Below are 141887 nucleotides of genomic sequence, written 5' to 3' on the forward strand. Positions count from 1 at the left end.
TTATTGCATAGTTCAGGGCTTATGCTGATTTCATATTTAACATAAAGTAGTCTTTATTTACATTGTCAGTGCCAGCTCAGAGGAGTGATTGTTGGGTGCACTAGATTGTAATCTGATCTTGTCTTGGAGTTGATGAGAGACTGGAGAGTTTTTTGATGGGTAGAGAAAACTAAAAGGGAAAAGGAGAAGCTTTATTTTCAAAATGATAATAAGGCCCTGCTTTCTTTAAAAAATAAATCCTGTACTTACAGGCTTTCTTATTGATACCTTATGCAATTTTGATACATTAATCTTGTGCCCCAGTTACATTTCCCATTTTCAACAGCAGTGAATGCACTGGGATACTCCATTTTCACATTAGGGACCAGCGTGACCTCAAATTGCTTTTGCCCTCCCCTTGATAAATGAGAGGTGCAGACAAACCAGTGTGTCATGAAGGCATCTGATGTTCACAAATGCAAAAATATTGTAGAGCTCTACTTCTAGGTCCCCATGAATCCAGGGAAATACATTGAATACCTCTCTGCTGATAGTGCTGATCCTGAGGCAGAATGTGAGTTCTCAAGTGCTGCATCAGAGAGGAAGAATCTGAGAAAGGGAGCTTGTTCCATTTTATCTCCATGGAACACACTCCATACCAACAGCTCTGCACAAACACACGAGCAAGGCTCAGCAAGTAAACCCCAGGGCATGGCAACTTAGCTGCTTCATTAACAGCGGGAGTTTTTGAATAGCACTTGTGTAATTAAAATATTATTTCTTACCCTGAAATTGTGGCAGTTACAGGATTTTAATTTGGGGGGTGGGTTTTTTTCTTTATTTGTTTGAGTTTTTAAATTTTTATTTTATTGCGGGGGGGAAACAATAGTTGGGTTAGTGATGAGTTTTTGTGTTTGTTTTCTTCTTTGCTTTCTTCTTTCCTGTCAGGAAAACTAGCAGCATTTTTTCCTTCTCCACTCCTCCTCCAGGAACCTTTAGTTGTTACTTTGATGCAATATTTACTTACCTGTCTGTGACAAAATGAATTTATTGTTTTCCAAGTTCATATATGAGATCTTTTCCAATAAAATATTTATAGTTTCCTAGGGTTTGGGGGGGTTTTCTTTCGTTTTGTACTTTTATTTTGTCTGCCTTTTTTGGGAAAGGTTGTCTTCATACCATGCTGCCTGTGAAAGAAACATTTGTTTCAGGTGTGTTATAAATCCAGTTATGAACCAGGTCCAGCAATAAACTCGTGAAGCTTTCTGAAAACACTTTCCTAGCAAGTCAAAAGCCAATATTGATACATTCATTTAAATTCTCTAGGGTTTCTAGCTAAAATAATGAAAAGCTTTTAAAGCTTTTTCTTTCCCTTCATCTAGTAATCCATTTATGTCCAATGACTCTGAATTCCTTTGGAATTCCCCCTTGTTTAACAGGGCAGCCGTGAGCACTTGCACTCGTGTGGGGTTTAATGATTTAACTCTCCTGCACGCTGGTGCTGAGCTGCCCAGGTCAGTGGGAAACACTTCTGGGCTTCTTTACACGAAAGAATTCGTGAACATTTCCTGTTTGGTTTCCACTACTCACTGAGTATTCCTGGTCCAGAATTTTAGTGGGGGAGGAAAAAAAGGGCAAATCAAAGGAATAATTGCTGCAAAATTTACTTTAAACTTCGTTTGGTACAGATTGGGATTTTAATTTTGTCATATGCTTAGATAAAAAGCTCTGCCTAATAAGCCTTTTGGAATAAAACCTTTGCTGTTAAGCTTATCTGGAAAACATATTATGGCTATTTGTGAAGAACACTCTGCCCTCTGCTAGTGACTGTCACCCAGTAAATGTGACAGAAGTGACACTTTTAAGTGCCAGCACTGAATAAGGAGCACTTGTACCTTTTGCCACAAAGGAACATTTGCACATGAAAGGTGGTTGATAGACCTCAAAACTGAAGTGGAGCAGCCTCTGTGGACTCCCCAGCTCTGTGAGCACCAGCTCCTGCTCCAGTGCCTGGCGTGGCCCGTGCTGTGCCGTGTCCCCTGTCCCCAGGTGTGCTGGGTGAACACGGCTGTCATTTTGGCCTCCCTTTGTGAGTTTGTGTAGTGCTCCCATGGCCAAATCGCTCCTGCCCCACGCTTTAGGTGCCGTTCCAGAAACCTTGCATCGAACTCTTTTCTTGAGCTGACGAGGCTTTTATGTCTGCCTTTCTCAGGGCTGCTACAGCGCATTTGTGCCCTGCGAGTCAAAGGCTGTGACAGAAACGCGTGAGGAGGGCAGCTCATGGCAGGGACTGTTCCCGTGTCTGACTGAGACAATGAATGCATCTTGCAAATGATTCCCGCATCCGGCTGCAAAAATGACGGTAGCTTTTAGACAGTAATGAACTATTCCTTGTTGAGGATGAATTATTATCGGACGGCACACGAGTCACGCAGCAGCGCTCACACAGGCTCGGAGCAGGAGCGGGCAGCGCCGCAGTGCTTGAGAAGGGCATCGGACGGTGCTTGGGAAGGGAATCGCCGGGGACTGGCCGTGTCCGTGCGGGGCCTGGGTCGCCGCTGTCGCGACTGTCGCCGCTGTCGCCACCGTCCGCCCCCGCGGGTGCAGCGGGAGCCGCCGCCGCCAGAGGGCGCTGTGCCCGCGCTGTCCCGGTCACCCCGGGCTGCTGCGGCCGGAGCGACGTCCGTTAATTACACCATTAATTACACCGTTAATTAATTACGACAGCGGCCTTGGCTGCACCAGACTGCCCAGGACATTAACTGCTCCCATAGCCTTACCTGTATTTGTAATGGCTGTATCACATTACTGTTAATGTCTCTCATGAAATCACAGAATGGCTCGGGTGGGAGGGGACCTTAGAGCTCATCCCATTCCACCCCCTGCCACGGACAACTCCCGCTGTCCCGGGCTGCTCCAAGCCCCATCCAAGCTGCCCTTGGACACCTCCAGGGATGGGACAACGTTCCCAGGGACGGTGCACAGCCATTTGATTTCTTTGATTTGTCGTAGGCTTCTTGTTGCAATCATAAGATGAAGTTACCAACACTTTAGGAGAATGTAAAACAATTATAAGGAACAAAAATTTTTTTAGAGAAATATGAAACTTTTATTATAATTAGATGATCAGATTAATTTAGTTTTTTTTTTTTTTTTTGTCTCAGTATTTTATGTGTCCATACACAAACAAGCCAACCCCCTGTGAAACCCCAGAGAGTAAACAGACAGGTGTGTACACATGAATGCAACAGTTTAATAAACAATGTTTATTAACCAGATAGTGCTGGGGCAGCGGTCGTAAGTAAAACTACAAAAGTACAAGCCAAGGAGACTTGAAAAGTAATTCAAATTTTCCATGCATGTGACATTTGGAAATACTGGATCCTGTGAGTTCAGCCACTGTCCCAGTTGTGTTGAGGTTTTAGAAGATACTCTTTGCTTCTGTTGGCAGGTCTCTTAGCTTCCCTCCTGAGTTATAATAGCAGGAACTAAACACTCCAGCACAGATAGATGCACAAAGAGGGAAAAGTAATCATGTGCTTGGACCTGGGGATGTGTATTTACAGCTCAATCTCACTCTAACCCCCCCTCAGAGGCTCAGAGCAAATGCTCTGTGCAGGGATGCTTTGCTGGAACATGCTCTGCAGTTTGTTGTGTTACAGCAATGAAAGTGCCTGGTCAGCATAGCGATAGACTGAGGGAGAATCCACTTCTATGCAGATCACTCCACATGATGAAGATGTAAAGTAGCATTCTAAAATTAAAAAATATAAACTAGAAAAGGGTGGGGTGGAGCCACGGGCAAATGTTGGCATACATATTGCTTGCATTAGGAGCAGCAAGAATTATTGTCTCTGCAAGTCAGCCTGGCGCAAAGGATCACAGTAACAGGCCCAGCTACTGAGTTATTAGCTCTTGCTTTTATAAACAGAGTTCTGGGTTACAGCAGCCTTTCTAAAAGTCAGTTTAGTCTGGATCTTCCTGAGAAGGCTGGGCTGGTCTGCTGACAGGGTTGGCTGCCTGTAATCTGGTCCATTTAGAAAACAAACAATACCTACTTTATTCAGGACTTAAACAATAAAGTTATGATTAACCTGATCATGCCAGAACGCTGGTGATGCTGAAACACTAAATGTGTAATGTTGTTGCAACCACGGCGAAAGCATTGTTGTAAAATGATCTTTGTGTATCATTGGCTTATAGTGATGGATGTTGAGTGGTTGAATTTGGGAAGGGTTTTTGTGAAGCGTGCCAAGATCTTGGAGGAAACACACTGGCATTTTTTTTTTCATGTCCCTTTAGGTCTGAGACACATCAGAGTGCGTTTTATTTTTTCACTGTAAATATTATAATGGTGCCAGCAATGCAGTATTTACTGCTTTTCATATGTGTGAGAATACTAAACATATGTATTTCTAAAGGAAATTCCAGAAGAATGTGAAACTAGCTTGTAGCAATAATTTGTAAGTTTGTGTCCATTGTTTTCAGGAATATGTAAATTGTTACATTATAGAACTCACTTTGAACCCTGCTGCATAATTAGCTGCACTAAACATCAGTATTCAATTTGGGAAATCTGTAGCCAAGTGTTTTATTAGAATTTCGTGGAAAAGGAGAATGTGAACAAAACCATAGAGCAAATGATCTGAAATGCAGTTAAAAATAATGAAAACCAAGCACCAGCCACATAAACACACCAGATGAAGACACAGCAAATGAAGATCATAAAAAGTAAACGCATAGAACCATTCCTCAGCTGAAGTAAATGGGGACATCTGCACCAGGAGTGAGGGAACCGTGGTCACTGGTGTTTGCTGAGGGGCTGCTCTGTGAATTTGGTTGAAAGGCTCATGGTTAGGAGGAAACGACATTAACAGTAATGGCTTTTTGGGCAACTGGTTGCACAGGGCTCCTGCAGAGATTTGGTGTTGTGACAAATGTCCTCCTGCAAATCCAGCTGATTTCAGCTCGTCCCAGTGTGCTCCACCCTGCTGTGGGGCCAGCACTGGGGCCAGGGACCTGCTGCAGTGACAGCAGCGTTCCAGCAGCGTCCGGAGCTGCAGGAGCTGCTGCGGCACCACCCTCTGCCTGAGGCTGGAGCACGCAGCCACTGCTGCCTGCCTCGTCAGCCTGGAAAGCCCCACGGAGCAGCAGGACAGCTGCAGCTGCCTTTGCTGGGGAGGATTCTTCAAGCACCCAGTGGGTGTGATCATAACCCCCCAAAATACCAGGAAAACCAAGCCAGGAGTTAATAGGGTTACAATGACTGGAATGTCACGTACTCACCTGTACACATCCGTGGGTTTGCATCTCCTTGCTTTGTGTTCCAGATGCCCCAGCTGTGACATCCATGGTGTGCCATCACTGCCATTTGCAGTGCTCCAAGCCCCAACCATTTTGAAGGCCTGGTGTGAAACCCACTTGTGCTTGTGTCTCAGGACAGTTCTGTCCAACACAAACAAAACCCAGAGTGCTTGAATCGTTGGCTCAGGCAGCTCCATCTGCCCATCTGGTTTTGTGTCTTACTGCTCTCACTTTCACGTGTCAGTTCCCTCATGCCTCTCCTCACAGTCGTGTTCAGCTGTGCAAGAGATCTTCCTCTGCCTCTTTCCAGGCTGTTCTTCAAACGTGTGCACAGGAAAATACAAATCCTGACCAACTTCATAAAGAGCTGCGAAAGAAGGCAGTAACCCTGCCCTGAGAGGTTCTTGCATGGCATCTCTGGTCAGCTGGAGCTTTGAGAACGTCACTTTGTGTTTCAGCCTCCTGCAGTGGGGTGGGTTTCAGGATGTGTGAGCCGGATGCTGCAGAGAGGGCTCCAAAGGGAAGAAAACACCATTACTAATAAAGTTCTGGTAAGGGCATGGCCAGATTCCGTGCAGTCAGCTCATTTTCCCCGTGGGGAGTGTCTGGCTGCCTGTGCTGTCAGTCAGTCAGCACGGGGAAGTGCTGCTAGAAACCAGGGGAACATGGAAGATGGATGAGGCACAGCGGAGGCCAAGCGCTGTGCCCAGGCAGGGACATGTTTGTGTGGGCTGTTTGCAAAAGGCCCGGCCAGGCATTGTTCAGGAGAGAGGTGTGAGTGCGGGGTGCACGGGCTGAGACAAGGAACAGGGAGATCCCAGCCCGCTTCCCACACGACAGCTTCACCTCCCTCTGCCAGGATTACCTGGAAGGCTCTCGGAAGGGAGCTCGTGCCCAAGGAGCAGTACCTGCCCGCAGAAGCAAGGAGGAGGTCAGTAGTGGGTGCAGCAGGAAGGACTCGGGGCAGGATTTGGCCAGCAGAGAATCAAAGAGAACAAATGACATCTCCTCAGCACCAGCAAACCTATGGAAGGGCGGGATGGGAAAGGCAGGAGGCAATGAGAGAAACAAAGGCGGTGATGATGATGATGATGATGATGATGATGATGATTAGCGTTGTATGACCGAGGGCTGCAAGAGAAGGGGACCTTTAAAGCGACGGTGAAGAGGCAGCGTTGGGTGAGGGCAGAGGAGGAGGGAGCAATGGATGGGGAAGGTGGGAAAGGCGGGATGTGGGCACGGCAGAAAAGGCCTGAGCAGAAAGGGTGAGAGCTGGGGGCAGAGGAACGGGGGAGATGCCGGGGCAGCAGGGACGGGTGTCCGGCGGGGGGAGCGGGGGGAACGGGGGGAGCAGGGGGAACGGGGAGAGGGCGCCCGGGATGCTCCTGATTAACAGCAGAGGGTCGGGGCCGTGACCGCCGGCTCGGCATGTGCTGGAGCCGCGCGGCGCGTTCCCAGCCCCCCTGCCAGCGCCAGGGGGGTCGGAGGGGGAGCGGGGGAGAGAGGGAGGGAAGGAGGGAGGGGGAGCGAAGGGAAGCAGCGAGCGGCACGGAGCCCTCGGCATCCAGCGGCAAACGAGCGCTCCGGAGCCGCGGCTTCCTGGAAGCGGAGCCCGGCTGGGCGGCGATAAGCGGCGATAAGCGGCGGCTCTCCGGGCCCTCCTGGCCGCCCGCGACAGCCGCGACAGCCGCGACAGCCGCGACAGCCGCCACGGCAGCGGAGCCGAGCCGCGCTCCGCGCCCGCCGGCCCGAGCGCAGGTGGGGCACAGGTAGGGCACACCTGGGCACAGCTGGGCACAGCTGGGCACACCCGGGCACGGAGCGGGGCTCGGGGGGCGCGGGGCACCCGCTCCGGCCGCAGGGGAGAGCTGCGGTGCCGGCAGGGGACATCCCCTGGCGGGGACACGGACACCTGAGCGGGACTCGGTCACCTGCGGGGCAGGCGAGCGTCTGTAAGCGGGCAAGGTCCAAAGGATGCCGAGGCTCCTGCAGAGGCTGCAGCCGCGCAGAGGCTCGCTCGCTTTTTATCCGGGGTGAAGGCATTCCCGGCAGGAAACACCCCGGAACCCCCCGGCAGGACAGCACCTGGCTGGAGCAGGTGGAACAGTGACAGGAGCAGGATGAGGTTTATGCAATGCCGTCGAGTTTGCCTTTTGGAGGTGTTGCATGGGCTGGTTATATTTTAGTTAACTCTCTTTGTCTGTGCAAAGATTACATTTTATTTGCTTTTTTTTTTTTTTTTTTTTTATTGCTTATTCGTGTAAATACAAGTTGTGGTTTTGGGTCACAGCCCAGTTACATTTTGATTCAGACAGAGTTTAATTTCCCCTTTTAAAAAGTGTTTTAAATAAGTTGGGCCATATGGAAGTAGAGTTGTTAATCAACCAAAGAAACTTGAAGGAGTTTGAAAAATAAGGTTATATATTTCTGGAGCCATTTCTTGAGTATTGAACCAGCACCAGTACTCAAACTCCTGATTCAGTCATTTCCTTTGTTGGGATCAAGACTTAATCTGTCCATACCTGTGTTTTCACAGCTGCAAATGGGAGCTACACCTATTGATGAGGTGCTTACTTTTTTTTTTTTTGAAAACTCTTAATGAAAAACAAGAAAAGCAGAGGAAGATCATTTGCAAGGGTAGTAAACAGTGCAAAGTATGTCTGAGGGAATATTGCATGTTGAATGGAGAGGGTCACCAAAGATGCTGTGGCTGAAGGAGCGTGCAGTGAGGAGCTCCCTCCCTGTTGTATTCCCGGGTCATGCAGTTCATCCCTTCCCTGCTCCGAACCCTGCCCAGTGAATGACACGAGCACCACGTGTAGCAGTGCAGGAAAAGCTGCACAAACCCTGCCAAAATGGGCTGGAGCTGTCCTGAGTGGCAGGCCCAGCCTCTTTGTGCCCCAGGTCTGGAGAGGAACGTGTGAGATGCAACACGTGTGAGCTGGTGGTGCATGTTAACCTGGCAGCTTTCTCCTGCAGTCAGAGCCTGGACACCCTCTGGGGCAGTGAAAGGGCTCCCCTGAGGTGACAGGTCCTCATCCTGAGCCAGGGCTCCGTCCTGGAGGCACTCAGGAGCTGCAGGGGTGTTCTGTCAGCAGCACGGGGCCAGGGCCGAGGAGGGGGAGGCCAGAAGGGAGTTATGTAATGGATTCCCCAAGGACAGGGGAAGGATGGGATGGTTTCCTTCTGTCAGGACAAGGAGCAGCTGCACAGCTGCTCTACAGTGTTCTCCCCAGCCCTGGGTTCCTGTGGAGCAATCCAGGCAGGGAGCTGGGATCCTGTAACAGCACATCCACCAATGCCACTTTATTCCCTTCCAAGCCAATTCCTTCGCAAATGCTCCTTTGCAATATCCTCATAAAGAGTCTGAGAAATGGACCTGAGCCACTCTGGCTAGAAAGGCAAACCAGGCTCACTCTGTGGGCAGGGGAAAGTCGTGATCCTCGTGTGTCTCTCAGGGGTCTGAGGAGTGACAGTGTGGGGTTACAGAGCACCAGGACAAGGCAGAGGCTCTGGGTATAGAAAGTTATCCAGGATAAAGCAAGGGAGGGAGAACTGTCTCAGAAGGATTATTAATTGGTTCCATTTGGATGAAATAAATAGAAAGACTGGAATTGAAGGAGATAATTTGTGTAAAATAGTAGGTTTCATATTATTTGAATCTGCACACATGATATTAGCCAAAAGTCTGAGAAAGAGTGAACAGAGTTGAATTATCCAGACTGTTGTTGGCCAGCACTGGCTTTTGAAAGGTGACTGGCTGGTGACAATCCAAAATTATAGAGAGTGAGTTGTGCAAGGACATCAGGCAGCCTTTAATGGCTACAGGTGCTCGGGGCCCTGGCTTCAGTTCCCATCCTCGGATGTGCCTGCAGAAGCACAAAAGGGACATACGTGAAATACCAGGTTTAATCCACTTCTTTCAACTTTTCCATTTCTGCTGCCAGTTTATTCTCCCTGAGGACAGACTGCTTTAAACCAGTATGTCTTCAAAGATAGAATGCCCGAAAACTATCATTTTTATTCAGTTCAACTTTTTAGGGCAAAAACTTGGTTTTCAGACAGACAAGGCATTTAATCACCAGTAATTCAGAAGATCAGAACACTGAGATGATCTTGTCATTAATACAGAAATACCCTAAGTGTAGTTAGCAAACAGATTTATATGTAACTGCTCTAGATGTGAATTTAGCTGTTTCAAATTAAATAATAAAAACTATTTTATGGAGAACATATGCAATTATTATTGGGACAGTAACTGTGTAATTTTATTGCTCATGTTCTTTCTGTGAATCCATCCCTGATCTGCTTGATGAAGTAGCAAAAATCTATTTCCGTTGTTTCCATAATGTAAAATCTCTTGGTCCTCAAGAGCTTGAAGAGCCCAAGGCTGCATGTTTTGGGAAGAATTTTTTCACTGGAAGGGTCTCAGGCCCTGGCAGGGGCTGCCCGGGGGGGTTTGGAGTGCCCATCCCTGGAGGGGTCCCAGGAATTCCTGGAGGTGGCACTCGGAGCTGCGGGCTGGGGACAGGGTGGGGATGGGGCACAGCTGGGACTGGGCGTTCTGGGAGGGATTTCCAGCGTTAATGGTTCTGTGATTCTGGGAGGGGTAGCTCGGTCTGGGGCAGATGAGTTTTACAGACACTTGAAGGGGTTTTGGCCTCGTGTGCTCCTGACAGGTCAGGTGTGAAATGGTGATGATAGAGCAGTGTCTGTGCAGTGCTGGGAGATAAGAGAGCAACATCAGTCTTGCTCCACTGCAAAGGGAGAGTTATGTTTATGATTAGGGAATGAACCTTGTTCCTCTCAGCTGGATAATTTCTTTGTTTCACACGGTAGGAACAGCAGTAGCAAAGCACTCATCATTTTATTTTAAAAACCCCTGGCTTATAGACTGTGTTTACCATGAGGGTTTTCTCTAACCATTGTTGAAATGTTTTAAAACTTGCAATTTTAAGCTATGCACGAATAGCCATAGCTGGTGTTCTGTGTGCCTGGGGAGGCAGGAGGGGTGACCTGGTTACGTGTGCTCACAGATCTCTCTCTGCTTCACGTTCTTGCAGACAGAACAACAACATAACTTTCTTCTTTCAGGATAGTTAATGTTCTGGCCCAGAATTACAGCACCAGATGTGTTGCCACAGAAACAATTTAAAGGGAGAAGGAATTGTAAGCAAATTGTCTTTCTTGTGGAAAATGTTTGAGAGCCTCTCCTTGGTTTCCCTGTTTCTATCTATGTGTGTGCACAGCAGAGAATAAGGGACAATTTTGCTTTTGTTTCGTACATCTGCTATTGGTTTAAAATTCTCTATACAGGGTTGAAAATTGAAAAATATTCTATTATGGGCATGACTTATGTACCTCAGAGACATTTTTTATTAAATCCTGATTCATTTTTAGAAGTTTTTTCCTTTAAAAATGTGCTGTGTGCTAGCTGATTTACTTACCTCCACTTGCAACATGCTTTGGAAAATATTTCCAGTCACAGTTGTTTCTGTGAAAGTAAGAAAACATTTGACTTTATAGTTATCCCAGATTTGGATGCTGAGAATTAGGATCACATTCTCCTTACTACAAGTGACATGCTGATGAAAAGAGGGAATGTTTATAGGAAATATTTTGATTTAATTTTGCCTAGGAAGCCCTAAAGTAGCCAAAGCCCTTGATTTTAGCTAGTGTTTCTTTTTCTCAAAGCAGTGGATGCTCTATTCAACACACTCTTTTCTCAGCTGTTATGAAAATATTTGTCTGAACAAAATGCAATGTGAATTACCTTAATTGTCCTTTTGACATTTTTGACCACAGCATAACATCTTTATCCTGCAGGTTTGCATTCTGTTTGGGGAGAGTAACAAGAGGAACATCCAGGAGGGTCCCAGCCCTGGCAGAATTTTCAAAAGGCCACAATCCAGACACAAAGAGCCTTGTTTCCACAGTTCTTTGTGCTTCATGCATTTGGGAGGCCTTTGTCCCTGCACATTTTGAAATACTGCTGGCTGTGGAACTGAAAGAGCCAGAACTGGTTTATCTTACCAAAAGCCAAGGTGAAGTTTGGGTCTCTTTGGAGCGATGGGAAGATTTTGCCATATGCAGTTGTGTGCATGATGCTGCCCATGGCTGGGAGGGAATGGACACACAGGGTTATCCTGAGAAACCTCCTGTCCTTACTTGTCTGTTCAGTATTCCCCTCTGTGAGACTTATGATTATTAAATCTGTTTTCTTACAGCCAGACTTTCAAATGCCCCTGAGTCTGGAAATGCACAATTTATTCCCTTTTTTACTCATTCTTGTACAAATCTGGGATTCCTTTGATGAAAATTGTTTATAACAGAAACATACCCAGGTGTCCCCGAGTTAGGAGCAGCTGCTTGTGCTTCAGAAAGCAGTTTTACCTTATTGCAAGTGTCCTGCCAGAGCACTGGATTGCAGTCTCAGAGCTCTGGAGCTAGGCTGCATGCCGTGTCCCACACTGCAGTCCTGGCAGCTCCACAGGCATCTACATCACCCAGCAAGATCTGCCAGGCCGATAAGAAACTCATTTCTCTCTTGCATTCCTTCTCCAGGCACAACTCCAGCCCTGGGTGTGGAAGGAATGCAGAGCTGGGCCTGGAGCTTGTGTCTGCACAGGTTAGAAATGAACTTGCAGTGGGAAATGTGGCTGGATCTGCATCCCTGCTTGCCTGGGACACCGCAGCTATTTGCATCCAGGTTTCTGCTCTGGGAGCTCTGCGGGGTGGAATCAGCCCTTGTGTTCACAGCCTGATCCAAAGGTGCCCTTAATTAGTTCACATCTCTGCTGTTTGATCCCATGAGAAGGCAGCTTGGTGTTTCCTTAGGCAGTGGAGCTTTCCCAGACAGGCATTGTAAACTGGAAATATAGGTACTTGTAATTTTCTTAAAAACCTCCTTTGGGCCTGAAATGTCTTGTGCTTGGTTTCAATCCAGTATTGACTAAGACTGGAAAGTGTGAATAATGTCAGTTCAGCTGTATTTGAGTTATTCAAATGAATTTTAAAACTATGTACTTTCCACTTATATTGTTCCATAATTCTCTGCACTTACATAACCTCTGTTTTATTATTGAAATTGCTACAGACTTGAAGAGGGAACTATAATTTTCCAATACTGGGCCTGAACAGATAAACAGGGAGGCAATTCCAAGGCCTCAGTGTGCTTTAAAGTCTGAATGTTTGCTGCTTTAATGTTGGCGTGAGTAGGTTTGTACTTTTACTGGTGCAGAAGAACCTCCATAACCTTCCTGAACTCATGAGATGTTTCCATTACGTAATTGAAATTTCACAAAAAGAGTTTAGAGGATTTCTCCAGGTTGTGAGGAAGGATTTTGTTGGAAGGGCTCTGTAAGTTAAAATAGCAGGCCAGGGTTTTCCAAAGGGACATTCCCAGCTCCTTGAGGCAGCACTGCAGCCCAGGGCACGTGGCTGAGACTGGATCTCTACCCAAGGTTCATTGGCTTTGCTAAAGTTTTGAAGGCAAGTGGTTTGTAGCAAGTTAGTGACGGGGTTTTTTAGAAAGGCAGGCAAGAGAAGAGCATTTACACTGGGGGGGATCGTGTGTGGAAATGCCTGAGTTCTGCACTAACACACTGCTGTGTAAGTTTGTTGTAAATGTAACTGCACGTTCCTTAGTGCTGTTAGTGCAGCACCAAATGCCCAGACTGGATGGGAATGTGTCACTGTTGTCTGAAATGGAGCCCCAGACACTGACCTGGAAGGTGAGGCCCCTCTGAAGAGCCCTGACATACAGCAAGGTTCCTTCAGTTAGGCACAAGAGGCACTGGGACAACAGAGCTGTCCTTTGTGTAACTCTGCTGAGCTCATTGGAGCTCCTTCCTAATTCCACTGAGGCCGAGTTGTGCCTCTCCCTTTTTCTGAAGGGTTCACATGCCAATGTGTTGTGCAACAACATAATTTGTTAACAAATAAAGAAGAATTTAAATAACCTTAGACAATCTGTGCGGGCATCCCAGCTGCCTGCAAACAAACAGCAGAAGTGCAAAACATTTAAGTAGCAATGCAAAGTATCTCAAAATTGCTTGAGCTTGGGTTCTTCAAGAACAAAACCACAACTGTAAGGAGAGCATGCTCTGCAGGAGAAGGCTCTGGATGAGAACACACACTGCATCTTCTGGTAAGGTTCAGACATAATTTCTGTGCTGTTTTCCCCAGAGCTCTAGTAACACATGATGAATCTTTTCCCCATGTGTCTATGTATGACTTTGACTACTTTTAGTTTCATTTAAAGCAATAAGTGAGGATACTTTGACCTGTAATTGTCAAATTATGTTTACAATACAGTAAAACTGTATCTTCTTGTAAAATATCTGTCTTGAGGAAGCCAAGTCATATGGAGCAAAACTCCACATTTCTGTTAGGACATGGAATGCACTGCCTGCCCCTGCTGCTGTAATTGTGTCAGTCTGCATTTAGTCCTGGTGTGTTGCTGGAATCACTTGTCAGTATGTCTTGGATCTGAATTTGGAAGGGAACCCAAGGGTGCCTTTCTGCCAGCAAGGTCCCTGCTCTGTGCATTGTCCATGGCAGCTCTGCAGAGCATCTCCAGTGGGGGTTCAGGAGATCACTGGCCCAGAGATGCTGAGTAAACCAGTCCAAGGTCTAAGAAAACCTCCTTGTGATGCTGAAAAATAGGAAACACTAAGCAGATGTGTTAGTTGCAGCAAAAGCTTCGGGTCCTCAGGGAACAAACAGTTGGGTTCACAGTCTTTGAAGAAGTCTGAGACAGAGAGCTGATTGATTTTTTTTGTGCACAAAGCTGAAATGCATTTTCATTAGTGACTCTTGCCGTGTTTGTTGATGGTATTCATAACATTTCAAGGGACCTTAAATTACATTAGCTTTTGGCCTAAATGTTGAAGTAGTTTGATCTTGACTGATCCTGCTGAGCAACTTCTGCTTAGCACTTCCAGTTGTGTCTGCCTTTTTCTTCCAGGGAGCAGCTCTCGTGTGCTTGGGCTGGGTGTTCTGGGGGCCCTGACAATTCCAGGAATTTGTTATCTCTGGCAGAGGCCTCGTCACTGTCAGTCATTGATAAGTGGGAAAGTAAACATGTTGCTGATGAGACAGTGCCCCTTCAGTGGCTGAGCACCAGTCTGGTTCCATTGCACGCTGTGCTCCTCCGGAGAAGAATTCTTCTACCACTCATTAATTTTTAAAAATTGTTTTTACGGTATGATTTTTGTTATGACTTATCTGCTCTTGCTCCCTTTTAATGTAGAGGGGTTTTTCTTGTTTGCAAATTTCAGTCACGTTAGAGCCATCACTTCCTAGTCTTGCTAGAAACACTTCTGAAATAAATGTGGCAACTATTTAACTCCTAATGAATGTGGGAAGGAGTTTTCACATGACCAAACAGATTCTTTCTATTTGCTGCCTGTGAAACACTTGAATGGAATAGCAGTGACAAAACCCCAGGGCTGAAGGAAGGGAGTGTGCAGAGGCCAGGACAGGTCTCAGTCAGGTGCTCTGGTGGAAGCACAGCCACCCTCCTGTGGAGATGTGCTGTCAGAACTGGTCTGGGGAGCCCTCCCGAGCAGACTTGCAGGAAAACAACTGCCTCAGAAAAGCCACATGAAACGGCCCTTGCTAGGATGTGTTCTGCAGGCTGGAGGAGATTGAAGGGGCACTCAGGAAGCAGCAATCCCTGTAGGTTTGGTAGGGTTTCCTGGGCAAATGATGCCCAGAAGTCAGTACACAAGTTTGCCTCCTCTGATTTTATAACTTTCCAGAGAGTGTTGCTGTAATTCTGTTTAGGCTTGAAACAATCCAAAGCTGTCTTCTAGGCAGGGCCAGACTGACTAGACTTGAATATCTGGTTTAAAAGTAAATGTAGTCCAGTTTAGACTGCATTTTCCTCAGCTGCTCAGTGCACCATTTGTATCCTAATGCACATTAGTCTTTCAGCTGTTTCCAAAGCCATCTCCTTTTGAATGTTTAATATCTAAGAACCAATTAGTTCCATTTTGTTTTCCTTGGATAGTTTGCAATTAAACATTCTTTCAAGTGGGCTTTATTTAGCTAATTCCATCACAAAAATAAGCTCTAAGGGAATGAAGAGAAGTTCAAGCTAGCCAATGTTTATTTTTATTATTAATAATTTATATTATGGGAGTCCCCAGGGGAACCAGGGCCCCACTAAACCCAGTTTGCTCTGCATTCAATGACTGTGTCTCACAAGACTTTATTCAGCAGAAGATTCCTTCTTGCTGCTGTGGCTCAGTGCAAGGGACCTGCTCCACACTGCAGGGAAAGGACTGAAGAAGAGCACATAAAACCAAATCAAGAATCATAGTTTCAAAGAAGCTCAAGCTAGGCACCAGAGGGAGAACCTGATGCGTCTTTTCGAAAAAAGAAAAAAGCCACACTTATGTATTTTTCCAGTCTGAGTGCCAAATCATGACCTCCAAGGTCTCGTTGATCATGTCTGAAGTGATGGCAATGCTCCCAGTGACTCTGAGGGAGCGAGGCTGGGCAGAGAAGTGATGGTCCTAAAAATCTTATCTCTTTCTGAACTAGCAGCAGGGGGCTCTTTGTATTTCAAACACACGCTGATGGGCAAAGCTAGTTTAAAAATGCTCTTGTTTAGTCGGATTTCTATCAGAAGTTATGGTTTTCACAGCATGCAGTCCTCAGGAATTGGTCTGCTTTGTGTTTTACAGAAGCCTTGAGAGGAGCAGTTTAGAGTCCCTTCAGAGGTGCTGAATGCAAAGGTGGCCAGAGCAGAGTCAGAGCAGCTCCCATCACCTGGGGGATCCTGCTCCCTCTGGGATCCTGGGTGGGTTAAGGGGTAGAAGTGACTTTGGGGTGAGCAGGGCTGTGGGGTGCAAGTGCCTCCAAGCAAGTGCAGCATTTTCCTCCTGGAGGAATTCCCATCCTCCTCCCTTTCCCTTCTGTGGCAGCTTCAGGCTTTGCAGCACTCTTTCCATAACTCCAGAGGCACAACCTAGACAGGAGTTTTCCTGACCATGCTCCTGTCCTCATTAGCTCAGTTTAAAGGGGGTGAGACATCTGGCTCCCAGTGCAGCTGTGTGGTTGGGATGGGGGCTTTTTCTCTCCACAGAAAAAAATCACTAAATCTGGCCATTTAACACACAGATTTTATAGGAGCTAGAGCTGGGCTGTGCAAAGTTCACCTCATTAAAAACAAGCCCAAACCAAATAAAAGCAGAGAATAAGAGAATAAAAAATGTGGGCCATGAAAGTCAGAGCATGTGTATTAGGAACTGGTAAGAAGTGAAGGGAAAAGTACAGCTATACCCACATACCTTCAAAGTTCTTGGGTTTTTCCACAAGTAAATATTTGGCTTTAAAGCATAAACCTTTTGTCCCTTGTATCTCTCTTCCATGAAATTTTATATACTTTTCCTCTTTTTCCAGTGTTCTTTGGGATACTGATCCTAACTTAGCAACTTCTTTATTTCTGTGGCACAAGATTGTCTTGGTTATGTTTATGGGAATAAACCATGTTTGCCACAGGAAGTGGGATGGTTCAATTCCTGGTAAAGGGACAGTTTTCCTGGTCAGACAGGTAAATGACACGGGGTTTGTCCCACTTCAGAAGCAGCAGGGTGCTGTGATTCACAGAATTCAGGTTTTGGAGATAACAAATTACATCCCCCATGCTGTTGGACTTCAGATTTCACTCCTGCGGGAAGTTTGTCAGCTGATTTGGTTAAATACTCTTCTCAGTGTAATAACCAAAGCTTTTATCTGTCCATCGTGGTGCTGCCATTGAAACTTAGCCTTGGGGCTTTCCACAACCCTAAGGCTGAGACGAAGGACTTCCTCATGTCATCATCAACCTGGAGATGGCTCCTGCATGAGAAGGCTGGACCACACCTGAGACAGGACACACCTGAGAAGTGCTGGTAGCACACACTGAGGCACAGGCTGGGGAAAGCAGGGAGAATGAGGTCTGCATGACAGAGGGATGATCCTTGGGGCTCACCATTAATAAGGAGGAATCTCTCACGGCCAGAGCTGGTGGGATTCAGTGCCAGGCAAGTTTTCCTTTGTCCCAAATGGAGGAGCCTTGTAAAAGCCTTGTAAGTGCACCACTTGTAAACTGCTCTGCCTTGGCGGGGTTCACAGCCAGCTGTGACTCCCAGAACCACATTTCCAAGAGGGAAAAGGGCACAGCCCGTGGGGTGATCCATGCTGAGCTCCCCCAGCGCTCCCTGGCAGCTGCTGCTGCTGGGAGGCACCGAGAGGCCACGGCATCGTGTCTTGGAAAATAATTTCCAGGTCATTAACTAGGTCAGGCCAACTCCTGCTGCCGGATTCTGCTGGGAATCTGGAATAAATGGCTGATTAATTTCCTCTGGATGTGCACACTGTCACTGAGAGCAGAACTTGGAGCTGCGTGCTGAGATGGAAAATGATTGCAAACACAGGAACATTTGGGGTGCAGACTTGAAAAGCAGCTCGCCCTGGACTTGAAATTTGAGTCCTGTGTTCAAAGAACCCCCCAGAAATGGGGCCATCAGACCTGACCTCCAGCACGGGACAAGCTGTCTGAGAGCACTGCCTGTGATATTCAAATTTATTGCTGCCTAGGAAGCCTGGACTCCAGAATGCCATTTCCAGAAGCTGGCAAGGAGCTATGGGAGGGCCTAATGAGGAAAGCAATAACTTGGATCAAAGCTGTTTATCTGATTTTCTTTCAGTGACTTAAGTATGGCTAGGAGGAAAGTATGTCAGATGTGCAGTATTTAAATATATATTCAAGAGCTGAATCTGCATAGATAAAATTTGCAAAAGTACCAAAACTAGTTACACACTGAAGTCCTCTTTCTAAATAATGCAAGCTCTGAATGTAATTGTTATTAAAAATCAATTGAAGTTGCTCTTAAGAGCCTAAAGTACCTATGAGAGTGGGGGCTATATTCCTGAATCATTTGATGTTTTCAAAATAGGACGTGACAGATGTAAGCTTGGTGCAGAGTAAAGGGCCCATCTCATAATCTGAGTTAAACAGGCTTAGGTCAAGAAGTTCTGTGGAACATGTGCAGCTACACAGGGCAGCAAAAGCTCCCATCTAGAGCAAAACTGTGATGTAATTGCTCACATTGCTCAATCTTAACCCAGCAGCAAGGTCTGGTGAATGGGTGGAAGCTGTTTGTGTCCCTCCTCTCCCTTTTCAGTAATCTGTTTTACCAGATGGAGCTCGACCTGAAGCACACATTTCCCGTGGCTGTGGCTGCAGGGGCTCTGCCCTGTGTGTGCTGGGCAGCTCAGCTCCCACAGCTGCACAGCAGGGACAGCCACAGGCCAGAGTCCCTGCTGCAGGAATTGCACCAAACCCGCTCAGATTCTGCTGGGAATCCTGGTGCTGGGAGTTCTTGCCACAGGCTGGATTTGTCTGAAGAAAAGATCCCTGTTTGGGTGGGATGTTGTGTTAAAATACCCATTTTGAGATGCATTCTGAGATCAAGGGCTGTGTGTCTCCCTAATTCAAATTATTTTTTTTTTCTTTTGACAGATAAAATTTTCTTCGTTCTGCCCATAACTGTATAAATAGAATGTTTGTCAAACAGCTGAACAAAACCACTTGAAATGTAAGGGGTCTGAATGATAAATTTGGAATGTTTATGTAGCACAGTAGACATTGCTCCTGAGGTCAGTGGTTTTCCTGAGGAATGCTGGAGAGCAGAGATTGAGCTCAGGGTGTGTTTTCCCAGGGGATTCAGCCCCGGGCTGTGCCCAGAGGGTCACTGCACTGCTGCTGCACCCAGCCTCCAGCACAGCCCCTGGGGGTGCCAGGGACCTTCTCAGTCACCCCTCACTCATTTGTGCTCTGGGTGCTCCGCGAGCCCAGCGTGACTGAAACCACAAAACCTGCACTGGGTCAGGCCTAGAGCAGCCCTGAGGCTGTGACAGGATTGCAATCCAGGGTGGAAAACGGATTTGTTTCTTTATCAGCGTCCTGAAAGACAAATGCCATTGTCTGCTGTGATACCACCCCTCAGCAGCACCCAGAGGGGGCAGTTAAATCCACTGTCCCTGTCTTTGGAAATAAGCAAGAAAAATAATGGTGATTACATCAATGTGTTGTAAACACAGTCCAGTCTGCAAAATCAGTCTTAAATTTAACTTACGCTAGAGATTTTATGCTAGGGTTGTCTTTTCACCCATGAAGTGCTTGCAGTATGTATTTCTTTCAGCTAAAACCCTGGTGCTGATGCAATTCTAGCAGCAGAGCTGTTGTTCTGTTAGGATTTATAATAAATTCAGGGAAGCAGAATGAAAACCGCAGCTTTGACTGACTTTTTTTTGAAACAGCTGATGATTAGTTGGAATCACAGCTCATTCCTGAAGTCCAGGGAAGGTCTCTGAAGGCCCTAAACATTCATGTAGTGGATCACTGCTGATTTTGGTTCTGTGCAGCCAAAGCTGGGTTTCAGCAGAGATGGTGCAGAACAGGCACAGCCCAATGTCACCTTTGTCTGGCTGTCACGAAGTGAATTTTATAAAAACATGCTATAAGAGACATAAATTCCAGGTGGCAAGTCTGCAACAAACTGACGTGCTCTGCTGTGCACAGGGGAGTCTCCTGACAGCACAAATCTAAGCCCCAGAGTTTAGCAGGAAGGCTCCAGTGCCTCCAATAAACTGTTGGGCTCCCCAGATACTGAATTAAGTTTTATGTTGTGATAGTACAAAATGAAATGAACTCTGCTGGGTTCCCACAACTAGAAGATAAAATGGCTCTCTTGTCTTTCCAAGTAAAGCGAGTGCAATATTTACAAATGAAATGTACAAAAAGCACAAGGGTCTAAAAGCATGAGGAGGAGGCTTGACCAGGCAGTGGAAGGCAAATTGCCACGATCACAAAACGTGTCCACAATCACAGGTGAGCCTCAGCCACTGGAGTCACTCACAGCCGGTGTCTGTCAGTAATTGTGTCATTTTCTACAGTGACAATGATTTGATTTCAGAGCAGGGGTGCCTGCTGGTGAGGCCTGGAGCCTGCCCAGGCTGCCAGGGCCCTCCAACAGCCCAGGCAAGCAGGAGCTGCTGCAGAAACACAGCCAGGAGAAAGTGTCTCCTACCCACTGCCCATTCCCAGCTGGAACTTCACAAACTTTAGGGAGGCATGAACTCTTGCCCCTAGCAAGGATTCACTGAGTGGACCTCTCGGAGAGGCCAACACAAAATCATGGCCACTCACTGAAAGCTGAGCAGAAACATTTTGCAAGTGGGTGAGTCATATTTTCCGCATAAAATTGTTGAAACCATTGTGCCCAGAAACAATTAAAGATGTGAGTAGGGCTGGAAAAGCTTAGCCATAAACACAAACAGACACCATGATTTTGTTTGTAGAGGGTGAAGGTCACTTGGCTCGAGGAGCACCCTCAGCCTCAGCCAGAAGGAGCAGGAGGTGCAGTTTGTGTGTCCTGGCTGCCCAGGGGAGCCCCAGCCTGCCTGGACACTTGGTCACACCAAAACCTGTCATGGCAAACGGAGCACTGATACAGGCCCAGACAAAGCCACTCATTTAAGCTGAAAACAATTCTGTTTTGACTTGAAGATCCATTTCTGAGACCCGGCGTCTCAGTTGTACAAATGCCACGTGTTAAAGCATCCCAGTCAGTGAGCCCCTGGCAGCTGGGAGCTGTGCCCAAGGCTCACAAGCTCTGCAAGGCCTTGCCCAGGCTTTCCCAGTCGTTTGGTGTTCCAGCTGCCCCTGGCAATGGGCTCCTTTATTTTGTGCTGCTGTTTTTGTGCTCTGCATACGCAGCCCCTGGCTCACTGCTGCGCTCACCTTCCTGCTTTTGGGGAAGAGCAAAGGGGAGGAAGTTCCTCTGCTCCCCAGGGCATAATCCCTGGTTTTGTGAGATTTGGACACTCTGGCCTCCCAGCAGAGGTTTCAGGTTGGGAGGCAGATTTGAACTGAGCTTTGTCGGGGTCCTTATCTGATTTATTCCTACCCCAAAGGGAGGGTAGAATTTGAGATGTGTCCAGATGCTTTTTCTCAGGGACACTTGTGTAACTCAGCACTTTTATACTGACACTCCAGCTAGCAAACCCTCTGTTTAAACAACTGCATTTATAAGTCTTTCTTACAAATAAAATGTTTTATTGACATCCAACTTACAGTCTTCTGCTCAGGAGTGTGAAATGAGCCATAGGATTCCTAGGTCACCACAAAAAAATCCATGTGCAAGTGTGTATCAAGGCACTGAGATCGTTGGCATTATTTTGAAGCAATAACCCCTTGAATGGTGCTTTATTTAAATCCTCTTCATTCTCAGGCAGTTGGAAGATGTGCTTGTGGGTTGCTGTTGAGAGGAGCAGTGCATTAGGGCAGGGCAGGGCAGGGTCCGTGGCCTTGGGGACTCAGCTTTGGGCAGTGACAGAAAGCAAATGACCCCAGAAGGGCTGACATGATTTTGGCCATGCCCATGTGAGGGCCAAGGCATCTCTGGCTTCTGCTGAATTACAACAGTGCATCTCCTGGAAATCCAGAATTACACTGGATTTACAAACACACGTGGTCAGGTCCAGGCAATTTGGGCAATTTAGGAGTTTTGGGGGTCTGTACATTTCCCACATAGTCCTTCACATCTAGAGCTCCGTGCCACAGATTTTACTTCAGGAGTCTTCTCATAATTTCCCCCTTTCTGTCCCCTGCCAAGGGTCTGCCTGGTTGTGTTTGTTCCATATCTGTGTGCTCCAAAGGCTTTCAGTGTCAAGTTAGGCAGGCTTTAGAGCAGCAGCTCTTGCACTTTCCTCCTCCCTTTTACCCATGAACTGAGTTTCCCAGGTTAAAGAGCTGAAAAATAGATCCTGGGAATCTGGCTTAGCCTTGATGAGGGATGTGGTCAATAACCACAAGGCTATTCCTTTTATTTCTTCCTTTAACAGCTTGTTGTGCAATTACATTTTTCAGTAAGTTGCATGCTTTCTTCAGGCTAATGATCCTTTTGATGGGGTGACAGTTCACAGACTTACAAACATCTGAAACCTAGAGGGAAGGATGGAAAACATTTTGAAGCTTCAGCTGTGATATGATGCCAGTCCGAGCTCTGGTGCAGGGTGTTGAGGGGGATCTTTTCAAAGCAAGGCAGTGCAAGGCTGTATGGTTTGGTTAAGGGGTGGGGGACAGGCACCTGAATTTTGTGTGACAGATTTCTGTGGATCCTCCTGAGGCTGTGGGGTCCCAAGGACTCTGCTCCTCTGAGCAGGGAGGTGCCTGGCCATGCCCAGCTCCTCTTGGCTTGCAGAGCTGGTGTCTCTTGGCTCTGCTATCACTGTCACATCGGGTTCTGCAGGGTTCTGCCTGCTGTCCCCAGGTGTACTCCTGAGCTGGGCACAGCCCACAGAACAGGCAAGGAGATGGGAGTTTAAACCCAGCCCAGGGAAGGACTGAGAGGCTTCTCCTGACCAGGCAGGATCTCTGCTCCTTGAAATCCAGGAGAGCTTTTGTTCCTGCTCTGGGTGATGGTCACTGGCAGTAATTCCCTGTACTTGTGGAGTAGCCCAGACTTAGCAAACCCCTCTCCAGTCCCTTGGGATGCACTGAACCAGTCAGCCCCTTGCAGGCAGGGAGGAGGTTGCTCTTCACGTTAGTGGCAGAGCCAGCACAGAGCCTGGCACTGACTCTTCTGGGCTTGTAGTCTGGCTAGTGGTAGCCATGCTAAAGGGGTCATGGCAGGCACAAGGGCTGAGTGCAGAGCGCCTCTCCAGCACCCACTCTGAGGGATTAGGAGTGTTCTTCAGTGTTCATTACATCCTGTAATGTGGGACAAACCTCTGCGTGGAGCATTCAGAGCTCCTTCTTGGAGTTTGTACTTCTCCCTTCAAACACATCCTCCAGCTTTTTGTTATACCCAGATTTACTCACTTGTGGTGTTTACATTACACCAGCTTGAGGGGGAAAGGAAGGGAATTTTTCTGTATATGAACTGTCTGGGTGATTTTCTGCAGCTGCTTTGAAGGATATGTCTGTTACTTATACTGGGACTTGGATTCTGTAGACATATGGCAGGGAACACAATTCTCCAAAAAGCAAAAGAGTTTGACTGATGGAAAACAAGAGAGCAATCCAAGAGAAACCCTGCCAGAGGAGGAGCATGAACCTGAAATTTACTGTTGAAACCAGACTTCTGCCTTGGGCTTAAGCACCACACAGCCAATCCCACCACTGGCTGCAGTGTGGCTCTGCACACATGCAAGGAGCTGCTTTTGGGACCCAGCTGAGTCTGGAGCTTAAGTATTGTTCTGGCATCCACCCTGGTTTGGAAATGCACAGGTTGGCCCCAACTCCTGAAGCACTGGGACAATTACAGGGTTTTTAAAAAGTCAGAAATGTAGAGAGCCTCTGAATTGAGGCTATTCTGGCTTTTGCACAGTGAGTTTGTAAAATCAATCAGAAATTGAAGAGGGCATGAGAGATTTAATTTTAGACTATTCAATCCTTTATTAATTGCACCGTGGATGGCAACACAGGAAACGTGAATTGCAGACGAGTCCTTTTTTCCAGTGTATTCTGCTGTGTGTTGTTTTGACTTCCCACTTCCCTGCAGCTCACCACTTGCAGCAGCACGAGAGCGCCAAGAAGGTTTGGCCTCATCTGGTTTTGTGTTTTGTTGCAGGAGCCAGCGGCCTCACTGAGTGGGAGCCATGTCGGTGAAGCTCACGTTTGTGTCCCCTGGGGACGGGGGTGGGATCAGCAGGAGCTGCTCCTTCACCGGGTTCAGCACCGTGCAGAGCAGGAAACTGGGGTAAGTGACAGCAGGCTGGCAGGGCAGTGCTCCCCCTGCCCTTCCTCCTGTGCCCCTGGCTGAGCTGCTGCGTGCCCATGGCTGAGCTCCCAGCGCTGGGCACTGCCCAGTGCTGGGCACTGCCTGCAGGGATGGGCCAGCCTGGAAATCCCATTTCTGCTGGGAAGTGAAGGGCTGCAGCCCTTCCTGCTGCCAGCCAGGTGAGCTCTCACTGAGCCACGGGAACCAAAACCCTCCTGGGCGCGCTCCTGGTGAATCCAGATGTGGAACTGAGCCCCGGCCAAATCCTCCTGGAGCTGCTGGGGCAGAGCAGCACCACAGGGAGGAAGGGCAGGGTCCTGGCAGTGCCACAGAGGGAAGGGAGGGCTCAAACCTCTGCCAATTCCCTGCTCCCACAGCAGCCCAGAGCCCAGCAAGGCTGCAGCCCAGCACTGAGTCCCAGCTGGCCCCGGGAGCTGCTGAACCATCCTGCACTGCTGGTCCCACTTTGCTTTCCATGACTCGTTGGGCAGCACTGCTCAGTGTAGTAACTGCAGCTTTTCCACTAAAAATCCTGTGCTTTTTGGGAATTTAGCAATCCCCATAAATCCCCGTAGATCTTGAGTGCTTTTAGAAGATATGACCTATAAATGGAAAATTAATACAATCTCTGACTGCCAGTGCATGCTAGAGCAATAACAAAGGGAAACATTTAGCAGCACCATGTAGAAGTACTGGGTGTGTGCCTCAGGAGTGCTGTACTCAAAAAAAATCCTGCTGTGTATCAGTAAAATACCTGACTCAGGTAATGAAATATCCTTTCAGAGAACCAGATGATTGAATTAAACTTTTGGTTAAACACGGCATGGTAAAGTGTGAGCAAAAAATAAAATCCCTGTATGATTGTGATGCATCTGAGGAGTGTTTAATTTGAATAAATTAATCTGTTGGTGAAAGTGAAAATTAATGTTACCCCAGCAAAGATCAGTTGTCTAAAATCACACCAAGATCTGGAGAAAAACTGTCAGACCATATAGGAAAGTTCTGTCAGATTGAACAGAAAAGCTCTGTCAGACTGTATAGAAAAGTTCTGTCAGACTGTATAGGAAAACTCTGTCAGACTGTACAGAAAAACTGACAGATTGTACAGAAAAGCTCTGTCAGATTGAACAGAAAAACTCTTGACAGATTGTACAGAAAAGCTCTGTCAGACTGTACAGAAAAACTGACAGATTGTACAGAAAAGCTCTGTCAGATTGAATAGAAAAGCTCTGTCAGACTGTACAGAAAAGCTCTGTCAGACTGTACAGAAAAGCTCTGTCAGACTGTACAGAAAAACTGTCAGACTGTACAGAAAAGCTCTGTCAGATTGAACAGAAAAGCTCTGTCAGACTGTCAGACTGTACAGAAAGCTCTGTCAGACTGTACAGAAAAACTGTCAGACTGTACAGAAAATCTCTGTCAGATTGAACAGAAAAGCTCTGTCAGACTGTTTAGAAAAGCTCTGTCAGACTGTACAGAAAAGCTCTGTCAGACTGTACAGAAAAACTGTCAGACTGTACAGAAAATCTGTCAGATTGAACAGAAAAGCTCTGTCAGACTGTACAGAAAAGCTCTGTCAGATTGAACAGAAAAGCTCTGTCAGACTGTCAGACTGTATAGAAAAGCTCTGTCAGACTGTAGAGAAAAGCTCTGTCAGACTGTAGAGAAAAGCTCTGTCAGACTGTACAGAAAAGCTCTGTCAGACTGTAGAGAAAAGCTCTGTCAGACTGTAGCCCAGGCTTGAGCTGCAGTCCGAGCAGGGGTCCCTGCAGGAAAGGTTCTACCAGGAGCAGGGCTGAGCAGCTGTTCCTCCAAGGGGCACAGCCCAGCAGGGTCCCAGAGCTCCAGCCAGGATAATTCACATGTCCCTTAGGGCTATCCTAGCTGCAAAGCTTTCCTGACCGAGTGCCTCTCTTTAAGCCCCTCTGTGATGTTGTTTTTCAATATTTGAGTGTTTAGACAGACAGTTTTGTTCAGGAATCACTGCAATAAGGAAGATTTCTGTCCTAGACACTCAGTCACAGCCCAGTGAGCATGAGAGCCTGCCCTGGCACAGACCAGAAATTTTTAAATCACCCTTTCCTGACTTATCTCTCCCTCAGGCACTGTTGCAAAACGCAGCAGGAGCTCGCAGGGGCCCTGTGCAAGGTCTGTCCAAGGATGACACACAAATCAGGCCCACATGGACATTCTTCTGCAGATGCTAAATATATTTTTGCTTTTCTTTAGCAGCTTCCCCTTGGGTCTCTCAGTCAGACACGATTTTGTATTTCCCCACCACGGTCTCCACAGGAAGTAAATGTTATTACTGTTATCTGTAAAGTGGGAAATCTGATCCTGAAATTACCAGGTTCACAAGGGAAAGCAGCATGAGAACATCCAGCTTTTAGCTACTGGCTCTCCAGGCCATGACAGCTCCTTCACTTTTGTGTGAAATGTATGGAAATGGGATTAACAGCACCAGGGCTCAGGTGGGCTGCAGCTAGTGGGAGAGAAGGGGGAGTGGGAAATCCCAGCCTCCCTGTGTGCAGGACTGAGATGCTGCACAAGGGAAGCCACTTCCAGAATTTAGGATCTGCACTCCAAAAATCTGAAGGTCAATTCCACAATGAAACAAAACCCGTGAGTATTTGGGTTTTTAATTTCAAAATTAATTTTAATTTGAGCTTTTAATTTCAAAACAGAATTATCTTGTCTCTTCTATTTGATATCTTGCTAATTAGAGTACTCTAGAGCTTGGAATTAGAAGCTATTTCTTCTTAGCATGAAAGAATTTTAAGCAATGAGCATTCTAGGAGACTTTTTCAGCTGCTCTTATTGGTCAGACGGCCCCTTCCAGTGTTATTCCTGTTGAAACTCTCTCACTTTGCATGGAATTCCTGAAGATACATTATCCTAGTAAAGTGATATTAATGTGAGGTTCTAATTTAACAGTTATGTTCCTTGTAGGTAACCTGAGCTCCAAATGGTTTGGTTAATTAACACTTTCCATTAAGGCACCATAAAAAACCAAGATAATCTGTGCTGTGAAGAAATTAAGTGTCCAGCAATGTTTGGCAACCCCTGGTTTATCAGATTTTTTTGCAGAACAGGTGTTAAAAACTGGAATAAAGTGGCAATTTAGGACAAGGATAATTAAGGCACTCAAGGGATTCTCTAACAGGACTAGGGACAGCTCTCAGGTGTGCTGGGCCTGGCCTTTAATCACCCACACACTCATCTCCTCAGGCCTGGAACTGAAAGCAGCCACTGGGTAACTGCTGAGCCTGATGGAGTTGATAATTTCTCCAGGTGAGTAGAATTTAGGATGGAAACTGTGGAGAAGGTAGAAAGCTTTTCAGAGAGCAGCTGGCTGGTTTGGCTTGCTTTGGGAGATGGGAAACTTCTCCAGGTAATGTTATTTTAGAGGCTTTACTTACAGGGGTTATTAACAAACCTATGTAAAAATAGCCAAGACTTGGGGGAGGATTTAGAGAGAGGTAAGCCAGACGGGAATTATTTGCAGAGAGCTCATTTTCTGCTTTAAAGCTGTTTCTAACTGATGGTTCAGGGTGTTCTAACTCCTTAGGGTGGCACAAAAAAGTCTGTGTGGGGGACTTCCTGTAGAAACAATATTTAATTTTGATTTTGCAGTTGCCTTTAAAAGTAATTAGCTGAGGTGTTAGAGGCTGAAAAAAAAAAAAAAAACCTGATAATTATGCCTTGTGTGCAGTCTGGGCCTGGCTTTTAGAAACTGAGTAGTGCCCTGAGCATGGTTTAAATGGGGGTGCAGGCCAGGAACCAGCAGCTTCTGAAGGCTCTTTAGGGGAGCTGTGCCCCTTGCACCTGGAGCAGTCAAAGTTCTGTGCCTGGCTGGCAGGAGGGGCTGTCCTGGCCCTCAGCAGGGCTCCCTGGGGGCTCTGGGGGTGCCCCAGGCTGTGGGCACCCAGAGCCAGCTCTGTGGGCTCTCTCTTGCTGCCAGGGTGCTCCCAGGAGCCCAAGAACTTGGCGATTTTGGGGTGAGTGTGTATGGGATTGGTGGAGCTGTGCCCTGAGGGTGTGTGCCTCAGGCACCTCTGGGCTTTGCACCTTCCCTGAGTCTCCTTTCTCTTCCTACAGCAAGTCCCTCAGCAGAAGCTCAGTGAGATCAAGGATGTCACTGAAGCCCCCCAAGGCCTATAATTCCCTGCAGAAGGGGGCTCTCATCTGGGATCCAAAGCCACTGCAGGTGAAGAAAATTTTTGAAGCTTTGAAGAAAGGACTTAAGTAAGGACTTTTTCAATATTGTCATTTGCCCTACCCAGTCACGCTGCTGAAGTGTGTGTGGCACTGTGCTCTGGCTCCAGCTGGCACCCCTGAACTCGTGTGGTGATCCCCACACCTGGGACCCTGGAAAGAGAATTTCATTCACTCCCAGTCTGCTGCAAGCACAGGGCTCTGCTGTTTTGTGGGCTCCTGGTTTGCTGCACTCTAAAAAGTGACAGTGAGCACTGCCCATGTCCTGGGGAGCAGCTGAGGGTGGGCACGGCACAGCCAGGCCTGGGGAGTGACGGGCACAGAGCTCCTGGAGTTTGCTTCAGCTCAAAAAGCTGACTTAAAACCGAGTCTGAAAGTGGGGCTGTGCCCTGCAAAGGCTGGCTCATCAAGCACTTCTCTTCTCCTTGTGCTAATTACTGCACTAATTACAGAGTCAGCTGTTCTAGGAGGGTGTCAGGATGGGTCTTTTGGGTTTTTTCTTTGTTTTTTTTTTCCTCCCTCTCTTAATAGAATTAAACTCTGAAGTTCAGAATAACTCTGTGATCTCTGGGTGCCTTGTAAGGCAAAGGTCTAAGCAGGCTCACCTGAAAACTTCAGCTTTTTGATTTCCCAGAATGTTCTGAGTCTATTATCACAGGAACTTCATTTACAGCCTGCAGCTGCTATCAGAAGATAAAATACCTTTTCCTGGATTTGTGAACCCTGGAGCTCTTTGTGCTGGCACCCTCCTGACAGTTCCTGCAGTGTGTTACTGCTGTCCTCCACATTTGGCTACTGAACTCATTTTGGTCATAGTTTGTTTTCTTAAGCAAAGAACATCAAATGCACTGTAGTGACACTTTATAAAGTCAGATGTGTCACCTTTTCAGTCCAATAAAAGACTATGAAGTCTTCGCCCTAAAAATATCCACCAATGTCTTATTAGAGGATTTAGGTTTAAAAGAAACCAGGAAACCAAATGTTTTTGCAGAGCTGAGAATTTATCTGAGCTCAGGGAGGAGAAGCTATAAAGTGGGTCAGAATTAGTTCCCAGTTCTGCAGCGAGTGCCACATGAGCAGCCTCCTGCCAGCAGTGAGTGGCTGACTAATTGACTGAAGCAACCTACAGAAAACAACTGTATCAAATAGCAATGCAGAGGCCAAATTTTAAGTAAATGCAGACAAAGTCCACTCGCTGCTGGAGTGACTTGAGTTTTCAGTGCAGAACATATTTTACGTGCCTGTTTCTTTATAGCTGTAGAAAATACCTCTTTATTCTGTTAACCATCTGGCTGCCATTCCATCAAGCTGGTAATTCTAACATACTTAAAGCTAAAAGTGATGAAGCTTTTCTGAAAGATGTCTTGGGGGACTTGGTTTTGGAGCAGCGAGAAAACGAAATGCATCAAAGCGAATGTGAGGAAGTGTAGCTGTCCAAAATGAAGTTATTTTGACTGCTCAGAGACAGTGTCTAAGAATGTAGTGTTTACCAGGTGATTCTGGTCCCTTTTAAACACTGGAGGAAAAAGTTACCTAAGTCTGCTCTGTATTGAAAGCAAAGTTGGAGGAGTCCCAGCTGAAAAGGTTTCAGGCCCTGTGGAAAGTCCAAAGGCACAAGCCACGCATGCAAGCAGCTCTGGAGGAGCCAGCTGGCACCTAGTGCTTCACACCTTGCAAAATAGATCTCATCCTGGAAAAAAGGATGAAGAAATTGCCTTAACAGAGCTTTCAGCTCTGTTTGCTAAAGCCCTGAGCAGCATCTGCCCCCTTACCTGGGCAGGGCTCCTGGGAGCTGGGCTTGGAGTGCAGGTGCTCCATGTGGAGAGCCTCTGCCTCTCCGAGGTGGGGCTGGCTGTGAGCTCCTCCTCCTCCTCAGTCGCTGTCAGCAGAGCCTTCCCCAGCAAATGAACCTTTCTGCTGCCTTGCAGGAAAGGGTCAGGTAGGAACAGCCAGAGGAACCCGAGAGGGAGATCTGTGATTTATGCGTGTGATAGAATTTGATGTTCTCCTCCTCCATCGCTTGTAACGTTCTGCTGAAACAGCTCCCCAGAGAATGTCTAATGAATGCTGCAGGATCTGACACGGCCTTCCTTTCTCCCCAGTGAATACCTGGAAGCACATCAGGCCGAGCTGGATTATCTCTCTGGTCGGCACAAAGACACCAAAAGGAACTCTAGATTGGTAAGGGGTTTGCCATGTTCCACACTTCAATAACAACCACAGAAGCAGGTGCTTTCTCCCTTTCTCCCCCCTGGGACTCCCAGGGGCTGTCCAGTTAGAACACTGAGGTGGGATCCAGGAGAGCAGCACGATCAGAAATGTCCCAAGCAAGGTAGTCCCAGATGGGAGAATTTACCTTGAAATTTCCCATTTTCAATACCCAGCAGTGCTCTTCAGATTGTGTTCCTTTTCTGGGCTGCATCTCCTTGTGTCTGCTCACTGATCAGTGTTTGTAATATTAATTTTGTGTAAATTAGGATGCTCCTAGTGAGTCTTGCAGTACATATGAAAGTATTATTTAGTGGTGCAAATCCAGGTGCTCTCCTCTTCAGGCTGTGCCATTTCTCTTTCAGGCTTTCTACTACGACCTGGACAAGGTAAGGCTGTTGGGGATGGGATGGAATGTTGGAAATAGAGGAAAATGGGTGATGTTCTGTCTGCTGTGTTACCAAATAACACATTTGGGAAATAATTTCTTACATCCCTTTCTCTCTCGCTCCCCTCCTGAAAAGCAAATCCGCTCTGTGGAGAGGTACATCAGGAAACTGGAGTTCCACATCAGCAAGGTGAGGGTTTATACCATGTGCCTGTAAGGCTCCCACTGCTTTGGAAGTGATCTATCCATGGAAAGCACTCTGATTATAATCCATCTGCAGGGGAGGCTGCTGGGGACTGCTGAAAGCTGTAGCCACTCTTTTTACAGCAGGAGGGGTTTTTTTATTTATTTATTTTCCTGAATGGCTCTATTCAGGCTGAATGTTGGGCACAACCCAACCTGAGCTTTCCTGTGAAGCCAGTTTGCATTTTCTGCCAGTTTTTTTTTCAGAAAATGCTGCTCTGGGAAGCCTGATGTGTTCTCCCCCCTTCCCACGAGGGGCCACAGGGCAGTTCTGTGTCTGCTGCCTGCCAGGGCTTCCAGAGGCTGGGCACAGCCAGCTCTGCAGGGTTTCAGCCTGTGTTCAGGGAACTGGTTTCCTGCTCTGCCATTTTTGTGAGCAAAGTGTTACTCTGCTTCTTGCCTTCTGCTCTGGAGAAAGCAGAGCTGGTTGCATTCCTGGAAGAAGCATGGGATATCGAGGAGCAAAGTGCAAAATGCAGGAGCTGCAGCATCCTGCAGCCTCTGACAGAGGGATCTGGGTTGGTTCTTGGGGTTTTTGCCAGGAAACACTGCTGATGCTCCTTCCCAAAGCTATGCCAGGGTAACTCCAGTGCCTTCTTTCCGTGTTCTGAAGGTAGAAGAGCTCTATGAAGCTTACTGCATCCAGTGCAGGCTGCGGGACGGGGCCACCAACATGAAACAGGCCTTCTCCCTGTCCCCTGCCACCAAAGCCTCCAGGGAGAGCCTGGTGGAGCTCTACAAGAACGTCCAGGAGTGCACAGAGGTAGGAGATCCTTCACACTCCTAACCAGGACCTGCCTGCTCCTTCATGGGCATCTGCTGGCAGCTGCTGCTGGCTGTTTGTTAACGGTGTGGGTTAAAAGCCAAACGTGTGTGAATGAAATACAGGTGCACTGTGTGAAAAATCCTTGGTGCTGGGGTCTCCCATGGCTTCCACTGGAAGTGTGGGATGAGAATTGAAGGAACAAGCTGTGCTATTTTTACAAAGCCAGTCATGGAGGGTAGCTGACTGTGATGAGTCAAGGAGTTCCACTCCTCTGTGGTAGATTTGCTGTTGTACAGAATCCATTCACGTTACTTTTATCTGCCTTTACTGGTGAAAATGTTTGTGTGTCCTTTGGAAAAGAAAAAGAAACCAAGTGCTTTAAAAGAAATAGCAGTGTGGGAAGGAGCTCCTCTACAGTGCTGGTGACTGTGCAGTCTTTCTTTCAGGACATGTGCTTCATAGAGGGGGCTCTGGAGGTGCACTTGGGAGAGTTTCATGTGAAGATGAAGGGTAGGTTCCTTTCTCCTGTCCTCATTCACTGATTTGGGATTTCATTGGTTTGGGGTTTCTGGGCAGCAATCTGATGCACTGAGAGTCCAGTTACTCAGAGAGACCTCGGACAGAATTCTGGTTTTGCTCCAGTGCTATGAAACAGACCTGCCATGGTATTTTGTATTTGAACACAAAGCTGACACGCTTTCTTTTTTCACCTCAATTTAATGTTGTCCTGTTAGGAGTGTGCTGGGCTGGTGGAGCAGCTTCTGCACAGAGCTAGGGACAAGAGGGAGAGTTCCCCAGAGGGTCACTTGGTTTATTGCAGGCTGAGGTGTTGGGGGGGCTCTGTGGAGCTCTACAAACACTGAGAGTTTTCCTTCTCTTTGCAGGGCTGGTGGGCTTTGCTCGTCTCTGCCCAGGAGACCAGTATGAGGTGCAGTATGCGACTTACCTGTGCATTTTGTCCCTTCTCCCTGGAGTGGGAGTGCAGAGCAGCACCGGGGGCAGGGGTGGAAGGTGTAGGAGCAGAGCAGGAGGCAGGCTGTGACACGCCAGGCTCTGTTGTGAGCAGAGCAGAGCGTTGGCACTCCCTGTGCCCTGGGAGGCTGGGCAGGGACGGGGGGGACTGGATGTGGTTTGGGTGGTATGGGAGGGTTTAAATGCTGCCAGACATTGCCTACCAAACCCAGCTGCCAGGGCTTGGCCTTCAGAGCTGCCCTGGAATCGAACAACAGGGGCTGCCTGTTTCCTGGGAGCTTGCCCTTGGCATGATGTGAATGCACCCAGTGTCTCCCTGGGTGCTCTCCTGTCCTCACCTTTCCCAGGGAGTTCCAGCAGTGAATTCTGTACCTCAGCACCACCCCAGCTGCAGGGCAGCAAAGGGATGTGCCTTTGGGTGCTTTTCAGGGGTTAAAACCTGCTCCCCCGTTCCTGTCTCCAGCTTTCTGCTCTACCCAGGGCCCAGTGGGCAAGGGAATGGCTTTGCTTCTGTGGGACTGGGACCTGTGGGCTGAAGGGAATGGTCTGGGACATGCTGGCCCAACACCCTTTCCTCTGTGGTTCCCAGGTGTTCGTGCGACTGGGGCGCCAGAAGTGGAGGCTGAAAGGCAAAATTGAGACTGATGACAGCCAAACATGGGATGAGGAAGAAAAGATTTTTATACCAAATCTGCACGAGAAGTTTGAAATCAAGGTGTGGTGTATAATGGTTGGATTGGAAGCAGTGGGTTAACAGGTCTTCTGCTACTTCCCTCTTAGGCTACCAAGGGTTTCTCAAAATTCTTAGGTAGTTTTCTTTTTCTAACTGTGTAAAAAATGGCAGTTAATCCATGCTCTGCCGAGTGAGGGGACATTAATTCTGATTTTCCTTTGGCACGAGTAACTGTATTAGTCCATCTGCTTTCCCATGCTCTGGGATGTGTGGTTGTGTTTAGGGATTTTTGTTTGCTGTTTTTTTAAAGAACTCCTGGATCAATATCTGGGGGATTTCTAGGATGCAGCCTGGATGTGGAGACACAGATGTGCATGTAGATATTATCCTTGTCCCCCACGTGGATGTTGGGTGCCTGCAGTACTGCTCTCTGTTGGAGGAGAGAAATTCCTGTGTGGAAAACCCAGCCGTGGTTGTGGCAGGTGGGCTGAGCTCTGGGCAGCAGTGCCTGGCACCACTCAGGGGCTGGCCCTGCCAGCCTGCAGGGAGCTGAGGCTGAAGGCTCTGCTGGATTCTGTCCTGCTGGGGAGCTGTGCCAGGGCAGCCTTCGGGCTCTGCCAGGCTGTTGGAGCAGCTCCTGCAGGGCTGCCCTGCCCTGCCCTGCCCTGGCAGCAGCAGCAGCAGCTGGCTTACACAGGAGACTCTCCCTGCACCTTGCCTTTGCACATGGGTTTATGAGGTGGTCACTGCACAGTGAGGATCAGGTGAGAAGCTAATTTAGATCCCTGTTCTACTACAACTGTTGTAAAAACTCGTCTCACTTTGTGTGGCAGTGACAGTTTTACTCTTTTTTTGTACTCTCTCAGCTGGTGCGAGCCGCTGGCAAATGTCCTCCTGACCTCCTGCCCTTTCCACTCAGTGCTCCATGATCTCTGCCCAGTGCAAGCACAGAGCAGGTTTAAAAGCAGTAGAAGCTGTACAGCTGTGTGTGTCCCCAGCTCCTGGACCCCTCCTCTCTGCGGGTGTCCCTCGTGGGGACAGTGGCTCACAGCTTTGGTGGCGCAGAGCTGTGTCAGGGCTGGGTTTGCTGCGGGCCCGGGGCAGATCTGACCTGGGCCGTTCTCCTCTCCGTGCAGGTGGTTTGGGGTTGCCTGCCGAGCTGGAACGGGCTCCGTTTGTGTCTCTGCAGGTGACAGAGCTGCGAGGCCTGGCCACCATCCTGGTGGGGGTGGTGACGTGTGACAGCATCAACTTCTTCAGCACCAAGCCCCAGGCCATCGTGGTGGACATCACCGAGCTGGGCACCATCAAGCTGCGGCTGGAGGTGCTCTGGAAGTAAGTACAGCCTCAGGCAGTGGCAGCAGCTAGAAAACCATGATGGGAAATAGTGCAGGGCTCCCAGCCTGAGCTGCATTCAACACCGTGCTCCCCTTTCTGTCTGAGAGCAGGGTAGAGAGCAGCCCCGTGCTCCCGCACCGCCAGCCCTGGGCAGGAGCTGGGAGCAGGCAGGGGAGGGGACAGAAGCTGTTCCTGTGACCTTCCAGCTCTTCCTTTGTGTCACCACAGCCATGGCACCTCAGCAGGGGCCTGACTTGGCTCTCTGCTCCTCACAAGGAGCATTCCACCTGCCTCCAGGCAATGTGTGCATCTGCAGAGCGCTGAAAATGTCTTAAAGGTGATGAAATGAAACTGAAAGTAGCGGTTTCTGGGCACAGTGAAAAAAATACACAGCTGAAGTTTTAGGGCAGTCATTGTCACCAAGATGTGATCTGTTAAAAAGCAGTTTTCCCAAAGGCTTGGCACCTGTGTATGTGCACTGTAAGTAGTTATGAATACAAGGCTGTTTGTGCACTCCAGGGAAGCTGCTCACAGATGTACTTTTAAATAGCTGAGCATTGTCACGGTGCCTGTGATTTGTTAAATTGTTTTATATTTTAAATCTGTAATTTGATCTTTGTAGTGGATTACTGCTGTTATTAAAAGTAAATTCTCACTGTTGTGGATGGTGCAGTGGCACTTATTCCTCCCTCCAGACTCCCCAGCCCAGGGTTTTGAGGTAGTTCTGTTATTTCTGCTTTATGGCACTGGTGTCCCACACGGAGAGATCCAGCTGCAACAAATGAAGGCTTTTTAACCTGTTTCCATTTTTCCTTGTCCAGGACTGCAGCAGCCCCTCAGTGAGGTGCCCAGGGACACTGCCCTGGTCCCTCTGCACGTGGCTCTCTGCAGCCTGGGCTCTCCCAGCCCTGCACAGCCCAGAGCCCTCTGAACACCCCTTGGTGTCAGGAGCTCCCCGAAAGGCCCCTGTGACCTGTGCAGGCTCTCAGCAGGAAAACCAGGAACAGCTCTGGTTCCATGGCTGGGGAAGGAAGAGCTTTATTGATCTAGTGCCATTTTCTGAGTGTCCCTTGTGTGTGCTGTGGTTCTTGACACTTGTACCTGCAACTGGGCTGAAAATTATTTTCAAGCATAAATTGCTTGAAGTCAGTAAGAAATAAACCCACCTTGGCAGAGTTTTGCCTGCCCCTGTTTATGATGCTTTTTCCTCCTGAGATCTGACAGTGGCCACAGTAAATGGAGTTTATGGTCTGGAAGAAATCACTTCTCTCTTCTTGTGACCCCCAGCAGTGGCAGTGCCAGGCAGAGTCCTTCATTCACACTGCTGGATCTACTCCCTTCCTGTCCTCACTGTCAGGAACTTCAGAATTTATCATGCACACAAGCTGCTCTTCCAAAAGAGCTGGATGAGGAGAAACCCCCTCCTATTCTGGGCTATTGCACAGCTCCTCCTGACCTGAATCTCCCCAGCACGTTGTATTTGGGGCAGAAGTTGGCAGGAAGCTCCGTCCCAGCGCTGCTGACGCTCTCTGGCTGCAGTCTCCAGCTCAGAGTGCAGCTTTGGGCTGGCAGGAGGAGCACATCCGTGGGATTTGGGACAGCATCACACAGCCCTGGAGCTGGCAGCAGCTGAGCTGGGAGAGGGCTGCTGGTGACTCATTGTCTTGGGGAGTTAATCCCCCCTTGGAATTTCTCAGCCACGAGAGCCCCGGCTCTGTGTCTCTGCTGTGTTTAAGTTTTGTGGGATGTGTTGGGGTCCCACCAAGTGGATTCTCCAGAGCTCCTTTGTGCAGAGCTGGCCTCTCCTCTCTGACAGTCTGTTTGCTGGGGCTGTTTACAGAAGAGAGAAGCTGTGTGGTGATAACTCAGGGTGTTTCTGTTTTCAGAGATAGAGCACTCATAATAACAGCTGCTTTTCCCTCTGATTTAAGAGTAACTAAACAAATCCATCTGATTTACTCGAAGTTCCCTGAGAGGCAATTTTTCAGTCTAGACCTGCTTTGTGAGAAATCCAAATGTAGATCTCTCTTCTGCTTCTAAATGTACATTTTCTTTAAATAGGCCTCTGGTCTTCTGGGCTCAAACAAAAAGTGCCTTCAGCTCCTTTATAGATTGTGCCATGAGGAGTGTGAATGAGCTTGGGCCGTTGCAGAACGCCTTTGTTGGCCAGTTTGGCAAAAGGCTTTGGGTTTTTTTGCCAACCTAAACAGCAGTCTGAATTCTGTGTCTCACATGCAGGATAAAGAGAGAGCTGTATTCTCCTTTCAGAGCTCCAGTAGTGCCCTGCATTGGGAGCCAGGGGCACCATCCAGTCAGAACCACTCTGGTGGCTCTGCTTTGAGCAGTGCTGGCCTGGCTCACAGGGGCTCCTGGGGCAGGGGGACAAAACCTTAAGGGAGAGTAGAAAAGGAAGGTCTGGCTTTGATTTTGGGATGCATACCTACTGCCAGTGTTGCTCTTACAGATGCAGACTTAGGTGGACAGGCAGTTCCTCCTGCAGGACCTTCAGGCAGTGCATCTCTGCTCTCACAGCTGGTGCTGAGCCGAGCTGGATAATCTGGAGACTGGTGCTTTTAGGATGGGTGAGAGCCAGCAACCACCTCCCTGCTGAATTCCAGGGGCATTTTCCCCAGGGCTTAATGGGGGAAAGAAAAATCTCATTATTAACAGCGAGTCCAGTCCACTTGACTAGAATTGGCTTTTCTGGGGGTGTTAATGTAAGCCTGGATTCACAGGCTGAGCAGTGGGACTCAGGCAGGGGGTTCTATCCACACTGCTGGTCTGGGGGTATTGAATCGTGGATTGGCTGGACAGGAGGGGAGTGATTGGGGCACAGAACAGGGACAGCAAAGATGGTCAGACTTGTGGGTCACTTTAGATTTATTTTTTTTTAAATAGAGTTTTTCAGTCATGAAAAGCTGTTGCTGGATAATCCTGTGCAGGCATGTGGATGTTGGCTGGGAAATGTGGACAGGAAATGTGGAGCCACTATTTCTCTCAGTTCAGCCACAGCCACCCCCCACCCCCATCAAAGTACTTGCTCCACAATTTAAGGTTAAACAACGACATTCCTGCATAGTTTTTACCTATGCAGAGGTTTTATGTCAATGATTTCAGGAAGTGACTAAACAAACTGAGGAAAAGCCAGTGACAATTAAAGACAATAGTCTGCTTGCAAAGTCTGCTGCATGAGGGATCCCAGCCATGGATTGCCTCAGACTGCAGCCTGTGTCTGGGGAAAGCCCACTCCATCTGACTGGCTTCTCTGGCTTTCCCTGGAATATTCCCTGCTGGGCTCTGTCTGTGTCAGAGTGCTGGGGGAGATGGATTCATGGAGCTGTCCCAGAGTGAGGGTTTGTTTGCTGGACAAATGTGGAGGGAGGTGATGGATCGTGCCCAAGGAGCTCAGAGCCAGGAGATAGTAGAAGCTCCAGAGCAGAGTCCACTCTTGCTGTCCCCCTCTGCTCTGCTCTCTCTGTCACTCCTGCAGGACCAGGAGCTGGTGCTTGTCTGGAGCCAGCTGAAGAGCTGCATTTTGCTGGAGGCTTTTAGGAATTGTCAAAGGGGCAAAGCAGCTTTTGTTTGTTCTTGTTCCTCTCCTAGAAGTGTCATCTTGCATTACTGCATCACTGTATTAAAAGCTAAACATGAAAAGTCTGAGGAATGGATCCCTGTGACTTCTGTGAAGAATGCCATGGGTAGGAGTAATTTGCTTTCGTTAGCAAACACAGCAGGCTCTGGCTGGAAGGCTCTTGCTGTCAGAAAGCCGATTTATTTCTGCCCGTGAGTCAGTGCAGATGGCTGTTCCCGCGGCTCTGAGGAACGGGGCTGATGGAGCCCAGCTGGGTGGCACTGCCTGGTTCAGCCGATCCACCTGGGCTGGGGAGCTGCCAGAGCATGCCCTGTGCTCAGGAGGAGCAGAGTGCTGCACTGCAGGATGCTCTGCAGGACTGTCCCCGTGCAACTGGACACGCCAGAGGGGGTTGGGACTCTGCTTTTCAACTTTTGCTAGAGAGCAGAAATTCATTTCCCTGCAATTGATTAGTCCTCGTTTTCACTTGCATCTCCTGCAATGTACAGCTGAATTCAGCTGATTTTATCCTGCTCTTTGGTTGTTATATTCAGTCACTGAGGCTGCAGCTTTGTTGCAAACAATTCACTTTTTTTCAAAATGCCAGTACTCAAGTGGGAAAAAAGACTTTCTTTTGGTGCCACAAGGCATCTCAGTAGGCAACAAAAAAAAAAAAAAAAACAAAAAAAAACCCCACATATAGAAACTAATCTTGCTTTACTTAACTTGAAATGTGTTTTCTGTCTCCTGGTTAGCTGAGCTGCATCCCAGGGGATCATTCATTTTTTGTTTCCTTTGCACACTGCTTTGCAAAGGAGTTGAGAAAGCAATGGCTGAGACGGAGTAGGTAATTAGGAAGTCTTTGGAGCAGCACTTGACAAACCCTGCAGACCACAGCCAGATTCCTCTGGGGCTGTACCTGGCTCATCCCGGGCTGTATGAACCACAGACCCTGCCAAGTAGCACTGCACAGGCTTCCCCTGCCAGCCAAAGGAATTGCTTATTAATAGCTGAAGGATAATGAGGGCTTTTATTGGTTTTTCCAGGTGGTGTGTGCTCTGCAGGAGGGAAGCTGGCAGCTCTCCTTTATTACATGTGCTGCATTTCCTTCCTCTGTGGTTCTGTGGCTGTGTCACTGCCCGTGCCTGGGCCAGCGCCGCTGTCAGGGGACAGAGCACTCCTGCCTTTGGGCCCGCTGGGCTCCTCTTCCAAAGGCTCTGGCACAGGTTTCTGTCAAAGGCTGTTGAGAAATCCGTGTACAAACCACAACCTTTTTGCCTGTGTCTTTCTCTGCTGGAGCAATCAAAGATTCTGGCTAGAGAGGCAGTTTCTGTTTTGTTTTATTCTGCGTGTTGCTGACTAAATGTCCCTGTTCGAATCCTACCAACCCCTCTGTGCTCTCTGCTCTCACTGACACTTTTTCTGCTGCAGCCCCTTTGACACAGAGAGCCTGTTTCTGTCACCTGGAAGCACTGCCAAGTTTTCTGTGGGTAGCAGGAAGAGCTCTTTGTACAACTGGACCCCCCCAAACACCCCCAGCTTCAGAGAGAGGTATTACCTGGTGAGTACATGGGGGAGAGCAAAAGGCAAAGCACAGACCTGGGCTTGGCTTTTGGGTTGGATCAGGCTGTTCAGGAGCACACTCAGAAATGTGAAAACAGCACTCTGGCACCTTTGCAGTTTATTTTGGGGCTTCGTTAAATTTTTCTTTTAACCCCTTTTCTTTTGAGTTGTATTTTAGATTTTGTAAAACATTTTTAAAAAACCATCAACAAAACTCTGCTCAGCAGCTGGGATGGCAGGGCTGTGGGTGTCTGCTGCACTAGTCTGTGGTGGGAATCCAGCTGGGAGCCAGGGAAGCAGAGTCCCCTCTCCCAGGTGGGACCCTGGGCTTTCCAGCTGTCTCCAGGCTCACCTGGGGATCTCTTTGCAGTCTGTTTTGCAGCAGAGGCAGAGCCCAGGGGAAGGAGGGGAGGAAGCCCAGCCTCCCAGCATCCTGAGCTACCTGGCTGCCTGTGATTTCGACGTCCCTGGGAGGAACAAGCCCCACAACCCCGCGGAGACGAGCGAGGGAGACTCGTTCAGCTCTGAGGATCAGAAAGGGGCAGAATCCAGAAGTACAACCCCAGCCCTGGACCACAGGATGTTGCCTCTGGTGATTATTCAAGAGACTGGAGCAGAAGAGCTGCAGCATCCCCTCCCAGACCACAGCACTCTGGACATCCTGAAGAAGACCCCATGTGGGGATGGATTCCCAAGGAGCCCCTCCAGTTTCCCCCCCCGTCACAAGGGCAGGAGAGACTCCTTCGGCCAGGCCCGGGGTCGCCGCCTGGCAGAGCAGGAAAACATCAGCCAGAAAAGCTGGAACGCTGCAAACGACCTCAGACCAGACGGGCGTGCAAAGTCAATAGACAGGACTCTGCAGGAAGTGCTAAATTTGCTGAAATCGCGGGATGAGGGGCGAGCCCAGCTGGAGAAGTTGGAGTGCCAGGTTTCGAGTCTGAGGGATAAGCTGAAGGTACGGCGGGGTTTCCCTCTGGCAGGCGGTGTGGCTCTGCCTTAGTCCCGGGTCAGCTCCGTGCCCTGCGCTGGGTTCGGGTCGCTCCGCGGCCGTGGCTCGGCCCCAGCGGGGGATTTTGGCCACCAGAGGTCGGGCGGGACTCGCGGAGCGGCCCCGGGGCTCCGGAGCCGGCGGAGCAAAGGCAGCAGAGCCCGGGCTGTGTCTGGGTCTCGGTGCCTGGGCTGGCTTCGAACCTTTCGGTGGTGTTCGAGCTCGCTGCAGCTCGAGGTGGCCGCAGCAGCTCCGTGCAGCTCCCCCTGCTCCTGCCCGGCTGCCGGGGGCTGGGCACGCTCCTTCCCTTGGGGAAAGGTCCTGGAGCAGAGCAGCCAGGGGCTGGACTGCAGGGCTGGGAGCAGGAACGGATCCAGGCTGGAGTAAGAGCTGATGATAGCAAAACTGCCCTGGCCTCCTGCTCCTGTGGAACCCCCGGAAAAACAGCATTTAAAACCCAAAGCAAGTAGCCTCAGAGCAGCCTTTCCAAGGGGGACAAAGGTAGTGGCTCCATGAAATTCAGGATTGATATGAAGCTTTTGGGTGCTGTGCTGGGAGGTAACTGCTGCTCAGTTTGAGCTCAGAAACAGGGAACGAGTGAGAACTGTTAGTGACAGAGGATGCAGAGAATATCAACTCTCACCAGCCTTAGCAGCCATGGAGAGAAAGGATAAAGAATCCACAGAGATTAAAATATTGAAACATGTTTTGAATTTAACTAGCAATGTCATTTTGGGGTCAGAGAGCTGCACCAAGAGCAGACTTCCCTGATGTGTTAAAAATGAAATCAGAAAAGCAAAGTGATTTATTATTAGGAATGATTTCAAAACCAACAAAGAACCACTGCAAAACGGCTGGCAAACTACAAATAACAATATTTCTGCTTCCATTTCATCAACAGCTGAAGACACTTCACAAACATTCCTCTATGGAGAGTTTGATGGTGGAGACAGTGCTGGAGAGTTTTGATTTCCTGAACGCTGACTGCAGTGCTGATGAGCTGTCCTTGTTTGGGAGCATAAGGACAGGCAGCGTCAGGTATGGGCTGCAGCACCTCGTGGGACAGGCAAAGGGGTCCCACAACAGCCTCACTGGGCTGGGAACCAGCTGTGGTGTCAAATCCAGCACAGAAATGCCTGCCCATGTTTCTAGAGAGGGTTATAAATGCAGCTAAAGAAAATGCTGGTTTCTGTTCAATGCCACCTGGTTTCTTTTGCAGCTCCTGTTGAGACTGTCCATTTCAATTCTGTTTAGTGATGAGACTTGTGACTCTCTTTTCCCCTCATCTCACCAGCACATACAATGACAACGTGCTCCAGTCCCTGAGCTGTGACACGAGGCCAGAAGCACGGGATGTAACTACTGGGGATGACAACCTAGACGTGCTGCTGATAACACACCTGAGGCTGTGCAAAGGTCTCCTGCAGGTACAGAGCAGCCTGGGGGTTTCCAGGGCACTGCCTGCCATTGCTGATTCTGATTACAGGAGAACTTGATATGTTTTCTTTGTTTGATAACAGCAGGGAGACTCAGAATGGAAATTGGGTGCATTAATGCAGTGAACACGTGTGTCCAAACAGAACGTGTCATACAAAACTCTGCTGCCTCTTCTCAGCCTCTGGGTTTTGCTGAAGCTCTAAGCAATAGCTCTGTGCCCAAAGCAGGCTGCAAACACACAGGCTTGGCTTGGCTTGGGCCATTTTAATGAATGAAAAGCTGCTACAACAGGGAGCAGCTGTCTGGTGGGCAAGGGGCCTCCTGAGAGCAGCTGGGGGCTTCTCACTGTCTTAAAAGTTGGACAAATCCTCATTTATCTGGAGCTTGATCCTGCCCTTGTTTCAGCTCCTGAGTTATGTCTGTTGCATTTCAGAAACTGAGGACACCAAACATAGCCCAGGTGGTCCAGGAGAGCATTTTGGAAGAAGTGTCAGAGCAGACGCGAGTCCTGGGGGATGTCCTGGATCTGTCTGTTGAGAAAAGTGAGTCCCTGCCTTACCCCAGGGCATGCAGAGGTGGGACAGCTGCCCTCCTCACGGGCCTGCTCGAGGCTCCCCAGACCCAGGGCTTTCATTCTAAATTCCTTGCAAACACTGACATCATTAAACCAACTCATCATAAAACCAGGGCTCGTTCTTTGGTTCATTTTTTCTTCTACATAGAAGAAAAAAAAATTGGAGAAGTTGGTCTTAGAGAAGGAGTAGCTGAACTGGTACATCTTAAACATGGATGTTGTAGATGGTGGAGTTTGCAGTCAAAGAGCAGCCGAGCAGCCTTAATAAAATCCTCTTCTATATCTGTGCTTTTCCTTGGTAAGCAAACAGCCCAAATTCTGTGCCCCCTTGCCAGAACAGTTTGGTGGGCACAGAATTTTATCTCAGGTCTTCCCACTACTAAATTCTTCCATTGGCAGTTGGATGTGACAAAATGATAAAGCACAATGAGAGGCTTGGAAGGCTTTTGTTCTCCTCCTGGTAAATACAGCAGCAAGAATGCAAATTTTAGTTGGAAGCATTTGCTGCCAGATTTTATCCTGGAGGATGTGAGAATAAACTGTTCCCTGGAGCAAGGCTGTGTGACAGGGGAAGTGTGGGAGTCTGAAAGGCAGGAGCTCAGTGTCTGGAGATAAAACTGGGGGATGGAGGGTCCAAATGAGGAACCACAGGGTTCCTGAAGAGCTGCACGTGCTCTTGTGAGGAGTCTGAGAGAGCCCCGAGGTCAGAGCTCTGCCCTGGGCAAGGAACAGAGGCAGGATCCCAAAACCCCTTGGCAGTGGCACCTCCTTGGCTGACAGAAGGGCGGCCACTTACACTTCCAGAATGTTCTTCTGGCACTGACTCAGAGATACAGGGAACAGTAAGAGGCAGAAGAGCTGCTGATGGCAGTTGAGGAGCTCAGTGCTTGAGGGTGTGAACATTTGGGCGACAAATGTCCCGTTTTTAACAAAACCATCTCTACTGCAAATACAAGTTAGTGCTGCCCCATGTCCAGATGGGCCATCTGCTGCCTAATTTCTCATGTAAAATCCCAAATCTGCTAGAGCTCGCTGACTTTTTAAAATATTGGGTTTCAGTTATTCAGAAGACTAAAAAGAAGAAGCAGTATCTGAAAATCTGGAGTGATCTTGCAGAGCCTGGCAGCAGCATCTTGGTGACCTCAGCAGAAAGGTTCCGTCATGCTCTGAAATACACAATGATGCTCAAAGTGAAGGAGAAGTACCCCAGCCACCTGGAGACAGGTACCAGTGAGCACCAGGCCGTGCTGCCTTCATTTCAGTGCAGTGCTGAAAATTGTCCTTGTGCATTTAAAAACCCCAAACCCAAACCTCTCGCTTGCTTTCAGCAGCTTCCACGTAACCAGCCTGTGTTCTGTGCTTGTCCTTCTCCCTGCAGTGCTGCAGAGGCTGCTGGAGCAGATCCTCACCTGTGATGGGCTGCTCCCCTCCTCCCATTTCCAAACGGAAGCAGTTACTCTGTTCCAGTTCTATCGTTACCTGGAGAGACACCACATTGGCAGCCTGGAGAAACACCTGGCAAAACTCGCTAAAGAAGGTAAAGGCAGTGCTTGGCTCCTCCTGCGGGGCTGCTGCCCTCCAGGTTCCTGCTCAAGATACAGCTCCAGAGCAGGAAACAGCCCAGCCCTTGCACTGACAACTTGTTTCCATTTTTATTCCCCTTATGACCATGTAGTTTTAATCAGAACAGGAAAAGCATGCTTGACTCCCGTATCTGAGCATGTGCAAACAAACCCCGTGTGAAGGATGGGCTTATCTTAAGTGCCCTGAAAATAGGTTCTGGGATATTCCAAAGCTAAAGCAGACACGGAGTCAGGAGCAGCCTCCAGCTGGATCCAAGGACTGAGCGCAGTCTGTGGCTTGGGTTCACTGCTGTAGCTGGACAGAAAAGAACAATAAAATTGCAGAGGTTACTGACCTGCATTCTGTAGCCTGAGGTAGCCAGTGCCTCAGTGGAGTCTTGTCCAACATGTGAAAGTACTCCAAAACTTTCTCTGTATTAGGAAAGAATTATTTAAAAATAGTCCTGCTATTGGCTGCATCTTCGGGCTTGTGCTGATGCAGGACTCGTGGAGGGGCTGCGAGCTTGAGCACTGCTCTGCTGTCCCGGCCGGGGACAGGGGCAGCGGCAGGGGAGGAGGCAGGCTGCGCTCGGGCTGTCCTGCCCCGCTCGGGCAGGGAGAGGGCACCGGGCTGGCGGGGCTCGTGGCCCTCGCCGAGGCGCTTCCTCCGGTGAGCGAGCCCGGTCCTTCCCCGGCAGTGATGCTGATCGAGGAGCTGCAGTGCCCCGGCAGGCTGAAGACGCTGAAGAGGCTGAAGGGGAAGAGGCTGAGCCGGCTGCAGCCGCTGCCGCGGACGCTGCGGCTGCTCGGGCTGCTGCAGCTGGACGAGAACCACCGCGTGGGCAAAGCGGCCACGGCCTGCCTGGCCCGGGCCGGCGGCAGCGGCAGCCTCCGGGCCCGGGTGAGAGCGGGGACAGCGGGGAATGCGGGGACAGCGGGGAAACTGGGGAATGCGGGGGGACAGCGGGGAATGCGGGGACAGCGGGGAAACTGGGGAATGCGGGGGGACAGCGGGGAATGCGGGGACAGCGGGGAAACTGGGGAATGCGGGGGGACAGCGGGGGGACAGCGGGGAAACTGGGGAATGCGGGGGGACAGCGGGGAATGCGAGGGGACACCGGGGGGACAGCGGGGAATGCGAGGGGAGACCGGGGAATGCGGGGGGGATAGCGGGGGGACACTGGGGAATGCAGGGACACCGGAGAAACTGGGGAATGCGGGGGGACAGCGGGGAATGCGGGGGGACAGCAGGGAAATCGGGGAATGCGGGGGGACAGCGGGGAATGCGGGGGGACAGCAGGGAAATCGGGGAATGCGGGGGGACAGCGGGGAATGCAGGAACACCGGGGAAACTGGGGAATGCGGGGGGACAGCGGGGAATGCGGAGGGACAGCAGGGAAACTGGGGAATGCGGGGACAGAGCGGAGCTCGGGGAGCGGGAGGACAGCGAGGACTTTGGGGACAGCGGGGAGCATCCCCCGGGACGGCGCCACTTTCCTCGCCGCGTTCCAGCCGGGAGCGAGCCCCAGAGGCAGCGGCGCTCCGGCGCTCTCCACCTTGGTTCACGCCACGGGGTGACCCCGCTCCTGTCGCTTGGATCGGGTTTGGTTGCTTGACGACGCTTCCGACTTCGTTTTTTTGTTCCGCTCTGTTTCGGCCCAGGCTGTCCTGTTTTACAGCGATGTTTTATCGGGCTGTGACGCGAGGCTGCAGCAGGCTGCGTGTCTGGCTCTGAAGAACCTCAGGGTGAGCGCTGGGCTCCGCTGCTCTGCCCCAAGGCCGGGCTCAAAGCGTGTCGGGCTGGGTTTAGCGGGGAGGGGTTACCGCAACCGGGAACTGCCCAACTTTGGCTGCCACGGTTCCAAACTGTTAATGCCATTATTGCCAGGGCAGCAGGAGAGGGAGCTGAGGGCAGCTGGGAGTGTCTGATCTGCCAGGCACAGCACCAGGGATGTGGGATCTCCTGTGATGCTCAGTGGTGAAGGACTGGTCTGGCTGGGGACATCCAGCACGAGGATAAACCAGCAACATTTCTGTATCAGTCAGTTCTAAACATTTAACTGTAGAAAACTGGAGTTAAATCAGGGGATATTTTTGACAATAGCTGATTAAAGTCAGAAAACAAAAGTCATATTTGCATTGCTGTTACAACAGCACAGATTTAAACTTTCCCAAGAGCTCTAAGCTGCTGGAATGGGTTTGCACACAAATAGTGAACCAATGTCTGCAGACAGGTACTCACACAATAGCAAATCAGGGTCAATTTGCAAAGATTAACCCTTTCAGTCCTTCAGAAGGTCCTTGTTGGGTGGTACTGATTTAATGGTCCCACAACTGTGACCTGTACCCTGGAACTTTTACACTTTCTGATGCCCTAAAACAGGAGAGAAGGCAACAGAGGTGAGATCATATCAGGAAATGTAACTGTAACCCAGTATGTTGGGGGAGAGAAAGGTCCTGGTGGAATTTGGGTGTCAGAGGAGATGGGAGTTTGTTTCTGTGTTTGCTTTGTAGAAAATGTCCACCAAACTGCTGAAAAGCTGCTTAGGCAAATTCTTCTTTTTTCCAACAGGCTGTGGAGAGCATTGAGCAGGTTGCCCACCTGTGCCAGTCTGAAACAGAGGAAGTCAGGAATGCAGCCAGGGAAACCACACTGTCCTTTGGTAAGGCTTCTGTACAGCTTTAAAATGGACTGAAAGAGGGATGTGAAATAGTGTAGGGCCAGGAGGGCCTCAAGTTCAGCCTGAACACATCCAGGACAACGGAAATATTTAATGAACAGCTGTTTCATACCATGAAGATAAACTTTACATCACACATAACAGCCAAGGGCCCCTGATCAAGCTTATAGAACCAGTCTAAGGGGATCCTGAAGGATTAAGTGCTTTAGGAACCACTGAACCTTTTGAAAAGGTTGCAGATAAGGACTGACAGTTTTATGCTGGTTCATTACTTGTTACTTCACTGGAATCCAAGTGACAAGTGATTGACAGTGGAGGGGACCTGATAAAATGTCAGTGCTCCCCACCTCCTACTGCCCAGCATTTGTGCTTTTCCTGGGGGCTCAACAGCTGGAATGCTGCCAGAGCATGGCCAGGTCATGCAGGAGACAACCACTTCCCTGTTCTGTTCTTCCAGACCCCACTTTGAGCCAGGTTTAGTTCTGAGCATCTCCAGCCTTGCCCCACAGAACACTCAGGCTCACATGAGACAGGCTTTTCTAGTGATGCTCCACACTGTTACACATGGAAATCATTGCAGGAGGCCTGATTTTCCACGGTGGCTTCCAGCAGGTTCTGGAAAACTGTTCCCTGAGGGATGTGTTTGTCACTCTTGAGTCCTTCCTCCCGAGCAAGGCTGTGACAGGAGTGTCCCCAGAGGGCCACGTTGCTCAGGGTGCTCTGCCTGTCCCTCAGCAGGGGCTGTTCTCTCTCTCCACAGGGGAACGGGGCCGACAGGCCTTTGAGAAGATGGACAGGATCTGCTGTGAGCTGAGAGAAACAGCTCAGGAGGCCGAGATTGAAATCACAGTGTTTTAGTAGTGGAATGTGAGGAGCTGGATCCCGTTGTCCTCACAGCCACACGGGTACCTGAGGGTTTGGTTTTGTCTGGCTTCCTTCTGTTCTGTCCTGTCCCTGCTATCTCCTGCCCCAGGTTTAGTTCCAAAGGGGACAGTTTGTCATCTCCATGACGCAGCCTGGAATGCATTTTCTCAGTCTCTCAGCACATGATGAAATACCAAGTGCTGGACAAATGAAAACTGGGATCTCTCAGAATGTGGATCCAGGTCTTAACTGGAGTTCAAATCTCCATCTTGCTGGAATTAGCTGCCCCTGCTCCAACTCTGTCCAATATGATCTATTTTCCCAGGAAGTGATTTATTAATTTGGCATTCTCCAAGGAGAGAAATGCTCACTCTCCCAGACCAGCTGCCCTGTCAGTAGAACAAATCCAGCACCACTGCTTGGTGGTTTCCTTTGCTTGGGCAATTCAGCTGCAGAAGGAAAACCTGGTACTCCCTAAGTCACTTTGTGATTGTTGCAGCTCAGGCCAGGGCCAGCAGGGCCTGACAGGCTCTGTAAGAGCTGTGTGCTCAGCTGCAGGGGATTTGCCATGTGCAGGTCTGACTGAGGGAGGGACAGGTTTGTTTTTTTAAAATTCTGAATTTAGTCATAGACCAAGACTTCTCCTCCTCATCCAGCCCTGGCTGGGCTCATCCCCCAGCCCTGGCTGGCAGGGGATGGGGAGCAGCCTGGCTTCAGGTGCAATACTTGAAAGGGGGTTGGGATTGTGTGTACATATTTATATATATATATATACACATAAAACTTTTCTATTTGGTATTTATTTGTTGGATTTCATACTGTTTTCTAAAGTTCTAATAAACCATTTGAGACAAGTTCCTGGGAGTGTTTCCTACTGCTGTGCTTGCAGCCCTGGGGACAGGTAAGAGACACTAAACCCCCTGATCTGCCCTGTCCTGTTCCACTTTGGTGAACTTTCTCCTCCAGTTGTAGGTTTCCTTAAAAATATAAACCCAAGGTAAGTACTGGGATTCAAACACCAGGATGTGCAGCTGCAAACAGGGTCAGCATCAGCTCCTGCCCCATCTCAGCTCCTGCAGAAAACCACCAGGGTGCTTGAGTTCCTGCACTTCTTACCCTTAAAATTTAGCTGTTCAACGTGAAAGATCAGAAGAGGGAAATGGAGGTGGCAGGGAGAGATGGGGATCCTCTACTCTTTTCACTGGAGCTCTGCCTCCAGGAAGTTCTTACAGCTACATTTAAATCCCTTTACTCTACAAACCTGCCCCCTGCCAGCCCTCATGTGCACGTGGGTCAAGCAGGAGCCCATGGATCCAGCCCAGAAGCAGTGACACATTCAAGTGAGTTCTTTAAAAAAAGAGTTTTATTGTTACAACTAAAATGAGAACTGAAAACTTGTATGGGAGATTGAAAAACTGTACAGTTGTACTCTAACCTGGGAGGCCCAGCAGCGGCTTACACAAAAGACAAGATACCTGAAACTGTATTATACCAAAACATTCAGCTTTTTTGTTGAGTTTTTACATATTTTTTTACAAAAGTTTATTCTATGGCAATCTGTAAAAAAGAAAGACCTGATGAGTAAATATTTGCTTAAGGCAGATAGCAGAGCAGCTCACTAACTTTCTAACGAGTCTAACATGGATGTTTGTCCATTTCCAAGAACAGGTTACCCAACACCCCACTGTGCTACGGTATATACACCCCCCAACTACCACAGACAGTACAGGACAGCAAACAAAATGGGCAGAGCTCAGCACTCCCAGCCCTGCCCACACCTCCCTGGGCTCTGGGCACAGTCACTGTGTCCCAGACAGGGTCACAGCTGGGCCTGAACACAGGAAAGAAACGGGCACCAAGAGGATGCTCAAAGCTCTTCTGTCATCTGCAGGAACTTTGTCTGGGTAGAATCATTTGCAACTGACTAACTCCGTATCCTTTCTTTTCCTGCCATACCTAGGATTTAAAATATTCCCTCTTGGGAAGGTGGCCAGAGGTGGGTTTGGTTTGTTTCTTTCCCCAGGTGTCCCAGGGCCAGGGGAGGTGTGGAAGGGCTGCCTGAGCTCTCTGGAATGTCTGTACTACACTCACTCAGCTGAAAGGAACATGCTACCACCGGGCACACGGAGCACACGGGATCCCACGGGAAGTCATGCCAAGGATTAGGCGAGTACACGGGCTCTGATAAACACCAATCGGTCCAGTGCTGAACAGAGAGACCCAGCAACACCCTCTGAACCACAGCCACAAGGATCAGGTCATGCAAATATCATTTGGGCACATCAGGAAGCAGGAATATAAGTTCTGTCACCTTTCAAGCACGTGGTGTTTCATCGGGACACCGCAGACTTCACATGCACTTTAATACAAAGGGGTACAAATGGTGCCTCAGGGCAGGGTCCTGCCCACGCTGCAGAGAACAGTGGGGACAAAGCAATCACAGAATGTATCTTAAATACACAGATGAGCCATTATATATTACCATTTTTCTATACTCATTTTTTTCCTGTTTCCAATAATATAACTAAATATTGACTGATTACAACATTCCTCCTTTCAAGTACTGGTCTGACCAACAGTCTCACAGGTAAAGGATTGATTCCCAGTACTACCTGAGGATTTATTATTGTACTCTTGAAAAGCCCTTGATGCAAGCTTAACAAAACACAGAATAGAAGTAACTCCCACCCCCACCCACCCCTTCACCTACTCACCCACTGAAGGAAGAGCTACACCTACAGCCAGCTTGGCAAAAATAAATACGGAGTGGAGGGGCTCCTCCACAGCGAGGGCTGCACTGAGGGTGGCTAAGTGCTATAAATCTAGAAAGACTTTAGAAATAAAACAAATCAGTAACACTGCTGCAGATCAGCTGTCATGGGGCAGTTCCATCACTACAGCTCCCAGGAGTGACTTTGCTCCTGTCCTCTGCACCACGACACAAGCAAAGAAATCTCTGCTATTACTGCTGAAACTGTTAATCATTTGGTATCACCCCGAGGAACAGCGCTGGCTGCTTGGTGCAGTGCTGCCTTCCAGTGCCAGTCCTCCCCACACCCCCCACCCCTCCTTAGCAGCACTTCAGCCCCCGAGCCCTGGCTGCTGTGGGACCCCGCGGGGCCGAGCCGCGGCTGCCGGAGCCGGGACTGGGATCTGTGCTTCCAGCAAAGCAGGACACGCCAGCGCTGCCCTCCTCAGCCCCGGGGCTGCCCCGAGCCCAGCACGGCTCCTGCTGGCCTGCTCCTGGCCAAGGGAGCTGCCCCAGCAGGGACTGCCCCGGCTCTCCCAGCGCTTCCCTGCTCGGGGCCGCGCTGGGCCCGGGGGAGCAGTGCAGAGTGAAACTGCATTTTACATTCCAAATGCTGAGGTTTAAGGACTGGTCCTTCCACGGGCCACGGGCACGGCCCCACTGCTGGTGGACATGGTTTGGTTGAATTTCCCTTTCCTGTTTCTCTCCCTCCCCTCGACCTCTCCCAGCCCAGAATATAAAAGTAAAAACAGCTTTAGAAAGGATGGTGCAATGTAAAGAGGCATATGTGCAAGTAGAGTGCAACAAAAGTCAATGAGGAGATACACTTAGTAAAGGAAAAAAAAAAAAAAGAAAAAAATCAAAGAGCTGGACGTGTTGGGATACCCTGAGCAAATGCAGAAGCCTGGTTCTATCAACACAAGTAAAACAATCAGCTCTTTAAGAACAGTTATGCCAAGATTAAATATATCAATACCACAGGCACTGCCCACAACTCAGTCTTTAAAGATGAAGCAAATTTAAAAAAAGACAAAAAACCAACCAAAAACCAACCACAAACACACCTCCCCTTCCAAAAGTTTACATTCTTCAGGTATGTGGGTTTCTTTTTCTTTTTTTGGGAACTTGTCAATGTAAGTCATGTATTTGGTTACAACACTTGGAGAGTACAAGCAAGTTTCACTTGTGCCTAGTTTTTCTGAAACAAAAGAAAATGAACTGGCTTTTTAAAAAAGGCTAAAAACAACAATGTGTTGTAATTCTATTATTTAGTTTAAAAAAAAAACAAAAAAAACAAAAAAGGAAAACAGACTATTTGGCATTTTCTCTGCTTACTCCTGAATATTTCAAGGCCCTGAGATTACAATATTATGTTCTTGGGACCACAGGGCTGGATAAAACCCTAGTGCATCAATTCTCTCATGAAGCCCTACCCAAAGTTCTGGCCTTTCCCCCTAAATCTACCTGCTGTGAGCCAAGGCTGCCCTGCCTCGAGGGGCTCCGAGGAGCTGAGCGCGAGCCGGGAGCGGCGCTCCCGCGGCAGCTCCGGCCCAGGGTCAATGGAAACACACCCTGTAGCAGAGATAAGCTCCTGCCGTGAGGAAGGTGAACATGCAGATATTCACTAGGAAGGGCTTCCAAGTCGCCACCACGTTCTCATCCTCCTCCTCCGAGCTCTCCTTCACGGACTCCTCCTTGCGGGGCGAGAGCCGCGGGTTCTCCCCAACAGTTCTCCTCCGGGCTTCAGTGTCGTGACTAGTGCTGAGGGCAGAGGGAGGGACATTCAGGGAATGAATATTCCATGCTGGACTGGCCATGGAGAGAGAAGCCATGCTCCAAGGGCAGGGAACACCACAGAGCTGGAAAGCTCTTGGAGCTGCAGCAGCCACCAAAGCACAGCCTGTCTCCACTTAGGACACATCTGGCTGCTCAACAGAGGTTTAGGAAGAGCTTGGGAGGATTCTGTGCCCTTTAAAGAATGAGCTTTAACCACCACCTGCTTTCACTGCTCATCACAAATCTGCACCAAGACAGGCAGTGAACGAACCCAGCTCACACCCACAGCTGGGTCAGGGGAACACCAAAGTTCTAAACTCAGGCACCTGCCCAGAAAGCCAGAAAGGGATGGATGTGGCTGCTCGTTCAGCCCTGACTCCCAAAGAGCATCTCAAGGTGGAACTGAGCATCTCCTCCCCTCTGTCACTCGCTGCCCGTGGCTCTGTCTGCAGGGGCAGGCAGTGAGGCTTTACCTGTCTGTGCCGGGGGCCGCAGCTGAGCGGGCCCTGCCGTCCGGAGCCGCCTCCTCCACGCCTCTGACCGAGCACCTGAGCTGCTCCTCCCCTGCCTGGGGCCTGGGCAGGACCTCGGGGTGCTCGTGCATCCTCCCGTTGTGCATCTCTGAGGTTCTCTTCGGGGGCCTGGGAGGTGGGGGGGTGTGTTCAGGGGGTGGCTCCAGGTCTTCGTTGGAGAGCTCTTTCCACTGCTCCTTCAGGGAAGGACAAACCCTGTTAAGCTTTTCTCTTTTAAGCTGCTCCAACTTTAAACTTTACCATGGCAGAATCTTTATACTCTACCTTTTAATTAACTCTTACAGTGGCTCTTCATTTGCATTGAAAAAAAAGACAGAAAAACCAGACACAAGAATTCCAAGCCCAAGCTGCATCCACTACACAAAACATACTGGCCATGTAAGCGAGAAATTCCAATCTGCTTCTAAAAACTTTAAGCACAAAATAAAATCTATTTTGCTAGAGTTCCGCTTACCATAAAAAACCCTGATGAATTTAATCATGACACTTAAACTTCAGGCATATTAGAAAACTTGTACTGTCTGAAATGCCAGGGGAGGCTGATGCAGCAGCTCCACCCCAGTCACTGTGCAGGAAAGCACAGGAGGCACCTGCTACATAACAGGTATTTTGGAAATAAATAAAATACAGCACTTTAGGTCGTGACAGATTGTAAAGCACTGTACCCAAAAACCCCATCATATAAACATGTACTGAAGCTGAAGCAAGCACCAAATTTGAAGCTTCCTTCCATCCTGTTCCTCCCACCCACTTGCTGCAGTTCTCTGGAGCTGCCAGGAGCACTCACTTGCACTGAAGCATCTCCCATGATGAATTTTGCCCCTTCAATAACAGCTAAGTAGGAGAACCGGAGCTGGTCTGCAGTCTGGATGAGCCCCATCCTGTACTTCCTCATTTCCAGGAGAACCTGCTTGACGTCCACGGAAGAAGGATCTTTCCGTTTGTCCATCTGCGGATAAAAATGAGAAACGTTTTCTGCTCTGATGAGGTTCACTGCAGTGACTCATTTTGTGGTAGGGCCTTCATACCACCCTCCACACTACAGCATGAACAATCTCACACACAACTGGCATCAGCAGCTCGTTACTGGGTCTCCACAAACACCGAGGGCCTCAAATATGCTGCTTTCCCTGAAGGCAAAGCCTGTCTTCATGAATCACTCTGAAAGCTGGAGACTTCCCATCCCCAGACTCAAAATGGTCACTTAGGAACGAGACCAGCCTTGGAATACACTCCTGGAACAGCGGAGTACACCAAGGGCAGACACAGGGAGCCCTCCCCAGCGCTGCCCCAGCTCCTGAGAGCAGGTGGCCCTGCAGCAGAGGCCCTTACCAGCAGCAGACACGTGTCCACCAGGCAGAAGGTGCCCGACCTCCCGATGCCGGCGCTGCAGTGCACCACGACCGGGCCGTGCCCGGGGCTCAGCGAGCCCGACTCCCGCACCTTGAACAGGAAATTCAGGAACGACGCCGGCGACTCCGGGACCCCGAAGTCGGGCCAGGTGGTGTAGTGAAAGTGCAGAATCTCCCGAGTTTCCTGGGTCTGCAGAAACAGGGTTTGGGAACTCTTTAGCTTGGGTACACCAGGCAGAGGGACTGGGAATAGCTGACTAAATTGTGAGGACAAAGTTTCACCAGTCTGAGGGAGCTTTTAGAGCTGCACAGCCAAGAAACTAATTACAAGTAATGGTTCCTCGTTGTGAAGGTCTCCACTGGGAGTAAAGGGAATTGGGTGAGTAAATTTACTTCTAGTTCAGTTATTTCAGTACAGTTCAAAAGCTTGTGTCACTCTGGGTATGGCTGAGACATGAAACTGCCTGGAGGGTCCCCCATAAATACCCAGGAGTTTCATTTCCACAACATCTCATGCAGGATTATCAAATCCAGGGCAATTCATGACAACCAATTTCAAGCCCTTGTTGGTGAGGAGATGAATTTCACCCCAAGGAGAACAGGACTGGATGAGATCTGGTACTCACGGCCAGGTTTTCCAATTCCAGCTGTCGTACTGTGTAGTAGGATTTGATATCTTCAGATATCAATGTTAGTTTCAAGTTTGTATCTTCAAAAAACATTTCTTTCTCTTCCTTCCGTGGCCAGTACTGTGCACACTTTACCTAAAACCAAGCAGGAGACACATAAATGTCATTACCCACTTCTGACTGAACTGCAATTTTCTTATTAAGGTCTCCCAGAGAGATGAGCTCTGCAGAGACTGCTGCATGCCAGGGACCTTAATGAGCCAACCAAATAGGAAAGCAGCACATTTTCAAGTGTGCAGGAAAAACCTGGAATTAAAATACTCATCAGCAGCAAGAAGAGGAAAGTCTGCTCCCAAGCTTCTGACGTTGGAATGTGGGGATCCTGTGCCTGGGAGAATTGGCCTCCTCCTGCTCCTCTCCCTGGGCTCGGGATCAGCCCCTGACCCTCCCCTCTCCGAGGCTCTGCACATGGCTCAGGCCTCTTCTGTTAAAGGGCAAACCACGTGGCCAAAGCAAAAGTGGAAGAACAATGCTAAACCAACAGCAGGCTCAAGACTAAGATGATTTTGGACAGCATTTTAATAAACAGAAAACCCCTTCAGCATTTTCTTCATACGTAGACTAACAGTGGTTCTGCTCCAACTAATTCTAGTTTATTTTGAAAATACATCCTCTTGTTTATCAGGGTGTAGAATGCAGTTATAATTCTCTGTACTTTTTATCTGGATTTGTAAAAGTTATAGCAATTGCCTTTGTGTCTAATTTCTCCACAAATGTGTCTGCAAACAATATTTTGTTGTGCTCCACTCTAAGTCTCCCACTGCTGTTTGCTGAGGAGTGTAAGCACTGCCCTAAGGGATCACAGTAATTTGTTTTGTTCAAAACTAGAGAGGGAGCAGGAATGGTTGGAAAGGAAGAAACTATTGAAAAATTTGGTTACTGCATCTCTTTTGAAGATTAAATTTCACTTGTAGCACATAACCCAGCAAAACACTGAAAAATCCACACTGCAGTTTATTGAAACACAGCTCACTGCCCAAGAATTTTCCTGATTATTGGGAATGTTTTCCTGATGATGCAAAAGCACCCAGTTATCACTGGTGGTACCCGATACACTCACCAAGTCTTTATACATGGTTATACTTTATTGATGGAAACCTGGAGCCCCAGAGCTTCTCCCTCTACTGCAAAGCCACTTCACACTGCAGAGCCCTGAGAGGTGCAATCTGTGCACACTGAGAACAACTCCAGACCCCCTGGTTAGCAGCAGAGACTTCCATTTGTGTGGAGCTATGGTGTGTTTATCTTTTTTTTCATCCAAATTCATGAGAAATTAGGCCCTACTATTACAAACTGAGTGATTTTCTGACTGCAGTGAGATCAGTTCACCAAGTATTCAATTCCAGGTACAATTTCTTAGACAAAGCTACTTGCAGTCATCCCATCCCATTCTTTGGGTTGGTTTTACTTGGGTTTTTTATTACAGAAAACCATAAATGTGATGAACACATAGCTAGAACTGGGTGAGTACTTACGGATCCCTTTTCCATCACTCTGTTCAACATGACAACACCACGGCTTTTCTGTTCCCAAACCATCTCCCAAAAGTGGCCACAAGTATTTGGCAAAGGTCCCTGCAGAGACAGAATCCCCAGAAATAAGCATTATTTTCTGTAAATGTCAGTGCATTCTTCCCCAGCAACAGTCCCTGCACAAGGCAATAGATTTAAACAAGTAACAAGCAACTTCTCATTTAAAACTGTAAAAAAATGCAGTGAGACAGCTTTAAGTTCCATGCTATGAATTTACCCATGAAAGCAGGTTAATCTTTCCCCCCCATACATAAGAGGAAGAGAGACACAATCTCATTTGTGAGAACAGAATTGGGAGTGAAAAATGCTGCACTTTCTCAGGAAAGATATACAAAGGTCATGGGGAAATAAACCCCACTGACTAAAAGCAAAAATAACATCTGTGTCAAACTGCTCTGCAATCCCTCATCCTTATTCATGATACTTCAAAATTACTTACTGAAACATCCAAACGAATGAAAGGATGCAAAATCAGTCACAAATTATATGGTTTTCCAGAATCTTCACAGATTTGCTTTGGGACTGATTGAAATAGTGACTTCTTTTAAAGGCTATCTATTCCCAAAGTAGATTTCCTTATAATTTCCTACTTCTGCTATGTTCCTTTGCTATTTTCTACTCTGAAGTTTGGGTTTGATCCACTCCTGTGCTCACACAGAAGAGCAGGTCCTCAGGAAGAATGACAGGATTTAAATAAAGCCATCCAATGCCATTAAATGTGGATCAGGACTGTAACCAGTATCAGTCAGCTGCACATTTGACTATTCCCCACAGAGTTCACCCCTGTGATCAACCCCCTGTCCTGAGTAAGGGCAGTAAGGGCTGTGTTCAAAGAACCATTTTTACACTGCACACTGCTCTGCCCATTTCTTCCTGAGAAGATTTATCTCTATTCTTTAGAAACAGGAAGGAAGAGCTGTCACTTGAAAATATTAATCCCAGTCTACCTTTATCTAAAGTGTGGGAGGAAGGGGTAAAAAAAGAGCCAAGATTAGAGATCAGGACAGTCTCTGGGGAACTGAACATTTAGCACAAACAAGAAGCCTGGCACGGTTGCTGGCTCTCAGAATAAGACAACAGGGCATGTGGGTACTTTTAAATTTGCTATACAGATAGGTGTGGAATCAGCAGGTTCAGGGAAAAGCAGCGACTTTTATACACACACAGATGTTTGTATGCACTTAAGTAGCTTTACAATAAAGAAAACAAACAGAAAATCCATGAAAAACAACTCCAGCCACCATAAGATTTTAATTATCCACTGCCAGCAATTACCTGGGTAAGGATGTAGCTCCTTTGGGCCTCTTCCATTTTTATCAAACTAGCATTGATATAGTCATTGTCACCTTGGTTCAGCTTAATTCGACTGTGATCAACTGCAGCACAATTAGAAAGCAGAGGTTAATGAACATGGACACAGCACAGTCCAGGCACGTCCTCATCAGGTGAGCTGAACAGCTCAGCAGAGCTGAGCACAGCCCACACTTCACCTCCCAAGAACACCCTGCAAGAGTGAGGCCTTGGCATCTGAAATAATCCCCACTGCAATCTGCAAACCAGATCACACTGACCTATCCATACAGTTATCAAGTTGCTGGTTTTAATTAAATCCAATTACACGATTGCTTATCTTTTCAGCTTAAACATGCAAATACAGCTTGTTCAAGGTTGTTAAAGGTTTGTCTAAACATATATTGGGCAAACAGGATAGAGACCTTTTATTCTTATAGGTATTTAGCTACTGTTCCCAACCTGACCACCCTTTCATGTACAAAAAAAAAGGATCAAAATTAAAGAAATACAGCAAATGTAAATTATTTGCTCTTTTGTTAGTCACTTGCTCAACTTGGGACTAAAGAAACCAAACCACCAACTGAAAAAACTCAATACACACAGGGGTTCCCACATTTTGCAAGAAAGCAAACAGACTGGGAACAGGATTATCTAAAGGCAAGAAGGAATTTGTTACTCACATCCTCAAATATTAGAACTGCTTAGCAAAGCAAACTATGTGCAGCATTACTGTTCTGGTTAACTGCCCCAAAGGCTTCAGGAGCTTTTAAGCACCAAGCCAGAAGCTCCGTGCCACAGAGCAGCACTCTGGGCTGGGACAGCAGCTGGACACCCGTCCTGGGTCAGGGCCTGAGCTCAGGGGTGCTGCACCCTGAGGGGACACGTGGCCCAGCACTGGCACTGTCCTGTGCAGGGAAGGCTGCTCAGAGACCTCCTGGGAGCTCCCTGCACTGTCAGACACATCACATATTATTTCTGACCAGCCCCACGGAGCATCACTCGTGCCCGTGTGACTGCAGCCCAAGGCCCTGGATGCCAGGTGTGGGCAGGTGGCAGTGGGACTGTCCCAGTGCCTGTCCCTGCGATGACAGCAGGAGAGCCAGGCTGCAGCAGCTCAGTGAGCTGTGCTTGCACAGCACCCCTGCTCAGAGGTGCATTTCCCCCAGCACAGGACTTCAAAAACCCAGCTGTGGCCTGGGAGCATCCCCTGTGCTCCTTCTGTGCTGCAAGGAGCTGAGCTTTATCTCTGGCAGAGTTCTGTGCCACACTGCTCCCAGCTCCCAGGAGGGGCACGCTGCCACCTGTGCTGCCTGGCAGGAGGCTCTGCTGGGTGAGAGCTGCACAGAAACCCCCCCTGCAACTTTAGAAATGCTGCTGCAGCCACCATTCTTCTCTAGCAGAAGAACTCAAAGGTAAAGCAAGTTTCTCTCTTCCGATTTCTGCCCACAAATACAGACCCTACTGTGTGCTGCTCCTGTATAACCCTGTGGATATAAAAGCATCCTGTGACACCAGTCTGACAAATAAATAAATATAATCAAAAGGAGTTGTCTTGGGTGCTTATCCAGCTAACAGAATCTTGTCCTTACAAAGAACATTTAGCTGTGAGAAGTCATTAGAGGTCAACAGTCTTACAAACAATGGAAAAGAAAGTGTACTTACAGGGGCTGACATCTCTGTACCTATTTCTATTTTTGTTTCTGGGATGTTTGGCCACTTTACATGGAAAATCACTGGCTTCATGCCTGATGTCCTGAAACAAAAAAAACCCACCCTGTTATGTATGAATCCATCTAATTTCATACCACTAGCTATTTTAAGACAAATACCCATTTGACTTCACATCTTCATGTGAGGAAATTCTGGACAGAAAGCACTTCAGGCCTCATATTAAGGATCGAGTTTAAATGTCTCAGAACACAACACTAACATTATTTATTAAAATATTATTAGTTTGCATAATAAAGTAGCACAACATTCACCAGACATGATGCCTTTCAGCTCCTGAAGGAGCAGGGTCTCTGCCCCAAAGCACTTTCACATAAACTGCTTTAAGCCCTTGTTTGCAGCATCAGTGAAAATATCAACCCTGCTTGTGAGTCAGCAGCAGTGAAAACATTCATAGTGGCAGAAAAGAACTCTCCTGGCCCCCCACCATCACACACACACAGAGGTGATTTGTGTAAGACCACTTTCACCATTATCCTGAGCTATCAGCACGATGTCAGAGCTGCAATGGCAGAAGTCAGCTGTACTCAGTTCACCTGCTCAGCTAAAACAGATGCAGCACCTCCAACAGATCACCAGGGTCCTCTCAGGCTTTTTTCAGATGCATGTAACAGCTCAGCTATCTGAGACAATTTCAGAAGTTCAAATAAAAACAATTCTGCTGTCCTTAGACATTAGCTCCAATTTGCTGAAACAGAATTTCACATTGTAAATAAATCCTGTGCAAGCACAGTTCTGCATATAAAGAATTGTGTACAATGCTAAAGATTTTTTCAAGTGAGCCATCTACTGCAGCACATTACCCAATTATCTCTTGTGCTGCATTATTCAGGTATGTACCAATTTACCTTGAATGCTACATGTCAGGAGAAGAGTTCTGATTTACATAAACCTGCCCAAAATTAGCACAGTATTCCAAAACTGAAATAAGGGCTGACATCAGCTGCCAGCTTTTTATAACTGAACACATGGCTGCCAGTATTTCTGCTTATGAAGAATGCAGTCTGGAGAATATGATCTGGACTGCCACAGTCTAATATCTCACACATGAGGCAGCTAAAATGGGTGTTTTCAGAAATTTGTCTCTGACACTAGGCTGGTGACTTTGTACTTTACAGGGATTTATTCTTCCGCACTGACTGTACAGGATTAACAAGAGAAAAAACCAAGGAACTAGGAAAAATGGTTTTCTAGGTCACTAACCACATTTCCCAAATGTGTGTTGAAAATCCCTAACACCCAATACCAACACAACTCCCCCCCCCTCAGGATTCATATTATAAAAGCATCAAAACGCAAACCAAACCAAGATCCTTAAGGAATTTTTCTGTAAATACTGGGCTTTTTTAGCAGCAGCACTAATACACAGTTTCATTTCACACCATTAACAGACTTGATAAAAAACCTGTCCCCTCTTTTAAAAGTAAATGGATCAAGTGCTTCTTTACAAAATGGAATTATATGAAGGAACTCTAATACAAAAAGATTACACTGAAGCATCCACATGTATGTGCACACACAAACTACTGCCAGTCCCCAGGAGTTCCACAGATTCCAATACCAACATCAAGTATTTCAGGAACTGAAAGTGGCAATTTATTATGCAGGGAATAGAGAGCTGGCTATTGCCTCAGCAGCAAATATCAGATCTTTTTCAAGATGCCACACTGCCTAAAGGTACTTGGAGAATAATGGAGTTCCAGAGATACTGAGCTCCCACAGGCCCAGAGAAAATGGAGAGAAGTCACTCGTGTGCCTTCAGCAGACTATTTAAAAGCAGCAGTGTATTTCTGGAGCATGTTTCAAGAAACAGGAAAAACCACGGGGTGGGGGTGGGATGGTAACAAAAGAGGGATGGAGGCATGGCAACAGGCAAGGCAGCAGCCAGCACCCACTGCTGAGCGTGAGGAACACGGGAAAACAGAAAGTCCTGGGGAGCAGGCACGCCTGCACATCAGACAGGGCGTGTTCTCCTCAGCAACGTGGAAGGAAAGTGGTTTGGAGTTTTGGTTGGGGTTTTTTTTTTTGGATACAGAAGTTGCTAGAACATCTAAAGTGACCAAAGAAAATTTATCACCCAAGGTCACTTCCAGGATATGAAGTTGACTTTAGTGGAAATGCAATTGCCTTCAACAGAGAACGAGGCTGGAGAGAAACAACCCAGTGCCCACAGGAGCTACCCACAGGAGCTGTGTGGCCACTGCTGGTCCTGGTCACTGCTGGAGTCACATCATTACTGACAGCACTCAACTGCTGCTAGGGGAGGTCCAGAACATGCTCAGAACAGTACCACAAGGTCCCCACGCTGGAGAAGTCACTCATTCACAGCATGGAATTATTGTGCTCTGAGGAACTTGAAGGCAGCGATGTCACGAGAGCTGAAGGTAGTGGATGAAGGCAGGGATTCATGAGGTTACAAAACACCTCCCTGAGTCACACCCAGTCACACTGCAGAGATCCTGCCCGTCAAAAAGGAAGCTCGACATTTCATTTAAAAGGTCGTGCAATATAAAACTTTAAAGAGGAAGGGCTAGGACTGAAGTCAGTTTTCCAAAGTCAAATGCTTTGGGTTTGGAGCATGAGTCACTTCATGCCACTCATCTCCTGGTTTTAAGCCCTGTCCCCCAAATACTTCAGGGCTGGAAAGAGGAAGTCTGCTGAAGCCCTGCTCTTCAAACGGGAAGTTCCTGTAGCTCTGAGCACAACAGCACATTGGGCTTCACCTTCCCCATCCTGTTCAGATGCCAGCAGGAGATTCAGAAAGAGAAGATGCACCCCAAAATCTTCAGGTAAATATTATGTAAGACCATAGGAAGAGGTGGCCATGCCATTGGCCATCCAAGCACCCTGTGTAGATTTGTGTATCAGTATTTAGAACAGAAACCAAAGGTGCAGTCTCAACGTCTTCAGCTTCACCAGACAGACTCCCAGGAAGCCTTGCAGCAGGGCTCAATCTGATCACACTATTTAATTGCACCATAAACCCTGGAGCAGATCACACTCAGAGATAACAATTTACTGTCATTTTAGCAGTCCTGCTCCTACGGGAAGCAGCAAATGCCAAGATCTTATCAGGTGCTACAGAATTGCTCCTAGTCCATCTACTGAGGCACTCACATTAAGGACAGCACTTCACAAAAATTATATATAAAGACATATAAAAAAGTAATCTTAGCTTAAAAAACAGGTTTCCTCTTAAAGCTGCCACTGGAAAAAATGATGACACGTGATACTGCTGGAAAAGGTGGAAAAGTAAAAAGTTACAATAAAGTCAAGTGGAAGGTGCTCTTTCCCCAAGATGTCACTCAGGCTGGTTTCAGAATGGAAATACCCCTACAATCCAATGAGGTTGCAAAGACTTGTAGAGAAGAGCACAAGAAAACCAGCAAGTACCAAGAGATCCACAACAAACACCCACTTTACACAAATGGGAAAAGGTCTCCAGATGCAGCATGGGAGAGAGCAACCTGAGGCCCTGAACTCACTTCCCAACAAAGAACTTCATGAAGATATAAAGCACACAACTGCTCACGTAACCCACTTTGACAAGGAAGATTTGATTTCATATCCTCTATTAAGCTTTACATCAGGGCATTTCGGCAAGAACAAGAAATGAGGATGTAACTTGTAGGTAAGAGGAAGGTCATCAACAGATCAGATAAATGAACAGACACCTGCATCACACAACATAAATCTTAACAAGCAGCTGCAGAGTTTTAGCCAGCTAAGTGAAAGAAATGTGGATTTTAATACCCTTTAAATACATTTTATCTGCTCTCCTAGTTTGGCTTCTAACTAAGATATGGTAGTATTGATTTCCTTACTAACCAGTTGCCTGCTATGTGAAGCTTCTTCCTGAGGTTGAGCAGCACAGAGAGGAAAGGACAGGCTTGTTTAAAGTTCAACACCACTATTACACGAGGTTGAAATAAATAAATAAGTAAGAAATCACACACTTGCAACACAGTTTCCTAGAAAGCCCCCTGCTAATTCAGCACTGCCGGGCACTGAGCCGCGGCCTCAGAGGGTTTGTGACACCAGGCAGCTGCTGGGAGCACGGAAATAACCCGCCAGGAGAATGCAAACCGGGCATGACTGCCATGTTAAATCATATCAACACGTGGCACAGTGGGCTCCTTTTCCCCAGGGCCGGATTTATCACAGCTAGCAGGTACTGCAGGTTGTCCCTCCCCACTCTCCAGCCTCACTGGAGAGGCTGCTGGCAGCAAACCCCGCAGTCCTGTACTGCACCCACTTGATCAGGGAGATCACCACACACCTTAAGTGCTCACTTTAACACCTGCACCCAAACGGCTCCCAGGGCTTGGCTGTACTTCCAGAAGGGAGACAGCCACAGACCTGTGCCACTTCCAAACTTTACCAGCGCATTTATTTTGCATGTTCCCAGAAGGAAGGCTCTGCTGCCCATAAAGCACAGCAACACTGCACAGTTCAGCTGCTCGGATTCTCGGATTGCCTCAGTGTCATCTGCAATGGGCAAAAAGTGATTTTTCAGTTCTCGTTCTTATGAATGTTGCAACACAGACGGGGAAATCAAAGAGCTAAACTCTAGTATCAGGTTAAAGAATTGCATGAGACTTCTCAAATTTCAGTAAGTTCAAAATATAGTTTGTCCTTGAAATTTATGACCCATAACAGAAGAAGTTCAGAGCTGCTGGCAGGAACATTCTACTTCTGCTGTTTTGTAGCCATCTACTCACTGCCAAAACAGGAAACAACTGAATGGAGCATCAGCGTAAGAAAACAAGTCAAGTTCCCTTCTTCTTCTTCACATCCATCTCTGTTTTTCCTCCCAGATACTCAATCTGCTCCAGAAGTGCATCTTGGACATTATTGGAAGGATAGAGACGTTTGAGAATGCAAAACGGCTTTTTCTCCACAGCTGCTGTGCAAAAGCAAAGCCTTGCTATCTGTATCATCAAATGAAGTCAGTGCCAGGAAATAAACCACACTCTCATTAAAGTGTCAAGAGGTTCTAACTCAGCTGCTCTTCTTCTTCTGTAAGAGAAATAACCACCACGATGAGATCCACATCTTGATTTGCCCAAACATTAGGGGTCTCTACACAAAGAGCTCTGGTTTAACCTCATCTCAAACAGACTGGTGTATCCCACAGACCAGATATCCACAAAACTCCTAAAGGAGTTTAGTCTGCCTAGCAAATCCAGACCTTAATTTGTTTGCAGTATGGGTTTTGTGTGAATTTAAAAATGTATCATTGCTGGCCCGTAGGGTATTCCAGGCTTCACAGACTGACAACTGTGGTTATAAACAGTCCTGCTTTCCTAGATACCTAATATTTTCATTCTGACATCTCACAAGCCATCTAAGAGCATTATAGCTTTTACAGAGCTACCACCACCAACAAAACCCAAGGCTTTGGAGGCTTCAGAGGACAAAAAAAAAACATGAACCCTGCAAATGTTAGAATGTGAGGGATGAGGAACACTTCTCACACCCTTCCATGTGCTGCATAACCAAGGTATTTTCTAGAATTTAGACAAGCTGCAAATGGCATGTTTCAAATTGGAAACAAAAGGACATGAAATGCCCCCACTGCAGGTAGTTTAGAGTTTCTCAAGGGGAGCTCTGCCTTCATGAAATAGCAACCATGGAATAATTTACCATGGAATTTTTACCTATACTCACTCAGAGCCCTTTACTCTCTTTCAGAGACACTGTGCTGATAACCTCAGTTAATGTTAAGAAAGCAAGACTGTACTATCTCCCCCAAATGTTGCATCATCCATTACCACCATGTAATCTTAAAATAAATGAACTAATTTGATTAGTAAGTAAATAAGATAATCAAATGTAAGTCCTGCTTCCTCACCAGGTAGCACGTTCAAGGTCTTACCAGTTAAAAGCTAAACAGATCTTTACAGATTCTTCTTCCTTTTCTCCCATTTTTGATCCTAGTGTATGCATCCAAGACTCCTGGCTCTGAACACATCCTGCTCTTCTATTCAGCTGGGCATGCTGGCACAGTGCCCACTGAAAGAACACAAATTTGCAGAATATCTGGCATTACCTGCATCTGAGGAGGAATCTGAAAGGCCACTGCAGAACTAGGTATTGTCCCAGCAGAGAAGGACGTTATCACCTTCTGCCTGAAGAGAGTCCAGGACATGGCTTAGTACTGGATCTACTGTCACAGTCATTAACACACTCAGCTAATGACCTGTGCCAGCCCCACTGCAATGAGCAGGAGCACACAGACACAGAACAAGCTCTCTGGGCTCCATGAGTAATATCACAAGTGAGTTTGAAAGCAACCAGCTCTGAGTTCCACTCTTCCTACTAAGCCTCAATGAAGATTTTTAAGAAGAGCCTTCACTTGAGAATAAGATGTGCACTTCACATGCACTGAGCTACAACCGAAACTCGTCTGTGGTGTTTGTGTCCTTTCACCTTTTCCTGGAAAGTGTGTTGACTAAAAGCCAAACAAACAGCACAGCACTTTAGCTGCTTAACAAACACCACAGTCATTTCACTCAGGACAAACATTTTAAAGAAACACAATAAGATTGCAAATGTTCGATTTATTTTTCAAAAAAGAAATGCCAACATTCGTGTAGTTGTCTCAACAGCAGTTTAAACTCACATAGATGCAGAACTACCACAGCATTATTTTTAATCCTTTTGGAGATTACATGAGTTTAACATGTCTAGGTTACCAACTGGTATCTTAAAAATACTGGTCACAATAACAGATGAGACAAGTCCAGCATTCCCCATCTACAGCGACATCTGCTCATCTGTGACATGCAGAATTTGCTAAAATACCAGCACTGTCACAGAAAAAAGGCCAGTTTGCCATTCCCAAGTGATCTGAACCTCGTTGGGACAATTTTCAACATAAGGTACCATTTGTGAGAGGTAATTTGTAAGGTACCTGCCTAGCACACAGCATGACCAGGAGGTACAGAGAAAACCCAGTTCAGCCTGAGAACAGATTCCGTGCTCCAGGGTGGCCAGAGGCAGCTCCACCACGAGGGCCATTCCCACAACACGGCCCACAGGAGCTCACAGCCATCCTCCTGCTGTGTTATGAACTTAGCCATGAAAGCAGAACACGGCCCAGAGCTCCCCAGCAAAGGGTGATTGCCCAGACACTGCAGCTGCCCTGACACACGATCCTCTTCCCTCCGCAGGCTGCCAGCACAGAGCCCACTGCTGAACCCGACCCTCTTCTGGGACAGGAGCTGAAGGAAAAGCACAAGTGTTTTAAACGCTCCCAAAACACCAAGCACACCTTCCTGGGAACACAACCTCACCAACTCATTAGCTTTCCCTTTCGTCCCTAATTGAAACTAATTAGGGAGCAGCCATGAAGCAGCAGGGAGTTTAGTCAGGAGTAAGGCTGGGACTCCCTCAGGGACAGGCACAGGACCTACAATCACACAAGACCTGAGCAGCACCTGTGGTGTGGCTAAAACTTCCAGCTCCTACAAAGTCATCATCTCTCCTAAATCCATCATTTTTGCTTATCCAGCAGAGATAAATTATTTGTCAAGCTTTGGGACATTCTGTAGTTCTAATCCTCAAGGCAATCCTAACAAGTCAGAAAAAGAGAAGGTTTTTAATGGTCTCCCAGTGGCAATGTTGGGGTTTTTTTCAGTTTGATTTTATACCCATACATTTAGCACCAGGACAATTCCCTGGAAGGCACGTGATTCCCTGAATAAGATCACAAGGATTTCTAACCCTGGCTTCAGCAAACAGGACAATGCTTCTCACACTTCTCAGCCCGTTCTGCAGCACTGCTTCAGTCGCAGAGAGGTGAGGGGGTTCCAAGAGAAGAAAACAGACACCCCTCCTGAAAGGTGCCATTGACTACATTGAAGGGGTTACCAGTAATGAAGACCAAAGAAGTTTACATTACTACTTGAAAACAGGAAATAATCTGGCTTCAGAAATTCTGGTGGGTGCTCAAAATAAGTATTACAAACTAGGTGGAATCAGAGATGTCTACACAAAGTCAGAGCAAAACCTTCACCGATGTCAGAGAGGCCTTACAGAACCACACGTGCCTCAAAACAAAAAATCTGAGTTGTCAAAGAGCTCCACACTTCCCATATTTACTTATCGAGCTCATTACAAACTCGACAACTTGACTTGGCACCTTACAACACCTCCCAAAACCACAGGCAAGGCAGTGAGTAACAGGGGAAGCAGCAGACTTTGTACACTCCAAGACTTATCATCAATTCTTTTTGTTATGCTGTTAACACACCATCAGCACTTGCTGCAAAGGGAAAACACGGGCTGGTTGTGAGAATGTGCACACACATAATCCTTTGCTCATCAGAGACTTGGAGCCACAAAAACATACTTCTAGGGTTTACAAAGCAAAATACCACACATTTTTTCACATCACTGCTATTGTCCTTTGAATACCCTCATGTCAAGTTTGTTGTTGCCATTACATTCCAAAATAAACATCTCTGTCTTCTTGGACTGCTGAAACATTAAAGGGCTTCAGTGAGAATGAGACCTTATTCCAGAGCAGGGGTTTTGATCTACGCTCTCTCTTCCAAGGAGAAGAGGAGCCTCCCTGAGGAGTGGTGCCCCAAGACAGCCCCCAGCCAGGACAGGCAGCACCTCCTGGCTGCTCTAAGGGATGCTGCTTGTGCTCCCCACGTGGATTCGTTCCCAGCTGGGATGCTCCAACTCCTTCGTTTCTACCTTAGTGTTTCTCACTACCATTTCAGGAACCCAGCCCTTTGCTGGAACCAACAGCTGGGCTGGGACAGCTCCGGAGTTCTCCTTTCAGCAGGGAGGCCATTTCTCTGGGCAACTTTTTTTGTAGGCTCTTGTAGGAATGCTTTTTCTTCCCTGGTTCCTGGAGGCAAGGGGAGAAAGCTTTCGATGAGCTCCCCTTCCCCATCATGAGCACTGTGGAGAAAAGAAGTGGCCCTGGAAGGGAGCACTGTTCAGGGGCAGGCCTGGGAATCCTGCATTCCTCTTGCAGCCTTGGTGAGAAACCCCTTGTAAAGACAAAAGCACTTCCAGACTAACTCTCAATGGCTTATTTTCTTATTTTCCATGATGACACAAAACCAGAAGCCAAAGGATTCTTACCTAGGAATCAGAACTTCTGGAGTTTGCCTCAATTTTATTTTCTTGATTTGAGTTGGTTCAAAAGTCTCTTATCATCATGGAAACATGGATTTTGTGAAAACAGAGTAAATTTGCAAGCCTCATTTTCTACCCCCAACACTGACTAAATTAAACTCAGATTTTATCTATTATAATTTATAGGCTAGAGTAAGCAAGCTATTGGTGTTCACAGAAGAAAATATTAATTACAATGGCTTTTCTTTAATATTTATCTGGAGTTAAACAGGTTATATATGCATTTAAAAAGTACAGCCAGTTAAAGCAGTTTTAGACACCAGCTTGCCATATGCTATGTTAAAATTAGACTGATTTTTTTTTTTAAAGGAACAAATTTATGCATGAAGAAGGTTTATTCAGAACTCAGATTTTGAGGAATGCTTTTTCTCATCCAGTAATCTTTGCAGAAAGGTCCAAACAAAGTTTAGTAGAAAAAAGAAACTAGTTCAGAATGTGATTTTGAAGCTATCTTCACAATATCTCACAGAACTGCAAACACTTTGTTCGATTTAAAAAGTAATGGACTGGTTGCACTAAAAATGCTTATTGTCAGGGTGATAAATACACAATATAATTTTTAGAAGCAATAGCATGGGTATAATTGAAAACTAGAGACCTTGTAAGGTGGCTAAAAATAGTAATTTGAATTCCTAGCTTAGTCAGCTTGGCCAGAAACAGCCGTGTTCACTGTAACCTCTAATTACTTTGCATATTATAAGAGCCCCAAAGATTTTTTCCCCTCTCCAAAACCTACTAAATTAGCCTTCACAGCACAGTGCTGTTACCACACCAGATGCAACAGAATATCCAGAGTTTAGAGACCTCCCACTACTCTTTCTGAAATGTTTCATTTATAAAGGCAGGAATTCTCATTTGATCAGGTAAAGGCCAACTCCCCTCCACCTGGAGCATTCAGAAGAGCCTGCCTTGAAAGGTAAAGGCAAGGTCCAGTTCCCAGCTGCTTCAGATGAGAAAGGTCCTGGTTCTAACACAAGTAAACTCTTTACTACTTTGAAACACAAAGCAGTCAGAAAGAAAAAAAAAAAAAAAAAAGGCAAATTTCTCTTCCCTCATGGCTACATAAATAATTTCACTGACACTGGGTACCCCAATGTGAATCTCTAAAAGCTAGACTGAACTTTCTAATGTATAAGCACACATTAATGAAATAGTCACCATTACTACAGTGGGGCCCATGTTCACACCATGTCAGTGTTATTTTTCTAATTAGAATACTATGGGACAAGCAACAGCCATATTTCCAACTTTCTACTAATTCCACAAAAATTCTCCAACATATAAGGTTGTATGTAGAGGAAGTACTAAAACACACCAGAAAGGGAGTGGAGGAATTGTTATATAGGAAATTGTGAACTCTGCTTTACCTATTAACAAAATATCATTATCTACATCTTATTCAGTGGCAAACTTCATTTCCTGGAAGATGTTTGTACCGTGTGCTGCTTCACTGGCTTTCTTGAGATGCAGACTTTAAGTCAGATGTATGAGGGGGAAAACTGAATTTATTTAATATCAAGGAACCCCATGCATTCAAAATTACAAACCATATGTCAAACAGGTACCAGCTCCATCATGTAAGTGGGTCTGCATTCTATCTGCAATTAAGGGTATAAGACCAAACTCCAGCAAGTTCTAATCCATGGCAAAAGAATGTTTCACCATGTTGGCCATTAGTAACTCAACAGGCAATGGAACTACAGATTCATTCTGCCAAAGCATGCTCATTACACTGCTACTAAAAGCTTTTTACCATTTCTAACCTAACAAGATTCCAAGAGTTTAAAGAGAATGTACAATTACCAGGATTGCACAATGCAGGTTCATGCCTCTGCATGCAGGGAAAGGTCAAACCTGAGCTTTGCTCCTGCTGCAGAACCAGCAACCAGCCCTGCTTTCAGTAGCTTTGGTTCTCAGCCATCTGCCCAAATTCCTCTTTGGGAACTTAAAGTAGCTGTAACTGCTTAACTTTTCCAGAAAGAAGTTCTAGGTATCTTTCCTTGAGAAAGGCTTTCGGACAGCAATTGAAGGAACTTGCTGGATTACAAATTTGCATGAACAGCTTGCTTCAGTTGGGATCTGCTTAACGTGCTGGTTGCAGTTATAATTACAGATGCCCACTCCACTGTACTTAGAATATTCAAATTTGGAAAGGAAAATCGTAGTGATGATTAAAACCATACTGAATTCACTGAATGGTGCAACCTACAGGTTGCCAAGCTACTGCAGTGCACACAAAAACCTGCTGAGAACAAACAGTACTGCTGAAAACAGATGTTAGATAAAGCAGAATTAGGATACTCCTGGTTTTCCACATGACTGTCTGATTTGTGTTTAGGAAAGCAACCTAAGTGAGCTAGGTTAATATTAAACCTTTCAGCACTCTGAGCTGCCCAGCTCCCAGTGCCAGCAGAGTTTGGGGTGAGGCAAACACCGCTGCCCACACCTGTGGCACTGGTGTGCCCTGCAAGGGCTGGTGGCAGTGGTGGGGACAGCACGGGCTGCCCAGCCCCCAGCTGTGTGTTTCAAGGTAGTAAACAGTTTACTTGTGTTAGAATAGTGAACAGTTTACTTGTGTTAGAACCAGGACCTTTCTCATCTGAAGCAGCTGGGAACTGGACCTTGCCTTTACCTTTCAAGGCAGGCTCTTCTGAATGCTCCAGGTGGAGGGGAGTTGGCCTTTACCTGATCAAATGAGAATACCTGCCTTTATAAATGAAACATTTCAGAAAGAGTAGTGGGAGGTCTCTAAACTCTGGATATTCTGTTGCATCTGGTGTGGTAACAGCACTGTGCTGTGAAGGCTAATTTAGTAGGTTTTGGAGAGGGGAAAAAATCTGGGGCAGGATGCCTGCGCACCTCTGCTCTGCACCAAGGTTTAAAAGAAGCTGCACATAAAAGCACAATGTTTATGCAACTACTTCCAGGGTAGTAAACTGCTCTAAAGGTCAGAGAGAAAAAGCCAATACACTTTTTGGAAAGGGAAACTTAACCCTTAAATACTTACAGCAGAGATGTAGATGTGTAAGAAAATCCACCTATGGCCAACAAGCCTGGGAACTGGCACAAAGACAACCCCTCCCATAACCCCAAACCAGCCAGACCTTACAAGCTCAAATGTATTCAGTACTTTTAGTTCTCCAAGCTGCAAAGCAATGCTTCAAGACACTGACAGAACCAATCCTGTGTTATTAGAGGATGTTTGAACTGTCACTGCAGGGACAGAGAGCTTTCATGCCCTCTGTCAGGACATCTTCTCATCTGAAAGCAACTGAGAGTTTATAAAAACAAATGTCAGTGTTAAACAGGGACATCACATAATGAAGACAAATGCTCACAGACATCCGAATGCAGGACAGATTCCCACTCTGCACTCCAGCACATGAAAAAGACTGCAAAACTTGACAAGCCAGGCCTTCAAAGGACTGCTGAATGCTCCCCATGCTAATGAAACAGACTGCAGTGAGACTCAGTTGTGTGCATCAGATGAGATAAACAGTTTTGCCACTTCATACATCTACTCATCCTGCTAGTTAAAAATAATTAATTCTGAGAACTAAACCAGCTGATTTAGCACAGCCAAGCAACCCTCACAACTTCTACCTCTTGTAGTGGCAGTATCCTGTCTGGAAACACATGACTGCTATTACTTCCAGCACTCCTTGCCAGCCCAGACAGAGCTGCACTGAACCCACCACGCCCCGGGCTCCACCAGACTCTTGCTCATCGTGTTCCACTTCCTGCCAGCCAAAGCCAGTTATCAGTTGTGACTAAACATGCTTTATCACCCAGTGTCTACCTCAAATCCTCATTCGCAGCTGTAGAACAGATCTGGAACACTTACAGAAAAAATAATACTAAAAAATGCAGTGAATATCTTTAAATAAACCCTTCACATCTATCACAACCCTTTCCATTCCCCACCCCCAAAAGACAGCTACACCAAAAGCTTCTGAGCACTGATCCACAAATAAAAGTTATCAACTATCAGAATCACACACAAATGCCTCCTTTAATATCAACACTGCTGAGGGCAAAGCATTTTTAGATTATATTATTCTTCTGTAAGTATTTCAAGACAATTTTGCCTGTAGAGAGAGTTTAATATGCAGAACACATTGTTAGCAAAGACTCTGGAAGAAGAAAACCCAAAAGACGTAGATGTTACTACATGAAAGCAGTAAATGTTTGAATGCTTGCTCCTAATTGAGTAGCAATATTAACTTATTTAGCTATTCTTAGAAGATAATAAGCACATAACAGTTTACCACCCCAAATTTCATGTGGTAGAGAACTCAGCAGGCAGAGCAGCACACAAGGAATTTCCTGCTGTCAGCCAGTCACTCACAGAGGAGTATCCTGTACACTGGATTGTGTGGGTGACCAAGCAAAGCCTTGTCTGATGGGCTTGGCTCCCAGTGGAGGCTCCTGATGGTCAGCTTTACACAAATTACAAACACAAAATCAATGACAGATAAGACATAAGGCAGTAGTTTCCACGAAACCTTTCTGCTCCGTCTGCTTCCTGACAGGCTCTAAAAAGACTGGTGGGTTTAGACCTCTCCACTAATGCTCTCACGTGGGCTAATAAATCCAGGAACTTAGCAGCTCTAAAGATTTCACATATTTTCAACCTCCTGCTCCGATCTTTTGCCTCTACTGAGCACCAGATGAGTCTGACGGACACAGGGCAAAGATGCTCCAGAAGCTGAGGGCCCCTGAAAGGAGCCCTGTCCCTGAGCCCTTCTCCACAGAAGGGCTGAGCAGCGTGGCCTTTGCACCTCCAAGTGATCAGACCTTCCCTCTCCCAGGCCAGCAGTGCCCAAAGTCAGCAGCTGCCGTGCCCTGCTGCTCCCAGCCAGGTGCCACATGCTCCTGGTGTATCTCTCAGGAGCTGTCAGGTATCAGGGACTGCTGCAGAACAGAAGGCAAAGGGAATGATTTCCAAAGGGAAGTCATTGATGAGCCAGGCAGGCAATGCTGCTCAGTGCCAAGCAGCGCTGCCCCAGTGCTCACACCAACCCTGCAACTTCAGTGCCCTCCCAATGCCACCCCAGCTCAGGAATGTGCAGGGATCAGAGGAAGGCCCTTCTTGGTTCCAACATCCCCTGTCCTGCACACATTCCCTACAGGAGCTTTGAAACAGCACGAGGGCAGATCTGCTCTGCTCATGGAACACTTGAGGCCAGTTCTGAGAAGGTTTCAGTACTGGGAATGAAAAAAAAATACAGCTGAAACATGATTCTTGTTCGTGACATCCCACAGACCACAAAGCTCTAGGTAGCAACTGCGATTTACTCTGAAAATTCTCCATTGGCAGAAGTTTAAGAAAGAAGTGACAGTGTCGATTTCCAATTTAATTAAACTCTTAAGGAAGAAAACAAAAACATTTTCCAGAGTTGGGTGGCTGTCCACCTCCACTCCTTTACTGGGTAGAATTCCCCATATCTCTTCCACTTCCAGAAATATGAGGAAATTCTGTCAAATGTGTCAATATGTATTTTAGCAATATGTATTTTAGCTATGTAGTATTTTTTCCAGTTCTTGCTCCAATGACCCACCCTTTCCTTCTTTCCAAAAGAAGTTCCTCTTACTAAAACCTCTTGCTTGTGTCAGAGTTGTGTTTTTCCTGTAGCCCCCATCTTTAGTCACTGATGGTTGTGCAAATGTTAAGAAAGGAGATACAATTCCACATGAGGATGGCAGAGGTTCAGTCCTACTTCAAGCAGCTGCAATGACTGTACAGAAGACTGGAAAAAATAGACCCCACACAGTAAAATGGAATCGAGATCTTCTGAACGAGCATGGGTTATTTTTCCTGTCAGAAAAAGGAAGTATACTCTTCCTTAGTCAAAGATGCATTTTTAAAATAGATTTCACATTTTACTTCCTGCCATCGCATTAAAAGGTCACGCTGTTTATGCTACTGTAACCTGTTACTGTGGGATCAGGAATGGTATAAACAAGCAATTCTCATTGAACTGTGCACAGGGGAAGAAGGTTATGAGAACATTCCTCTTTATGTGTACAACACTTGTTCCATATAAATATAAAGAATCTGAGAAACAGAGTGTCTTTTGTAGGATGGCTCTCAGCATCAAGTACTTGACGAATCAAGTACTTGACAGAAGCAGCATAAAATTCTGGGAACTTCAGATACAAGCAAAAGCACCTGACAGATCACAAATACAATAGCTGCTTTAAGGTCAGGATAGCACCAGGTAGTAGCATTTTGAACTAGCAATTATTCTAGTACATGAAGTACAGAGAGCTGTCAGCCCAGAGGGGAGGGTTTCCTCTGCCTGCAGCAAGGTCTGCCCAGCCCCACACTCACCCCTGTACTCCACAGAGGTCCTTCTGTAACTGCCTAAACTGACAGAATGCAAAAGCTGCTGTATTGTTGCTTTATTTTCTATTTCTGTTCATGTAGAAATTATTTGAACTTATTGAAACTTATTCTTCTAAGGAGAAGAAAAAGACTGCACAGAACAATGCAAATCTGATTAAATGATCTCTTCATCATTAGTGAAACAGGTAAATCTTCACCACTATCTCTTCACCCTCAGTGCTGAAGGTGACTTTTAAGCCCTTAAACTACATGTTCCTAAAGCATCCACAACAACCAAGAGCTGAGACAACTGTACACCTGGAAAGTGTACAGAATTAAAAGCAAGAAAGAATAGAAAAACATTTCTAAAAGTTTCATATTATGCCAGCTCATTTTCCTTCCCAACCAGGATGTAAATTTTTTGCTACTGTTCTATGAACCTGCTTTCTTAAATGCAGAAGATACAACCCAATTTCAAAGTAGATCAGCTATCACTATTAGCAGAATCACATGCATTTCCAAGAATCACTTTTACCAGTTTTTCTTGGTATAATTTGACAGGCAAGCTGTTGAATCTTAGCTATATTCTGCGTGGGTGAGAGAAAAAGCACATCTGAATTCACAGAGTATGGTAGAAAATGAACTGGCATTTGTACTACACGATCTACAAAGTGAACACACAAAGGCATTTGGATGCTCTATCAAAGTGCCTCTCCCAGTCAAACCAGCAAGGGCATGTCTCCTGGCACCAGAGAGGAAAAAACCACCTCCTCTGCAAATCAACATGAAACAAGTTGACCAATGACTAAAAAAACCTCAGAAAACCTCAATGGTAAGAGCTGCAAACATCCAAGCCCAGCCATCAGACCAAGTGTGTGTTCCTTACGAGCACTGCAGAGAAGCAATCACTTAGTAAGGAATCACTGAGTATCCTCAGGTATTTAACGAGGCTAAATTCACAACCCAAACACATACTTAGCTCGTGCAAGTGACACTGATCTAAAACCTGGTAATTCTCATGTTTACAAGAAAGTAGCAGTGATATTTCAGCGTAAGCCACATCTTTTGAAGATTCAACTACAGAGAGACCTTGGAGAAAGTCCATTTGCAAAGCAAGTATTACAGGAAAACATTTTATTTTAATGTTTAGTTAACTGTAGGATGAACTGTTATTTCAAACCTACCCAGTATATTTAGAAAGTTATTTTAGTTTGAAAAATATTTGGTCTACCACTACCACATTTTATTCTCTGCTTACAAGGGCTATTTCTATTTGAATTTACCATCATTTGGCACTGCTTTCTCCTTAACAGTTTTCTTTCATGCATCTGTGCTTGCAGCACACATAGGAGGCAACACTACCATGTGGAAGAACACACTAACACCATAAACCCCTTCCAAAAATGCTCAGAAGCAGGTGAGCACTGTGTGTACATTGTACAATTTCCAAATTTTCAGCAAATGATAACCATAACAGGCTCCATTTTTCCATGCTCTGCTTCCAGCAAGACTATCACAGAAGCTGTGGGTTCAAGTATTTCGATTTTAAACTCGGTAGAAAAAGCAAGAGCAAGTGGCTCAGTAGCTTTATACAATGGGACTTAGCCATTCTCAGATCTGCCAGCAGCAGCCACAACTGGTGCTGCTGTGAAAGAGCCAGCAGTAAAGCCTAACCCAGGCAGCAGAGTGTCCTGAGCCAGTCCCAAGGGCACAAAGCTGAACAGCAGCTCTGCTTTTCAGGGAGGATCCCGACTTTGGGAGCCACAGGCACTTTGCTTCTCCATCACTAACCCTGCACACACGTAGGAAGACTCAGTGTACAGCACAGGAAAACATGGAATATCTTCAGCTTATTGAAGGAACAGAGAGCCTCCCTGCAACCCTGAGCTCTAAACCAGCTTTCCACAACCAGAGCCAATTATGCTGAGCCTCAAATGAATCAACAGAGCACAAATTAAGCACTGGCAAGGCACTGCATGCAGAGACCTGCAGCTAGAACTGGCAGAATAAAGCACAAAGATGCATTTACCAAAAGTCATGTTCGTGCCACAATTTATCTGCTGCTTAGCACCCGAGCAAAGGAGAAACCCAAACGCTTTCAGAGTGCAGCCTGCACTCTTGCTGCAGCTTAAAAACCAACAACACTTCTAAAGCTTCCTGTCCATTGACTTTAAATACACAACACAACCACACTGTTACAATTCTTCAGGGTCAACCATTTCACAGTTTACTTCCAGCATCAAAATCCATCTACATAAGGAAATATTCTACAAATATTCTTCCAGAGACAGTGAATACCTAAAAAACTTCCCATGCCTTTTACGTCTTGACAGAAGGATATCCAAAATGTCCACGATACCTTTCTATCTTCCTCCCATAATCTGAATGAAGTTCATTCATTTTCATAATCTGTAGTATTTTAGTTTAGCTTGGAGAGGTTTGAAGCATTCAAACATTAATGTTAATATTTGGTTAAAAGACTCTCAAAAATGAATAAAGAAACTGAGAACAGTTATTTACAGGCCTCAAACCCAACTCCAACTACACCTCAGCTTTCCAGAGGTAAGTAGTTCTGTTTTCAGGATACTCACTTCCAATCATGCTGGAAAATCTAAACTATATCCAGTTCTTATTATATACTCCACTAACTATACAAACTAGAAAAGAATGTACGTTTGAGTTTCATTTTGCTGCCTTCACATGGACAACTCTGCATGAGCGGTCCCCAAACGTCAGCTCTGCCTCCATCCATAGTGAACGGAATCCCCAGTTGAATTTACATCAGTAAATAATTCAGAGGTATTTTTACTGCCCCTGATAAGCACATCAAAGTTAATATCATTGGCCAACATACTAAAGTCAACATATCTGGTTTATTTAAACACAAGAAGCAACTCTATCTGTATTTGAGGGATGTGTTTTTAAGATAATATCTCGTTCTATCACCCTGTGTAAGAAGTTAGAAACTAAAGTATCTCCTAAAGTTCTGAAAGACTTCTGCATGTAAAATCACTATGAAAATCTGATACTGCACTCACTGTGAGCAAATGACAATCCAGTCACTGTTGTTTTGATGATACCCACCAGTTGTTTTGATATTCTGGACAAATATCTACTTTTCCTCCCTTCTCTAAGAGCCTGAACTGTGCTTTCCTTAGCTTTGGGGTATGGGTTTTTCATTGTGACATCTCCAGAGTGAATGCTTCTCATTCCAATAGATACTTCTAATGATATTTCTGCAGGGTGCATATCATTCACTTACCCTTAAGCATTTTTTTTCTGTTGCACACCTTTACCACCGTTAGTAGATGGTAAAGCTCACATTCCTCTTACTGTTTTATGGAGGATTTTAATTTGAATGTGCCTTTCTTACGCTTATGTTTCTCTAAAACACAAGCAACAGCCAGAACCTTAGCAATTCTTTTTCTCACTTGGGTCCCTGAACAACCTCCACAGAATCTCATGGCTCATAGTTCTTGTAACAAGCAAACCTAGAGAAAAGTAAGGGATAAAAATAGGTATTAAAAACCAAACAAACATTCAAAAAAAACCCTAGAATAACAAAACACGAAGAACTTCATCACTGTTCACCCTGTTCTGACCAGCTGTACAGAGAATGGTTCCACTATTGTGCAGTGCCCAAGACATGATCGTCACAAAATCACCTAAACAAGGTCTTCATTTCAAAATGTTTGTGTCCCCATCCTGGGATTACTCCTGCTGAAAAAAGGAGGTCATCTCAATTCTGTCCTTTCACAACTGTACTATCATAGCTGAACACAGCTTCCGCTCGTCCACAAAAAAAGAAGCACGGACAATTTTAACCCTTCCAAGCCGTGCGGCACCCAGACACGTCTCCCTTGGCCACAGCTCCCTGTCTGCTGCTGATTCCTCCTGGAGATGCTGTGCTGGATCTCGAGGTAACACACTGAGGCAAGCTGCAGAATGCTTCACCTGCAGCACTGGTGAGCACTTCTGGATTTCAGCAGTTACAACCTCGGTTACACTGAGGTACCATGGTACAATGACCCTGGGGGAAGATGCTTTTCTGCACCAATCACATACACTGCTCTACTTACTGCATGCTTCAAGCAAAAACCAGCCTTGTAGGAAAACTGCTTTGCTAATGTCACAGCTCAGACACCAAAAGCACAGCTCGTAGACAAGTACATTGTCCTTCCAGATGTACACGACCTGCCAAGATGCCATTTCCAACAGCTTACTTAAAAGCAGGATGCAGTTGAGAAACTGAATTTCATGACATAGATGCACATATTTACTAATCAATCAGGGAAAAAAAAAAAACAAACAAGTAAAAATCCCACCCCCTGTGCTTGTCAATAGTTGGATGCAAATCAAAGAATCACTTCAGTCCTTTTTTAAATTGAATTTTAGTCCTCAATCAAAGCTCATGCTGTGCCACAGTCTGAGCAGGCCACTGAGTCATATCATTCAAAGAGAGCAGGACAAAAATATCACTGAATGCTAATCCCTCATTGAAAATGGGCCATTCCCTCATTGTACTTCGATACTTCACTTCTGTAATTAAATTGTACCTGTAGAAACGTACCACTTCAATTACAAAGCTCTGTTACTCAAAATCATTTCCTGAGCACTAAGCCTGCAAGACACCAAATCATCCAGAACAGTTCAGCAAAAACATAACGTCATATATCCACATGACTTTCAACTGATACAGTCAGCAAGCACTGCCACTCGGCAGGGAAATGTAGGAAATGGACCTTCTGAAAAGCAGGCTCCACATGTCATGCTTATTCTCCAAATGCCAGACAACTGAAGACGCTCACCCTGCAAGCTATTGCTGTTAAAACTTGCCTGCTGCGATTCTGAAACTGAAGTCCTTTTATTTCACTTTTATACAACTCCCCTCGATGGTGTGTTGCCAGAGAAATTCACACTGAAAGGAACAAAGCTCAACGTCTGTGGTGCAAACATGAACTTCAAGTCATTCATTTATGCAATATACCAGCTTAAACATTCAAATGGATGTTACAGCAACGCTGCCTGATCTGACTGAACACATCCGCCCAGTCATTCATGTATTTCAGCTTCTCCTAAACTTCATTTTAGATAAAGGTGTGAAGAACTTTTAAAGATAAAAGCACGAACTTCTGTGGCTTGTATGCGAAGCCGGATCCAGAAGGCAAATACTACTGCAAGCATTAACGTTTGTCACAGCGCTGTTTTAAATATCACAAAAAAAAAAAACCCTAAATGCAGTAAGCGACACAATAAAAACCCAGTACCAGCTAGCTGCGCAAGCATTGCTAATAGGCTGTTTCAGGCCCTGTTCTTTGATTAAGGTGACCGAAAAGCAAAACGCATTCGCTGCTTCTCTGCTGTAAGCCAACGGCAGCGGTGACGGATCCGCGGCTCGGGAGGGGCAGCCCGAGCAGCTCCTGCGGAGCGCGGTCCCCGCGGGGCGAGCGCGGCTGAGGATGGACGCGCCCGCGGCGGCTCCTCGGGGCGGGCAGCGCCGAGCGGGGCCCCCCGGCCGCGGTCCCGCCCGCCCGGGCAGCGGGGGCAGCAGCGGCGGCGCCCCCTGAGGCGGGGAACGAGCGGGGGCGGCAGGGCAGGGCAGGGCCGGCCCTCGGGGCCGGGGCAGCACCGGCGGCACCGCGGGGAGCGGAGGCAGCGAGCGGGCGCGGGAGCGCTCCCCGCCCGGTGCCGGGGCAGAGCCGGCCGGGCGCTGCCCCTCACCTGGTAGATGGCGGGCCAGCTGGCGGCCTGGTCCAGCCGCTGGAACTCCTTCTCGATCTCCATGGCGGGGGCCCGGCCCCCCGCGCCGCTCCGGCTGCAGCTGCTGCCGAGGCCGCGGCGGCTCTGCCCGGCCCCCGCCCTCCCGCTGCCGCCGGAACTGCGCACCCGCCCCGGCGACGCGACGTCCGGGGCGGTGGGAGCGGGGCCGGGCCCGCCCCGCGGCCCGGGGGGCGCCGAGCTCCGCCCGGGCCGCCGCCGTGCCCGCGGCCCCGCCGCTGCTGCCGGCTGCGGACCCCCCCCCCCCGGCCCCCGGGAACGGCGGAGGGGCCGCGGGGCGGCGGCGAGGACGCGGCGGAGCGGAGCCGTTGTGCCGCCCGGAGCGGCTCGGTGGTGTGTGAAGGGCACGGAGGGGACCCGCGGAGCGGTGGCAGTGCCGTGTGGCAGCGCGGGGGGCTCGGGTGCGCGTCCGTGCGCTCGCTTAGCGGCGGGCAGCGCCTTCTCCCTTGCTGCAGGCAGAAGATGGGAGAGGGTTTTTCACCCTTGCACGGAATGAAGTCAGTTGTGTCGCTTGCCCCATACCGTTTGGTCTAAGGAAATGGACAAGCTCCGCATGGTATTTGATCACCTCCTCTTGGTGCTTGCATTCCTGCTCCGAAATGGCCAGAGCTATCCAGCTGCTCTGGATAGGAGATAAACCTATCAGTCTACCTCTATCAGTCTACCTCAAGGAGATAAACCTATCAGTCTACCTCAGCTTTTTCATAAGGCCGTTCATTTCCAAATGGAGTTGTAGCCTACACGTCTCAGAGAGCCCCCATCCTTAGTCCTGGATTTGAATCCAGACATTCCAACCATACAGATACAGATATCCCAAGTCATATATCCCAAACATTGATGTTTGGTTGAAGATTTCACAGAGTAACCTCAAAAATCAGCGTATCTTACATTTCTTCATAAATCTCTGTCCACCACAATGGCAGTATGTGTGACAGGTAACATTTTAAACATGTCAGTCTGGTTCAAGAAATTATTTTCCTAAATAACTGGAAATTTGTGAGTGGGTAGACTACTTCATAAATATTTGCTTTTATCTGTATATGCCCGTATAAAAGAAGTAAGAAGCAATTTGCAGAGTGACACTCGTTATGACTCTCCTTTTGGCGAAGCACAGCAAATTGATGGATGTGCTATGGAATTCTGGCTTTCCTTTCACATGCAATGATACCCAGGGCTAGAAAACTGAGACCCTCACAATATGCAGATACCAATTTATGCCAAATCATAGAATCCCTCCAAGACCATCCAGTCCAAGCTGTGCCCAGTGCCCACCTTGTCCCCAGCCCAGAGCCCTGAGTGCCACCTCCAGCCCTTCCTTGGACACTCCAGGGATGGGCACTCCAACCCTCCCTGGGCAGTTCCAATCCCTGACCCCCTTTCCATGGGGAAATTCCTGCTGCTGCCCACCCTGAGCCTGCCCTGGCCCAGCCCGAGGCCGTTCCCTCTCCTCCTGTCCCTGTTCCCTGTTCCCCCCCGGCTGTCCCCTCCTGTCAGGAGCTGTGCAGAGCCACAAGGGCCCCCCTGAGCCTCCTTTTCTCCAGGCTCAGCCCCTTCCCAGCTCCCTCAGCCCCCCTCACAGGACACTCGGACCCTTCCCCAGCTTTGTGGATATGCTCCGGCATAAAAGCTTTATCTCTTTGGCACCTTGTGCCCATGATCTTCAGGTACCCAGTCCTAGAGAGGGCATTGGGATGTTCATGGGGTGGCCTCGTTTGCTGGACCCTTTGTTGCCTGCCCAGCGTGGGAGCAGCAGCAGCTGTGAGGGGCCGGTGTCACCTCAGTGTCCGCATGGGGAGGGGGACAGGAGCAGGGCAGCGACCCTCGGCAGTGGGGACAGCCAGGCAGTGGGGACAGCCAGGCAGTGCCACACGGCAGTGGGGACAGCCAGGCAGTGTCCCTTGGCAGTGGGAACAGCCGGGCAGTGTCACACGGCAGTGGGGACAGCCGGGCAGTGGGGACAGCCGGGCAGTGCCACACGGCAGTGGGGACAGCCAGGCAGTGGGGACAGCCAGGCAGAGGGATTCAGCTGGGACAGACTGGGGGCAGGTGAGCAGAGGTGAGAGTGAGGACAAGGAGATGCGACAGCGGAGACCAGACTGGGACTCAACGCCAGGCTCAGCGAGCCACGTCAAGCCCGTGGTACCGCAGGTGTGAGAGAGCTGAGGGGTCACACAGGTGTGTGAGGGCTGAGGGGTCACACAGGTGTGTGAGGGCTGAGAAGTCACACAGGTGTGTGAGGGGTTCCACAGGTGTGTGAGGGCTGAGGGGTTCCACAGGTATGTGAGGGGTTACACAGGTGTGTGAGGGCTCACACAGGTGTGTGAGGGCTGAGGGGTTCCACAGGTGTGTGAGGGGTTACACAGGTGTGTGAGGGCTCACACAGGTGTGTGAGGGCTGAGGGGTTCCACAGGTGTGTGAGAGCTGAGGGGTCTCTCAGGTGTGTGAGGGCTCAGAGGTTACACAGGTGTGTGAGGGCTGAGGGGTCACACAGGTGTGCGTGGGCCAGGGTCTCTCAGGTGTGTGCAGCCGGGGTCCCTCAGGTGTGCGGGCCGGGGTCCCCCAGGTGTGTGAGAGCTGAGGGGTCACACAGGTGTGTGCAGCCGGGGTCTCTCAGGTGTGTGAGGGCTCAGAGGTCACACAGATATGTGCGGCCGGGGTCCCTCAGGTGTGCGCGGAGCCGGGCCCCTCTCCCAGGCCGCAGCCGGGTCGCTGTCGCGGAGGAGCCCCGGCAGGAGCCCGGCAGGAGCCCCGGCAGGAGCCCCGGCAGGAGCCGCGGCAGGAGCCCGGCAGGAGCCCCGGCAGGAGCCCCGGCAGGAGCCGCGGCAGGAGCCCGGCAGGAGCCCGGCAGGAGCCCGGCAGGAGCCCGGCAGAAGCCCCGGCAGGAGCCCCGGCAGGAGCCCGGCAGAAGCCCGGCAGGAGCCCCGGCAGGAGCCCCGGCAGGAGCCCGGCAGGAGCCCGGCAGGAGCCGCTTGGTGTCACTGCTCCACCGGGAGTGCTGCGAGCGCCGGAATCCAGCCCTGCTCTCCGCCCGCGCCTCCTCCCGCAGCAGCGCCGGAGGCAGGTGCGGCAGGGCAGAGCTCCTCTCGTGCTGGTTTTTACACTGTTTCTTTCCATTCCTCCTTGTGGAGATGTACTTTTCCACTGGCCGAATATTCCCGTCTAAAATGCTTCTGCAGGGAAAATTTGCCCTGGCATAGTTTGGCTTGTTTTGTAAGGTTTCTTTGGTGGCTTCTGAGCTATTTCCTTCTTAGTAGGAAGCAGTACAAATTAAAAAAAAAAAAAAATCTTATAGTACAATTTATTGATGGTTGGGATAGAATAGGAGAGGTAATATGAATGTCTGGATTGGAATTGTTACAGGAAGGTCTGTTTTCATGATATTTTCAGTCCTGGCTTGCAATGGAAAAAGGGTAAATTAATCTCTGGATTTATAACTTCAGCTGAAGCCAGAGGGGATTTACCCAAGTGCTGAATTGGACTCAGAGGGGATTTACCCAAGTGCTGAATTGGACTCAACTGGCTCCACGCTTTTGGATACCTGTCCCAGTAGAGCTGAAGGTCTGAAATATATTCCAGCCAAGAATATGGGCTGAAAACGGCCACTTGGATCAGACATCTGTGCCCTACAAACGTGTTCACCCTTTAATACACATTTAATCCTCAAATTGTGCCTCCACACAAATGCAGAGCAGCAAAAAATTTCCTAACAGCCTTTATGAAATTTATGATCTACCTTACAAAATACTAAAAGTTGCAAAATCTGCGAAGCATTGCAGGGAAAAAAAAAACACAGAAGAGATTAAAAGCATTACTGGTGACTTAGATCCATATAATAATGGTGGATTAGGTAAATGAAAATGTTCTGTGGTCTCAGGACACAACCCTTCTTGCACTTTGCACAGAGAAAGGCAGTCTATTTCCAAAACAATTCCAACCTGTGCAACTTAAGGCACACTGTTTTTTCATCCCAGTATAGTCTGATTCAGAGGTTTTGGTTTTCAAATTGTCCATTAGAGCCTGGCCCTTGAAATGACAATGAGAATCCAGGGGAAAGGGTTGGGTCGTGTTACTTATTTCTACTTCATAAAAAAGGCAGGTGCCTGTCCAAACTCAGTCCTACATTTCATATCCTCTCTTCGTCCTCCACAGCTCAAAGCAGCTTGCTGGAGAAAGCTGTGGGTGCACAAAAGCACAAACTGCACTGTGGAGTGGCAGGGTGTGTCACTCCCCAGCTCGCTCTGCCGGCGCTCAGGCTTCAGCTTTTGGGAAGCAGAAGTTCTGGGTGGGATGGGACGGAACTTGAGTGCTGCAAACAAGACTAGGATACCAAAAACTCTGCTTACTGCCTCTGTTAAAGGAAAATAACTTTGTGTGTGTGTGTGTGTGTGTGTGCCTGGGCACCTTCTGCTGGATCAGATCTTTTAGAGCCCCCGTGGGTTTGCAGGCTGCTTCATACCCTGCTGTGGCAGGAGCAGGTGGAGGCAGAAATCTTTAATCAGAGCTGTTAATGACTATCTCACCGTTGGATGGCACTCCAGTCCTTACTGCTCGTGGTGATCACAGCCTGGATTTTACTCGTTCACAGGATTTTTAAGTCAAGTAGTAACGATTAGGAAGACTTTTTTTATGGCTAATGTGATAATAGAGTAAAATTACGCTTGCAGAGCTGGCTTTTTCTTTCACAGCATTTGGCTTTAGGAGATCTGCGTTGAAATCTTGCCAGATTGTTTCGTTTTCTAAATAAAGATTTCCAAATGCAGTTGGTTCTGTCACAAGGAACTCAGGTGTGATGGACTCTCTAGTGTCAGGAGAGAAGTGTGTTTGTTTATGATTGTCAGGTAATTTATCCCCAGGCTTTCAGTCACTGTTTCATGCTTTATGCAGTGTTTTAGATTAACGGGAGAATGTTTTCAGCAACCCTTTCCTTAAGTGATCCTTCTTCCTTGCAGCAGATAGAGCATCCCTGATTCTGGAATCTCTTCCACCTCTCCTTCCCAGCGCTGCAGAATTGTGGGTGCTCCAGCCTGCACATCCCCAGTCTGGCAAGCAGAAATATTTTTCCCCTCACACTGAAGATACAAGTGCTCAGTGTCTGCATTTCATTCAAAGTTGTGGCTGCGTGGCACTCAGGGCGAGCAAGCCAGCTGCACATTTACCTGGGATTCCTGCAGGGTTTTGCAGGCTGCCCCGAGTTCCTTCTGCCAGCAGCCTTAGCTTGGAGCAAAGGGAGTTCTATTTATGATTTGCTGACTGCACTGGAGGTGGGTATCCAAGGCAAAGTGTGTGGCAGCAATACCGACCGAGCCTCACCTCCTTTGCCACCTGCTGCTGGTTTCTGTGGTATCCCACCCCTGCAGTGCTGCCAGCCCCAGTGTTTATGCAGCTGCACTTGGGAATGGAGGTGGGAGCACAGCTACTTTAAAAAATACCAAAATCCACCAAAAAACACCAGCACCAAGAAACCACACCCCACAAAAAAAAAACAAAAACAAAACAAAACAAAACAAAACAAAAAAAAAAAAAAAAAAAAGAGTTTTCTTCTGGATTAGTTTTAAGCATGATTATGTCTCTAGTACAGTAAACCACATGGCACATAAAGAATATTTCTAGAACAACAGAACACATTGATGATGGGGCAGGAGGAGAACAGAAGATCAATATGAGTACCATAAACCAGTATTACCACTCAAGACTCCATCCTGAGACACCCCAGCTAATTCTACAATTTCAGTGATCCACAGTGTTCTAAAATGTTATTTGTAATAGTTGTAGTAGTAGTAGTAACAACAACAACAACATTATTACTAATTATTATTATTATTATTATTATTATTATTATTATTATTATTACTACTATTACTATTACTATTACTATTATTATTATTATATTTGTGACAAAATCCATGCCAGCCATAAGTAAGACTGTAGTTACAACAAATACCTTGTGTGGAAAGAACAGCTAGAATTCCTTTTTGTCTAGGAGGAGAACAAAAGACTTCTCATTTCAGGTAAGCCTTTAAGATGAAAAAATAGTGATGGGAAAATAAAATCTTATCCATTTTAATCAGTATTTCCTTGAAACAAGTGTGACTATTTTTATATTGTCCTCTAAAGAGCACTCCAAGATAACTCCAAGAGTTATCTCTGGAGGCACATCTTGGTACTTTTGCAGTGTGAGAGTTTTATCACTCTTTATTTATTTCCCATAGTGGAAGAGGAGCTCAGATCAGCTCCCTTTTGCTGAGTCCGGGGGGCTCAATAAAACTGCTCGGGAAACTACCACCACATTTGGGATGGCAGCAGGGAGATTTACACATTGTATTTCCCCAGCTCTGTATATAAACAAGTATCTTTCAGCTGAAACTTTTTTTTTACAAGTGAGATACAGTAAAAAAGTCTGTCCCAGTTTGGAAAGTAAATGAGACAGAAAAATCCTTCTGCAGGGCAAAGAAACCTCAGTGCATGGCTGGCCTTGGAGACCACCTGCCAGGAGAAGAGGGACCTATGAAACTTCCTTCTAATGGGTTATCTGAATCTTATCTGCTCAAACTCTTCAGAGTTCAGGAAAAGCGGCCAAAGTCAATTTCTGCTTAGAGTGTTTAAACCAAAAAATAAAGAGAAGGGAGAAGTTGTGCGTGTGCAGGAGGAGGCGTTGGGCTGGAAAATGGGCAGGGTGGTGGGACTGGGCAGGGAATGGTTTAACCCACACTGGCTCTTCTGAAATCCTCTTGGATCTATCCACCGTTTTCTCAAATGAAAACGAAATTGCACAATCCATAATTGTGGTGGTGAAGAGCTGCTGGTGCTCTCTCTGACCTGCCAGGTAGGTGAAACAATTGTCAGTATAAATTAGAGAACAACTGTGTCATTATTCAGTGACAGTTACCTGGTTCTGCAAAGCCTGGAAAATGCCTTCTGAAATGGGTGAAACAGAAACAGAGTTTCCAGGTCTTTGTTAATATTTTAAAGTACTAAAAAAACCCCAAACCAAACCCCTTCTCAGTGTGCACTGTCTGAATATTGAGATGAGTTATCTGCTCTGTGCCTCCAGCCTCCCACCTGAGTCAGGTGTTCTCAGCCCAGACATCGAGCTGCCTTCACGCTGAATGGAAATGGAAATGGTTGTATTTCACCTGTAATTTCTCTCTCAGCCTATTAACACATTATCTATTGAATGTAAGGGCTTGTGTTCTTTGCTAACCTGTCACCACTGGCTTTCAGAGCTGCTCTGTTCCAAAGGAAGCTCCAGAAATGATTGTGCCAGTTCAGTGTCTTTAAAAATCAGTTACTTTCTCTGTCTGTGGCATCAGGCACACCACGTATGAATCCTCTCTGAGTGCTCATGATAAAGAATTGAATCACAAGCTTTTCTTTATAGAAAAAACCTTCCAACAGGAATGAATCTCTCTTTTGTAGCTGATAAAATAGGAGAAAATTTAACCAAAGCTATTTATTCTGGTTCCTATGAAAAATGTTGTCAGTGAAAACATGGAACTCTTACAAAATATCAACATTTCACTCCTATCTGCATGTAGATCAATATGAATGGGTCACAGTGACCTCTCAGGCACCAGGTGTGCGTGGCAACCAAAACTAATATGTATTTTAAGGACTAAGGTCCTTAAAAAAACAGAAACCACCTTTATCCACAGAGGATCTGTTCCCAACAAGATCATTTCTATACTATTTTACAGTTCATTTCAGGGAAATTTTAGTTTTTTAGTTGTGCTTGTTGTTGGGTTTTTTTCCCACAAGGAACTTTTAAGATGAAACAAGGGACTTCGTTTCTGCTGCAGCAAAGCATTTTCATTGCTTTCAATTAGAACATCTTGTTTTATGAAGTGAAAAATCCCTGCTGCCAGAGCATGGTTTTACGTGCAGGAAAAGGCGGTGTCTTCACAGGAAATTGCAATTTTTCAGTGAAGCAGCATCTCTGAAATTCATTCCACCACGTAACACTTCAGTGAATCACAATAGTCTGGAGTTCAAGGTTTAGTTTCCTTATCTGAAATAGAAGCATGTAGCTGAGCTTGGAAGAGCAGGGGTTGAGCACTGCTTGGGAATGTTTTAGCAAGGCATCCTTTGTCTAAAAATGCTGTTTCTGGAAGAGAAAACACTTGAGGGCTTTTTACAAAGGACATCTGAGCCTCAGATGGAATTTGTAGCCAAAGGAAGAGAGTGTGAGAGACCCTCCCACTCTGGAAGATGGAGAGGTCCAGCAGTCAGTGCTGGCAGTCCCAGCTTTGCCTCCCGTGCCTCAGAGAAGTGTCTTAAAGAATTGGCTCTTTGAGATGTGCCTGCCTGTTACAAGGCTTATATGCTTGTGTTCTCCTCTTGGAAAAGATCTGGAAGATCTTCAGTTTGTTCCAGTTTGGAACACAGCCAGATTTTGATACTTGAGGACATTTCTCAGATATTTATTCCTGACCAGCCCCAAGTGGTCCCAACAGTGGTTGCACCCAATGGCTTCCATGGTGCATCTTGGTTTCACTCCTTGGGAAGTGTGTGTACCCTGCTTGTCCCCCATGTGTTGCCCAGATGAGCAGAGCCATGGGATGCGTGATCCACCTCGTGGCCTGGAATTCTGGCACCGGGTCCCTGCTTGGAAGAGGTGGGGCTATGCACACCCAAAACCAAAATTGTGTGTTGGGACAATAAGACAGTTGGGGCTTGTTTGTGTTTAGGTTTGCACATTCTGCACATAAGACATCGATCCCAAGTAAATAATGAACAAGAGGAAATCCATTAAATAAGTTATTCAAAATATCATAGAACTTGTCAAATTAATGATTTCACAAGAGGCATCCAACCAATTGTTTTTGCAATACAGCAGTTTTTTGGGGATTAGAGAAAATCCAAACTGTTGGCAGGCAAAATCCAGCTGAGGTGAGATCTAAATTTTGCATTAGAGCTTAAAAGTATAGAAAATGTTGAATTGAATATTTGTCATTTTTTTTTCCCTCTCATGAAGTAGCTTTTATCAATGCAAAGCCAGGCATAGGAGAAGGATGAATGTATGAGCCTGAGGGCAGTTGATGTTGACCAAAGAGTGGTAAATGCTCAGTAATGAAGCTTTGGTCAAAGAGAAGTGGCTCAGTGAGATACGAAGCAAGCAGAGCATCCATTAAAAATTAAGAGGTGGCTACTTTGAAAATATTCTTTATTGCTCAAACTAAGTCAATAAGAACAACTTACAAAGGGGATGGAAAAAAATAATGTTACTATTATGGTTTAACTGTTATGAGATTAGAAAATGAAAAGAACTTCTAATTTAATCATTATGAAGTAACGTCAAATTGATAGGTAATATTTTCTCCATGTTGGGGTTTTAACTCAAACTAACATTTCTGCAGCCAGGATAATCTTTCAATGATAATGTGCCTTGACAGAAATTCCCTTTTGTCAGTCCATGTATAGATGTGGGCAGGTGGAGCTTGCAGTTTGCTGTAGACACTGTCCCATGGTATTTCAGCAGGGCTCAGTTTTATCAGCTGCCATTATTACCTATGCCCATATTGCTCCTGCTGGTTAGCAGGTACTTGGCTAATGAGGTAAGCAAGGTGTGAGAGGTTTATTAGACACTGGCAGCCCAGTTAGAACTCTCCCTGGCACAGATATGTGGGCTTGGGCAGGGCATTTTTTTCTGTGAGGAGTGGGGATGCTATTGTCCAGATTTGTGTCATTTCAGCTTAAGTAGTTCCAGATTTCAATGAAACTTGATGTTTGTGAACTTATTTCACTTCATATGTCCCTGATGACTGGGTACTTTCAGCTGAAAAGGGATTTGGACACTCCACTCACTGATGCTGTGAGTCTGATGACCTGGGCCAAAAGGAATTGCTGGAATTGGCCTCTGGAAAGTACATGAGATATTCATGAGTCTAGTTCACCCTCACACTTGGAAAGAAGTGCATAGCTCGTTTCTCAGGATGTCCTTCCTGCCTGAAGTGAGCAGGAACAGCGTCCTTGGAGAGGCACTGAAATTCAGAGAGCTGTCTGGTGGCAAATTCCAGAGTAGTCAAAATGCAGCATTTTCTGTGAAGAGCCCAAGAACTCCAACAATCAGGAAGGTGATGGACATCTTCAGAAGATTTTATTGAGAATCACTTTTTAAATTACTGACATGTACATTTGTTTCCAAAATTAATTCCATGATAGACTATCCTAAGATTCATAGACAGTTCAGGAGATTTCTCATGTAAACTTCTATAAGTCAATGGCTGCAAAGCTACAGCTGTGGATATCAGTGATGGAACTCTGCTGGTTGTCAACCAGGCATTCTAAATTCATATCAGCAACACCCATTGCAGTTGTTGCTATTCAAATATTTCTTAGACCTTTTTATATTTATTATTATTTTACTTCTGTGCTTAGTAGTTAGTTTGGAAGCTTGTTAGTCTTTGTTTTTTACCCAGCACCTCAATTATGGTTACGAAGAGATTTACAAGATTGTTTTTCTGTCCTTAAACCACCTTCTGAGTTTTGTGTACTAACACTGCAACGCCTCTACTTAAGGACCTGTTTAATATTTAACTCAAATAAACAGAACAGAGATTTTTAAAATACAAATCAATTGCAGACCAGAAAAATAAATCTTTGGATTATTGTGTTTCAAATAATTTGAAGTAAAAAGCAAGAAAGAACAGACCTTTTGGAGCACTTCAGCAAGTGCTGCAAAGAGTAGAATGGAAAGTGTTAAGTATTTTAGGACATCTTTTTGCTGTGTGCTGCCTGTGTTAATGAGATTGGTGCTTTGGAGTAGTAACCTAAGAAGGTGCCGTGCAGAAAAGCAAAAGCAAAATATTGGACCTGACATAGCTCATTGATTTTTCTGCTGATTTGCCCTCAGCCTCATTCTCTAAACTCCCTCTTCCCAGCCACCGTGATAAGTTTCTGCTTGTTGCTGTTTTTTTCCATAGTAGAGCTCTTGTCCCGGTGCCAGCACATCATGTTCCTGGTTAGAGCCGTGACGTCAAATGGCACCTGGCTCCAGGCCAGGGAATGCTGCTGGGAAGGAGTGAATGAATGAGAGAACGGATTTTTGAGCTCCCATTGTAGCTGCCTCTTTCGGGGCCAGGAATCCTCGTGTAATGCTCAGTCAGCTGGGCAAGGTGCATTTGTCAGTGTTCCTTAACAGAACTGCGAGGAACTTCACTGGGGATTCACAATGTGGACAGCAGGTCAGGAAAAATGTTGTGATTAACTTCTGGTTCAGAACTGGGAATAATCAGCAGAAGCATGAAGGAAGAAAGATGTGCAAAATGACTGCTAAATTCTAAATATAGTAAGTGGAAGAGGTCTGAGCCTGGAATAGTTACTGAGTAGTGCTCAGAAACTGAAACAGACCACACATTCCAAACTGTAAACATTCCTGTGAGCTAACATCATAACAATGCATTTCTTTTAAAAATAATATCCTTATCTCTGCATGACAATACACTTCTGTTACCTGTACATTTGTAAAACGGAGGGATCCAAATTATCAAACTTCAAATCAGGATTCACCATCATTGTCTGCATGAAGTTTTAGTTATTGCAATCAGGTTCCATGTCCTCTCTAATGCCCAGCCTTGCATGGAAGAAATAATCTTCCTATGACAATACTGTACCTGCTTGCCTTCAGTTTCATTATCTGGAGCTCTTCAACAGCTGTTTGCACAGAAAGAGTAAATGAAACGTTTAGAGCATCCTCAGGAGTTAGCTACTGCTTAGGTTTGGCAGGAGAACAGAGCACAGTCTTGAATTTATAAGGGATAAGGGAATTCACATATGGAAGCTACACGGATGGATGATGTGGCATCACATGCCAGCTGGGCCCTTCTGATGTGCAAAACCAGGAACTGATGAATTGAGGGCTGTCTAGTAGTACTCAGAGTTCTCTGTGACACACAGAACAGCATTGAACACGTCTGTGCACTCAGAGTACTATAATAAATGTTTCACTGTTTCACAATTTAAAGACAGTGTAGTCCAGACTGAAAAAGAATTCACACTTCTAAATTAATTTTGCTAATTGCTGCTACTCATCCATGAATATAAAGGTGTACTTCTAAATCTTCCACTCAGTAGGAAGCAGTATAACAATTATAACTATTTTGGCATCCAAGAGATGCACAATACCCTTTTGTAGAAAAAATACTTGTATTCCTGGATGTATTTACTTCTTTGAAAGGATTCATGCATCTCAGAGAAAGCGTGACTTCCTGAGTATTGTGTAAAGTGACAAATTCGTTTTTCATGCCAGATAAATCCAAAGATACATAAAACTCATTGTTCCACGTAAGTGACTAAGTTCTCTAATTAAGGCATAACGCACATGAACGTGTGTGCTAGCCTCCCTCACTTGGGCCATGCTCTTGAAATTGGGAGTGTTTGTGATACAGTTAAGGACACAAATAAGGATCTACAGCAGCGAGCTGGAAAAGCCTGGGTTTAAACAGGAGCCTCTAAAACCATGGTCATGCTCTACAGAATCCATCTGATTAGTCGGGACAGTGGAGGAAAAAGCTCTTTTGTAATCCTTTTTTTTTCTAATTCGAATGACAAAAGGATAATAATGAAAGGAACAATAGTCCCTCAAGAAAGAAGAGATACCATTTGCTTCTGCACCTTGTTTTGCAAATTAAGTAGGACTGCCATGAATGCTTTTACTTTCTGGGCCCAGCAGGATTCTCGAGAGCCCTTGCAGAGGTGAAGGATCTCTTCTCATGCAGCGGGGCGCAGTCTGAGACAATTCTCTTCAGACGGGAGCAGTGGCTTCCACGCTCCTCTGAAGAAACCAGCAGCAAAGAAAGCAGAATTGTTCAGTAGATCTTCTCAGAGGCCGCTGTCAGTGAAAACGTGCCAGTCGGTGTGCTCTGGGACAAACCCGGCTGGGATGTCTGCTGCCCCTAACAGCGCCTGGGCTGTCGGCTGGTGAGCAGCCATTCTCCCGGATCACATGGAACCAGGAGAAACTGGGATCCCCAGGAGGGCTTGCAGTCACTTCTGGCTGCTCTGGCTGTAATTTTCTGAGTTTTGGCATTGTAGCTCGGAGGATGGTTTTTACAGAGGAGTGCGAGTGGACAGGGAGGCAATGAATTGTATGGGGAACTGTCACAGCTGCTGGCAGAGCAGAGGAGAGTGTTCCCCTGGCTGGGGCTCACCGGGACAGGTACCTGGCAGTGAGGTGGCCCTTGCTGGTGGCCCCAGCTGGGACCTTTGCTGGGAAAGCCCTCCTGAGCAGCCGAGGAGCCCGAGCTCTCCGGTGTCACTGTGCCAGCGCCGGTGCCTCTTGCCAGCGTGCAGGGAAGGGAGCACAGCAGAGCTCCTGCCAGGGGAACCAGCTCCCAGCAGCCCAGGGCTGGGCACTGCTTTGCTTCTCCCTCATGGGCTCCTCCAAGCACTTCTCATGCCCCTCTTCACACCTCTCACCTCGGCAGAGCCAGCCTCCGGCTGTAATGCTCCAGGGCTCCTCTCCTTAGAGCTTCCACGGCTCCTTTTCCCCACAGAAGTAAAGGGAGCAGTAGTGGCTGTGGGGATTTTGTAATGGGTGGACCTCAGAACTTCATCTTTTATTTGGGTAGTTCCCCCAGATTTTCATGCTGCTGGCCCAACCAATTCAATCTGTTTTAGTGGCTGATAATGGGGCTGGACTATATGGTGGCACTTTTGAATCCAGTGTCACAACACATGACTACAAAGAGCTTAATAATGACAATTAACTGGACTTCCTTGAACCTTCCGAGAAATATTCGGATTTATTCAGAGCAAAGGTTCAGAGCTGCTCATGTTTTAATTGAACCACTTCACTCATCCCTAAATGAAAACAGTTGCAAACAGTGTCCAACGTACATAGCCCCAGGCACTGTAAAACAATCAGATGAAAAGACTTTTCTTTGTCTTATTTATTTACTTGAAGCTAAAGAAAATGCCAAAATTCTGCCCTTGAATAAATCACCACTTTTTACATACTTTACCCCAGGCACAAGTTCCAGTTTTTCCTAACTTATGAGTTGTTTTTGTTTGTATTTGTGTTTGTATATTTTTTTATATCTGAGTTGTTTACTTTTCATTCTTCTTAAAATTGTCTCTTCTCTTTAGAAGTAGGGGAGAAGGAAAGAAATTGAGGTGAAACCACAACATGTTTTCATTTTCATGTAACAAACAGATCTTTTTCACAAGCTTCTTGAGGCACTAAATACCAAATATGGCTTGAGACAATAAATTATAATATTCTTCAGAGAATGCAGAGCTGGGAAAAGAAGAAATTCAAGTGTTTGCAACATGTTTTAGGAGAGATAGCTGACTGAGATTTCATTAACTCTACATTGTCTCATTTGTATGTGTAAAAGATACTCATAATATTATTTATCCTTTTGCTGCTCACTGCCAGCGGGACAGCCCTTACAAGTGTGTGTACCATTACTTCTGTTTTTCAGATGCCTCTCTTACAAATTTAGCAAAATGGCCATGAAGCTGAGGCTGCCATGTTCAGGATGAGTGTCTGTGCCAGTCTGCACTGACGCTGCTTGGTCAATGCTCTGTGTTTGCAAATTGAATCCTGAGTAGGGCAACAGGGCAGCTAATCAGCACTAGAGAAGTCTCCTGCAGGGGCAGACCTAAAACTGCACTTGCCCCTCGTTTCAGAGAGGGCTGAGTTACCCATAACAGCATTGTCCAGGAGCATTCCCTTTCTCGTGTCACCGCAGTGTAAAGAGGGACGCTCAGTTTGTACCATCCCAAGGGAAGGTTCTGCAGAAACAAAACGATGTAAGGGGGCCCCAGGGTAAGGAGACAGAGTTTGGGTTGTTCTGATTGGTAAATTACTCTGTATGTGCCTTCTGTCAGAAGCTTCAGACACCTTCACCCAGGATTGGATAGCATTTCCTAGAGTCTCTCTGTGGGGCATGGAATCGTCCAGCAGAACAGCCAAGGAGCTTGACCCCAGTGTGCCCATGTCCTGCAGGGACCCAGCAGAAGCAATTTATTTTCTCCACCCTGGGTTCTGTCACTGTGTCCCAGCTTCACCTCCTCTCACCCAAAGCAGAATTCTTTCCTTCCTTGATCATTCAGTGTAACATTCATTTCTTATCACCACATGAGCCTCACATACCTATGTGCTCAAATAAAAATGAGCTGGGCAGGTCCTGCAAAAAGGCCCAAGCATTTAACGTGTGCTGCTTTAACAACCTCCACTGAAAAATGTAAATGTCATTGATAATGAGATGATGAATGAGATGGGAACAATTCCTGTCTTATACCTCCTCCTGCTGCTGTAGAACTCAGAGGTAAACTCTGCATGTTGAGGTTTGTCCTGTGAAAAATGAACACTGAAAGGTAAATACTTGTTTATTAGGTGAACTTGCTTTATCAAGGACTGCACTGATTATTTTAATTATCAATGGAAAATATCAGTCTTCTGTCTTTGGAGCTCTGAAGTGGTTAAAATTGTGGACTAATTTTATACATGAGACCTTTATAGATTAGACCACGTGCCTGACATGTGTTACAACCTCCCGGCCCCTTCGGATGGCAGATGCTGCAGAATGAAAAGCTGAACTCTGTCTTAAGCCAGATCAGCACCAAAGGTATCCAAGCAGAGCATTCCTGTGATCTCGATGGGATAACCCCACGGCTCTCTGGAATATGTTCTTGGAGAAGCTGAGGAGAGGGGTGAGTGTCAGGATTACTGCCAGACCGGTCGTTCCTCTCAGGAGCTGATTAATGGGATGCGGAGTTTTTGAGGAAATGCACAAACTCATCCATCCTTATCAGCAGATGTGTCCCGAATAAGCACTGTCAGCTGTCAGCCCCACGAGTGCTGCACATGCTGTACCCTGGGAGCCCGGGCACCGCGGGATGATTGTTTACTTTGCTTTTCTATCTCAGCAGCTCTGAGGTGTGTCCCGTGTGGGCAGATAGGGAGGGCGCGGGCTGGGAGGGAGGCAATGTTTAAGAAGTAGGGTGATAATGAGCAGAGCGCCGTGTTGGGAAGATCTGACTGAGCCCCGAGTGATTTTAAAAAAACACGCCGAGGGTTCGCAGTGCAGAGCAGAGCTGCTGGGTGCTTTGAGGTTTGCTGCAAAGCGAGCTCACAGTGTTCAAATACCGACATATATCATTATGGTAATTGTGGAATATTGTAGTAATAGGGACTTTTGCCTATGCAAAGTGCAAGTAATGGGACTTACAACATAGCTAGCCTAGAGAGAGGGAAAAATGCAGCTGCCTCGCAGAACAGATGGGAGATGTCAGTAGTTTGGAGCACGTGGTTTTAGACTCTCCAGGTTTTACTGAAATCAGGCTGCATGCCCACTGCCCACCTGATTTGGGGTTGGCATATTGACACATGAATATTTCCTTCTATTGACACATGAATATTTCCTTCTACTGACACATGAACATTTGGGGTTTTCTTCAAGATGTCAGCGTAGTGTTTATCTAAGAGACTAACAGAGACACTGGTTGGAGGGGGCCGTTATTGAAAACTTGTTCCAATTTTCCTTGAAGCAGGGCGAGCTGGGTCACTGCACGGGGTAAGTCAGAGTTAGGAGTCGCTGTACAGCCAAAAATCGGAGCTGTTTGACAGAGCTGAGCTTTAATTTGCATGAATACAAGCCCGTTCTGACTGATAAAATTCCCTGGGGGTAAAGCACCATTCCTATGTTGCTGTTTGCCATGGGGGAAGTATAAGCAGTGCTTCTGTCACTTGAGACAGAGATTTCTCCTCTAAACCATATCAATTGAGAACTCCTTCGTTTACAAGCAGTTACAAATTGTGAGGAATTGTTTTCCACTCCCTTCTGCTGCGTTTCTACGTGTATTGCTTCAGCTGCTCCTACTTTGAAGCCACCCTCATTTACACCACTGTAAATGAGAGGAGAAATGGGCTGCTTTGATTGCTTGGAAAATTTACCATGAAATGTTGAGACTGTCTACAGGGGCGTTCAGTGTCTGCAGGCAGAGGTGGTGCTACAATAAATATAAAAGAAAATGAAAAAGAATAGTGCTAAAAATCTGCATTTCTGCAAAATGATAGTTCTAGACTAAAGTCTAGTCTAGAAATAATTTAGTTCTAGACTAAATTCTAGTCTAGAAAGAATTTCGTTCTAGACTAAATTCAAGAAAACTCCCTTGACTCTCTTCCCATGGTGTGGAATACATCAGGTATCCCAGTGTGGTGGGGAGCAGGCCATGATCCAGCTGAGCACACCCCAGATGGTGACACTTCCAATTCCACTAAATATTGGGGATATTTGCATTGAAGAGATCACTTTTGCTGGTATGGATGAAACAGCAGTGAAAACATTATTGTAGGATCCTGGGATGGGGGGTTTTGCCAGTTCATAAATGCATGCAATGGAAACAATGCTTCTGAATAAAATCAAAATGCTAAATGAACTCTTCAGCCATCTCAGTGTTTCCATGTGGAATGCTGAATAAAGAGTCCTATTTCTAATCCAAGGCAGTTTTTATTAGCTCTCAGTGCCTTTAGCACAAGCACAGACCAGTTCTGGAATCAGCCAGGGCACAACTTGAATAAGAGGGAAGTTATTTTCTGCACAAACACTAGATTTATTAAGGCCTATTTTTTTCTCTCATGAAAGACTAGTTGCAACTAGTTTAAGGAAGCCATCAGAACAGTTTATACATCCTCGGGATCTTTGAGAAACGAAGGTGCAGCACAAGCAGTGCTGCACCCAGAGCTGGTACGTCTTCCACAGAATTCCAGGGAATCCTGGTGCAGCAGTTCCCTGCTCTGGGACATCCTCCTGCAGAACTGGTGGAAAACTGGGATCGCACCATGTGCAAAGTCCAGCTTGATAATTCAGCTGGACAAGTTCCCAGCTGTCTAAAATGAAGATCGCTTTTGCTTTATTGTCCATCTCACCCTTCCAAGGACACTCCTGACACTGGCAGGGTGAGCGCCGGGTGCTCTGCACCAATGGTTTTGTTAATTACCCTCTTAATTGACTTGCTGCTGTCACAGCACGTGACTCACAATACCGACACAGTGGGAGACCGAAAAACGGGTGATGCATCCAACTCCACTCATCTTCATGCTCCTCAATAAAAATTCATTTTTCTGTTGATCCCTCTCTGGGGCCTGTTTCATGTTTCACACAGTACAGGAAAACTGCAGCAGAAGGTCTCACTGCAGAGCCAACGTCCACTGTGACCTTGTGCTTGCAGCACAGCTTTGGGAGGGTAAACTTGGCTTTCTCCAGGAGCTGCAGCAGCTTCCTGCACTTGGCTATCTTCATTGGTTTCATGTTTCTTAAAGGCACGCTGAATTCCATACAACGTTCTGCTGTTCTGGATGGAAAAATGGAATATTTACATATTTAATTATTCAGATTTTTCCTGACTTTTTACTAACTGAAGCAAAATGATGAAGTATTTGCATATATTTTCCCCGACACTTGTGAATTAACTTGGTTTGGTCATTAAATGTCTTTGGTTGGTTGGTTTATGCTTATTCAGTAAGGGTTCCTGAGAAGATTTTCTATGGAGATGTATTAGTCTGAGTGCATTTGGAAACTGAATTTGAAGTTTATTCTCTCAGGACTGAGAGAGTTTGTGTTTGGCTTTGTAGGGTAATCCCCCTGACTGCCTCTTTTTCTGGTATATCAGATCTACTTAACTCTGACCAGCTGCTGGATTTTGGAACAAGAATTCATTTTTATTGAGTTTTAAATACCTTACCAGTTTAGAAATCTCTGAATGTGTAGGCACATCTGTATGCCTCTGTATGTGGTCACCAGTGGGGCTGACATAAAGGGAAAGGCAGGAGAAATGACTGTGCAGTAAATCTACCATCAGCTAACGTTGAGCTGAACTGGTGCCAGAGCGAATTGTTGTGTTGCTGGAACTAAGTAAATGCATATTGCAGAGTAAATGAAAATGTGCAAGGAATGCTGCCTGTTTGTAAGTGCATTAATCTAACACAACTGTAGGCTGTACTCAGTGTCATGATTGAATGCAAAGAAAAACAAAATTGTGCCTGATGAAAACATCTGGGTTCAAATCTTGATGCCAGTAAATTCTTCCCCCACTGGTAAAAAAAAAAAAAAATTGTAAGATCACATTCTTTTTGGGTTATGTGATTCCTCCACAGAATCTTCTACAGAGAATTTTCTACAGAGTCCTCCAGCTCTTCTCCTGAGGCCACAGCTGGCAATGGCTGTGTTTGGGATCCAGCACAGGGGGCAAGGGGCCATGGCCTCACCTGTGCTGAGTTTGCACCTGGCAGGGAGGGGAGAGTTCACCTCCATTCTGGGACTTACAGACTAAATGGACATGATTGTCCATAGATGGGATATGTGATTCACAGCCTGAGAATTCCTGCTTTTCTGTGAGGTAGGAATTGTCTTCAGACACAAGGAGTACAGAACTGGAGAGGTGGGAATGTGGGGCTTAGGGAGGTAAAAACAAAGGATAATATGAGAGTGGGATCTATTGTAGAGAAATGAGGGGCTCTGAGGATAGAAAGGGGTACAATTGTCAGCCCCATGAAAATTTTAGAATGTGACTCAAAAAGTTAAGACGTTAATACCTCTGCACCTAACCCGTGTTTTTGTGGCTGTATTTACTTTCCTGTTGTAAACTGGTTTGGCTCATTCTTAGTTACCTGCCAAAAATTCCCACTCCCACCCCGGCAGGTTCTGTGTTCTGGGCTTGCTCCCTACGGAGCAAGCTGTGAGTAGCGTGCCCTGCTCCTGCTTTGTGTGCAGCCCGTCCTGGGGAGCTGTGCCTTGGCCCCGTGCTCTGCAGAGGCTGCCCCTCCCGAGGGAGAGCTGCTCCAGGTGTGGCAGCAGCCCCGAGCGCCGGGCACGACAGAGTTAATGAGCTGTCCGTGGAAGGGCAGTGAGTGTTCTTTCACTGAATTATGAGCAAAGAGGGAAGGATGGGGATATTCTTCTCGAATTTTATTCTGAACACGAGAAAATGCAGAGTAGCAAACCTTGCCAAGGATATTACTTGGTTATTTCCAGTAAAAACATGCAAAGAGTTTGTGAGCCCTGGGACGGTGGTTGTTGCTCAGGATAAACTCCCAGTGTGAGCACTCTGCTCAGCCAGCCCAGCCCCAGTCTCTGCCCAGGCTGTGTGTCATTCTGCTCCAGCCATCCCCCAGTGTCGGAGCCCAAGGTGTCCCTCAGACACTCTTGGATGTTCCGTGCCCAGGGCAGAAGCCTCTGAGACCCTGGCAGGCAGCTGGAAACCCCTGTGGCTTTGAGTTTGACCCATGGAACAATTTACCAACCTTGCAGGGAGAACAAGAAATCACAAAAGTTTAGATATTATAGTAGAAGTAGTCACAAAGTAAAAGGTAGGATTTTTGTGTGCTGTACAGGGGGTTTTAGGCCTTGTACAGAGGGGTCTGAGTTTTGTACATGGGGGTCAGAGGTTCTGAGATGGAGGGATTTGGGTGTGCCCTGTCCTCCTTCTTTCTCCTTCCTATCCCCCATGTTCTTGGTGGTGTTGGCACTCACAGATTGGGTTAGAGTAGAAAGCCACTGTTCAATATAGGTAATAGGCATTGGGGAAAAACCATAAACATTTAACACAAAATGTGTGATATAAAAGATGGCACCAGCCCCTTGGGAGGGGGAGACAGAGAGGGAGGGAGACGGAGAGAGACGCAGAGGGAGAAGGAGTCAGAGAGAATGTCAGGGAGTCTGTGTGCCTTGAGATTATTGCAATAAACTGCCTTGACACCACATGACTGAAGACTGCTGAGTCTTTCTTTGAAGGCACGGGTTGGAGGAGAGACTTTAGCACCACCCGGGGTCACCCCAATCTGGGGGAGACTCCGGCACCCCAGCGCGGGGCTCTGTCCCTGGCCCCAGCTGGTGCCAGCAGGCAGAGCTGTGGCAGGGTAACTGCAGCCCCTGGAGCCAGCACAGCAGGAATTTTGGGTCACATCTCTGCCAGGTGCTTGGACTTTACTCAGCTGTAATCGTGGCTGGGATCCTAATTCAAACAAGCCCTGGGGGTATGTCTACAGCAACCCAGAGCATGAGCGCGGCGTGCAGGGGCCTGGGTGAGCTGCCTTGGAGCAGCAGCACGGCTGGGATGGCAGCATCAGCTTTCCAAGGGTTGGCTGAGCACCCCTGGCACTGGGGACAGGGACGCCAGGGACAGTGACACTGAATTTCAGGCCTCTGCTTCCCACTGCACTTGTAATGGTGCCTCTGACTGCAGTGCAGGAGTTCTACAAAGCTGCTCTGCCCTGGTATAGAAAATAGGCCATTGACTGGAAAAAACCCCAAATAATGTAAAGCAACTTGTCTTTGCTCATTGCCAAGAGTGTGATCTGAGGCTCAAAGCCACAGGAAGCGCTCACACACTTTCCTGCTCACTGGAGAGTACATGTGTGACATCTTTTCAGGTCAGAAAGGAGGTACAGGCTCATCGTGACCTCAGTGCAGGAGCTACTGATCAGGTAGTTTTTTTAGTGTTGCTCTGGTTTGAAATTAGAACAAAGGAAGGAAGCACTTAGCTCTTTCTAGTGAAATGTTTATCTGTCACAAGAGGCATGTGGCTTTAAAACTTTTTCTCTTGCTTGTCTCAGATGCAAATAACATGCCCTGGATTTGGAGTTCAACCAATTTCTTAATTAAAGACAGTTTTATGGTCAGCTTGGAACCTTATCTATTCCAATTTCAGTTGTTTCAGTTCACAAATAAGTAGTTTCCAATGGCAGTTTTAAAAAGAGGAAGATTTTCACAGAGTAAACATAGAATTTCTGCTGGGGAACAACTGGCTCAGTAGTCCTGATAATGGACTGGAAGGCATTTTTGTATATAGCTTATCATTTTTACTCCAACAGGCAGTTATTGCCTAAATGGCAATCTTAATTGAACAGCTCTTTTAGGGCCAGAATCAGACAATTGGACTAATTTCTCTTTCTAGAGGCTAAAGGTGTCTGTATTGTAAAATCAGCCTCCTAAGTCCAGCTCTAGATTGAAAAAAATCAGAGAATTCATAAAGAACTAAGAAGAGGACTGAAGTGTTTGAAAGGTAAAATTCATAGTGATGTGTTTACTTTTATTTTATACCCCAAACCAGACCAGATCTGATTTAAGACCCCTCACTGCTGGATATGATACACAATATGAATCAATACTGGGGTCTGAAGTCAGACATTCAGTGAGCAATGAAAAACATGTTAACAGTTAAAAAAAAAAACAAAACAGGCATTTTATTAGATTTTTTGCTTGCACAGTTCTAGAAATATTTTTTCTAAATATTTTCTAAAATAGATGTATTCAATGAACACAAAGAAATCAGGAAGTGATTTTCTGGAGCAGGTCAGGCCATGCAGTGTCCCTGTGACCTGTTAATATGCCTAGAAACACCTGGCAGAGGCTCCTGTCACTGCGTGTCGCTGTGCTGATGTCTCACACCTCGTGCCGTGCCCAGAATGAGCAGGAGGTGCTCACAGCCCTTTCCCCAGTGCTCCTGCAGGGCTGGGAAATGAAGGCAGCTGCAGCTGAAGGGGAGGTCAGGCTGTGCTCTGCTGCCTGGGCGTGCTCATCGGAGCACAGGGAGCCCAGCTTTGCTCACTCCCTCAGCTCGCTTGGGTCGCTGCTTGATTCCTGCACCGTCCAGCTCGGGTGACACTCAGCTGCTCAGTCTGAGAGGGCAGCACTGTGGCCCTGCAGTGCATGCACATCTACAGGCTCTGGCATAAGAGATCCCAGGAAAAGAGGCTTCCAGGAACTGGTCTGTTCTGCAAGGTTATTCTCCATCCTGCTGGTGGTGGAAGTGAGAGCCATCAGCTGTGGCCTGGTGGATGTGGACTGTCCTTAGGAGCTGGTCAGCTCCAGGGAATGCTGTGTGCTCTCACCCCACCAGCACCTGAACAGAGCCGGCTGGCCCAGTCTGGGAAAACACAAATGCTTCAGGTGTTACAAATTAAAAAAATAGAAATGGATTCAATAACATTCAGAGATGGGTATCTTTGGGTTTGGAGACTCAGTGGCAAAAGCTCATTTGCAAGTACTTCAGGACTGACTAGAAGCTCACAGTGCCATTCAGCAGTAATGTATTAGACATAAAACAAGTTTGTGAGGAAAACAGTCTAGAAACACTGTGGGGATGGAACCCAAAATCTCAAAGCAAGGTGAAACAAGGTGAAACTGGCTTCACCAGGAAAGGCAAGCAACTTAAATGGACTGCTATTCCTGTCACATTAAAACCTTTTAGCTGCCTTTCGCCCTCATGGGGTTCTGTTTGGTTGCTCCTTGGTAGGTTTGCTAACTGACCTTGTAAAGTGTTGATTTCAGTATCCAGGAGAGACTGATATGTGAGATAAGCAGATGATCTGAGCTGGCTTTTCAAGACTGCTCACATGTGATTACAAATATTTCTGTTTACTTAATTTGTGACAGCTAATACTGACTTCCAGCTCTTTATGGGGCTGTGTTTTCATGTACTGCTCCTAAGGATTCATTATGAAAACCTGAAAAGAATAAAACTAAAGAGTGAAGCTATGGAAAGCCAATAGAGAAACCTTTCAAATCCGTATTGTTTTGATGTAAATTGTAAATCTCGAGGCCACGTCTGTTCAGAATCTAAATGTTTATGTGGGATAAAATCTGAAATCATCAGTATCAACACAGGAACCTTGTACTAGAGAGGGGCAGTGTCAGCTTGTGATACCAGGAGTCAGCTCCCACCAGAGATAACCACAGAGACGTAGGTTCACATAATCTAGCTACGTGTGTGCACAACATGTGTTGATGTAACCCTCTGGGGGCCACCTCCTAGGTAAATAAATGACATTTGTGAGTGCTGTGTGCTGGCAAGCGGTCGATAGTACCAGAGGAAGCTGTGGATTCATTAGACCTGTTTTGCCTGAACCTCAGCACAGACTCAGATTAAACAAGAAACAAACCCTCAAACTGGCAGTAACGTTATGAAGGTGTTTGACAAATGTCTTGCCTTCAAAAGTGGAATGAAAGTAGAAGCTGTGGAACACAGTTTCAGTCCGCCTGTTGTTCATAGAGAGCATTAATAAAGACAGGAGATTTAATCCTCACGTACATCTGAGTGTAGTGAAACATCACTGAAGCCTGTGAGGATCTCGAGCCTAGGTTTAGGTTTGATTCTCCTTATGCTCAGCTTCAGGCCCATGGCCAAGGTCCTTAGCATTAATCACAATGATCAGAGTAGAAGCTCAGTGAAATTTGTTTGAAAGCCATGACACTTGTGGCAATGATTTGAAAACGAAACATTTGTTTTCATTTGGTTTGGGAAATAAGATTTAGTAATCAGTTGGCTGTAACAGAATGAAGTGCACTCCCTCAGCCACTCCTTAAACTGGGCAAGGGCTGCTCAGGTGAGCAGTGTGCCAAATGTCAAGGCTTGCAGCGTGTTCAGAAGACTGTCACACAGCACTGCTGCAGTCTGACAGCCACCTGTGACTTCTGCCTAAGGTCACCCTTGATGCCAGAAGCCCAGCACATTCAAGCAGATCTCTGCAACAGTCTGACATGTGCATGGCGTTTTCCAGGTCTTTTGATAAGATTTTCAGTGACATGCTCTTGTTTGTTTGACATAAATCATTAATTCTTGGAAACGCCTGATACTGTGTTCTCTGTGAAGAAGAGGAAATTTGTTGGAGGTGGGAAGAGGTGGGGGCAAAGTAAAACATCTGCCAGAGAATACTGTGGTACAGTAAAGGTAAATACTGGCAAGCACCTGGAACGAGCTTGGCTCTGCACCCTCTCTCAGTAGGATGGTAAATGGGAGAGCAGTCCCACTTTAACACTTCACTGGATGATTTTCTGACCTGTCTCCTGAGCCTTGCTCCCAGTGCCTCAGGAGCCAGAACTTGCCTCAGTGGCTGAGGTTATCCTTGTGGTTTAGTGAGGCAGTGACTGGCTCTGCCTTTGCAAAACAACACTACAGCTTTTTTTTCCAGTGCACCCAGGGACTTACAGTGGGTGTTATGAACTCCTTTCCTCTGTGCCAATCTTATTCTTGGTCTGTTTGGTCTGTCTTGAAACTGATAATGATGAAAAGGGAACAAATCTTTTCTCCTGAAGTCTTTGCTGCCTTGTTTAATCCCTGTGGGATGAATAGATTTTGGCACATTCAGTGGAAGAGATTATTTGGAACAGACAAAAGTACCAAGCTGGCAAGTTCTGGATGCCTGAAGGTGTCTGTCAGAGGGGCTTGCTTGTGAAATACTCGGCTGCAGGCGGGACTGCAGTTCTGAGCTGTTCTTTCACTTAACATGAGGAAATTCCATAAAACAGAATAGTTTAGGTTGGAAGAGACCTTAAGTGTCAGCTAGTTCCTCCCCAACACTTCCACGGGGGAAGGTTTGCTTTTGTTTTTCCCCAGAAACCACTGAGACAGTTTGTCAGCATGATGTGATACTGTCTGAGCCATGTAAATGTGCCCTGTGACAACAGCAACGACATGAGCCCAGTCCCTGCCTCAGGCCCGTGGTGCTGCTGCTGCTCACCAGGGTTTGGGGCAGCCCTGAGGGTTTGGGGCAGCCTGAGGGTTTGGGGCAGCCCTGAGGCTGCTTCCCCTCCCTGGGCACCCAGGACAGAGCTTCCTGCCCTTCTGTGGCAGGCCCTGGCTGACCCCTCTGGCCTGTTTTTCACACCAGTGCAGAAAAAAAGATGAATGAAGCCTTTCCTGCTGTTCTGAAAGCCTCAGAGAGATGTTTTCCTAGCAGAGGAAAGCACGAAATGCCATGTCACATCTCACAGACACCCTCAGTGCCACATCATCCCTTCTGCTCCTGGGGGCACGAAAGGCTGGGACCATTTGCTGGCCACACTTGGAGCATCAGCATTCCTGACAGCTTGGGGAGTGGAATAACACTGCAGCCAGCATTCATAGGACTGCTGGTGACTGAAAGCAGGATGCCATGCTGTGGGTAATTGTCCACTGCCCTGCTGACTGGCAGCTGCAGTGTTTGATCTCATATTTGTTGTGACTTTTCTTTTAGTTTTTGATCTTTTTCTCGTTGTTTGTTTGGGTAGTTAGGTTTTTTTGGGGAGGTGGTGATGTTATGTAAGGTCATGAGTAGAAGGCCCCAGTTCTATACACTTTTACTCATGTAATGATGGCCTTGGCTTGTCCTCACTGTTTATTTACAATGTGGCCTCGTGGCTTAAAACAGAACAGAACTTTCTGAAAGAAACGCTTGCTCTACATTTCTGTCTCAGATTTCATGCACTCTGCCGAGTGTTGATCTCCCTGGGGCAGGCACTGTGTGTGTGGTGTGTGTGTTGCTGCCCACTCCAGGAGCCCCAGGGCAGCCAGGGTGCCCAGCTAGCCCTGGGCAGAGCACTGTAGCTCTGGTGAAGCAGAAGCAGGATCTGCTCAGAGGAGAACACCTCTCTCTTCTGTCCCATACCCATTGATATCCCATATCTGCAGCCTGCAGGATTTTTGTCCCACCTTGCTGCAGTGGCCAGTGACAGTGCCACAGTGGCCGAGTGCTGCTCCTGTGGCAGGCTCTGGCCCTGCCTGTGCCCCCCGTGCCACGCAGGGCAGCTCTGCTGGGCTCCGTGCTGCTGCTGGGGGCAGCAGGGACTTTGGGACAGCTCCAGGAGACCCCCTGGCAGCAGCACTGCCCAGCTCTGAGCGGGCTGTGCTCCCTCCAGTGCTCCTCGCTGGGCTTTTTCAGCTTTGCTTGCACGTCACAACAATGTGCTTCTGCCAGCACTACCAACGGCATGTCAGCGGGAGCTCAAAATGTAATTTTCTTGTCATGTACTGTTGCCTAATTATTTATATTGCTTATTAGAAATATGGATAATTTAACATAATCTGCTGGGGATCAAGGCAGAGACAACCACACTGTACATGTATTTCAAATAGAAAAAACAGAAATGAAGGCTATGAAAATCACCTGGCAGTCAGCATGTGACATCTCTGTTACAGCTCTATTTCTTCTGCCAGGCAGGTCTTTTGTTTATTTCCTTACTTTCACATGACTAGAAAGGAGGATTGGGAGAAACAGTTAGATCCAGCCTTTGTATTTAGCATAGTAAATCATGTGGTTCAGTTGCTTTGCCATCATTATTTCACTGAACCAAATTTATCCCAATGCATGTACACTTATTTAAACCAGAAATTAATTTAGCCCATAACTTTTTTTAAACACAAAAATACTCAAGTTGGGTGGAACTAGAACTATAATTGGAATCAGAGTCTGAAACAAAAACATAAAAGGCCAAATTCTCCTTAGAGGACCTGACCTTAGACATCTCATGTCCACATTAAAAAAGAGAAAGGAAAAAGGCATGGTCTATTGTCTCTTAAACTGGAATATATGATGTCATACTAGGACTCCAAAGTAACTCCCAGTGAACAAACAAATTATCAGCAAAGAACTGTGTGTGTATGATTATGAATCATTTAATAGCTGAGAATGACTGCAATGCAAGAGATATGGAAGACCTTGTAGGAGCATTAAAAAAACCATTTGAAATGTTTCAGTTTGTGTATTCTCTAAGGGCTCTATTTGAAAAAAAAAAAATTCTATTGGCATATCAAACATCATCCAACCTGTGGAGTCTGACAGGACTGGGGGTCCCTGGGACACTCCTGCACCAAACAGGCTACAAGAGGAATTTGGAGGGGAAAAGGGCCACTAGTACAATATTCATGATGTGAAGTAAACTAAAACAAGAGCTGAAGAAAAGGTTAAATCAGTCACCCAGGTCTAAGACAGAAATATGGTTTTAGCAGTGAGTGTTGAAACCTTTGGAACTGTCAAACACAGGGGAAAATTCTCCATGACTTGTCCTCTGAGGAGTACTGGAACCCTTCTGAAGGGCATGTTGTGGCCAAACAACATTACTGGACACACTGAGATGTTACTGGGGTGATATCAAAGGACCCAGGGTTTATAAGGGGTCAGGCCAGAACAGGGTCCCCTTTCTGTCTTTGAGTCATGTCAGTGTAAACTAATAAAACTAGAGGCTGGAATTTGCAGCAAAACAATTTAAGGTGCAAATAATGTATTTTGCAAAAAGTTTCATTTGGGGGAGGAGAAATTAAACTGTGGAAATTCCAGATAGAAGAATTGCAGTGAGAGAAATCTTGACAAGGTGAAAGAGAAAACCCAGTTTAGTGGGCATCTGGTTTAAATTGCTAAATCAGCCATGTCTGGATAAACAATAGTAAGTGTCACCAGGCACCTCTGAGTTCCAGTAGGCACAGTATCAGTGTTTCTGGGATGGAGTGACTCTCAGGTAAATTCTGCTGAGGAGACTGGGAGTCAGTTCTAACAATGAGAAGGAAGAGGAACAGGGAAAATCCCAAGCACCTTCCCATAAGCCACCTGAAGAACTTGTCCCACAAGCCTCAGCTGTTTGTTTCCATCAATACCACCCTGTGCACACAAAGAAACAACCCATGCCTGGACCTGCTGGCAGCAGGGAGAGCAAAACAGCCGCGGGAATGAGCCGTGTGTCAAGACTTGCTCTTGCCCCGCAGTGGTGTAGCCAAGGCAGGGATGAAATATGGGGAGCCAGCCCCTGTTCCAATTGGAAGGGCCTGGTTCGTCATATTTTGGTTGGGTTCAAAGCCTTGAGATATTTCAGTGGTGGCAATTATGGGGTTTTGTTCTTTACCTTCTGTAACTGGAGTTTAAAAACTGACTCTAAGTATTACCTTTCCTTCATGAAGCCTGGACTTCTTATAGGAAGCGTGAGGGTTTCTGTTGGTTTCTGCATTTATGTGGTGGGAGAGGCCAATCTACCCCTCACTGGCCACGTGTGTGACCAAGGAGTTTGATCTGGTTTGTGAGAGTGGCTGAAGATGGGCAGAACGTGCATCAGCACATTTGGCAGCAGCAAATGTGCCCCTGCTGTGTTCATCCCACCTTGGACAGATCTGGTGCAGGAGGGAGTCTGAGCTGCACGAGCAGCTCGTGTCCAGGAACCAGCTGGACACTTCTGAGGGATCACATTTAGAGAAACACTAAAATCTTGCCAAACAGAACAAAATCCTGAGGTATCTGGCCAAGAGCTGGGTGAATACCACTGGCAAGTATTCGTTTGACTAATTTGTTTCCATCAGCTTTGAGTCATGTGTGCTGTGTGCTCATTCCTCATCTGGCTGCATTCTTCAGTCAATTCAATTCTTTTTAACATCGCTCATTTAACTTTTGTTCTTGTAAGCATTTCTTATTTATGTTGCTAGAAACAGTGATATTGACATTTCTGAGGCTGCTCTGTTTGCCCAGGCTCTGGGATATAAATGGTGGTTTGTGATTCCAGCAGGGCGGTTTATGAGCCACGGCGTCCTTGCCCAGGGAATGACAGCCCTGCTGTAAATGCTGATGATTTACTGTCTTGTTTTGTGAGTGGCCCAGTCAGGACTTGCCATGTTAGAAGCTTTTGCCCTCTGGAATAGATCAGACCTACCTGGGGGTAAACTCAGCTTCATGAGAGGCAGGCATTCCTTCAGGAACATCCCAGCAGGGAACTTTCTTACAAAAAGAGAAGGGGAAAACAGAATCTAGGGCAAGGTCACTTCTCCCCTTCCCTACTCCCGAGGTTGTCTGGGGTCACTTTTTATGTTCATCCTCATCCCAACACTCGCTGTGGAGAGGATTGATGGAACCAAAGGACAGAAAGCTGTGGGAAGGGGAGCGTGTGATGGGATACAGCAGAACTAATTCGCTGGGAAAATGCAGAGCTAGGATTGATTTGGAGATTCAGAAGCAGACAGAGGTGTGAACAAGCTCCTGCAGAATAATATTGCCCTCCCTCTGCATTTCCTGGGGGGTCAACAATAGGAAATGGGATGAAAAAAATCTCCTGGGGGGCTGGCAATATGAAACGGGATGCAAAACTTGGAAGGGTGAGGGGGTGGATTTTAAAAATCAAAAGGTAGATAGATCAAAACTAGAAGCCGAATAAAAGTGGTTTCCTGGGTTTGCATCATTCTTGTGACTGCCTGGAATCTGAGTATTGGTTTTACCTTTTTGACAATTGCTGCTGTAATTCCTGTCACTCCTGAAAATTCAGCTGTAATGATGGAGAGAATATAAGCAGACATACTGATGCCATGGAGAATTTTTTGTTTTACTGTCTTTAGGCAGTAAAGCCATCACAACAACAGGGATTCAAAGCAATATTCTCAGTGTTCTATTCTCATTTATCTAGATTTCAGTATGATCCACTTTGTGCACAGTTACAACTTGAAGCTGCAATTAAGGCAATATAAAAGAATAAAAAGTAGCAGAGATTCCTGAAGTGCCATCATGTATGTGCTCAAATACATTTGGCCTATATACATGTGTATCTGCATCATGTCTATCTACAGTTCCCAGCACTCTCAAGCCCTGATCTCTGCCTTTCTTATTATACACATGGGTTCAGACAATTTAGATTTATATTATTTAACATCTCCTTTACATACACACAAATTATACTTAATTTGTCTTTAATTACTGAAAGCATATTTCCTTAAAATTGTGCAGTTCCATTCATTCTCCTTCACCTGCCTAAAAAGCCTTTTAGGTGAAATCCTGGTTTGTGGGAAATCACATTGAAGCCGCAGTAACAGAGCAACCAGCAATTAAAAATAAGCTGATGCAAACAACAAGAACAGCAAATGTAATCAAAAGCCAGACCTGACACTCTGCATTCTATGGATTTTTTCTGATCCTATTGGGAGCAGTTGAATTTGCCTTGCCCTTTCCTTCAGGCTTTCTGTGGGTCTTATTAATTAGAATTTGTGCTTATAAATTGCTGTTTAAAAAAAAAAAAAAAAAAAACCAAAAACAAACAAACAAAAAAAAAAAACAAAAACAAAAAAAAAAAACAGCCTCTTCAGTTTTGGCTTTTCAGTTTTGATTTTTGTTTTTCCCCCTCCTTGGAGCTCCCCACCAAATGCTGCAATTGTTTACCCACAGCTGGTTTAAACAAGGTGGGATTGATGCTTGAGACTGTGCTGGAAGACATCTCATTGAAATTTAATTGTGATCACAGTTTTTCAGTGTTACTGGCTGGGGTTGCTGATTCCTTTCTCGGTGGAGACAGTGGGAAAGGAGGGTTCCTTCATTTCAGGTGTGGCATCCACTGGTTCAGTCCTGGCACGGAGGTGGAAGGTTTTGCCTTCAAACTAAGAAAGAATAAACCTGGAACCAGGGAATAATTATGGAGTGGGCAGCCATACGCCAGTTTCCAGCCTTCTGCAGCTCTCTCAGTAGTGACACTGAATTCAGTGCAAATATTGCTTGTCCCACCAGCAAAATGTGTGGAAAATCATATTATCTCATATTTTGTCCCAGTGGCACAGCAGCATCAGGCCCAAGGACCAGGAATCCCAGAGTTTCCCACGAAGAAACACTTATCTCTGAAACAGTTGCACCAAATTCAAGTCTTGCCAGCGAGCAGACAATCCCAAAGAAGTTGCCATTGTGTCGCTGTAGAGCAGGGTGGGAACAGAGAACTCCAGCTCAGAAGGCAAAGAAAAGAGCTCTGATTTATTTCAAATGTACCGCTCTATATATAGAGAACATCGAGAAGATTAATTTCATTGGTCTTAGAGTAAAAACATGTCACACCATTGGTGTGCAGTGAATGATGCACAGTGGCAGAGCATATCTATAAACAATGTGAATAACAAGATAGATTAGAGAATTATTTACATTCTTTCCCAACTGTATCCCAGGCTCTTGCCTGGTTAGAAAACCTTTCTCTTTCTCTCTGACTGAGCTGAGAATATCCACACCACTGCTTCAGCTGGTTCAATTCTGCAGCCGTGCTCTGCAATCAGTGGCCAGCAGGTTTGAGCTGAGCTCAGGTGGCAGCAGCAGAGCAGCCCCAGGGGCACAGAAACTCTGCCCAGCCTCGAGGGATGGACTCACTGCCGGGGTGACAGCCCAGCCGCGCTCAGGGCAGCAGACACACGCCTCGTGGTGCCAAGGAACCCGTGGAAATGAAAAGGTGTTATCACCTGGAGTTTGTGGCTGTTGACATGCACATCTATTGCTGTTGTGCAAACAATAAATTTGGTTGCGATGCAACAGCAGAAAATTCTCAGCGTGAAGTCAGAGAGAAGAGTTATTGAGAGGTCTTGCCAAGGTTTGAAAAGAAGAAAGGAGTTTCTAAGGGAGAAAAACAGCTTGAGGGAAAGTCTAAATTTAGAAATAGGTCTCCATGTTTAATAAGATAAATATAAGGCTGAGTCAACAGTAAATATATCCAGAGATTAATGATGAAAGTGGAGCAGACATGAAGGAATCACATTCTCACAACTCAGGAGCACTGGGAGAGTTCTGAAAGGAACAAAGATGCTGGTTGGCAGGACCCAGATCTGTTCCCCAGCCTGCTGAAGCAGAGGTGTGCCCGTGTGACTGTCTTACACACACAAACTGTTAGGTAAATATACATATTTTAAGGAAGAAGCAGCACTTCATGACGTGAAGACAATGAAAGTGAAGGTCAGAGATCAGACACGAAGGTCTGTTCCACCTCCACAGAATAGCTCATCAGTTTGTGTGCTTCATTTTGCAAGTGGATCCTTAGCTATTGTTTCTTTCTATTAGGAAAAGATAGTGATCTGTCTTCTCATAGCTTGTATAGAAAAACAATCTTCTTATTCAGCTGTAGCTTTGCTGTGGCCAGATTTTCCACCAGTCCTGTGGTTTAGCTCAATTGACTTCACTGCAGCAATGTTTTCTCACTCTGGCTGAGGATCAGCTTTGGCGCTTTGAGTTTTTGATTGAAAATATTTCCAGAATGAAATATTTCTGATCTGTTACAGAAGGGCAGTAATGAGCACTTACTGCTATAAATCCTGTTGGATCAGGCTCCAGCCTAAATGCCTGTTTATTTTGGTGACATGCTGACTGAAGCATTTCATGGAACCTGTTAGTTGACAGAGAGGGAGAGAGTCGAGGGGGGAATGTTTGAATGTTTGAATGTTTGCCCTTGGTGTTTATCTTCCCTGTGCTGTACAATCCGTTCATTCCACTCCTCAGCTGGGATGGAAGAAGCACAAGTGCAAGTTCCTGCTGCTCCACTGGACTGGGAGCAGAGTGCCAGACGTGGCTCTGGATGGAGCCTGCCCCATGTCCCTTCTCCAGGAGGGGTGCCCAGCTGGTCCCTTCCCCTCCCTGGTGGCACGATGGCTGTGCAGTCACACAGGATGCTCCTGCTCCAGGCCCGGGTGTTTTACTGCTCTCACACAGCCTCCTTCTCCCACAGCCTGGCTGTGTATGCATCACCTGAAATTGCACAACTGAGATTTCATCTCTGAATGGACATTTTGGTCCAGATACTTAGGGGAAAAAAACCCAAAAAAGCCAAAATCTGAGATTTAAGGGTGCTTTTATGTAAGGCAAAACGGAATGTTTCTTTTTCAGACTTCTTAGCAACCTCAGAGCAGAGGGTGGCTCCTTGTTCTCACTGCCCTCCCTCAGATGGCACCGGGCTGTGAGCCAGAGCCCTCCCTTAGCTCCCAGGGAACTACAGCCCAGGGGGTTCTGCTGAAGGATCTGTGTCCTTACTCTTAGCCGGGCTCTGTGCCAGGACTTTTCCATCGTTTGGCAGTCCCTGTGGTCAGGAGGGACCTCCTTACGAGCTCGGTGATATGTCTAAGTGCCCAATTTGTTGTGCACGTGTTTACAGAGTGCTGCACCACAATGTGCTTGCAGAGAACACACACACCCCTCCAGCTGAGCTCTGCAAGCACCTGGGAAATCACCTGGCCACGAGGAGTCTGGAGTCTGCCACTGCCACAGAAATTCCCAGCCCAAAGATGAATTGTCCGTGTGGGCCACACAGAGACCAGATGCTGGATGTTGTGCTTTATGTCAGGAACTGTTTTGAGACAGAAAATCTTTTCCTGTTTGTACCTAATAAAAGGCCTCATGACCCAAGACTGGCCTGTAACCCCCATTACGATGTGGCACATTAAATGTGTATCAAATGTGTGCTGTCCCCTTAGACAGGTCTGTTTGTTTTCTCCTGGTTTGTTATTCCCCTAATCTAAACCACAGAACAGTTTTTCTGAAAGGTTTACTGTGGAGGAGCCTAAAGACTCTTTGTCTGTTAAACTGCAGGGGAAATGGAATGCTGAATTAGAAGTGAAAGGTGAACCAGGTAACAGCAGCCTGTAGTCAGGGGCAACAATGCCACCTGAAATGAAAATGTTTGTATCTGGGCTAGCACACTTCCCTGTGGTGTTTTACTGTTCACAGTAACATTTACATTTTATGCAAGGAGGAACCAAAAGAGTTAATAATTGTGTGAAAGCCTTAGACATCAGAATCCTGACAGCCTAAGTGCTGTGCTGACAGCAAGGGCTGCTCATGCTCTGGGGGATTTCCATCCCCAGAGCTTGCACTGGATTCAGCAGGGGCAGGGACTCAGACACACCTTTCTAAAGCACCTGCTGGCAGGGAGGATGTGTGTGGGTGGCTCCCAGGGAACAACAGGCAAAAGCACCTGTCAGGCAGTCTCAGCATTCCCTTTTGTGCAAGGGGATCAAGCCCACATTTAAAGGTGCTCGAGAAAAATAAAAGAATAAACAGAACTTGTTCCTTTTTAATCCAATGCTCATTTTTCAGTTTATCAAGGTGGGTTTGATTTTTGCCTCCATCTTCAATAAAAGAATAAGGGATCCAAGACATCTTTAATCAGAAAGCGAGGGGTGAAGTATTGAGATTGGTATTGGTATTGATCATGAACTGCTGCTTTGTCTGTGCATTTGTGCCTTCCTATTGCTCTGCACAGGTGCCATATTTGTTGACACTGCTACATTTAATAGGCTGCTGCTGAATAAACAGTCAAATATTCTAAATATCAGCTCAGGTCATTTGTGGTGTAAAAACCTGGAATGTAGTGAATGCCTTGATAAGATTCTTGTGAAGATGGGGAAGGATATAGCTGAATTCTCCTCAGGACATTTCTTTGGAAGTTCCACTCTGATTTTGCTTCTCATGTTGTAAAAATATTTGCAGATTTGAGGAGTGTTCTGGTTTTGCATTTTGCTAGGATTTTTGGTGCTGTCCCTCATACTGATTGGCAAGACAAGCCCTGGTTGGTCTAGCAAGTTCACCCTAATGCTTGCTTATGCTGGAAAAAAGAACTTTATAAAGCTAAAAGTTTACAGGAGTTCCATAGGAAGCTAGAGGAGGAAATGACTGCAGTGTGTTTCGCAGGAAAAAATGAGACTTTGTTTTTTGAAAACTGAGCAATTTTCAAGCAACTGTGGCAGCTGGTGAGGCAGCTCTCTGTGCAGCCTCTGAGCTGCTGGTATTTCACAGTGCTTCATTGCATCCTGGTTCACATGGTCAGCCTTTAAAAAGGCACCTGAAAAACACTGTAACAGGACTTACAGGTGAGGAACACAATGGGCTTTTCTTGTAAGTGTAATGTGAACTTTGAGTTACTTTCATTATTTAGCTGTGGCATAAACTAGACTGTGTGTGACCATGTCCTGCAAGAGAGCTGTGGTAAATCTCTATACAACAATGTAGAACCAAGGAAAACTGTTCCAGAAATTGTTTAAGGAATAACCCATGGGGCCACCAGGGAGCCTGGACATGTGATCTGACACAGCAGTTGCAAAAGGGGAGCTGAATCTTCTCCCAGGATTTAGCTCCATCCCCCTGAACAGGAGCTGCTTCTCCTCAGTGCCTGCAGTCACTTGTTAACATCAGCTGGAGATCTGCTCTTCAAATGCTTCATTTTTTGGTCTGGACTGTAAAATTATGGTGGGTCTTTCAACATGATGCCCTGTGTCACTGAGGGAGAAAAGACAGCCATAGCTGGGTGCTCCAGGCCATTTCAGTGCAAGGCTCTCAGTCAGCTTCAAGGGCCAGGGAGAACAGAGCAGTGAGGGAAGGCTTTGAAAAGCCCAGGCCCTCGTCCTCACTTCCACTCAGCTCTGTCAGAAATTCACTGCAGCTTTTTAATGTCATCTCAGTAATTGAAACCAGCACCAAAACCCGACCGTTTCAGAGAAAAGAAATTAAAAGTGAAGACTCTTATCATGATACAAACTAAAACTTCTTAGAAGGAGCAGCATTCTGAGCTTGTGCTCCTGCCAGCAAGAGGCCGAGGCCAGAGGAGTCAGGCTCTTCCATCTGCAGGACTCAGACATCACTGAAGCACCCATGAATCCTCCGAGTTATCCTCTGAAATGTGGTCACTTTTTTGAACTTGTTACCAAGTGACCCAGACTAGCCAGAACAAAACAAATCCAAAAAAGCCAAGTCGTGTTAGAATAGAAATTTAAATGCTTAACCTTTTCAATGAAGAAAACTCCAAATTAGCTAAGACAGAATAGAAATAAAAGAACTCATAAACAAATTCCCCTGGCCAAGCCTGGGCAGCAGCTCCTCCTCTGTCTTCCCATCACCTCTGAGCCTGGTGCTTGCTCAATCGTCCCTCTCAGGGCTCCTTGCTGTGCCTGTCTCTCTCCATTTGTCTGGCATGTTCTTTCTTCTGCCCTGGAAGCTTCTGTCCTGAGCAGCCTCAATTGCTCCTCAAGGGGAAAAGCAATTTCTCACTCCCTCCACAGGATTTCTTCAGACCCAGTCACTTGTTTTTTAAAGGCAAACAACACACAAACTAGCGACAAATCAAACAGATATTGGCTGTCACAGAAATCCATAGCAAACTGAATAAAAATGAGATTTAAATGATCTCTCTGAAGTTCCACTGGGTGTTTATAGCATGGGCAGGATTAAAGCCAGTGTCCTTTGTCTGGTTTGTGGGCATGTTTCCTCTCTGAATAATGCCATGCTCTTGCCTGGAGTGCTTGAGAGAGAGAAGATTCTTTGTAAATTCTGTTTTCATTTGGAAGTCTGTAGGAATTTTCACAAGCTGTTCTGTGACACTCTGCAATGTCCACGTCATGTCGAGAAGGGACATCCAGCACTTCAGTCCTGATGGCCTGGCCATTGTCCTGTACAAAATGAGAACACCCATGGCATAAACACCTTGCTTTGGCCAGAGTGGGAAACCTCGTGAAGTCTGAGCTTGGTTTGTCAGGGAAAGGAAAGGGAAGATACGTGTGCTGTACTGCAAACCTTGGTTTGTTTGGGATGAGCTCCCCTGGCTTGTTCTCTGCCCGTGGCTGTGGGGAGAGCAGCTGCTGCTGCTGGGCTGCCAGCAGCAAAGAGCAGCAAAGCCTCCGAGCCTGGAGCTCGCTGTGCCCCGGTGGCAGCAGCTCCCAGCTGACCCGGGCAGGACCTGGCCTCAGGAGCTTCATCCCTCTCAGAAGTGAGGAGAGACACTCTCCTGCCCGAGCACCAAAAACGGGGCTGCAGGGAGGCACAGGCTGCCCCGTGCCAGCTCCCACCCTGCAGGTGAGCTGCCAGAGCTGCTGAGAGCAAACGCGGGAAATGCAAGAGGCTGAGATTGTAAGAGCTGGGATACTGCAGTTAACTCAGCCTGGCGTCTGGCCCAGATTTCAAAGCCCTGGTGGAAAAGTGCTCCAGCTCCTAAGCAGGCTGTCAAAATGATGGAGCTGTTGAGGTGTTCCATTCCTGTTCCAGTTCAGGCATCCCTTCCTGCAGCTGGATGGACAAAGGCAACCTGGGCTGCTGCAGCTCTTTTCTGGTGCCCAGAGCCCCGAGGAGGTGTCACCCAGAGCAGCCCCATCCTCACTGGTTGCAGCAGCCTGGTGGTCAGAGAAGCAGCTCTACAGTCCAGTTTTTATAACAAACTGCCCTGAGCAGCCAGGTTCTGAACCAGGTGCACCAGCTCTTAGACCCTTGCTGAGACAAGTAAAACATTAAATATACACTGTATTGGTTCTCTTTCCTCTTCTAGTTTTTATCATTGAAAACAAACAAACAAACAAACAAAAACCAAACAAAAACCCCAAGAAACCCAAAGAACAAAAGGAAGGACAACTCCAGTAGTCCTTATAATGTGTGCAAACTCTTGCCATGAGGCTATAAGCAATACATGAGCAGCCTGCATCTCACCACTTCTCTTTTACTATTCCTTTCACTGGCCCAGTAGGAACAGAAATCCAACTGGATCAGTGGGAACAGCTGTATGCTTCCAATTCCACTGCCATTTTTGATTCAGGACACTTTTGCTTTGGCTCAGTACGTTACCCAGTGCATTTAAATCTATATTTAGTTTCTTGTAAGGGAGAAGCTCGGTCACACGAATCCCAGCTGCAGTAGATGTTTTGACATGCACGCTGTAAACCAGTGATTAGCAAGCTTTTTCACAGTCCCCACAAGCCAAGATGAGTTATCCCACTGCGATTCTCTTGGTGAAACTATTTGACATCATGGGATCCTGTGATGCCAAGTGGCCAAAAATTACAGGAACTGTAATTCATCGGCAAGGTGAGGACAGCTTTCAGGGAGATACCACAACATCCTGTCACTTTGGAAATTCTGGCTACACAGCCGGGAAGCTACAACTTGCTTAACTTCTGGTTCTAATTCTGGCTCCCAGATGTGTGGTTCCAGCTGGAGAGGGCTAGCACGCAAACCTGCAGTGCCAGGGGGACTCAGGAAATGTTGGGGTGTGTGACACCAGCCCGTGGCCTTGCACCTCAGAAACACTGAGCACCTTCCACTTCCAGTGAAGTGACTTCCCTTCTGAATATAAACGAGAAAAAGAGTTTTATTTTTAAAGCACATGCAACATAACGTTTACTTCTCTAATGTGTCAAGAAGAAAATACAAAATGAGAAAAAATGCACTGTAATTTTTCAATAAGCTGAAATAAAAACCAACCCCTCCCAACAGAAGGGTGAATGGGTGCTTTATGTGACAGGTTATAGTTATCCCATGCATGAGTTTTGCAGGCAAATCAAATCCAAATGGATTAAGGACAGCCAAGTTTCTAAAATAAGACTCATAATAATTAAAACCAGCCCAAATGAATCATGGCCTGTATGGGTAGAGTGGTGAATCACATTCCGTGACAGAAGAGAGTCCCTAAAAGTTTTGTGACTCTGTATCTTAATAAAAAATAATTTCACAGTGGAACTATTGGACATTAAAATGACAGCTATGATGCAAAGCTCTCTGGATAATCTGTGTTTAATAAATAACCCTCAGAATGTAATGTTCAAGCATAGGGAATTCCCCCCTGGGCCAGCCCAGTGGTGTGGTTTAGGTAACACAGAAAGGAGGTGCTTTTCAGGACAAGCCCTGAGCCTGGCCACTTTCTGAATCCCATTTCCCTGGCTTTGCCATGGCATCCAGAGCTGCCATGTTCCACTGTGAGGGTGGAGGGTCCATCCCTGAGGGTTCATCCACCCTGAAGGCAGCAGGGAGTCAAATATGTGCAAAGAGCTTGGTGGTGCCTGGAGCAACAGAACTTTGTGACTGCCCCAGTGGTGGTTTGAGCTGTGCTTTGCGTGGGGATTTATTGACTATAAATGGTGCCAGAACCCCTTGGAGAATCCTTGACTGGGAATGTTTGGCTATTCTCTGGTTCTGGGTGGTGGGATCATCAAAGTGCCTCGGTGTCTCTGTGGCCAGTTCTCCAGAGCCAAGTCATCACCTTTGCAGCACAGGTGCAGAATGCAAGGAGTTAAGTCCAAGCCAAAGCCCTTCCACCTCAGCAGTGCTCCTATTCTGCCTGTGGAAGCACCTGCTCCTCCTTTTCCTAGGGAGATATAATTGGACTTTGTTTATGGCAAATAAAGGGTTTCATTGTAAAGACTGATAGGTCCTAATTGGGAAAAATCTGGCAAAGATTATTTGTCAGTTTTATGGAATAAAGCTGCTTGTCATGCTTTTACCTCCAGGAACTGGAGGAAGGCCAGGGGAGATTGTTCTCCTCTAATTTTTCATTAAGAGCTTCTTTTCATAGCTCACAAAAAAAAATTCTGAGAAGAAAAGAAAGGAAAAAACCAACAAAGAAACCTCCCAAAACAACATAATTTCAACACCCAGGATCAGGAAACAGGAGTGGCTGAAGAGCCAGGCTGTCCCTTGAAGTTACACAGTTGTTCATGGGCTACAAAGCCATTCGACCTCCAGAAAAATGAAAATGATTCCATGTTAGGAATGCTTTTTGTTAAATACAATGTTCTGATGTCCACTTACTCAAACCAGGATGCAATAATTCCAAAGGGGATTGAAAAGACAAAAACAATCCAGTAGCTGGTAAACAAATTTTGGAAGCTAAATTCATCTCAAAGAAAGGATTTTAGAAATTATTTGACCACCCTGACTAGATCTTTGCAGTCAAAGTCATGTGATAGTTGGGGCATTTCAATTTTGCAGACAAAGACAGGACAAGGTTTCATGCTAGAAGCAGAAGTAAAAAAAAAAAAAGTCTCTTTAAAATAAATAATATACAACATTCCAGCAGTGAAGTTAATTAAACATTGTAGTTGTTTATCAGGGACAGCAGTGGCTTCACCAGGTTTTGGACAATCACAATGGAATTAGATCCATTTTGAGAACATGTGTGTTAGTTTAACCCAGAAAAGAATTGCAGCCTCTGTATTCAGGACAAATTAAAGGACCACAATATTCCCTTTCACGTCTTTCAGCATTTGGCTCTATAAATCTACTTCAGAGAGACTTTTGTTGGGCTGGGAGTTTCAGGATGTCACCGTCCTGTCCCCTGCACTCTGCTTCTAACGTGCTAAGAGCAGGTAACATTTTTAGGATTGTGCCATAGGGCTCTGCTTTCCCAGGATCATAACTGGGAATTTAGCTGCCTTCTCTTGGCTGCCTGTCTACTGAGCTTTGGTGTTCATGTGGTCAGAAGTGATCTTTTGACATCCTTCCCACTTTAGGAACTCCTGCTTATGGAATTGGGAATAAGCAGAAATAGATTCTTTTTCATTGCATTTCTCCTTCCAGGTGAAGTGACTCCCAGCAGTGGGTGATGTTCAGGGTATGTCCCCACCTCCAGCTGGTCCCAGCATTAAACATCATCTGAATGGTTTTGCCCAGCCTCCCACAAGCAGAAGGGACATTTTTTTTTTTTTTTTTTTTTTTTTACACACCTTCTGCACACCTGTATCTTGTTATATCATCAGGTGAAATGTGGAATCTGCTGTTTCCCAACTCTTTTGGTGAAGGCTAGACTGAAATGCTAAGTGTCTCCTTTTTATGTATGACAAAATGAAACTCTGGTTGTATTCTGGCTGATTGATATTTTCCTAAATATTCAGTAGTCTGTCTCTGCGTAAGAGCTCTCCAATGGAGTTTGGAGTCTGACACTTGTGTACTTTTAGGGCTTTCTGTGCCCAGAGCAGCCTCAGCACATGCACCGTGGTAGCTGTGGCACAGTTTTACATGTGATTCCCAGATTTTGTGCAGCTAAGGCCTTGTGTCTATGCAAGGAGTCAGAATGAGCTGTGTTTGTGCTTAGCTGTGTTTATGATCAGTGCCTGTATTCTCTCATGCTCACTGACCTCTGTTTTTGTGGCATATCCAGCCTGTGATTTTTCAGATTTTTGTGCTAGCAGTATTTACCAGAGATTTTGTAACTTATTAATTTCTCAGACAAACTCAGTATTCAGCACAGACCCAAATCTTCAAGGATCAGTGGGAGAGGGGATGCCACCCAAACCTTGTCACTCCCAGAATGATCCTCTTGCTCCGTGAAGCACACAGGCTTGCCCAGAGTTCTCCCGTGAGCTATTGAAGAGGCTTCCAGGTGTAGATATCGGTTTGAAATGCCAGAAGGAACATCAGCCCAATGCTGCCAGCTGTGTGCCGTTGCCCTCGCAGGGCTGAGGGCTGGGCAGGCTGTGCTGCAGCCCCAGCAGTGCTGCCACTGCCTCGGCAGCCCCTGGCAAGAGCTTTGTGCTCTGTGCCACGCGACAAACACGGGGCACAGACAATTCTTGTGCCCAGGGCTTCGAAACAGGGCAAAGAGGAGGGCACCAAAAAAATCTCCTGGGCATTCTTCTGTGTCACAGGCACCAGAAGATTGTAGGTCCAGAGTTAAAAGCCGGGAAAAGAAGGAATGGAAACGGGAGACAAGGAAAGGACAGGAGAGGGCAGTGGTGGCATTTTCCCCGGGAGGAGCCGATCCTGCAATCACGTTGTAGTCAAACGCTACAAACCGGCAAGTTAAAAAGCTAATCAGCGATCGCAGCCTTGATGAGAGCCTACTCTAAAGAATTAACCCTGATAAGAGCTCTGGGCAGAGATGTTTGCTGAGTGTCTACCTCCTGCCGTCCCAGCCAATTCCATGTTTTGTACTTGCTAAGCAAGCCATCTGTACTTCTGAGACTGCAGATGATAAAGGATAGTGCTTGCTAACAGTATGGGCTATCCTGGGAATAGCAGAGCCGATACTGGAAGCAAGGGCAGGGCACTGGGGCAGGGTCTGGCCTGCTGCTTGTGGTCAGCTTGGCTGGGTGCCACAAACTGAGGTTTGCAGTTTTGAATAAACGCTTTAAGAGATGCCTCAATCAACCCACCCTGTGTGGATCATGTGCCTTGTTCTTCATAAATAATGAAATGTGGAAAGAAAAAAGTGACAGAGTTGTACTGGGAAATGTAGCCTTGTGTCTTTGTGCATGAGGGGAAATGGAGAGGGAAGGGACCTGGCCCCAGAGACAGACATTTCCTGAGGCACCCTGCATCCCCAGCGTGGTGGGCTTTTCCAGCCAGGGTCTGGCTGCCAGGAGCTCAGTCTGTTTCCAGTGCTGAAGAATCACAGAAGCAAATCCTGTGCAGCTTGGAGTTGCTGTGGGGGTGCCAGGGAGGCTCAGAAGAACTGGGTTGTGTTGGTGCTGGGCAAATACTGCATGACAAAACGTCCCTGTCCCCAGAGGTTACAGTTCAAAGCAGGAAGAGCAAACAATGATAGAACAAACACATGTCAGCCTTCTGAACCAGGTGACACAATTTAGATCCTAAAAATGGAAAAAGATTTTTGCTCTTGTCCATAAAATACCATAAGGACAAACAGCTGGCTCGTCCCAGCAGAGGGAGACTGGAGAGGGGAAACTGAGGGAGTGAAGAGCACCCCAGCCAATTTGTTGATGACTAACATACTTTAAAACAACAGGCTGCTTTTTAAACTTAGAAGGTGACTTGCTGAGTGGTTATTGGCTGTTCACTCTTGGTCTTGATAAGAGCTCCCACAGGACATTCAGTTCTTTCCAGCTTCTCCCGCATGGGTTATCTGTGAAGATCAGAGCAGAGCAAAGGGAAGGAGGCCGAGCAGGTTTGTTCCATCTCTGCTGTGACTAATCCTGGTGTGCTGGGCTGGCTGCTCTGTAACACATTGATAGCACTGCCCTGACTGGCCCTTGGCAGCATCTTCCTGCTTTAGCAGGGGGCTTGCACTAGATGATCCCCCAAGGTGCCTCCCAAGCCCAACCATGCTGTCATTCCGTGCTCTTCTGACAGGGTTCCACTGGTAATTATCACAGGACCACCAGTGACTCTAGGAGCAAGATTCAAACAAAATTAATTTTTACCAAGCTGGGAAACCAGAGATCTGCATGAACATCACAGTGAGCATTGCAAAGGCTTTGGCTGAGGAGTTGCTGAGGGCATGCAGGACTGTACATTCCTTGGCAATTGAGGAAGGGGACAGGCCCCCTCTGGCACATCTGCCTTGTCAGAGACCCTCCCTACTCAGGGTGATTTGAGCTGGCCCTCTGTGAGCAAAGCAGCTGGACTAGATGGCCCCCTGAACTCCCGGCCTAAACTGTCCTATAATTCTACAGTTCAGATTTTTATCCTGTTTTCACAGGATAAAATATCACAGTTGTGTTTAATGTTAGTTATTTACCAGTAGTGCCATGCGTGTACATCTTTAGGCCCAAAGAGATAATTTCACCTGTACCAATGGTGTCACTTTTTTGGGGTTCAAAGGTCCCCAAGATGTTCCCAAAGCACACAAGGGAGCCTTATCACACTATTGAGGACCAACTCCTTTTGTCTTATGCTTGCTCACAGCATGTGCTGATTATATATACACCTAGTAGCAAACACTTTGGAGGGTGGGCATTGTATTCCACGTGAGAGCTGGGGCTGGCTCTGCAGCACTACCCAGCAGAAGGATGGAATATGGATCTATTTTTATCTGAGTCAAAATGTGTGGAAGCAGAATGATAAGGAGCAGGCAAGAAGTCAGGGACTGAGAGGCTGGGCAGGAGGGGACAGGAACCCACCTGGCCAAGTGTTTCGTGTCTTAGCCCCTGGACTGCAACACAACCTCTCCCCTTCCTCTTTGGTCTCAGAAATCAAAACATTCCTGCAAGTGACATGAAAGGGAAATGCTTGTCTGCTATGCGAAAGCAGCTAAAGAAACCAAGGGAAACTTTCAGAAAGATGGGGCTACAAAGGGCTGCTTGGGATGCTGCTGGCTCAGGGCTCTTCTCAGAAATACCAAGCTATACAATTGGCTTTGTTGCCTTAACAGCTTTATTCCTAAACCAGAGCTTGGTGTCTGTTGTTCCCATGTTTGACAGCCCTACAATCAGGTTGTAGAATTGGTTGGGAGCCTTCTCATTTTCATTCAGCCTTAGTCTGTTAGTCAGTTCGTGCCTATTTACTCTTACTCCAACAGCAGTATTTAGCTCAATCTGTTCTTTTCCTTCCTTTCCTATTTCCCTTGATGCATTAAGAGCCATAAATCATATTCTTTTTTGCACTTCATTTTGCTAGGTTTACCAACCTTCTTTCTTGTATCACTCCCTTGCTCAAAGAAAATTCATCTTTACTATTTCTGAAGACTTGAGGGACTGGAATTACACTTCCCCTTACACTGCTTGAGCTTGTGGTAAATAATACATCTACATTATAATGTAGGAAGAAATCAAATGTTCTGCAGAATAAGGGCTGATCTTAGCAAACAGGCCCGTGCACAGGGATTTGCAGGCTGGGATGGAAAGCTGAGAGTCTCTCTGGCTGTGCTGCAGCTGTACCCTGAGCTAAGATGAGGAATGGGGCCAGAATGGCTCGCTCTGTGCTCAGCTTCCACGAAAGTTGTCCTGTGATCCATTGCTGGGGCCTGAGCCCATTTTGTGGGTGGGGATCTGACCATGGGCACTGACCACAGCCCAAGGAAGAGGTGGCTGCAGTATCAGCATTTCTAGAGATTTTTTTTTTGTTGTTGTTGTTGTTGGTTTTTTTTGTTGTTTTTTTTTTTTTTAAGTTGAGGCTTTCCTGCCAGATGAGAAATACCAATTTTCATGTTAGTTGAGAAAAATTTGAATGGATGAGCCATAAAAGCTCAGGACTTAGAAAGGAATTGAGAGGAGCCCAAGCTTTGCCCTGGTGAAAGTGGCAGTGGTGGAGGCAGCAAAGCCATGCAGGGAGGTCAGGCAGGGGACAGGAGAGCCTTTGAGAGCCTTTGGGATGTCCCACGAGCGAGGGGAAGAGCTCCAGCCTCTGCTGCTCCTTGCCTGGGAAGCACTGCCCCACTTCTCCTGTCAGGTAAGTCAATCAGAGTGTCCTCTGTGACAGCAGCAGCACCTCGTGCTGAGCAGGCTGGAAATGCAGTTCAGCCCTTGCTGGAGTTACTCGTGGTTTCATGCTTTGGACAAGTCTATACTGTTGAAGAATGTAATCAGTGCATTTTAACTTGCTCTGATTTTGGATGTATTTGTGTTTTCACTACCAATTTTCAAAAGCACTCACACTTTCTGCTGTCACCTCAGTCCATGAGGTTTGTTCTGATGTGTCTGTGTTAAGTTTTTCATTGTCTATCAGTACCTGGAGAGAAGAGCGGGGGGACCTGTCCCTGCAGCTTAAATACAATTTGATTAGTAGAGATTAATAAATGAGATATTTGATTATTTCGGTCTGGCCTGAGTTCAAGCTCTTGTTCCCTCCCAGCTGTGGGAGGGCTAGTTCAGCCAAAAAAAATCCATGCCTAGATTTTTACTTTCGGGAAGTTCAGGCATTTGAGATCCAAAATTAGGTTTTCATTTTGTGCCAGGAAGGAATCAGCCACCAGATTAATAATTTGGATGCTTTGCCTCACAAAAATTTCTGGGAGTTGTATGTCAGATCCAGGATTTCAGATCTATTCCCAGAGTAAGTTCAGCACTAAAGCTATGCCTCATCTTTTCATTGCAGAGGTAGGAAGGAAAAACTGAAAAATTAGCTTGAAGGAATGGGGAGAAAAAAGAAAAAAAAAAAGAAGTAGGAAAGAAAAAGTGATAAAGGTGGTAAGTCACATGGGTGATTGGGGAATGAAGCTCAAGGGCACAGGGATGCAGATGAAAGATCAGATAATAAATGTTGCTTTGTATAAAAGGTTCTCCTTTCCATGTTCCAGTGGCTGTCCCAGACACTTAGGGTCAAGGGGTTATTTTTAAGTTGGCCATTGATTCATACAAGATGCCTGGTTATGAAATATGGGAATCTTTCACCAGAGGGAAAAACTTCCCCATGAGCGACTGCCTGGAAACCCGCAGCAGGGAAGGGTTAATGGTTGCTCAGTTTACAGCTGGGAATTGCTGGTATCCAGGAAACAACACAGAATGCACAAACCATGAGACCAGCTGGAGCCTGCTGGAATCCCATTCATTTTGGCAGAGGTGTCTGTGGTCTCCAATTCTGACATCACTGCATTTGCGTCACACAGGAATGCCTTAACCACTTCTCCCTTTCTATTTTTTCCTGTCCCCCTCTTATTTCTGTGGCTGACAGATTAGCAGAGCAACGAGAAGAGGCAGATCACAAACCCCCCAAAGCTCCTGCCCTCGATGGAGCTGGCAGGTGGCTGCACCTGGGCTGTGAGATGTGGATTTTGGGGCGTGGGAGAAGCCACGCTCAGGGACTGGCTGGGAATCCTTCCTGCTCCCAGTCCTGTGCATCCCCTGGCTGGAACAGAGCCCAGAGGGGAAACACTGCTGGGTCCAGGAGCCTGTCCAAGAGCTGGACACACAATTGCACTGCCACTTTCTGAGTTTAGTTGGTCAAACACGACCAACTGCCACGAGGCAGGTGAAAATGCAGGCAGCTGCCCTTTGGAGTGGCGTGCACAGGAGCTGTGGGTCACCTGCTGAGGCTGGCTGCTCGCAGCAGGAGCCCCTCTGCCCAGAGCAAGCTGTGCCCCATCCCCACTCTGCTCTGGAAAGGCCTGACAAAGGTGTCGAGTGTGTTCTGCATGCAACACCCTTTGTTTTAGAAAAGACTGTGACCTCAAAGGGCTGTGTTAAGGGAAATATATCGTGTTTCAGTATTTCAGGACTGCTCCTGAAGCCTGCTTGTGTCTGGTATTTATCCTCAGCAGTTGATTTGCAACTTCACAGCTCTGCAAGCAACCACTGGTTATCCTGTGATTCTTCTTCTCATGATTAACCTTCTAAGCCTCAATATTCAGCCTTATTTTAAAATGCAGAATAAAGAAATCATCACAAAGGAATCGTTGTGGTAATCCTGAGAAGATGCATATGTGTGACTGGGTCACCAGGGAAATGGAAGAAAATCAAAAAAGTGCTCTTGGAAAATTTGGAAAGAGATAGACTGATCTAGATCTCTGTTCTAGAAAATATTTTCTAAAAAATTAATCCAGAATACCTATGTGGAAGTTTTTCACTATTTAATCTCCCTTTCTCAGAGTGTGCTCTAATTTAAAGATTTGTCTTCTTTTCCTCTACATGTTTACACAAATATTTGTCTTGCTATAAATAGATGTGCACTCACAGCCTCAGCCAGGTTTTCAGACCTGGAGGAATGTCTCTATTGAAAGATTTCTGGTTGGGTGCATGCAATGTTGAACCTGTCATTCGGCCTCGAGGCCTGCACGGGCTGTGCTGTGGGCAGGGTCTGCGGGATGGAATCTGGGACTTCCCATGTCTCCAGTTGAGAATGTCCATCCCATTCCTTCTCCAGGTGTGAGGGACATGGGCTCAGCTGGTGGGAGATGCTGCTCAGGGGGCAGCCTGTGCTGTCATGGTCCCTGTGCCTGGGCCAGCACCTCTGTGTGCATGGGGGAGAAGAGGAAGGCAGCCCTCCTCCTCCTCCTGCTGCTCCTCCTCCAGCCGTGCATCCCACTGCTGCAGCACACACTTGGAGGTGTTGGAACAATCCAGGCTGGTCTGTGTTTTGCTTCCAGAGGGTTGTAACTGATCCTGGTGAGAGATTGAAAGGGTGGAAAGGAGAACAGGATGGAACATGCAAGCCCCAGCCCTGCCAGGCTGAGGAACACAGCCAGTGTGAGTCCATGGCACACAGGTTTCACAGCCAGCCTCCAGAGCTCTTACGAAACTGCCTCTGGAAGCCCTGGACACATGGATTCTGCTAGATTCTTTGGCATTCTTAAATTTAGGTATGCCATGAATCGGTCATTTATAAACTGCAATTCCTGAAGTAGGGTCCTAACACAGAAAGATTCAGATTTTCAGGAATTCTGAGCTTTAGCAATTGCCAGTGGCTTTCCTGGGACCTGAGGATGTTTATTGCAGTGACCTCTTTAGGCACAGAGCATCTGAGAACTTCACCTTCCACTCTCAAAGTTAGCAACTCATTTATGTGCATTTGTAGGCACCTCTTCTTTCACATGAAGTGTTTGCTCACTGGCCTGGGGGACTGGGCTCAGAAGTTCCGAGTTCAGCTTGGTAGGAGGTTTCAGCTTTTCAGAATGCTCTGATGATCTGGACTGGGTGACGCTTCGGGTCTTGTGCTGTGGGATTTGAAGGGGTGCACCTACTCCTCTTTCCATTCCTGGTGCACTTTTGTCACTGGCAGCAGTAAGGCTTTTCCTGACAGGCAGGACAAAGGCAGCAGAGGTGAATAACCCCTCCAGCAGAGTGCAGTGCTTTAGGCTTGTGTCTGTCACACACACACCCGACCCCTCCATGGGGCTCCCAGGCAATGCAAATAAACACGGCAGCTCCCAGTGCTCTGCTGGGCTGGCACCCACACTCACAGACGTTGCTGTCTCACAATGTCACAGGATGGATCTCTTCCATCAGGAGCTGCATGTGGAGCTGGCCTGGAGTCACCAGCAGGTAACTGGTGCATTCTGAAGAGCTGGGTTCCCACTGCTGGGAAGCACAGGCTGAGCTCCGACGGTGCCTCTAGTTCAGGCAACCAGAGCAAACACCTGGCATCATTTAACTTGACTCAAAATATGTTTTTTCACATTAGAGCTGAGGAGGAATGTGCCTCTGAGCCTCCTGGGAGTGGTGTGAGGAAAGCCACAGCCATTGGGGAATGTCATTAGCGTCAATCAGGCAGTGATCAAACCCACCCCGCCCTGGCTGCCCTGGTGTGAATGTGTCACAGCGCTGCTGGCAGCAGCTGGTGCTTGGCATGGCTGCACAGCCCCATCCGAGCCCTTGATGTTTATTTTTTCCATGCATGATCTTTCCTTGTTTACCACCCTTTTTCATAACCAAGTCACCCATCTTGGGTTGTTCAAGCTGGGGTCATCCCAGCACTGGGAGTCACTGGGAGACTCTGTGCTTGCCAGTCTCACCCTCCTTATCTTCCCATTTCTGTCTCTACAGACCCTCTCTTCATGATAAGCAACATTTCAGTCTCAAAGCTGTGCTTTGAAAAGTAGCTTGAATTTTAATCAGAGTCTCTCACAGATGCTGTCCAGCCTGTCTGGCTGTTTTTGTGCACAGCCCCCTGAGTGGGAGATCTAGCAGTCCAGGAACTGTCTCTGCCTATCCTGAAGTGTAATGATGACAAACTAGAGTTAAGTTTGTAGTACAGCATAGGAAGTTTTGTGCCAATCTGGATGCAGTGATGACATCTTTAGATGAGCTCAGTACCCACTAAAGTCAATGGCAGGACCATTGTTTATTTGAATATAATGTAACTTAAAGCTCGGGTTTGGTCTTGCACCTACTACTTGTAACAGCAATGTATGAAATGATGTAGCAAACCAATCAAAAGAGCTAAACATTCAACATGAGGTGCAGAAGAAGCCATACATATGAAATGATCCTGATTTTGGACCAAGTCTGGGTCTGATGCCGTTAAAAATTGAACATGTTGTGCCACCTTCTTCATTCACCACGATCCGTATTCATATTGCATCTTTCCCTTTTCTTGTCATCACTGTCTGTATTTTATCTATGATTAGAAGAGGAACTAAAGGTCTGAAAGGCCATCAGAAGATAAAAACCAGCACACTGAAGTAATGTGCCTAAAGTCATGTGACAGGTCAATGGTTGCTTTTGAATCAGGTAAATAAATGTTATATTATGACATCAAAATAATGGAAAATATTGTCTGGCAGCAGCTTGGGCTGCACTGTGGGGCTGGGTGCAGGAGCTGCTGGTGGTTATTGTGTGCCTGGGGTTCACAAAGTTAGTCCTGAGGGGACATTTTGCAGTCAGCTGAGGGCTGAGGGCTCTGGCCCACCACAGTTTCCTGTCTCCCTCCCGAGAAAAATCAATGTCTGTCACATCTGTAAAGTCACACTACATTTTGATTATTCTCTGCGTTTTTTCCTTTAATTATGTCCCCTTTTTGCTTCTTAAGAGACTCCTAAAATTTTCAAATATAATAAGAAATAATAATAACCAATTAAAAAGCTGTGGGTATTAAATGGGAAATAACAGACTGAAACAAAAGTCAAGGATTATCCTGGGAAATGACGTTTATGGATCCTGGACCACTCAGTTCTGTGAGGCAATCTGAGGTTTTGGCTGGGCTTAAAAATGCGGCAGCACAGCTTTGCAAGGAGAAGCTTTGACAGCAATCACCCAAGTGGATTTTCTGCAGGGTTGGGTGTGGAGGTGAGCAGCTCTCACCTCCCCTCAGCAGCACTGCTGGCTCTGTCACACTGGACCCCGTCTGTGGCAGGGCTGCAGCTTTCCCTGGGTGACCCAGGATGGTCCTGGCAGCAGCCAGAGTGTAGACATGGTTATACAACCAAAAAAAAAAAAAAAATCTCCTGTATACTGCATTTCCCTTGTAAAGTTAATACAAACCAGATGGGTGAAAACTTTTTTTTTTTTTTTTAAATAGTTGTAACTCCACCGGGACAACCAAATATTATTTATGCAGCGTATGGTGAGCACTGAAGGGAAGGGTGAAGAGGTTTTGTATGGAGAGCTCTGTCAGGCACAGCCCAGCCATGCTGAGTGGGTGCAAGAGGTTTGGTGCACACGGAGCTCTGCAGATGGGATTGTGAGCAAGGTGTCACAGCAGAGAACAGCCCAGCCCCAGCTGCCCTGCTCAGGATGTTTGTGTAGAGGGGACAGGGTCTGGGAATGGTACAGGAATGTATAAAATCATTTCAGATGACACTTGCTTTGAAAAGACAGCCAACAGGGAGGAACTTGCAAGGTCCAAATGTTGCATTGTTTGGTCTTTCTCTTCCTTTATGGTTGAATAATGGCGTTTTAAGACACCTTACCCAAACATCATAAGTTTTATCATCCAAAGGGGCTGAAAAAGATTATACCTTTTCTACTAAAAATCCCTGTCCTGAAAACCAGCATGTGAAAGCATTATCTACTAAAAGTAAGTCCGATTAATTTAACCTTCATTATAGTTTCAACACCTTAGGTCTCGGTAATGAAGACACTTTTAATTTTAACTGAATCTTAGGCTTCTAATTTTAAGTGACCTTAGGCTCTTGTGTGGCATCTCTTGAAGTCTGCACTCAGTGGTTGATGAGTTACATTCTGATAACACCATTAGACAAAACAAAGTCGAGAGGGAAGAAAAGCTCTGAATCAGCAATGCAAACATGAGCATGAAGTGTGGGACCAAGGATTTCTCCTTATAAATCCCTGTGGCCATCAAATGTTAGGTGAGGTTCGGGACAGTGAGCAGGCTCAATGGGTGTCATTGCTTTAGCTCGGAATACTCACCTAGGAGAGGATGGGGCACAATCTCAACAAGGATTTCTGGACCTGATCTTCTTTGTGCAGCCTTTCTCATGTGAATCAGGCCTTCAGGATCAGGATCAAGGCCCTCATCCAAAGGCTGCTCAAGTCAATGGAAAAACTCTCATTGTCTTTAGTGAGCTTTGGATCTGGCCCCAAACGTTGAGTCATACTTTGAATGGAACATTGTTTGAAGCAAAACAGGCTCAAGGCTTCATTCACGTAGAGGTTTTAACTGTTGAGTGAAATTTCCCAAGCACTTCCTGTGCCCTGCTGCCTGCTTCCTGCTGTCACTTCTCCCGAGGGGACACATGCCCAGGGAGAACATCACGAGCCCAGGGCCTGACTCCAGTGTCTTCAGCCTGTTCTCTACCTTTTCTCTAAGAAATCCTGGCCATGTGACCAAAGTGCAGATGTCCCATTTCCCCCCAAGAACACGGGGGGAAAACATCTTTAGTTCTTTTAACTTCAGCCTTAATATTACCATTGTTATAGACCAGTGAGTGTTTGTTTGATCAAATTTGATTTTCAATTCCCACACACGTTCCTGTGTTCTTAGGGAGAATGTTGCTTCTGGATGGAGAGGGGCTGGAGCATTTGGCCAGAACTCTGATCAGAAGAGGTGGCAGACCAGCTCTTCTCTTCAGTAGGGTTTCAGCACACAGAAATAGTGGTTATGCCTCATACTTGTTGCTTTAGTGCTTGTTTCACATCAGCTGGGCAAGGACACTGGGTGGAATGATGTGTTTGTGCTTATTTTTACATGTGACATTTAAGAGGCAAAATAAAGCGTGAAGATTTTCTCCAGATGTGTTTCTAATAGAGATCTAGAAATTTGAGGGATGTTTTGTTGACCTTGGGTACAGGTACTTTGTATTTACTAATTCACTGTAATCACTATACCAGTGACACATATCCACTGGAACTGTCATCACCCCAAAATCATTAACAGCCCAGTAGGTAGGACAATTAGCAGGGATGTGAGAGATTTCTGGAGTCAAACCCAGGAGAAGAACTCATGACCAAGTCTTGATGTGAGGATATTTCTCACCAGAGCAGTGGCTGCTTTAGGGCTCTCCTGTTGTGATCTTCAATTTTGATTAAAAATTCAGCAGCTCACTGGACCTAAATAAAAAGATCATTTTGAGCCTGAAATGGTCAGAGTACTTCTGTGGGAGACCAAGTTCAATGCCTATTTAATATTTATACAAACAGGACGGTTCCAATGCCACATTCCCATTACACATTTCGGGTCCAGCGCAGAGTCATTTTCCTTTAAGGAAACCTACAGAGAAACCCTTCACCAGAAAATTCCCAAGTAGCTTTTCCTCTAGATCTACCTACAGGCTGTGCCAGAGTAGCTGACGTACAATGAGATTCTGCCCTCAGTAATTTTGAGTCCATGGGTTTTTCCTAAGGGTGATTCATTTTACAAAAACACACAACAAATAAACAAACACATCACTGGAGTTAAGAAGCAGCATGTGCTATGGATTAGGGAAAAGAGCACCCCTCGAAAGCCCAGCTGTCATCTTCAGTAGAAAGATAATGTTGGCTTTTTCCATTCCATTGTCTTCCTTTCTGTCTGCTCTTTGCTCATTGTGTCTCCCCTCATTTAGTCCTCACTCTGTGTCATTTGTTTGTCTCCCTTGCTTCTAGGCTTTGTCTAGACTGGATGTGGGATGTCTCGGCCAACACCAGCTAAAGTAGAGCAGATAAGACAGTGAGCCTTGGACTTGCTTTGAATGGACTGACTTAGATGCACTAAAATATTAAACTAAATATGATCTCCTTTTCTAGACGAGCTGTTTTTTCCTCTGAAATGAATGCTGGTCCTTTCTAGAGTAGGGTCAATACCAGTCCCATCACCATCCCCTCTGAAGGCCTGCCAGCCTTGCACAAAGCAGCACTGATCAGCCTGGCATGTCCAGCTCATTCTTGATCTCTCCCCAGAGGGAGAACTGGGTTTGCAAGCAAATGGTTTCCTTTCTGCAGCCTCAGAAAATGACATTCCTGCACTGTGCTTGACTTGAGAAGGTGGGTCAAAGCACATCTGATGGTTGGAGTAGGACCTCAGGAGCTTGAGGGATGAGCATTCCAGGGATGCAGGGCCCCTAACAGATTAAGCATTTCCTTCACAAATGAACTTTAACTGAAGTGAGCACGCAGGGCTCCAGTGTTTGCCAATCTGCATTGTAAATACTGTGGAGGGACACAGGGAGAAGTAACCAGAAGCAGCTTAAGACACAAATAAGAAGGAAAAAAAATTTTGATTTAATGTATTAGTTCCCACCTAAACTGAGATTTCAGTTTTCTCTTTTTCCATCTCTCTCCCCACCCAACTTCTTCCAGCAAGATTGAGCCTTCTCCAGTGAAATTACAATGATTGTCAGCTCAAGGAACTTGATCAAAATTGAACCCATTTCCCCAGTAAGTCCACCCAGGTTTTTTCTTTTATCTGTAGGAAATGCACATGTGTAACTAAATCCAAATTTGGCAGAGATAAGGCTTTTGAATCAATTCACAATGAGTCTCTTTCATTCTGCTGTAGCTGAAGCACAGCATCTCACCCTAGAATGTGATTCGTTTCTCCATATAGCAATATCCCTGCCCTTTTATTTTCTTGTAAGCATATAATTGGTGAGGCAGAATGTATCTGCAATGTATCTTGCTGCAGCAGACACAACAGCTCTGCTGTTTGGAAAGCGACACTCAGAATTTCTTAGCTACAGTCCAGTTGTCATAAGAAGAGATGATTAATTAGCCACGAGCTGGGGCGGGACAGGGGGAATGAGGGTTGGGAACAGGCAGGGAAATGGCTAAACAGATTCAGGGAACAGTAAAGCAGGCCAAGAGCTGGAGGAGAAGTGCTGGAGAGATCTCTGGTTTGAAGGCCAAAGATTTCCAGGCAGAAGCCAGAAGGGCTTTATAAACGTAAATGAGTGGGTGGACAGAACAGATCAGCCATGTATTCAGAGGTCTTTCGATTCACTGACCCTCTTTAGCAGCAGATGCTGCTTTTATTGCACAGCTGGCTGGTGGAGGAGTATTTCTGTGTAAACAGACTGGGAGATGGATCTAACATCCAGGCTGGGGCCCAGAGCCGTGTGCCCAGTACTGTACTGCTCCTGGCTGCAGGCTGGGATCGTTCTGATCGTGTCCCGCATGTTGTACTGTACTGGGATGAATCACTTCCTGCCTCTGCCCTTTCTGCTTGTGCTGCATCACGGCACTGCTGCTCTGGGACTGGATCCTGCAGCCCTGGGCTGAGCTGTTTGTGTGCTCTGAGCTCGTCCTGGCGCCTGCTCGCACGGAGAAGAGGCTGCTGTGTGTCTAAACTGCTGTGTCATACTTGGTTATTAATGACCGAGAACCACATGACACAAAGTTCTGGGAAGCTCCAGCAGATTCCAGGAAGGGGTCAAGGAGTTCAATAAACAGTTTTATTAGAACTTGAATTGCAACCAAAAGGCTACACACTGATTTTTTTTTTCTTTTTTTTTTAATAAAAAAAGTTTGTGAGTGTTACTTGAATTTAGAAATCCTGTGAATGGCAGCAGAAGCACACAGGGTTATCTTTTCTTCCTGCTGACTTTTATGTCACTGTTAGTTCACAGTTGTCCTCGATAAGGAAACCCAAGTGCACCCTCCATTTACATTTTCCAGTTGCCTTTCCAGCTTGTTGGTAAACTGTAGGGTTATCTGAATTTCAAGGGTCAAATTCGTGCCTCAGTGATACTGGTGGAAATTCAGAGATGAGCAGAGGGATCCTAGACTGCACCAATGCCTCAGGTGACTGTAGCACCTGGTGTGGGCAGGTCACCCGTGCAGGCAAAGGAGAGAGAAACTCCAGGAGAGTGCCTCACCTCAGCGGGGTGCAGGTTGTTGTTCAGATTCCACGTGAACAGGAAGGAACCTTGGGAAGGGAACATGCACCCACCCAGGAGTCGTGTGGCTGGGCACAGGACCAGGGCCAGGCTCAGCAGGCAGGTGGCCACCTCAGTGTCCCCAGTGTAAGTGGCACTAAGTGGCTCTGTCTCCTGGCAGCAATCCCACCAGCTGAGTAAAAAAATACTTTTTCAGTGAATTGCCTTTGCTAAAGTAATTGCTTTTACAATATCTCTACCACACACTCGTTCAGACCGAGCTGCAGTTCTGTCTCCCTGAACATGATTTCAATTAATGTTCCTGGCTGCACTTCTGTGTTTGCTTCAAGCCCTGGGAGCTGTCTAGCACGGTGTATGGTATAAACGGCTCAATTTGTTCATTCATCAGCTTGTCTGTATCAGAAGAAATGGGAAACAGGAATTCATCTCCCTTTCAAAGTGATCATAAAGCATCCAGTATAGTAAATATTAATGAGCATTAATGAGCATTGCTATTTCACTGTTACTAATGAGTATTGAGGCACAGAAATTAAGGGTCCAAGCCAGCTTATTCTGATGTAAAATTAAGGTGCTTTTTGCCCTTGCTAGAAAGTGACCAAGTTGCTATTTGAAATAAACAGAAGAGCTACAGCCAGAGGCTGTGTGTACCTCATACTCTACAGGACAAAATCCTTAGTGCTGGCTTTTGTTGGCTGTTTGCTGCCAACCACGGCTCTGTGGGAGAATGTTTAGCAGTTCTCACACTGAACAGACAGACCAGCATTGCCCCCCAAACAGAGCTGAATGCAGAAAGCTCTGTGCTGGCTCATTCCCTGGGTGTGAAGCCACCTTTGGGGTGAAACACAGCAAGTGCTCAGCACAACGTACAGAGCTACTCAGCAGCCTTTAATGGAGGAAGTGAAAGACACTACATCTGTTTGAAATAAATGGGGAATTTTAGGGAGGTCGAATGGAATTACCCAAGCTGGGATCTGACTTCAGTTAACTGGCGTTAACTCTTGCAAAAGCAGCCTCAAATTTTTCAATGATCACACTGGTCAGAAGTGCAGTCTGACCTCTTGTCCCAGGGATGGCATTCCAAACATCCTGGTGCCTCCTGCCATGGGGAGGTGGGCTGGCTCATTGCTGACTCAGAGAAAAGCCTGTTGCTGATCTCTGAAGCTGCTTCCACAGCACTTGGAGTTTCTCAAAGCCTTCACCTACACTGTGCCATCACTTGCCATGGCTGTTCCAGGGTTCCTCAGTGGAAAAGCTTTCTGAACATGGCATATCCAGTCTGTTGGTGCTGCTGGACAATGGCCAGCCTCTGCAGCAGTCCTGTGCCATCCCTGCTGATCGTTCCTGGCCTGATGCACATTATCTGCAGAGGCTGCTGAAGCTCTGGGTACTACAGAAACCTCACTCCGTGCAGAAGTTGAACATAGATATGCAAAAGATGCTTTTTCATGCCAGACAATTTGCATCTTAGGGAATGCCTAAAGCTGTGACTGGAAGGTGCAACTGTGGCATATCCAGGGAGCTCTGAACCTCTTTGAGGAGGCAGAGGTAAGAGGAGCACTCAGACAGAGCCTTCAGCTTTCTGAGGCTGAGTCCCTGGTTCTCTGCTCACCAGCAAGGGCAGAGCTGCAGATCACCTTGAACAAAAGCACTTTGCTTTGCCCCAAAATATGAACCACCTCCAATCAAACTGGTGCACGTTCACAGCCAGTCTCACAGGTTCTGAGGATTTCCAGCCTCACAGGAAACACAGCACCAAGGGCAGCAGAACTGAGTTGTGCTGTTGTGTGCCTGCATGCCTGTGGTGTCTGTCCTGATGGGGGTGAACTCCAGTGGCTTTTCCCATAGTTGGGCATTTACTGTTCTCTGTCTCATCTCCTTGCTGTGCTAGTGAGTACAGGGCCGCTGCTCCTGAAGCTTTTCCCTTCACAGATGCATTCATAAAATTTATTTTCAGTCTGACAACTACAGTGAAGCACAAATGTTAACATAATTTCGACCTGTCTCTTTATATCAGATCTGGTGGAAAGCTGCCAGTTGCTTTGAAATTATACTGATGGATAAAGAGACACCTGTAGGTAGCATATGCAAACATAGCACAGCGACATAAATCCCATTTCCTTGGGCAATCAGGTCAAAGATAAGAAATCTGGCAAGAAAGAGTCACCACAGGATGCTCAGCCAAAGACGAGGTTGGCATGAAAATGGAGGAGATGGCAAAGGAAAATTTAACATTTCATTGGATAATTATTTCTCCCAGTTTCAATCAAAATGTTTTAGTAGGATTTATTTGTTACAAAATAAATAACATAAAATGATACTTGATTTTCTATCACTAAAATTTCCATGGAAAGTTTTGATCAGGCCCAGTTAGAAAGCCCAAGAAAGTTTCCAGGCAACAACAAAACTAGACAGACTGACCTCCTTTAGCTGGAAAACATAAGGATCAACAGAAACAGGACATGTGGGAAAAATATACATGGACTGAGGAGAAAGTTCTTGGGAAGTGAGGACTATTCAGTAAATGGCTTTGCATTTGGGTGACAGTGAAAAAAATTACCCCCAGAAGTTGTCCAAGCAACAGTGTCCTGTTTACATCTTGTGGTCTTATGAGTAACTGACTGGAAAAAAAACAAGAATGAAAAGATAACAATTACAATAAAATTAAATTAAATAAGCCAGTGACTCATTACAGAGCAGTAAAAACAAAAACAAAATCATTTAGGTCCCAATAACAACAAGAGAATTAAAAGGAAACACAAAAATGGCTGGACTGCTTTCCTTGTGTATACAATCAACCACATGGAGATAGGAGAGGAGCAGAACCCATCACAGTTATTCAGTGGAAGGCAGAGAATACAGAAAAATATGGGCTGCAATGCTATTGGACTTCAGGAAAGTTCATTTGAGCGGGACAAAGGTTCTTCTGAGGTGCCATGGAGGGACACTGCTCTCCACACATCCTGGCAAGGCACCCCCTGGAAGGGACAGCAGGACTCACCCCACAGTCCTGCTCCATAAATGACTTCTATTAAGCAACATTTTCAGGCTTTAGAAAAGTGTTATCAGTGAAGACCCATCCATGATCTCCTTCATAATTCTGATAAAGGCTCAGGGCTAATCCCAGAGGAAGTGCAAGCCAAGGAGCCCTCGGAATATTTAAGCAAATATCAATTTATCTCAGTTTCATATGACTCTGCAGGGACAATTTGTGAGGTTCCTGTGCTCCCAAAGCACAGTAGTGTTTGGGACTGTGCATCCTGCACTCAGAGCTGTTCACTGAAGTCTCACATGGAATGAGTTCTGCATGGCTGCAGTGCTTTGATTTAGCAAAAACCCTCAAAGATTTATTCTGAAGGGAAAAAATGCATTATACAAAGGGGTACCTTGACTTTTCAATGCTATTCAATTACCAATGCCAATAAGAAGCTGAAAAGCTCAGGGTAGCATATCAAAATTCCCAAAGTGTGGAGTCATTTGTACTGGCTCACCTCTGAACAAATTTTATTTCTCTGCCTCTTTTCAGATATTCCAGTATTACCCTAAAGAATTCCTTCTTTGGTGTCTGAAGTGTGGTGGAGAGAGGAGCACAGGGACTTTTGGACTGGGTTGGAGTTATTTGTGATAGAGTTTACAGTCCTTTACCTTCCAGCAGTAGGAAGGCTGACCAGCTGTTTCTGAAGCTTTAGAAATTCTGCGTAAATACATCTTGTTTAGTTCTGCTTTAGCATTGCATCCAAAGAACAAAAGGCACTTTATAAACACAAACAAAGAGTGTTCATTCCACTAACAAGGTAAAGCAGCATCTCGGAGGAAAACAGGACACAAAGCAGCAAAGTGATTTCCCCACATTTGCCCTGGAAGCCACCAGGAGAGCAATAAATAGAATCTAAATCTCCTGACTGCTTGTCCTGTGCCTCAGCCACGAGACCAGGCTGCATCTGACAGGCCCTGATGTCGGGAGCGAGCACTGTGGTGCTGCACGGACGGGGAATGCTGCGCAGGGCAAACCGGCTGGGCAGGGAGCAGCTGCTCCTGCCTCTCCCACGGGCTCCGTGCCCGTCACATCTCCTGCCCTGCCCCTGCCCTCACTCCGCTCAGCTCTTTACAGCCTGCTTCCCTGGAAGCCAGCACAGCTTTTCTCAGCTAGTCCTTCAGTTCCTGACAAGACGTGACTCAAGCGTTTAACCCTTCGGCTGCTGTGGCTGTCCGTGCTCGGGTAGCCTGTGCTGTGCTCAGGAATGTTCTCCTGGGGTGTTCCTGGCGCTGGGAGCTGCAGCCACGAGGGCAACGCAGAGCTGCACTGATTTCAGGCTGCCTTGCCTTCGCCAGGCTGTACATTTCAAGGCTTGTGGGCTGAACAAACACGTCCTTCACGAGCTGCTCAGTTCTTTCACCATGAAAGGTGCTGCCTAACTGAGACCACATAAGGCAAGGCCACTCTCAGATTTTGATTTGCACACATGGGCCTTTCCCTAGGGAAGGAGTTGTCTCTTCAGTCAAGAAAGCTTAGTAGGAAACATTTTCTTGCCCCCAGCTTCTCCAGTCCTGGCTTACCAGAAGGCTGACACTGACCCCTCTCCCATTGCGTTTTTTGTTCGTGTTACAAATGCTGACATCGAGTTCCAGTTTGCTACATGCACGCTCTGGTTTTGATAAAAGTGTGCTGAATTTATACTTCTGCTCTAAAATAGTAACTTGCCAACTGGGCTTTATACTTTGAAATGTCACTGCCAGTGACATAACAGATGCTCACAAGAAGCTGACAACCCAGATTTCCCACTGAGGAATCATTCATGGGTGCTGCTGTTGTAGCAGAATCTGACAGTTCTCCAACTCATAACTCACCTCTAACCACCACTTTGCTTTTCTTTAACTGCTGAAGATTGTGTCCCAGGTGATTATAAACATTTAATTTCATTTAATCCTCAAAATGTGTTCAGTTTGCTACCAGATGAATGTAGCAGAATCAGTCCTTGTCGGGAGATTACAAAATAAAGGGTGATAAGAGAGAAAAAAAAAGAGTGAGGAGCTTAGAACTATGAACAATGCAGAATTTTTCTTAGAGGTTATTGAAAACTCATTGTAAACCACCAGACTATAAAATCAGAGGCTGAATTCTTCTCATCTTTGCTGACACATATCCAGTTCAGCATCAACTAAGAGGGATGGACTGAGTTCACTTTTTTCCACCTCTTCCAAAAATCTAGCAAACACCCAGAAAAAGCATCAGACTGAACTGGCACGTGCCAGGCTGCATAGCTGGGAAGCAAAGAGGA

At 46.6% G+C, this 141887-nt stretch overlaps 2 protein-coding genes and 2 long non-coding RNA genes across 14 annotated transcripts; 1 reads left to right on the forward strand and 3 right to left on the reverse strand.

Moving 5' to 3' along the window:
* Window positions 1-3144: 3144 nt before the first annotated feature.
* Window positions 3145-6614, reverse strand: LOC128815999 (uncharacterized). Of its 2 annotated transcripts, none has more exons than XR_008439761.1 (3): window positions 6149-6614; window positions 5266-5795; window positions 3145-3733 (listed from the first exon to the last, which is right to left on the reverse strand). It is a non-coding gene; the product is annotated as an uncharacterized LOC128815999 (long non-coding RNA). The 2 variants fall into 2 exon arrangements; XR_008439762.1 differs by having other exon boundaries at window positions 3145-4806.
* Window positions 6615-6964: 350 nt separating this feature from the next.
* Window positions 6965-48962, forward strand: RIPOR3 (RIPOR family member 3). 8 transcript variants are annotated; one of them, XM_053993195.1, is made up of 25 exons: window positions 6997-7052; window positions 11110-11327; window positions 11848-12054; window positions 23916-24044; window positions 27294-27356; window positions 28164-28310; window positions 30383-30461; window positions 30854-30877; window positions 31013-31066; window positions 31733-31882; window positions 32332-32395; window positions 32770-32813; window positions 33447-33572; window positions 34720-34865; window positions 39871-40000; window positions 40373-40957; window positions 41892-42028; window positions 42285-42417; window positions 42861-42969; window positions 44061-44225; window positions 44380-44538; window positions 45262-45464; window positions 46226-46309; window positions 47136-47226; window positions 48005-48962. In XM_053993195.1, exons 4-25 carry the CDS (start codon window positions 23944-23946, stop codon window positions 48100-48102), a joined length of 2892 nt encoding a protein of 963 aa, XP_053849170.1. In that variant the 5' UTR covers window positions 6997-7052; window positions 11110-11327; window positions 11848-12054; window positions 23916-23943; the 3' UTR covers window positions 48103-48962. The 8 variants fall into 8 exon arrangements, with proteins under 8 accessions (XP_053849174.1, XP_053849170.1, XP_053849171.1 ...); XM_053993196.1 differs by lacking the exon at window positions 6997-7052 and adding an exon at window positions 9928-10452; XM_053993197.1 differs by lacking the exon at window positions 6997-7052 and having other exon boundaries at window positions 10808-11327; window positions 11848-11911.
* Window positions 8632-11354, reverse strand: LOC128816000 (uncharacterized). Of its 2 annotated transcripts, none has more exons than XR_008439764.1 (3): window positions 11317-11354; window positions 10731-10777; window positions 8632-9152 (listed from the first exon to the last, which is right to left on the reverse strand). It is a non-coding gene; the product is annotated as an uncharacterized LOC128816000 (long non-coding RNA). The 2 variants fall into 2 exon arrangements; XR_008439763.1 differs by lacking the exon at window positions 11317-11354 and adding an exon at window positions 11057-11095.
* A 491-nt stretch (window positions 48963-49453) lies between the features above and the next one.
* On the reverse strand, window positions 49454-81108 carry PTPN1 (protein tyrosine phosphatase non-receptor type 1). 2 transcript variants are annotated; one of them, XM_053993209.1, is made up of 9 exons: window positions 80969-81108; window positions 59695-59785; window positions 58015-58115; window positions 56683-56781; window positions 55145-55282; window positions 54499-54708; window positions 53954-54115; window positions 53107-53342; window positions 49454-52618 (listed from the first exon to the last, which is right to left on the reverse strand). In XM_053993209.1, exons 1-9 carry the CDS (start codon window positions 81029-81031, stop codon window positions 52414-52416), a joined length of 1305 nt encoding a protein of 434 aa, XP_053849184.1. In that variant the 5' UTR covers window positions 81032-81108; the 3' UTR covers window positions 49454-52413. The 2 variants fall into 2 exon arrangements, with proteins under 2 accessions (XP_053849184.1, XP_053849185.1); XM_053993210.1 differs by lacking the exon at window positions 80969-81108 and adding an exon at window positions 65813-65865.
* Window positions 81109-141887: the final 60779 nt, after the last annotated feature.

This window comes from Vidua macroura, chromosome 17 (assembly GCF_024509145.1).
Source record: "Vidua macroura isolate BioBank_ID:100142 chromosome 17, ASM2450914v1, whole genome shotgun sequence".
Taxonomy (NCBI): Eukaryota; Metazoa; Chordata; class Aves; order Passeriformes; family Viduidae; genus Vidua; species Vidua macroura.

What these genes read in the sequence shown, in the direction of transcription:
- RIPOR3 (XM_053993199.1), top strand. Translation starts at nt 23,944, where the DNA reads ATGTCGGTGAAGCTCACGTTTGTGTCCCCTGGGGACGGGGGTGGGATC. An exon ending in ATAAGGACAGGCAGCGTCAG is followed by an intron (nt 42,029 to 42,284) that starts GTATGGGCTGCA and finishes TCATCTCACCAG; the next exon opens with CACATACAATGACAACGTGC. An exon ending in TGGCTCTGAAGAACCTCAGG is followed by an intron (nt 46,310 to 47,135) that starts GTGAGCGCTGGG and finishes TTTTTCCAACAG; the next exon opens with GCTGTGGAGAGCATTGAGCA.
- PTPN1 (XM_053993209.1), bottom strand. Translation starts at nt 81,031, where the DNA reads ATGGAGATCGAGAAGGAGTTCCAGCGGCTGGACCAGGCCGCCAGCTGG. An exon ending in TGGAATTGGAAAACCTGGCC is followed by an intron (nt 54,709 to 55,144) that starts GTGAGTACCAGA and finishes CTGTTTCTGCAG; the next exon opens with ACCCAGGAAACTCGGGAGAT. An exon ending in GCGGCCCCCGGCACAGACAG is followed by an intron (nt 52,619 to 53,106) that starts GTAAAGCCTCAC and finishes CTCTGCCCTCAG; the next exon opens with CACTAGTCACGACACTGAAG.